The sequence below is a fragment of the Mus musculus genome, chromosome X, assembly GCF_000001635.26.
Source record: "Mus musculus strain C57BL/6J chromosome X, GRCm38.p6 C57BL/6J".
NCBI lineage: Eukaryota > Metazoa > Chordata > Mammalia > Rodentia > Muridae > Mus > Mus musculus.
In genome coordinates, this window is record NC_000086.7 from 136,550,596 (window position 1) to 136,680,934 (window position 130,339).

The 130,339-nt window shown below is 40.2% G+C and overlaps 1 protein-coding gene, 4 non-coding genes and 1 pseudogene across 12 annotated transcripts; 4 read left to right on the forward strand and 2 right to left on the reverse strand.

Moving 5' to 3' along the window:
• The first annotated feature begins 3,129 nt into the window (after positions 1–3,129).
• On the forward strand, positions 3,130–3,201 carry n-TAtgc3. The gene has a single exon. It is a non-coding gene; the product is annotated as a tRNA-Ala (tRNA).
• A 14,068-nt stretch (positions 3,202–17,269) lies between these two features.
• On the reverse strand, positions 17,270–17,341 carry n-TAcgc2. Its single transcript has one exon. It is a non-coding gene; the product is annotated as a tRNA-Ala (tRNA).
• Positions 17,342–18,650: 1,309 nt separating this feature from the next.
• Positions 18,651–18,722, forward strand: n-TAtgc8. Its single transcript has one exon. It is a non-coding gene; the product is annotated as a tRNA-Ala (tRNA).
• Gm15004 (predicted gene 15004) lies at positions 33,166–33,898 on the reverse strand (annotated as a pseudogene).
• On the forward strand, positions 39,770–39,841 carry n-TAtgc1. The gene has a single exon. It is a non-coding gene; the product is annotated as a tRNA-Ala (tRNA).
• Positions 39,842–40,241: 400 nt separating this feature from the next.
• Tceal3 (transcription elongation factor A (SII)-like 3) lies at positions 40,242–117,783 on the forward strand. Of its 8 annotated transcripts, XM_030251460.1 has the most exons (6): positions 40,252–40,336; positions 42,311–42,564; positions 43,607–43,655; positions 95,151–95,272; positions 116,529–116,595; positions 116,916–117,782. In XM_030251460.1, exon 6 carries the CDS (start codon positions 116,942–116,944, stop codon positions 117,542–117,544), a length of 603 nt encoding a protein of 200 aa, XP_030107320.1. In that variant the 5' UTR covers positions 40,252–40,336; positions 42,311–42,564; positions 43,607–43,655; positions 95,151–95,272; positions 116,529–116,595; positions 116,916–116,941; the 3' UTR covers positions 117,545–117,782. The 8 variants fall into 8 exon arrangements, with proteins under 8 accessions (XP_006528649.1, NP_001346208.1, XP_030107319.1 ...); XM_006528586.4 differs by lacking the exon at positions 95,151–95,272 and having other exon boundaries at positions 40,242–40,336; positions 42,264–42,368; NM_001359279.1 differs by lacking the exon at positions 95,151–95,272 and having other exon boundaries at positions 40,247–40,336; positions 42,311–42,368; positions 116,916–117,783.
• Positions 117,784–130,339: the final 12,556 nt, after the last annotated feature.

Genomic DNA, 130,339 nt, shown 5'->3' on the forward strand with positions numbered 1-130,339 from the left:
GGGAGCCAGACATCATTTGTGTTTGCCTGGGTTTCACATGAGAAAGCCTTCATTTCCTTATTCAGAATCCTATTTATGTTTATTTACTTTGCAGCCCCTGTTTGCCTTTCTGCTCAGGTGGGAAGGTGTCCTGGGTCTCAGAAGGTCAGGTACCACACAGCTCTGATAGGAGAAATTATCCCAACGGAAGGGCATCCTGAGATACCAGAGCCCAGGAACCATACAGCTTTGAGGTGGGACAGTGTCCTCAACAGGACAATCCTCAGGTTATCCTAATTTTAAGTGAAAATTCTGACCAAAAGCCTCCAAACCCTGAGCACTCTGAAACTTTCACAAAAAGTTTATCTGAAGTCTCTCAACGGGACCAGCTGCGGGTTATGCGAATTTTAGGGAAAATGTCTGTCCAAAAGCCACCAATTGTTTTAACCCTCCAATTACTGATACTAGAGAGACTTCAGTGTTGTATACAGTTTGTCTCTGTGTCCCCCCAATCCACCCTCCACCCCACCCACCCACCCACCCCCCACCCCACCCCCACCACAAGTTTCCATCTTCCTTCCAGCCAGTGGCAAGATATGCAGACAGCTCCTTTCTGTGCTGTGTCTGCAGCAACCAGGGGCTCATAGCCCCTCTCCTAGCTTTAGAATGGCACTCCCCATAAAACCCCCTTAATGAGGACATTGTAAAGAGGCATCCTCCCCACATTTGTGTCTCCAAAACCCAACCCTTCTGCTGATAAGCAGCAGAACTGCAGGTGCCTGTCCTTGAGATCTTAGAGAAATAACAAGCTCAGAGGAGACCATGGATTAAAAGGTAAACCGAGGTCAGGTTACTCAGACAGTTACGACTAGCCATAAAATTAGTCCATGTAAAGACACCCATTAACCCCACTCCTGCTTCAGTACTATCCCACCAAATGATTACAGCCCTCTACTCCCCTTTGACACTATTTCTAACTATACTGTATATAAACGCAATGTTTTCTGGACTCAGGGTCTCTTGCCAGCATTCACACAGTGAGTGCTAGGTGAGTGATCTGAGTTTAAATAATAAAAAACTCTTTTTTCGAGTTGCAGCAGACTTCACAATTCTTGAGCTCTTCTGTGTTCCATGTGGACTAAGGGCACAACACAATCTTAGAGTACTCGGGAATTTTCAAAGTTTATCTGCAGCCCCTCCACAGAACCAAGTGCAGGTTATCCTAATTGTAAGTGAAACATCAAAACAAAAGTCTCCAACGTTAGAGCACTCTGAAACTTGCACAAAGGTCATCTACAACCCCGCAACCCCATCCCCAGGTTATGCTAATTTCAGGTGAGAAGTCAGAACCAAGCCTCCAATCCCTGAACACTGTGAAACATTTGCAGTTTATCTACATCCCCCAGCAGGACCCTCTGGAGGTTATGATAATTTTAGGTGAAATGTCTGGCCAAAAGCCTCCAATCTTACTCTGAAACTTTCACAAAGTTTATCTCAGCCTCTCAACTTGACTATCTCCAGATTCTAGAAACATTAGGTGAAAAGTCAGAGCAGAAACCACCAATCCCTGAGCACTCTGAAACATTTACAAAGTTTACCACCAATCCCTGAGCACTCTGAAACATTTACAAAGTTTACCTGAAGCCCCTTGGCTCGATAATCCCCAGGTCCTGCTAATTTTAAGTGAAAATTCTGATCAAAAGCCACCAATCCCTGTGCACTCTGAAACTTGAACAAAGTTTACCTGCAGCCCCTCATCAGGATCATTCTCTGCGCATGCTCATTTTAGCTGAAAGTCTGAACAGAAGCCACCAATCCCTGAGCACTGGGAAACTTTTACAAAGTTTATCTACAGCCTCTCAATATGGCAATCCCCCGATTATGCTAAGTTTACAAGTAAAGTCTGAACAAACCTATATTGCCTCTCGATAGGACCCGCCTCGGTTTTGCTAATTTTAGATGAAACATTTGAACAAAGGTTCAAATCCTTTGATCCCTAAGCCTGAAAACCCATCAATCCATAAATAGGAAAATCTTCAAGCTGGACTTGAAATCTCACCAATCCTTACTTACCCTGGAAAGCTATCTGGAACGCTCTCCTGGCAAAGAAACCCTTTGTATTGAATATGTCTGCTCAGTTTTGGTCTGGCAGCCCCATCCTGGGAGCAGTGTCCACCGTTGACTGTCTTGGTCCTTCCATCAGCATCTTGGACCCTCCCAGTGGATTTCGATTATATGTGCTGCTTTATGTGACTTAAGAAATCAAGAAGTGGTAATGAGAAGAGAGGATAGGATGAGAGGAGCTTGGCTAAGGCTCTTGAGCTCCTCAGCTCAGCTGAGGTATCTTCCTTGCTGAGGAATCTCCTACCCAGACACCTTCCCATATAAGCAGAAAGGCCAACAGGGGCTTAATTTCCTTTCTGAGGTATCCTTCGTTTTTGTCATTGTTTGCTATCCAACAAGTTAGCTTTTATGCCTTCAAAATAACTCTGCACCCTGGATTTCAGTGATTCACAATGCCGAATATCTGATCCAAATACACAGCCTGTGAATCCAGTAGAGAAGAAAAAAAGGCTTCTCGAGAGATCCTATAAGCTAGGGGGACGAAAGCACACAAGCGTTTCCTCCAGGGACAAGATCAAGGCACTTGTCTTGTATGCTTCTCAGCTTGACACTGTTTAAATTTCAAGGTTCAGCCTTCCTCAGTACTTTTCTAAATCCATAGTTTTGCTGAAGAAATAAGTTAAAACTGTATCTGAGCAGCCGTTGGGGTCTCGGTCTCAGCTCGCGGTAGCTACTGCCAAAGGGAGGCACAAGCCTGAAGGCAGCCGCGTCTTCCCAACCCCTGTATCACCATGGCCTGATCTTAACTAACCCTGCAGAAACACATTATAATTAATTTGACATGATACTCTCAGCTTACTAGAGGTCTGCTATGTTTTGCAGAGTACAAAACTTCTTATTAATATTTTTTTCATTGAAAATAGATTCTCCTCTCATAAACGAAATAACATAAAGATCCCATAAAAATCCTAAAGTGGAAATCATAAATCATCTACAAAGATGTTATGCAAATCCTTTCAGGCTGTATGAATGCAGCTTCATACATTGTGGATTCATATGGGCTGAGATCAAGTACTGTGCAGGAGTGGGGATGTAGCTCAGTGGTAGAGCACATGCTTTGCATGTATGGGGTCCTGGGTTCGATTCCCGGCATCTCCAATGTATTCTATATTTTCTAGTTTTGTTTCTTCACAAGATGTCTTAGACGTTAGCTTTCTGTTATGAGGGTATATATGCATAGGTAAATATTGGATACAGTGCTCATCTATGGCCATGGCAACAATGTTCATCTATAATTGTGACAACATTGCCATGGGATCTCCATAGTCTGGTGAGTACAGCGTGGTCATTCCTCCAGGAAGATGTCTTGTTCACAGTTTAAGGGAAGCTCTGCTTTCAGGCTGGTGGTAGTTTCCTAGTGGGTATGCTTTCTCAGGTGATAGATAACAAGCATGAATGTGTCTGCTTTGAGAGAAAGGAAGGGAGGGCTGGCCAGAGCATTCTTAGTTACTGAGAAGAAAGGGGAAGAGCTTTGTGGTTGTCATGGAAACCTGGGGGTTTTTGTGGACACTCTTTTTCAATGGCTACCTAATGGATGTAGTGCAAGCTGCATTCTCTGTAGCCAAGCTTATGGGTTCCCGGAGGTGAGCACGTGAATCTCCCTGAGGGTGGGAAGACAGATGCAGGGATCCGGGACCCACGTAGACTCACTCCAACTTCGGGATTTGTGGCCAGTGTGTTGCATGCAGCAGGAGAGAGATTCCTGACCATTCTGCCTCCTCAAAGGGTTCTGCACTAGGGTACACTGGAGCCATTGCCAGGGCATTCTGGGAAGTGGAGGGAGGAGGGGGAGATGGGACAGAATATAGTGTGCACTTCCTGGTCCCAACTTTCCACTTTGTAAATCAGGGATGAGAAGTAGAACATTGCTAGTAAAGCCTAAATAGTTGTCCATAATTGCCCCTTATAGATGTTTAAGATAATTGTTTACATACGCAGTTGGTTAGAAGACCTTCTTTCCTTTTTCTTTTCTTTCCTTTTAATTTTTTTTTTACAACTTTCCGTTTTCTTTTGTTTTGAGACTGCATTTCATGATCCTCCTACCTCAGCTTCCTGCTGACGAGATTACAACTGTGGGACGCTGTGTGCTTTGGATTAATCGGAAATTTTAAGTTGCCATCTTTTGTGGTACCCACTCTGCCGCGTGACCCTGATTCTCCACAGAAGCCCCTGCCATGCTGCTCTCTGCACAGCTACTGTCTTAATGTCGCTAGCAAATCTCTTATGAAATGAATAGTTTTATTCAGTGTCCCAGTGCACAATGGCACTGAAGTCTTTTGCATTTTTCTATTTCTGTTTTCTGTATGACTTTTGGAAGCTTTTCTGCACATTTCATAGAATTGGCTTTGGTTTTGAACATTTCAAACCATTCCCCTAGCCATGGACTTAAATCATCTCATTTTTTTTTAACCTGTGGAAATTTTTAGATTTCTAAGAATTTCACCTTCTCCATTTCTCCAATTTTGGTTTTTACTTGGTGTCTTGTGTGTGAAATCTTCACATAGAACCTAGTGACAGGGATTTTCTTCTATGTATTCTGTTCGATATTATATAGACTTATTTTTTTATAAAAATGTTTTTGTATATGATACATATGTAAATCCTAATTTATATTTGTTTTTGTAATATTTATTAATTTGTTTTATATCACTACTCTAGATTCATGTACACCACCATGCCAGAAGAGAGCACCAGATCCCCATATAGATGGTTGTGAGCCACCATGTGGTTGCTAGGAATTGAACTCTGGACCTCTGTAAGAACAGGCAGTGCTCTTAACCACTGAATGAATTCCCAATGCCCAAATTTGGATTCCTGGATATGGCTATGCACTTAGCTCAGCACTGTTCTCTGAAAGACCATCCTTTCTGAACTTAATTGACTTTACATATGTATCAAATATCAGTTGTATAAGGAGACAGGCATGGAATATATGCCAATAATCCCAGTGCCTGGGGGAGAGGGCATGTAGCAAAAGTATGTTCAGTTCTCAGCACAGCCTATAGATAAGCTTGATGGGATAAAGTACTGAAACTATTTAAATGTTCAATTACAAGCCAACTGAATTTTATGATGTACTATGATAGAGCCATTTTAAAATGGTATAAGAACATAATCGAGGCAGTTGTAAAGTATTTGCACTACCTTTTTATAAGAAAGGCAGTATACACATTATTTTGAACAGTTTGAGCATTAATGGGTAGGAAATAAAAGCCTCTATACTTAAAACTTGTGTGATAGGATGTGCACTGAGCTGTCAAACTGTCATCAAAGGTTCTCTGTAGGTAGTTGGATGATGAAAAGTTTCTCTTTTTTTCATTTTTGCTTATGTACATTTTCTGTTCTCTCAGCACTAAATGTGTGCTGTGTCTAGAAAAGCAGTAAAATAAAGTTTAAGGTTTTAAAAGCGGTGCCCTTCCTGTGTTACTGCTGTCATACTGCAGGTACAGCAGTTCTGATGCTACTACGACAGCTGGCATAGAACTAGGTGGCCAAAGTCAGTGCAACGAAGCATGTCACTATGAGAGCCTCCAGTCTGGTCAAACAGACTAGGGAAGGGTTGTATCAGAGAAGCCAGAGACCAGTGTGGGATTTCATATTAACAACCCCTTGCATCTTGCACAGATGATGCTGAGAACTGCATCAAAGGTTACATTCCTTTATCTGTGTATGTATGAATGTATGTATGTAGGAATGTATGTATATAAAAGTCAGGAAAGAGTCCCTAAAGGAAGTAGGGATTGGATTAAATATAGAAGCAAACTCAGAATTTCTGAGTCCTGGAGGAAAGTTACATTCCTGCAGCAGGAGAAAATGCTGTTAGGTCAGTTTTGCTGGTTTGTCAATCACCAAAGTAATTTTGTAAATGAATGATGTCATGGGCCCAGTATAGGACACATCTTGTTTTTGTCACCTGCTGAATATTTGCTAATCTAAGTTACTTCACTCTTCCAAACCTTAACTTTCTTGTCCACAAAATAAGAATCATAGTAACACCTACTCCATTTTCACAGTGCTGTGAAAATTAGCTAAAATATTAGAAATCCTACATAGTCCAGCACCTGATTAGCTCATGATAAATTGCTAATGCTAATAGAACAAACTATATCACTGGTTTAAAGACATAGTTTAATAATTATTATAAAAACAGCATGTGTGTGGAATTCAAAATGCTCTGAGGCAGACAGTTTATTTAGAGGTCTTTGTTATGAGGTGTAAAAAATGCTTATAGTTTATAGAACTCAGAAAGGTGTTTATTCTTGTAAATGAGAAAAGGAATGAAGGTACAGAATATTAAATATTGGCCACGGACTTGAGATGATAAGATGTTAAGCCCCTGACTTTGACATACACATTTTGTAATGTTCGTTAAATACTTCTTTAATATTAGGTATCATTTTCTCAATCTGAAAAATGTGGTAATGATGCAAAGTATTTCAAAAATTGTTAGCATAAAAATAAAATGAAAAACTTAGATTAATTGCTTAGAGTTTGACATTGGGTTAGTGCTCAGGTCATTCCTAAAAAACTGTCTGAATATCTACAATGTGTTAGATTTTGTGTTTAGATGATGCAAATTCATTTATAAGGAGACAACGTCCTTGTTCTTAAGTAACTTAATTTTTCACCCAATGAAAAGCAGAACTATCACTCTTTAAATGGTACCCTTTCTTGGCTGCCACCGCAGAACCAAAGATTCAGGATCTCCATATCACAGGGCAACAACAAAATATCTGAGAGGAGTCCCAGTGAGGTTCCAGTGTTGACAGAGTAGCAAAAGCCAGAGGCCTCGAAACAGACCAAAGACACATTGAAATGAACATTTGTGAGTAAAGATGACAAAAGTGTATACTGAGTGACACACTGTGACACACCACAGCTTCCAGAGCAGGATGTTGTGTTGTTGTTAACCTATTTATTTGTTTTTAATGTTATTTTTTCTTTTTGTTTGTTTTTTTATTTTGTTTCCTTTGGCGGGGGGGGGGGGAGAGGCAAGGGCACAGGGTGGAAATGGAGGGACAGGAAGATGGGGTGCATGATGTGAATTCATAATCAATAAAAAGGTTAAAAAAGTATCCTTTCTTATCTAAATTATCACTTTTATATATTCATTAAAATAGTGAAATTATTATCTTAAATTAAAATGCATCATTGAAATGAAAGGCCATCAGGTGAAAACATTTGAGTTGCACCTGAGTCCCATCTGAAAGATAGAGAATGGCTCCTCTCCCTATGGAATAGATTACTTCCAAAAGCATTATTATTCATCATTGTTAGTATCTCCCACACCCTTTTTCTATGCTGTCATCTTTTCACATGTCCCAGTGTTTGTGTTAAGCTTGTGTTAGGGCACTATCAACCAACTTAGGATCTTTAGACCATGACCTTAGAGTCTCATAAAAGTTTTTATGTGTAATGTTAGTATATATTCACTGCAATTTACAAAGAAGATATGATTTCTTGAAATTATAATTATTCTATACCAAATGTAGTCTATTAACAAGTTCCTTTTGTGCTAAGCAATTATGTATTCAAATTTCAAATGCCCTCTACTTTTCATAAATCCTCTACAGTTTCAGCTTTATTTGCTTAAGAATGTTATAATGTATGGGGAAAATGGCTTAGAGTTTTGAACAGACCTGAAGTTTTATGTTTCCATTTAGATCCCTTTTCAGGCAATGTTCTTCTCTGATTTTGTTCTGTTTCTTAGGTTTTTTTTTTCTATACATTTATCTGTGAAGTTTGGAATTAGACACCCAGTTAAAGTAAATAGTATAATTCTTATTCTTGCTGCATTGAATATGTAGAATAGTTTTGAAACAAGAGACATCTTACCAATAATGAATTGTCAGAACCACAAATATAATATACTCTGAATTTATGTAGGTTGTACTTTAGCAATGTTTTGAGCTGTTCTAATATATACAGGCAATATATGTACCCAGTTTGCTCACAAATAGTTGACAATTTTCATTCAAGTATTCCTGGTATTATTTTTAAACTACAAGTACTATTTGTGGCCTTCTCTGTGATGCGAATAGTCAATTTTCTATGAACTGTCAGAAACCAAATGTCAATGATGCTCATGAATGATCTGCATGGATTACTCGATGATGGAGACTTTACTTGATTGATCTTCATTGCAGTTTGCCCCTACTTCCTTAAGAGCATGTAGAGGCTACTGAGTCTACTGAAGGAAATGAGAGACATGTCCCAGAGACAAGTCCACAGGCCATCTCACCAGACTGCCCCTAAAAGAACATGATTGGGTAGCTTTCAGCATCCTGTGTATAACAGTCATTGGTGAATTTGTTACAGGATGTGCTTTGACTTCTTGGCCCCTCAACCAACACCTTATTGGGTACCAGAGAGCTAGAGTAGACAGAGGGAGAGACATTGTGTATGTGGGAACAGGGATTCCTAGAAAGAAGCTGGGTCTGCAAAGATTGATTGACTGATTGGAAATTCAGTGGTGTGGATACAATGCAATGTTGCAGTCCTAACTACAGTTTATGTGTGCCTTCTTTAGCTCAGAAGAACCCCTTCCCTGGCCCCTCTGTGTTGGAATAACCTAGGACCTTGTCACTTTCATATAAAGTTGGACCTGTCCTACTGGCAGAAATTTTTCTTTTAATTGCACATAATATTACCTAAACAAAACCACAGTTTTCTACCTAACAAAAGAGGACAAATGTCATCAGATAGCAGCTAATGCCAACAGCATAGTTTGGTCCTGCTTAACACTTGCATCAATGTATACAATAAGTGATTGATTTATAGCTTATTTGCTCTGTGACTATAATTACTTCCTCATATAATTGCTTCCATATTGTACCATGGAATTTGTAATAACCTACATCTGTCTCACTCATAGTTTCTCCCTCATATTTGACTCCAGAATAAACTTTTCCTTTGAGCTGAGAGCTGTGTATTGCATCAGCACTTGTATGTGTGTGATTGCTCACATCCTTGTGTGTGTGTGTGTGTATGTGTCTAAGGTTTTCAGGAACATTCCCTATGTGGGACATAAAGGGTTAAATGATGACCTAATGGCAATCAGAGTTAGCTGTAAGCTTATATGAGGACCACATGTTGCATAGTGTGCTCTTCCCTCTGTATTACTTAGCCAATGCCATTACCTTGATTCCTAACTGACTCCAGTGGTGTTTGGAAGAGATAATAATATCGTCATGAAAGTTATTTAAAACACGTATTGCTTTGATGATAGATTTTTAGTGTTATATTACTGCGTTTTAAATGGTGATCTTGTATTACTGCATCTTAAATGGTGATCTGGCCTTTGGTAAACTGCTTGTTTATTCTACATAATGATTTAGAGCATGATGATTCAGAGTACCCACTTTTCCATACAATTGTCTCCTCATATTGTCATTCTATATTTTGATGTTAAATTTGTCCCAGTACTGTCCAATGGAATTCATCCAATTTTCACCAGATACCTCTGGAGAATTTCATGAGTTTGAATGTTGCACTCCGAGGCTGTGTATAGGATACAGACAGGGAGGGTACCAGGAAAAGAAAAGGTCTCATTTCCACTGTATGCTTCATTCCCTGACATTTCTGTGTGTTTCTGCAGGGTTGTGTGATGAGCTAGGAAGAGAAAGTCATCGTGTATACCTTCCACTGAAATAGTCTGCTGCGACAAGACACCATCATTCCCTCCTCTGGGTTTTAGATGCTTTTTCCTCCTGATTTCCTCTACATCATGTGTTTATTTCCCTGTGTACTACCATCCAGTGTGACAGAGAATGGTTTGATCTCTGCATCCCAGAAGCAGGAGCTCATTGGGAAGAATGCAGCATCCTATAGAGTCTCCCAGGCAGATAGAGTGAAAGGAAATGTGAATGCAGGTTACTTTCCTTCCACCATCCTTATCTACTCAATAGGTTAACTATATCTTTAATGCTCATCTGAAGACTTTTGAGGTTCAGTGGGATTCCATGTATAAAAATCACCCTGCCATCTAAAACAGATGGAGGGGCCAATGCACTTGGAATTAATTTTATTATATCATGATTCCCAAAACTCATAGGTGTTAGATTAGTGGTCCTCACATGTGGTGCATGTGTGCTGCATTCCCAGGTCTTTCTGGTGTCATTGTCACTATTGTTCTTTCACCACAATCCAACCATGGAGAGGTGAGTTTGTGCTACACAGGCTTATGCCCCAGGAGGGTAGCACTTCCAACAACTTCCTTAGGGAACTTTTGAAAATGCTAAAGTAACACACACACACACACACACACACACACACACACACTAACACACACACTAGTTAATTTGAAATTGACCTGGCTACTTCAAAGTCTAGACACTCCTAAACCTTCCCCTGCTGCCCTGGCCCAATCAGGGAAGTAGCCAGTTGACACCCAAAATTATACATGGCTGGTTGGCTTTATCTCCTGAACCTCCTATGTCCATACATCCATCTTTCTCTTTTCCCCCTAAGTCATGGTAATTCCTTTCTTCACCCTCCTACTTCCTAGCCCTGGCAACACTATGGCCGATGACCAATCTCCATCAATTGGTTGCTGGCATCTAGATCGATCAATTAAACCCAACTGGAGACAAGGACATGTAATTTTTTGACACACATATTCCTGATTGAGCCAAATAATTAGATTAAATCTCTAATACCCAGCATAATAGTAAAGCCTCCAATTTATATAATCTGTAGGTTTAGAGGATTACATGAGCCTTCAACAAAGTTACTCTACATCTATAGATGGCCACACCACATCACATTACATCACACCACACAGCACCACACCATAGCACACCACACCACACCAAATCATATCATAACACATTACACCGTAACACTCCACAGCACAGCACAATCACACCCCTGCATATCACAACACAATACAACACAACACACCAACTCACATTGAAACACAACACCGAACACCACACCACACCATACCACATTATACCAATCACATCACAACACAACACAGTACACAAAAGCACTTATACTTCTTGCCCACGCACCACACACATTGATACAAAGAGGAAATAATATTTGCAGATTGTTTATGCTTTTCCTTCTTTCTTTATTTGGTACTATCATCCAAATGTTTCTCTTTTCCCTCTATGCACTTGACTCCTTTTTGTGAACTTCCTTTAGTCCTGTTTACCAGTATGTGCCATGTTAGCAAACAGGTTTTCCCAGTGATTTTGTCTTTTTATCCCATTATAATCCTACAGAACAATTTATCTACACATAGACACAAGTTTGATAGCTGTTTTATCTCAACAACTACAGTGCCACATTCTGTAGACTATGTGACATCTTGAAATAAATTGGTTGTCGTGTGTGTTTTGTGTGTGTGTGTGTTTCTTCTACAAAAAACAGAGTGCTGCTTTCAATATGATTTCAATATGTTTTTCTTTGATTCCATTTTCTGGAGTTTGACTCTGTTATCCATATCTTTTCAAAGATTTCTTTAGGTTCGTACTGTATCTGATTTACTCAAAAAATTTAGACTTATCTCTTTTATTCTGTTGTGTGTTCTTCCACAAGTAGATGCAGCTTCTGCTTTCATGTTACATTCTTTTAGAGAAATTTTTTTATACATTTTATATGAGTACACTGCGGCTGTCTTCAGACACACCAGAAGAGGGCAACAGATCCCATTACAGATATTTTTGAGCAACCATGTGGTTGCTGGAAATTGAATTCAGGACCTTTGGAAGAACAGTCATTGCTCTTAACCACTGAGCCATCTCTCCAGCTCATGTCACATATTTTATTGACCTCTCTGTTTTCATCCTCCTCAAACCTTCTATTCTTTTGTTTATGAGCCATTTTCTGGATTCATGCCCTGCACACACACACACACACACACACACACACACACACACACACACAGCCACATACACACACATATGCACACATACATAGGCACAAACACAGCCACGCTCAAAATGCACATATAGTACTTGATTCAATAAATGAGAGAAAACATGGGAGAGTTTACCTTACTGTGTTTGTTTCATTGAGCTTCTTGAAAGGGTAGGCCTTATGCTACATTTATTTGTGTATAAGATGATTATTCTTTGAATATCTCTCAGATTTTTCCTTATATAGAGTTTCTGCTGCTGTGATAAAAACACAGCGGTCAAAAGCATGTGGGAAAGAAAGGTTTTGTTTGGCTTAGTCTTCCATATCACTGTTCTTCATCCAAGGAAGTCTGGGCAGGAAATCACACACAGCAGGAACTTGGAGACAGGAGCTGATGCAGAAGCCATAGAGGGGAGCAGCTTACTGGCTGAATCACATGGCTTGCTCAGTCTGTTTTTCTTTTCTTCTTTTTTTGTTTATTACGTATTTTCCTCAATTACATTTCCAATGCTATCCCAAAAGTCCCCCCACACACACCCCCACTCCCCTACCTACCCATCCCCACTTTTTGGCCCTGGCATTCCCCTGTAATGGGGCATATAAAGTTTGCCTGTCCAATGGGCCTCTCTTTCCAGTGATGGCCGACTAGGCCATCTTTTGATACATATGCAGCTAGAGTCAAGAGCTCCGGGGTACTAGTTAGTTCATAATGTTTTCTATAGAAGCCAGGACCACCTTCCATCAGTCACTCATTAAGCAAATGCTCTAGAGGCCTGCCTACACAATGTTCTTAGGGGAGGCATGTTTTCAGTTGAGGCTCTGTCCTCTGTGATGACTCTACCTTGTATTCAGGTGACACAAAACCAGCCAACACACTTGTGTATGCTTTATCTCTTCCTTTAGTGTGTATCCTTCTGTGGTTTGGTTTTCTTTTAAATCTTCTTCTAGCTGGCCCAGAACTTAGTATGGAGACCAGGCTGACCTGGAATATTTTGTGATCTTCTAGCCTCTACCTCCTGGTGGTTGAGGTCACTATAGCCACACACCATACTTGGGGTATATTCTTTTTGGGGTGTTTTATTCTAACACACTCATTTCCACTTTTATATTTATATTGTTTCTTATTATATATAGTGGATAACTTGGTTTTCTTTTAATCTTAAGAGTACCCTATCATTTTGTAAAGAAGAGCTTATTAAGTAGACAAGTGTAAACTATGTTTGATGTCAGGAAGGTGGAAAGAGAGGGGTAAGAGGAACAGAGAATGCTGGAGTTAGGGTCCAAGCAAGCAGGAAGGTGCAACAAATGAGTCAGTAAGTGGCTGTGCTGGAGGTAGATGAGGGCAGACTGATGCCCTTCATGATAGGAAGGAGAACTCCAGAGTGACAGAAAAGGCACATTTTCTGTATCTATTCTTCTGTTGAGGGACATCTGGGTTCTTTTCAGCTTCTGGCTATTATAAATAAGGCTCCTATGAACATAGCGGAGCATTTGTTCTTATTACCAGTTGGAAAATCTTCTAGATATATGCCCACGAGACATATTGCTGGATCTTCTGGTAGAATTATGTCCAATTTTCTGAGGAACTGCCAGACTGACTTCCAGAGTGGTTGTATAAGCTTGCAATCCCACTACAATGGAGGAGTGTTCCTCTTTCTCTACATCCTCACCAGCATCTGCTGTCACCTGAATTTTTGATCTTAGCCATTCTGACTGGTGTGAGGTGGAATCTCAGGGTGGTTTGATTTGCATTTCCTTGATGATTAAGGATGTTGAACATTTTTTCAGTTGCTTCTCAGCCATTCATTATTCCTCAGTTGAGTATTCTTTGTTTAGCTCTGAACCCCATTTTTAATGGGGTTATTTGAATTTCTGGAGTCCAGATTCATGAGCTCTTTGTATATATTGGATATTACCCCTTTCTCTACACAAAGGATAAATGGATTGTGAAAAAAATTAGGGAAACAACACCCTTCAAAATAGTCACAAATAGTATAAAATCCCTTGGTGTGTCTCTAACTAAGGAAGTGAAAGATCTGTATGACAAGAACTTCGAGTCTCTGAAGAAAGAAATTGAAGAAGATCTCAGAAGATGGAAAGATCTCCCATGCTCATGGATTGGCAGGATCAACATTGTAAAAATGGCTATCTTGCCAAAAGCAATCTACAGATTCAATGCAATTCCCATCAAAATTCCAACTCAATTATTCATTGAGATAGAAAGAGCAATCTGCAAATTCATCTGGAATAACAAAAAACCTAGGATAGCAAAAACTCTTCTCAAGGATAAAAGAACCTCTGGTGGAATCACCATGCCTGACCTCAAGCTGTACTACAGAGCAATTGTGGAAAAAAAAACAAAAACAAAAACAAAAAACTACATGGTACTGGTATAGCGACCGATAAGTAGACCAACGGAATTGAATTGAAGACCCAGAAATAAACCACACACCTATGGTCACTTGATCTTTGAAAAGGGAGCTAAAATCATCCAGTGGAAGAAAGACAGCATTTTCAACAAATGGTGCTGGCACAACTGGTTGTTATCATGTAGAAGAATGCGAATCGATCCATACTTATCTCCTTGTACTAAGGTCAAATCTAAGTGGATCAAGGAACTTCACATAAAACCAGAGACACTGAAACTTATAGAGGAGAAAGTGGGGAAAAGCCTTGAAGATATGGGCACAGGGGAAAAATTCCTGAACAGAACAGCAATGGCTTGTGCTGTAAGATCGAGAATTGACAAATGGGACCTAATGAAACTCCAAAGTTTCTGCAAGGCAAAAGACACTGTCTATAAGACAAAAAGACCACCAACAGACTGGGAAAGGATCTTTACCTATCCTAAATCAGATAGGGGACTAATATCCAACATATATAAAGAACTCAAGAAGGTGGACCTCAGAAAATCAAATAACCCCCTTAAAAAATGGGGCTCAGAACTGAACAAAGAATTCTCACCTGAGGAATACCGAATGGCAGAGAAGCACTTGAAAAAATGTTCAACATCCTTAATCATCAGGGAAATGCAAATCAAAACAACCCTGAGATTCCACCTCACACCAGTGAGAATGGCTAAGATCAAAAATTCAGGTGACAGCAGATGCTGGCGAGGATGTGGAGAAAGAGGAACACTCCTCCACTGTTGGTGGGATTGCAGGCTTGTACAACCACTCTGGAAATCCGTCTGGCGGTTCCTCAGAAAATTGGACATAGTACTACCGGAGGATCCAGCAATACCTCTCCTGGGCATATATCCAGAAGAAGCCCCAACTGGTAAGAAGGACACATGCTCCACTATGTTCATAGCAGCCTTATTTATAATAGCCAGAAACTGGAAAGAACCCAGATGCCCCTCAACAGAGGAATGGATACAGAAAATGTGGTACATCTACACAATGGAGTACTACTCAGCTATTAAAAAGAATGAATTTATGAAATTCCTAGCCAAATGGATGGACCTGGAGAGCATCATCCTGAGTGAGGTAACACAATCACAAAGGAACTCACACAATATGTACTCACTGATAAGTGGATACTAGCCCAAAACCTAGGATACCCACGATATAAGATACAATTTCCTAAACACATGAAACTCAAGAAAAATGAAGACTGAAGTGTGGACACTATGCCCCTCCTTAGAAGTGGGAACAAAACACCCATTGAAGGAGTTACAGAAACAAAGTTTGGAGCTGAGATGAAAGGATGGACCATGTAGAGACTGCCATATCCAGGGATCCACCCCATAATCAGCATCCAAACGCTGACACCATTGCATATAATAGCAAGATTTTATCGAAAGGACCCAGATGTAGCTGTCTCTTGTGAGACTATGCCGGGGCCTAGCAAACACAGAAGTGGATGCTCACAGTCAGCTAATGGATGGATCACAGGGCTCCCAATGGAGGAGCTAGAGAAAGTATCCAAGGAGCTAAAGGGATCTTCAACCCTATAGGTGGAACAACATTATGAACTAACCAGTACCCCTGAGCTCTTGACTCTAGCTGCATATGTATCAAAAGATGGCCTAGTCGGCCATCACTGGAAAGAGAGGCCCATTGGACACGCAGACTTTGTGTGCCCCGGTACAGGGGAACGCCAGGGCCAAAGGGGGGGAGTGGGTGGCTAGGGGAGTGGGGGTGGGTGGGTAAGGGGGACTTTTGGTATAGCATTGGAAATGTAAATGAGCTAAATACCTAATAAAAAATGGAAAAAAAAAAAAGAATGAATTTATGAAATTCCTAGGCAAATAGATAGACCTGGAGGGCATCATCCTGAGTGAGGTAACCCAATCACAATAGAACTCACATGATATGTACTCACTGAGAAGTGGATATTAGCCCAGAAACTTAGAATACCCAAGCTATAAGTTACAATTTGCAAAACACATGAAACTTAAGAAGAATGAAGACCAAAGTGTGGACACTTTGCCCCTTCTTAGAATTGGGAACAAAACACTCATGGAAGGAGTTACAGAGACAACATTTGGAGCTGAGACGAAAGGATGGACCATCTAGAGACTGCCATAAACTGGGATCCATCCCATAATCAGCCTCCAAACGCTGACACCATTGCATACACTAGCAAGATTTTGCTGAAAGGGCCCTGATAGAGCTGTCTCTTGTGAGGCTATGCCAGGGCCTAGCAAACACAGAAGTGGATGCTCACAGTCAGCTATTGGATGAATCACAGGGCCCCCAATGGAGGAGCTAGAGAAAGTACCCAAGGAGCTGGGGGAATCTGCAACCCTATAGGTGGAACAACAATATGAACCAACCAGTACCCCCCGGAGCTCGTGTCTCTAGCTGCATAAGAATCAGAAGATGGCCTAGTCGGCCACCAGTGGAAAGAGAGGCCCATTGGTCTTGCAAACTTTATATGCTTCAGTACAGGGGACCGCCAGGGCCAAGAAGTGGGAGTGGGTGGGTAGGGGAGTGCGGGAGATAGCATGTGGGAGTTTGGCATAGCATTGGAAAAGTAAATGAAGAGAATACCTAATAAAAAAAGAGCCAAAATTGGTGAATAGAGAAGGTGAAATCATTAAAAGAATAAAAACTACCATAGCTTTAAAAAAAAAAAAAAAAAAAAAAAAACTTGCTTGAGGCATGACCAGCCTGGACTCACCAGACTGTGGAGGTCTCTATGGAAATATCGTCAAGGCTATAGAGGAACATTGTTGTCATGGTCATAGATGAGCCCTTTTATTATCCTCACGATCCTATGGAGGTATCCATGGAAACGTGTTCTAGGTTATGACACTCTAGGTCCCAAGAGACCCAGAAGAGAAGAAAAGCTCTGGAGATGCTGGGAGTCGAACCCGGGACCACACACATGCGAAGCATGTGCTCTACCTCTGAGCTACATCCCCAGCCCTAACAGCTGTCTGATTTCAGCCTATATCAACATACAATGACTGAAGCAACATCTATAGAGCCCGAAAGGACCTGGAGCACAACTTTCTGTATGATTTAGGGCCTCTAGTTTAGGATTTTTATTGGATCTTATGTTATTTACTCTATGAGAAAACAATCTATCTTCGTTGGAAAGAAAATGATATCAATAAGAAGAAATTTGGTGCTCTGAAAAACATGGCAGACCTACTATGAATTGAGGGTACTATGTCAAATTAATTACAATGTGTTACTGCAGGGTTAGGAAGGTCAGGCCAAGGTGGCGTTAGAGGTTGGGTAGATGGAATTGCAAGGTTGGTTCAGTGAGGCTGGGGCTGCCTTTAGCCCTGTGTGCCTCCCTTCAGGGCTGCCTACCAGGAGCTCTCTGAGTCCCAGACCCCACGGCTGCTCGATTGCAGGATAAAATTATTTCTTCAGCAAAAATTTACATTTATAAAGGTACCAATGCAGGGACCCCAGTCTCCAAACGCCCAATAAGAGGATGTTTGCAACTATGACGCCTGTCACAGCCATCTCCTCTCTGAGATGCCCTTCCTTTTGTGGCCCTGTGCTATCCAACCAGATAGCTTTAATGCCATCAGCATAACTCCGCACCCTGGATGTCAGTGACTCAACTGCCAAATGAACAGACAGTGAACACAGTAGTGAAAGAAAAGGCTTCACAGGAGTTCTTATGAGCTAGGGGGAGGACAAAAGACTGGTTCCTTCAGGGACTGGATCAAGGCACTTCTGTATGCTTGTCCCCATGACACTGACTGATTTCAAGGGTTATTCTTCGTCGGTACCTTTATAAATGTACATTTTTGCTGAAGAAATAGTTTTATCCTTCATTCCAGCTGTCGTGGGTGCTGGGACTCAGAGAGCTCCTGGTAGGCAGCTCTGAAGGGAGGCACACAGGCCTAAAGGCAGCCCCAGCCTCACTGTACCAACCTTGCAATACCATCTTCCCAAACTCTGCCCCACCTTGGTATGACCTTCCTAAGCCTGCAGAAACACATTATAATAAGTTTGACATAATACCCTCAATTTAGAGTAAGGCTGTGATGTTTTCCAGAGCACAAAATTTCTTGTTATTGATATCACTTAATCTCCATTGAAAACGGGTTTTTTTCTCATCGAGCAAATAATCTAAACATCGCATCAAAATAGTAAACTAGAAGTGATAAATCATGTGCAAAGATGTGATGCGAATCCTTTCAGGCACTATAGATGTTGCTTCAATCATTGTATCTTGATATAGGCTGAAATCAGACTACTACTAGAGCTGGGGATGTAGCTCAGCGGTAGAGCACATGCTTTGCATGTATGGGGTCCCGGGTTCGATTCCCGGCATCTCCAGAGTTTTTCTTCTCTTCTGGGTCTCTTGGGACCTAGAGTGCCATAACCTAGAGCACGTTTCCATGGATACCTCCATAGGATCCTGAGGATAATAAGAGGGCTCATCTATGACCATGACAACAATGTTCCTCTATAGCCTTGACGATATTTCCATGGAGACCTCCACAGTCTGGTGAGTCCAGCCTGGTCATGCCTCAAGCAAGTTTTTTTTTTTTAAGCTATGGTAGTTTTTATTCTTCCAAATTTCTTCTTATTAATATCATTTTCTTTCCAACGAAGATAGATTGTTTTCTCATAGAGTAAATAACATAAGATCCAATAAAAATCCTAAACTAGAGGCCCTAAATCATACAGAAAGTTGTGCTCCAGGTCCTTTCGGGCTCTATAGATGTTGCTTCAGTCATTGTATGTTGATATAGGCTGAAATCAGACAGCTGCTAGGGCTGGGGATGTAGCTCAGAGGTAGAGCACGTGCTTCGCATGTGTGTGGTCCCGGGGTTCGATTCCCGGCATCTCCAGGGCTTTTTTTTTTTCTTCTGGTTCTCTTGGGACATAGAGTGTCATAACCTAGAACACATTTCCATGGATACCTCCATAGGATCGTGAGGATAATAAAAGGGCTCATCTATGACCATGACAACAATGTTCCTCTATAACCTTGACGATATTTCCTCCATAGTCTGGTTAGTTCAGCCTGGTCATGCCTCAAGCAAGTTGTTTTGTTTTGTTTTGTTTAAAGCTATGGTAGCTTTTGTTCTTTTAATGATTTCACCTTCTCTAATTCACCAGTTTTTGTTTTTATTTGGTGTCTTGTCTGTGAAATCTTCACCTTCAGTGACAGAGATTTCCCTTTGTACATTCTGTTAGAAAGTCTCTAAGCATACACAATGATCGGTATATGATACATAGATTTTAACTTATGTTTGTTTTTAAATATTTATTAGTTTATTTTAGTTGATTGCTCTCCCTTCATGTGCACCACTATGCCAGAAGAGTGAACCAGATCCCCTTATAGAAGGGGTGAACCACTAAGTGGTTGCTGGGAATTGAACTCAGGACCTCTGAGAAGAGCATGCAGTACTCTTAACCACTGAGCCATCCTCCAACCCACAATATATATTTGTAGGTATACATATATGCTTACCTGAGTACTGTTCTCTAACACATAATCCTTATTGCACAAGTTTGATTTGAGCGTGGGATGCACAGAGAAATATTGGGTACAAGTTGGCAGTTGTCTGTACATGTGTGAGTGTCAGTAGGACTGCTGAGTTCTGTCTTTCCTGACTTGTCAACCTTGATTCCAATACCATTCTGGCTCAGAAAACTTAGGTCTTTATGGAAGTCTCTCTTCACACAATGTTCTTCTCTGACTTTGTTCTCTTTCTTGCTTTATTTTCTCTATCTATTTATCTGTGAAGTTTGTAATTAGACACCCAAGTAAAATAAACATTATAGCACTTATTCATGTTACATTGAATATGTAGAACAGTTTTGAAAGAATAGATATCACAGCAAAAATGAACACTCAGACCCATGAACAGGTACATTCTGCATTTATGTATGTAGTAACTCAGCGATGTTCTGAAACTTTCTAATGTATAGGCAATATAGGTATAAGCACCCAGATTGCTCACAAATAGTTGACAATTTTCATTCAAGTATTCCTGGTATTATTTTTAAACTACAAGTACTATTTGTGGCCTTCTCTGTGATGCGAATAGTCAATTTTCTATGAACTGTCAGAAACCAAATGTCAATGATGCTCATGAATGATCTGCATGGATTACTCGATGATGGAGACTTTACTTGATTGATGTTCATTGCAGTTTGCCCCTACTTCCTTAAGAGCGTGTAGAGGCCACTGAGTCTACTGAAGGAAATGAGAGACATGTCCCAGAGACAAGTCCACAGGCCATTTCACCAGACTGCCCCTAAAAGAACATGATTGAGTAGCTTTCAGCATCCTGTGTATAACACTCATTGGTGAATTTGTTACAGGATGTGCTTTGACTTCTTGGCCCCTCAACCAACACCTTATTGGATACCAGGGAGCTAGAGTAGAGAGAGGGAGAGCCATTGTGTATGTTGGAATAGGGATTCCTAGAAAGAAAGTGGGTTTGCAAGGACTGATTGACTGACTGGAGGCCATCAAATTAGAAGAACTTCCCCCAGGGCCCTGAGGTCTGTGCATGGTCATGACGACGAGAACACACGCATGGTCTCTCACCTTGTATGCTTCATTATTAATCTTTACTCCATTAAAATATTCCTTGTTACTGAGGATCAGTGAGGAGAAATCTCTTCACCCATACCAGACAGCGAGAAAATGAGAGAGCAGAAGCCACAGGGGATCAAAAGCATTAGATCAGAAGTCCCCACAGCTCGGGTGTGGTCCTCAGCTTTCACCTTGTTGGGACTGTCTCCTGTTAGCTATGGCACATGCTAAGCTACCTGTCTCCTGAGCTCCTGGGAAATATTTTGTTACCACAGCTTGTGTGGTTGGAGGAGTTCTGGGATTACAGACATGTACTGTCTCATACAACTGTACATGAATTCTGGAGATCTGACCTTAGGTCTTCATGCTTTTCTGGCAAGCACTTTACCCAGGTGCCGCAGACCCTCTGGGTCCCTATGTCTGAGTGGAATGGGTCTCTAGTCGCAGGTGGGCAAAGTGTTGGATGAGATGACAGACAGATGCACACAGGAGAGGTTGTGTGTATTTGTCAGGTCGGGCATCAGACTTTTTATAGTACAGAGAATACAAGGGTTGGAAGTCACAGCAGGCAAGGTACATTGAAGTTACCAGGTACAAAAGAAAGGAATGACTTCGAAAGGACTTACAGGAACCAGGTAAATGTTTACAGTAAAGATAAAGCAGTCCTGCCTAGGATCAGCTTAGTGACAGGCAAGGATTTCATACTCTAGTGTTATACCTTTGAACCTTGTGAAGGCTAGCATCAGGGGGTTCTGCTCTTTGCAGACCTCAAGAATAATATAATATCACAACCCCCCTAATTTCCTAGGCCTTGCTAAATTCCTATTTGAGTGTAACTTTTAAGTATCTGGAGATCTCCATTTGTCAGGAGAATATACCAACTTGCTTTTAATATGCAATGTAGCCTGTACTGAAGATTTCTATCTCAGTGAGATTCCCTGGATATTTTTGCAGACCATTTGAGCCACTGGCTCTGTCTATTGTAATGTTTAATTAGTTACTAAATAGGCTAACTTCCTTACTGCCTTCTCACAGGATTCTAAGCTCCAGCAGCTTCTGAGATCTTGGAACACTGGGGAGACTAACTATAACAGAATTTAATCTTAAAAGGCATTATAATAAAATATTAAAAGAGAGCTCATAGATCCATACACCAGACTATCTCGGAATAGAGTATGAGTATGAGAATGCCAAAACTCCAAGAGGTGAGTTTCCTTGAAACTATCTGCCTCTTGAGTGGCTTTTAGGCTTCACAGCCTGTCAAGCTGACTTGACCAGAGGGCGTGACACCCAGGGACCCATTTACTCTCCCCACTTCCATTTCTTTCTCACTGCTGTATCCTGCAGTCTCGGATTCAAATCTTGTCACTAAGAGATAGAGGATTTTTAATGTCTGATCCAGCCACCCTTCTTCTAAGTTTCTCCCCCCAAAGCACAATGCACAGATATCAAAAGGCATAAACAAGTATAAGATCTTTCCTTGTAAAATAAATCATAACAGAACAAGACTAAAAATAATATAGATTTTCATCAGTGTGGAAGTCGCTGCACAATCCAAGTTAGATCTACATCCTCTACTAGAATGCAGGTATAATAAAGCATCAGGTCTCCCGTTAACTATTACTATAAATGAGCTTTGGTGTATTACTAAGTGAAGAGATTAAGATATTAAAAAATGTCTAGACCTGATGCTATGTAGTATACATTGGATGTGTGTAGCATTGGAAAGCTACATGAAGCCATTCAAATATAAGATTAAATTAATATGAAATTCATATTTGATTTTCCTTTAATACTCATCCTTTTTCAAGTGTTCAAGTATTCAATTTCCAAACTTTAAAGAAACTTACATATAAAGAAAAAAAAGTAAGATTTTTGCTCAACCTCTCAGGGTACTAGAATAACAAATGTATTTTGAGAATTGGAACTGTTGGCTCTTCACTCTACTTAAGGAGCAGGAAAGGCTTCCCCTAACCTGAACTCAAATTGTTAACTTTGTAAACTTTGGAAACCATCAAGACAGGAAAGCCGCTAGGTCCGGTCTTAAGGAGCTCCAGCAGCCAGGACCCACCCCCAGACCTTCCTAACTGTCATAACAGAGATTCCAGCCTCTGTAAAGGTCACAAACTTTATGTTCAGCCTCTCTACAGGACCCGCTCCAGATTATGCTAAATTTAGATGAAAAGTCTGAACAAAGGCCACCAATCCCTACACACTCTGAAACTTACAAAGTTTACCTACAGGCTTTCAACAGGACCCACTCCAGATTATGCTAATTTTAGGTGAAAAGTCTGAGCAAAAGCTATCAATTGCTGAGCAGAAGAACTCACCAATCCATGAACAGGAACACCCTTTAATTGCTAAGCTCCTTCAAGCTCATGAATTAAACTCCACATTCTACACCCTGTAAATCTCCTCCCTGGAAAACTCCTACCACTTGTCTTTTATGAGATTTGCGCCTGGTGTGACTCTCAAGAAGTTAGCAAACAATGAAAAAAAAACGGAGGAAGTGAAACAAAAGAGCTGGGCTAAGCAGAAAGGCCAGAAAGAGCTGGGATCAGGCTGTAATGGAAATAATAAAAAATAAATACATAAATATATGCATAAGTAAATATGGTCAGGATTATAAACAAACAAATAAAGAAATGGGCCTTGGAGAGCTGATCTGTGCCACAGAGCTCCATACCCTAATATTGCCGGGAGAGAGCTGGTCTCCGAAGAGTACTGGCACACCTGTGAGCACAGGTGAGACCACCACTTCTGCTCAGATTTCTGGCCCAAGAAGAACCAGCCTGGAGTCATCAGGACACTGGAACCAAGAGAAAGCTGGAGACAGGATCCTTCAGGTTTCCATGTGCACCCTGAAGCTGACCCTGTGCCAAAGTTCTCCATACCCAAATTCATCTTGGAAAGAACTGGCCTCCTAGTAGTGCTGACACACGGGCTTACAGGAGGGATGAGCCACAGTAGGAGACAGCAAGACCAGCTAACACCAAAGATATCCAGATGGCGAGAGGCAGGAACAAGAACATAAGCAACAGAAACCAAGGCTACTTGGCATCATCAGGACCCATTTCTCCTACCACAGCAAGCCCTGGATACCCCAAAACACCAGAAAAGCAAGGCTCTGATCTAAAGTCACATCTCACGATGATGATAGAGTACTTTAAGAAGAACAAAATAACTCTCTTAAAGAAATATAGGAGAACACAGGTAAACAGGTAGAAGCCCTTAAAGCAGAAATACAAAAATCCCTTAAAGAATTACAGGAAAGCACAATCAAAAAGGTGAAGGAATTGAACAAAACCATCCAGGATCTATAAATGGAAATAGAAAAAGTAAAGAAACCACAAAGTGAGACAACCCTGGAGATAGAAAACCTAGGAAAGAGATTGAGAGTAATAAACACAAGCATCACCAACAGAATACAAGAGATAGAAGAGAGAATTTCAGGTGCAAAAGATACTATAGAAAACACTGACACAACAGTAAAAAAATGCAAAGTGCAAAAAGTTCTTAACCCAAAACACCCAGGAAATCCAGGACACAACAAGAAGACCAAACCTAAGGATAATAGGTATAGAAGAGAGCAAAGATTCCTTAAAGGGCCAGTAAATATCTTCAACAAAATTATAGAAGAAAACTTCCCCAACCTAAAAAAGAGATGCCCATAAACATACAAGAAGCCTACAGAAGTCCAAATAGACTAGACCAGAAATGAAATTCCTCCCTACACATAATAATCAGAACAACAAATGCAATAAATAAAGATAGAATATTAAAAGCAGTAAAGGAAAAAGGCCAAGTAGCATATAAAGGCAGACCTATCAGAATTACACCAGACTTCTCCCCAGAGACTATGAAAGCCAGAAGATCCTGGACAGATGTCATACAGACCCTAAGAGAACACTAATGCCAGCCCAGGTTACTATACCTGGTGTGCCCAGTTCTCTGGAACACCAGAAGAGCACCAGAAAGTGCAAGTCTATTCTAATGACAAAGAGAGCCTTTGTTCACAAGTCAGACCCGGATCACAAGCCTTCCCCACTGCACAGGTTAGGAATGTGTAGCCCACATCCAGGGACTTAGAGTATTTATAAATACACAGTCATAAGCAAAGATCCTTAGACTTTGGGGTTACTGTGACTGGGGAGGTGACAAGGGGAAGCCATCCTTCAAATCTAATAATGTTTGTTCAGACAGCAGGGTGGAACTGTGCATCTGGAAGGGGGACCCTTCTGACCTGGGAAGTAACATTATGGTGTTATCATGAGCTACTGTATTTTTACAAACTAGTCACAGCTGTCTAGGAATACTTAATTGCCCTTCCCTCATGGTCCAAGTGCGGGTCACTTATCATTTCAAGGATGTTTAGTCCTTGTTTCCTTCAAGGACAGGAGCCATCTGCACCAGAGAAATGTTGGCTATATATCAAGGAGAGTGTCAGCCTTGGTGACACAGAGGCTAGTGTATGCTGCCTTTTGTCTGTTCCCAAAGCTGGCATCTGCCAGCTCCCTTGGGGTCTGTTAGAGGGAAGGGAGTGCCACCATGAAAATGGAATTGCAATATCCCAGTGCCAGGCTGGGCCCTCTCTGTTTCTCTCTGTTTGCCCTCTCCAAATAGCTGGAGGCATCTATGCTGGGAAAGGGGAGAAAGAGGAGCTCTAACTGCACAAACAGTGGGAAAGTGCAGTCAGGCTTCATGAGTCTCTTCATAACCAGCAAAACTCTCAGTTACCATAGATGTAGAAACCAAGATATTCCATGACAAAACCAAACTTACACAATATCTTTCTACAAATCCAGTCCTACAAAGGAAATAATAGATGGAAAACTCCAACACAAAGAGGGAAACTACACCCTCGAAAAAGCAAGAAAGTAATCTTTCAACAAACCAAAAAGAAGATAGCCACATAAACGTAATTCCACCTCTAACAACAAAAGTAACAGAAAACAATAATCACTATTCCTTAATATCTCTTAACATCAATGGTCTCAATTTCCCAGTAAAGACATAGACTAACAGAGTGGATATATAAATAGGACCCATCATTTTGCTGTATACAGGAAATGCCCTTCAGTGTCAAAAACATATACTACCTCAGAGTAAAGGGCTGGAAAACAATTTTCCAAGCTAATGGTAACAAGAAACAAGCTGGAGTAGCCATTCTAACATCGAATAAAATCAACTTCAACCAAAAGTTATCAAATAAGATAACGAAGGACACTTCATACTCATCAAAGGAAAAATCTACTAAGATGAACTCTCAATTCTAAACATCTATGCTCCAAATGCAAGGGCATCTACATTCATAAAAGAAACTTTACTAAAGCTCAAAGCACACATTGTACCACACACAATAATAGTAGGAGACTTCAACACCCCATTCTCATCAATGGACAGATCCTGGAAACAGAAACTAAACAGAGACACAGTGAAACTATTCTCAGCACCTCATGGTACTGTCTCCAAAATTGACCATATAATCAGTCACAAAACAGGCCTCAACAGATACAAGAAGATTTAAATAGTCCCATGCATCCTATCAGGTCCATATAGACTAAGGCTGGTTTTCAAGAACAACAGAACAACAGAAAGCTTAGATACGCTCAGAAGCTGAACAATGCCCTGCTCAATGATAACTTGGTCAAGGAAGAAATAAGAGAGAAATTAAAGACTTTTTTTAATTTAATGAAAATGAAGCCATGACATACCCAAACTTATGGGATGCAATGAAAGCAGCGCTAAGAGGAAACTCATAGCTCGGAGTGTCTACAAAAGAACCTGGAGAAAGCATACACTAACAGCTTAATGGCACACCTGAAAGCTCTAGAACAAAAAGAAGTAAATACATCCAAGAGGAGTAGACAGCAGGAAATAATCAAACTCGGGTCTGAAATCAACCAAACAGAAACAAAAGAACTATACAAAGAATCAACAAAACCAGGAGTTGGTTCTTTGAGAAAATCTCCTTTCTTTCTTTCTTTCCTTCTTTCTTTCTTTCTTTCTTTCTTTCTTTCTTTCTTTCTTTCTTTCTCTCTCTCTCTCTCTCTCTCTCTCTCTCTCTCTCTCTCCCTTCCTTCCTTCCTTCCTTCCTTCCTTCCTTTCTTTCTTTCTTTCTTTGTTTTTTCTCTCTCGCTTCCTTTCTTTATTTCCTTCCTTCCTTTCTTTCTTTCTTTCTTTCTCTCTCTCTTTCTTTCTTTCTTTCTTTCTTTCTTTCTTTCTTTCTTTCTTTTGTTCTTCTTTTTTAAAGCAAATATAGTCTAACCGGAGTCAAACTGAGAAAGGAAACTTCAGTTGAGAAAATGTCTCCATCAGATTGTCTGATAGGCAAAACATCATTGAGTATTTTCCTGACTGATGATTTTCTATTACAAGTGCCATCTCTGAACAGCTGGAATAAGAAATCAGTCTGCACAAGATAGTCATTCTATTCCTTCATGACCACTTCTTCAGTGCCTGACTCCAAGTTCATGTTTGATTTCCTGTCCTGACTACCATTCATAATGTACTATAAGATATAAAATGAAATAAACTCCTCTCCAGAGAGGGGGGATGTGTCTTCTTACTTGAATGCCTGGGACCAGGATGCAAAAGAAGTAATTAATTAATTAATTAATTAATTAATGTGGTTGGGAATATAAATAAATAAGTATGCCTTCTCACTCAAAGCCCTGGCAAATGGAATTTATGTCTGACTTCCTCACATTAACAATCTCTAAACAAGGAGCCCTTATTTGTGCTTGAGTGGGTATCTTCTCTCAGTCTGCATGCTTCAATCTGTAGATGGCTATCCATTCACTAATTACATAATTATTGCCTTCAAAACATCTCATCCAATACTCATATGTACAGATACCTAGAGAAGGCAGAAGGAGGTAACCAGACACCTTATAGCTAGAGTGAAAGGTGGTTGTAAGCCATGTGAACTTTGGTCCTCTAGAAAAGGAAGATGAATTTGTCAGCATCGAGCCTTCTACTTATCCCCTTATCAATCATTTTGAGGTAGATTGGATGAGAATGTCCCCCATATGCTCAGTTATTTGAACACCTTTTTTCATGTCTATGACTTTGTTTTAGGAGGTTATGAAAAGGTACAACCTTGCTGGAGGAAGTTTGTCACTTAAAGCTGCTTAGAGAGCCTTGTTCCACTTCCAGCTTATTGTCTGCTTCGTGGATTTTGTTGAAGATGTGAAATCTCAACTTACTCTTCCCGTTTCCATGCGTGTCACTTGCTGCCTTGACTCCCCAGGCAATCTACTCTGCAGGCCAAACTAAACTCCTTCTTCTCTAAGTTGCACTAGATCAGGGTAATTGGAAAGTAACTAATAATGACATCAATATCACTGAGTATACTCTTACAATGAACAACATGATCTTCTGGCTTATTACAGGAATTTAAGAGACTGGAACTATAGACTAGAAAAATGGAAAATAGTATAAACAGAATTGCTTGGACCATGACAGAGGACAGCTTGAAGATTCTAGTGCTCAGATTAATGCTGAGTATAGAGCCCCAACTCAAGAAGTTTCAGACAAAAACATGTACTTTAACAGGAAGCTGGCCAGGGGCCTTTCCTGTGAAATTTTGAAAAAGAATGTGGCTATCTCCTGGAATTTTCCTACGAACTTTTCTATGAGTTTTAGCTTGATTATTATTTATTTAACTGATATTGTCCACATAAAACCAAATACATCCCATGTTTATCTTTCTGCATCTGGGTTATCCCACTCAGGAAGATTTTTTCATTCCATCCAGTTGTGCAGTTTTCATGATTAATTAATTGATGTTTAACATCTGGGTAATTCTCTATCCTATAAATGAATCACAGTTATTTTATCCATTCTTCTATTGAGGAACATCTAACTTGTTTACAACTTATGATTATGAATGAATAGAGTGGCAGTGACCATGGTTGAGCAGGTGTCCTAGTGGTAAGATGAATTGTCCTTTCTGTATATGTCCAAGAGTGGTAAACATGGAACAAAAGGCAGATAGATTTCCATCTGGCATAATGTCACTCCAAACCAAAATATATGAACTCAGACAGACTGAAGAAGCAAGGAAATGGCCTACATCTAATTCTTGTGCCTACACTTGGGATCTTCTCTTCTGTTGTCTTGTCCATTTTCTATGTGATAGTTGTGTTTTATCTTATTCTAAGTTACTTTTGGTATGTTTTGATGTGATCTCTTAGAAGCATGGGCCTTTGTAATGAGAGACAGGAAGGCAGTGGATCCAAATGAGAGGGACTATGGAGTAGATCTGGGAGGAGTACAGGGAGTGGAATCCTAAATTAGGATATTTTAGGAGAGAAAAAGTGAATTTATTTCGAATAAAAGGAGAAAATTTAAGGAAATCCAACATAGTGAAATATAATGCAAAAGAATCGTGACTCACAGAGATATACTAACACATATTTTCTTAGCACTATGTTGTTTGAGTATCAGCAATTATCCACCACTGCCTAAGCACTTGGTTCCCATGGCAATGAATGACCTGCTACACCTTAACCCTTCCCCACACTTGAACTTTGGTCCCCTCTCTCCTTTTGCTTCTGTCTATACTTTTTTAGTCGCTCTCACTCTCCCTTACTACATAAATGTCTCTGCTAGTACTTGTTGTCTTTCTTCCAAGTCACTGAATATTATTTGGATTTCATTCTTTGTAGCATTTCTAAAATGGGTGAAGTTGAGCAGTGTCCTTAGGCTGCCCGCTCTCTTCCTACCTATTCAATATAGTACTATAAGTCCTAGCCAGAGCAATTCCACAACAAAAGGAGATCAACAGAATACAAATTGGAAAGCAAGAAGTTAAAATATCACTATTTGCAGATGATATGATAGTATATATAAGTGACCCCAAAACTCAACCAGAGAACCCCTAAACCTGATAAACAACTTCAGTGAAGTAGCTGAATACAAAAATTACTCAAACAAATCATTGGTCTTTCTCTACACAAAGGATAAAAAGGCTGAGAAAGAAATAAGGGAAACAACACCCTTCACAATAGTCACAAATAATATAAAATATCTTGGTGTGACTCTAAGCAAGTGAAAGATCTGTATGATAAGAACTTTAAGTCGGTTCCAGGACTCCGCCCGAAGAGTAGTCTGCAAAGGTGAGAGTGTGCACACAGAAACTGACAGCTTCTGGGACAGGAAGGAGCCACAGAGCTTCTGAGGCAGCGCCCTTTTCAGGCTCCAGACATCTGACCACCTTCCCGGCCAGAGGACAGGTGTCCACCTGGCCCAGGAGGCTTTTGCCTCAGGATCAGCAGGAGCCACCTTGGTTCCGGGACTCCGCCGAAAAGTAGTCTGCACAGGTGAGAGTGTGCACACAGAAGCTAACAGCTTCTGGGACAGGCCAAAGCAACACAGCTTCTGGGAAAGGTCCTGTTTTGGGCTTTCATCTTTGGCCAGAAGGGAGGTCCGAACGCCAGATATCTGTGCACCTTCCCTGTAAGAGGAGAGCTTGCCTGCAGAGAGTGCTCTGACCACTGAAACTCAGAGGAGAGATCTAGTCTCCCAGGTCTGAAGAGAGAGGATAACAGAATCACCAGAGGAACAATCTCTAAACAGAGACAACTATAACAACTAACTCCAGAGATTACCAGATGGCGAAAGGTAAATGTAAGAATCTTACTAACAGAAACCAAGGCCACTCACCATCATCAGAACCCAGCACTCCCACTTCGCCCAGTCCAGGGTACCCCAAAACACCCGAAAAGCTAGACCCAGATTTAAAAGCATATCTCATGATGATGGTAGAGGACATCAAGAAGGACTTTAATAACTCACTTAAAGAAATACAGGAGAACACTGCTAAACAGGTAGAAGACATTAAAGAGGAAGCACAAAAGTCCCTTAAAGAACTGCAGGAAAACACAACCAAACAGGTGATGGAATTGAATAAAACCATTCAAGACCTAAAAAGGGAAGTAGACACAATAAAGAAAACCCAAAGTGAGGCAATGCTGGAGATAGAAACCCTAGGAAAGAAATCTGGAACCATAGATGCGAGCATCATCAACAGAATACAAGAGATGGAAGAGAGAATCTCAGGTGCAGAAGATTCCATAGAGAATATCAGCACAACAATCAAAGAAAATGGAAAATACAAAAAGATCCTAACTCAAAACATCTAGGAAATCCAGGACGCAATGAGAAGACCAAACCTACGGATAACAGGAGTTGATGAGAATGAAGATTTTTCAACTCAAAGGAACGGCAAATATCTTTAACAAAATTATAGAAGAAAACTTCCCAAACCTAAAGAAAGAGATGCCCATGGACATACAAGAAGCCTACAGAACTCCAAATAGACTGGACCAGAAAAGAAATTCCTCCCGACACATAATAATCAGAACAACAAATGCACTAAATAAAGATAGAATACTAAAAGTAGTAAGGGAAAATGTCAAGAGGGTGGACTCCAGAAAATCAAATAACCCCCTTAAAAGATGGGGCTCAGAGCTGAACAAAGAATTCTCACCTGAGGAATACCGGAAGGCTGAGAAACACCTGAAAAAATGTTCAACATCCTTAATCATCAGAGAAATGCAAATCAAAACAACCCTGAGATTCCATCTCACACCAGTCAGAATGGCTAAGATCAAAAATTCAGGTGACAGCAGATGCTGGCAAGGATGTGGAGAAAGAGGAACACTCCTCCATTTTTGGTTGGATTGCAAGCTTGTACAACCACTCTGGAAATCAGTCTGGCAGTTCCTCAGAAAATTGGACGTAGTACTACCAGAGGATCCCGCAATAACTCTCCTGGGCATATATCCAGAAGATGTCCCAACCGGTAAGAAGGACACATGCTCCACCATGTTCATAGCAGCCTTATTTATAATAGCCAGAAGCTGGAAAGAACCCAGATGCCCCTCAACAGAGGAATGGATACAAAAATTGTGGTACATTTACACAATGGAGTACTACTCAGCTATTAAAAGGAATGAATTTATGAAATTCCTAGGCAAATGGTTGGACCTGGAGGGCATCATCCTGAGTGAGGTAACCCAATCACAAAGGAACTCACACAATATGTACTCACTGATAAGTGGATATTAACCCAGAAACTTAGTATAGCGAGATATAAGGTACAATATGTAAAACATATGAAACTGAAGAAGAACGAAGACCAAAGTGTGGACACTTTGCTCATTCTTAGAATTGGAAACAATCACTCATGGAAAGAGTTACAGAGACAAAGTTTGGAGCTGAGACAAAAGGATGGACCATCTAGAGACTACCATATCCAGGGATCCATCCCATAATTAGCCTCCAAACGATGACACCATTGCATACACTAGCAAGCCTTTGTTGCAAGGACCGTGATATAACTGTCCCTTATGAGACTAGGCCGGGGCCTAGCAAACACAGAAGTGGATGCTCACAGTCAACTATTGGATGGATCACAGGGCCCCCAATGGAGGAGCTAGAGAAAGTATCCAAGGAGCTAAAGAGATCTGCAACCCTATCGGTGGTACAACATTATGAACTAACCAGTACCCCAGAGCTCTTGACTCTAGCTGCATATGTATCAAAAGATGGCCTAATCGGCCATCACTGGAAAGAGAGGCCCATTGGTCAGGCAAACTTTATATGCCCCAGTACAGGGGAACGCCAGGGCCAAAAAATGGGAATGGGTGGGTAGGGGAGTGGGGGGGGACTTTTGGGATAACATTGGAAATGTAATTGAAGAAAATACATAATAAAAAAAATCTCTGACCCAAAACTGTTCCTGTCTAAAAGAGCAGTGAGAAGAAAATGGAGAAGAGATTGAAGAAAATGTGTCCAGTGACCAGCACAACTTGGGATCCATTTCATTGGTGTTGGGAGGAGAACCAAGGCCTGACTGTATTACTGATGCTATGGTGTGCTTACACACAGGAGCCTGACAAGTTTGTCCTCTGAGAGGCTCTATGAGGCAGAGTCAGATACTTATACCCAACCATTGGATTCAACCTATGGTTAAAATCACAGAAGGACTGTAAAAGCTTAAAGAGAGAGCGACCCTATAGGAAGACCAGCAGACTCAACTAACCCAGATCATCAGGGAGCTCGTAGAGACTGAGACACCAACCAGGAGCATACAGGGCCAATGTGAGGCCCCTGACTCATATACAGCAAATGCCTGCCTGGTCTGGCCTCAGTGGCACAAAGTGTGTTTAATCCTTGATAGATTTGAGGCCTCAGGGAAGTGGGAGAAATGAGGGGGCACCCTCTAATAGGCAAGAAGGAGGAGGAATAGGACAAGGAACTGTGGGAGGGGGATCGAGGGTGAGCCATGACTGGAATGTTAAAAAATGAAAATAATTTAAAAAAGGAAAAACGACGGAGCATAGACAGCAACACTGGAGAATAAAGAATTGTTGATGCTGGTTGGGATGTAAGCCATCTGGTCATGGTCCAATGCAGGGATCCCCAGTCTCCATAAACAATAAGATGTTTGCAGCTTTGACGCCTGTCACAGTCATCACCTAGGCTAGTGTAGGGCTTGTTAATCTCCTTTCTGTGATGTCTTTCCTTTTGTGGCACTGTGCTGCCCCACCAGATAGCTTTAATGACATCAGCATCACTCTGCACCCTGGATGTCATAACTCAAACGGCTAATAGCAGGGGATCCAAATGAATAGACTATGAACACAGTAGTTAAAGAAAAGTTCACAGGAGTTCTTATGAGCTAGGTGGAGGTTAAAAGACTGTTTCCTTCAGGGGCCAGATCAAGGCACTTCTGTATGCTTGTCCCCATGACACTGACTGATTTCAAGGGTTATTCTTCCTCGGTACCTTTATAAATGTACTCTTTTTTTTGTTAAAGAAATAATTTTATCCTGCATTCGAACAGCCGTGAGGTCTTGGTCTCAGAGCGCCTGGTAGCCTTCCCCCAAGGGAGGCACACAGGGCTAAAGGCAGTCCCAGCCTCACTGTACCAATCTTGCAATTCCATCTTCCCAACCTCTAACCCCACCTTGGCCTGACCTTCCTAACCCTGAAGAAACACATTAAAATTAATTTGACATAATACCCTCAATTTGTAGTAAGACTGTCATCTTTTGCAGAGCACAAAATTTCTTGTTACTAGTATCATTTTCTTTCCATTGAAAATAGATTCCTTTCACATAGAATAAATAATGTAAGCATCCTATGAAAATACTATACTAGAAGCCATAAATTATACACAAAGATGTGATGCAGACTCTTTGAGGGCCTATGAATGCAGCGTCACTCCTTAAGTATTGATATAGGCTAGAATCAGTCTGCTTGTTATACTTGAGACTTAGCTCAGTGGTAGAGCTGGTGTTCTGAAAGCATGTGGTCCCAGGTTCAATTCCTGGGGTCTTTAAGGTTTTTCTTTTCCCCAGATGGATCTCTTTCTACACTAGAAAGCATTTCCATGAAGACCACCAAAGGCTCCTGATGATGATAAGAGACATTGTCTATGACATGACAACAAAGTTGCTCTATAACCTTCACCATATTTCCATGGAGACCTCAATAGTCTGGGGTGTCCAGTCTGGCTGCCCCTAAAGGAATGTTTTGTTCACAGCTTGAGCAAATCGCTGCTTTCAGGCCAGTGGGAGTTTCCTAGCGGGCATGCTTTCTCAGGTTATAGGTAACCTGACTTCTTCTTAGAGAGAAAGGAAGGGAGGGCTGGGCAGAGCATGCCTACTTACTAAGAAGGTGGGGGGGGCAGTGTGGTTGTCATGGAAACCTGGGGTCTTTGTGGACACTCTATACTTTTTCTTCTTCTTCTTCTTCTTTTTTTGATTAGATATTTTCTTCATTTACAATTCAAATGCTATCCCAAAAGTCCCCTATAGCCTCCCCCTGCCCTGCTCCCCAACCCACCCACTCTTGCTTCCTGACCCTGGCATTCACTTGTACTGGGGCATATGATCTTCACAAGACCAAGGGCCTCTCCTCCCATTGATGGCTGACTAGGCCATTCTCTACTATATGTAGAGACACAGTTCTGGGGGAGTACTGTTTAGTTCATATTGTTGATCCTCCTATAGGGTTGCCGACTCCTTTAGATTCTTGGGTATTTTCTTTAGCTCCTTCTTTAGGGACCCTGTGTTCCATCCAATAGATGACTGTGAGCATCAGCTTCTGTATTTGCCAGGCACTGGCATAGCCCCACAAGAGATAGCTATATCATGGTCCTGTCAGCAAAATCTTGCTGGCATATGCAAATAGTGTCTGGGTTTGGTGGCTGATTATGGGATGGATCCTGGGTGGGACAGTCACTGGATGGTCCTTCCTTCTGTCTCAGCTGCGACCTTTGTCTCTGTAACTCCTTCCATGGGTATTTTGTTCCCCATTCTAGGAAGGAATGAAGTATCCACACTTTGGTGTTTCTTCTTCTTGAGTTTCATGTGTTTTGCAAATTGTATCTTGGGTAGTCTAAGTTTCTGAGTTAATATTCACTTATCAGTTTTCTTTTGTGATTGGGTTACCTCACTCAGGATGATATCCTCCAGATCCATCCATTTGCCTAAGAATTTCATAAATTCGTTGTTTTTCATTGCTGAGTAGTTCTCCATTGTGTAACTGTACCACATTATCTGTGATCTCTTTCTCAGCATGCTTGTTACTCATAGGTATGAAAACAGACAAATTTTGTAAGTCAATTCTGTATCATAATACATTGCTGAAAAACAGAAAAAAAATAGTCTTAAAATGGATCGTTACCTTCCCCTTTTAACAACCTTGTCCCATATGACCCTGTGTATTCCAAAACATTTTGCATTTGTTTACAGACTTTTACTAAGTTTTGATGCTTCCTCTTAAAGTGTGGAAACTTGTCAAACAAATAGTGTAATAAAAGCTTATACAATGTCACACATTAAAAAAGACTAGCTATTCATTATCTGTCACTAGCTCTACAGGTTCCTGGAGACTTAAGAACCATAACTAAGTTGTCACTGAAATTTTTATAAATAAACCCAGTCAATATTTTATCTCTGTCCTTGCACCTACAATTAATTGTTACTTCTGTTTTACAACCTTTTTTAATTGTTTTACTCCTCTGGGAATGTGTTCATAGCTGTAAGTAACTGCTTTGTATCTCTGAATCAATTAACTTGTGACAAGTGGAGACTGACAGAGTTCTCATTGCAGTTTTAATATCAGAAAGGATTTTAATATCAATTCTGTTGTAAAGGCACAAAACCTGCACCAGGAAGTCTGCATATATATTATATCTTTCAGGTTTGTCTTGTTATGGGACCTCTGAGTGCTTGAATAGGTGGGTCTCTGATTCTTGTGCCCACACTTGGGGTCTTCTCTTCTCTTGTCTTGTCCATTTTCTATGTGGTAGTTTTGTTTTATCTTATTCTAAGTTACTTTTGGTGTGTTTTGATGGATCTCTTAGAAGCCTGTGCTTTTGTAATGAGAGACAGGAAGGCAGTGGATCCAAATGAGAGGGACTATGGAGTAGATCTGGGAGGAGTACAGGGAGTGGAATCCTAAATTAGGATATTTTAGGAGAGAAAAAGTGAATTTATTTCGAATAAAAGGAGAAAATTTAAGGAAATCCAACATAGTGAAATATAATGCAAAAGAATCGTGACTCACAGAGATATACTAACACATATTTTCTTAGCACTATGTCATTTGAGTATCAGCAATTATCCACCACTGCCTAAGCACTTGGTTCCCATTGGCAATGAATGACCTGCTACACCTTAACCCTTCCCCCACACTTGACCTTTGGCCCCCTCTCTCCTTTTGCTTCCTCTCTCCTTCCATCTCCTTTTGCTTCTGTCTTCATTTTTTAGGTTGATTTCCCTCTCCCTTTTACCTCTACTTCTCTGTCAGTACTTTTATTCCAAGTCATAAATATCATATTTTTGTTGCATTCTCTGTAGCATATATATAATGGCTGAAATAGAGAAATGTCCTTAATCTTAGAAATAGTCTTATAAATTGAAGAAGATCTCGGGAGATGGGAAGATCTCCCATGCTCATGGATTGGCAGGATTAATATAGTAAAAATGGGTATCCTGTGAAAGCAACCTACAGATTCAATGCAATTACCATCAAAATTCCAACTCAATTTTTTCACTGGGTTATAAAGGGCAATTTGCAAATTCATCTGGAATAACAAAAAACCTAGGATAGAAAAAACTATTCTCAACAATAAAAGAACCTCTGGGGGAATCACGATGCCTGACCTCAAGCTGTATTACAGAGCAATTTTGATAAAAAAAAAATTGCATGGCACTGCTACAGCGACAGAAAGGTAGATCAATGGAATAGAATTGAAGATCCAGAAATGAACCTACACACCTATGGTTACTTGATCTTTGACAAGGGAGCTAAAACCATCCAGTGGAAAAAAAGACAGCATTTTCAACAAATGGTGCTGGCACAACTGGCAGTTATCATGTTGAAGAATTAGAATTGATCCATTCTTATCTCCTTGTACAATGCCCAAGTCTAAGTGGATCGAAGACCTCCACGTAAAACCAGAGACACTGAAATTTATAGAGGAGAAAGTAGGGAAAGCCTCGAAGATATGTGTACAGGGGGAAAATTCCTGAACAGAACAGCAATGGCCTGTGCCCTTAAGATCAAGAATCGACAAGTGGGACCTCATAAAATTGCAAAGCTTCTGTAGGGCAAAAGATACTGTCAATAGGACAAAAAGGCCACCAACAGATTGGGAAAGAATTTTTATCAATCCTAAATCTGATAAGGGACTAATATCCAGTATATACAAATAGCTCAAGAAGCTGAACTCCAGAAATTCAAATAACCCCATTAAAAAATGGAGTGCAGAGCTAAACAAAAAATTCTCAACTGGGGAATACCGAAGGGCTGAGAAGCACTTGGAAAAATGTTCACCATTCTTAATCATCAGGGAAATGCAAATCAAAACAACCCTGAGATTCCACCTCACACCAGTCAGAATGGCTAGGATCAAAAATTCAGGTGACAGCAGATGCTCATGAGGATGTAGAGAAAGAGGAACACTCCTCCATTGCTGGTGGGATTGCAAGCTTGTACAACCACTCTGGAAATCAGTCTGGCGGTTCCTCAGAAAACTGGACATAATACTACAGGAAGATTCAGCAATACTTCTCCTGGGCATATACCCAGAAGAAGTTCCAACTGGTAATAAGGACACATGCTCCACTATGTTCATAGCAGCCTTATTTATAATAGCCAAAAGCTGGAAAGAACCCAGATGTCCCTCATCAGAGAAATGGATACAGAAAATGTGGTACATTTACACAATTGAGTACTAGTCAGCTATTAAAAACAATGAATTTATGAAATTCTTGGGTTAATGGATGTATCTGGAGGATATCATCCTGAGTGAGGTAACCCAATCACAAAAGTAGTCACTTGATATGCACTCACTGATAAGTGGATATTAGCCCAGAAACATAGAACACCCAAGATACAATTCGCAAAACACAAGAAAATCAAGAAGGAAGACCAACGTGTGGATACTTCATTCCTCCCTAGAATAGGGAACAAAATACCCATGAAAGGAGTTACAGAGACAAAGTTTGGAGCTAAGAAGAAAGAATGGACCATTCAGAGACTGCCCCACCCGGGGGTCCATCCCATAATCAGCCACCAAACCCAGACACTATTGCATATACCAGCAAGATTTTGCTGAAAGGACCCTGATATAGCTGTCTCTTGTGAGCCTATGCCAGGGCCTGGCAAATACAGAAGTGGATGATCACAGTCACCTATAGAATGGATCACAGGGCCCCCAATGGAGGAGCTAGAGAAAATAAACAAGGAGCTAAAGGGATCTGCAACCCTATAGGTGGAACAACAATATGTACTAACCAGTAAACCCCCCTCCCCCGCCCCGAGCTTGTGTCTCTAGCTGCATATGTAGCAGAAGTTGGCCTAATCTGCCATCATTTGGAAGAGAGGCCCCTTGGTCTTGGAAACTTTATATGCCCTAGTACTGGGGAACGCCAGGGCCAAGAAGTGGGAGTCAGTGGGTAGGGGAGCAGGGTGGGGGGGAGGTTATAGGGGACTTTTGGGATAGCATTTGAAATGTAAATGAAGAAAATATCTAATCAAAAATTTTAAAATAGTCTTATACATTCTGTTATCTTCTCTGGTTATACTTATTATTTCCACTTAACACATATAAAATATTCATTTAATGATTTTGTATGCTGAGACTCATATTGGATGGCATATGAAAAAAGGGGACATATTGTGATAAATCATTTTCACAAGCTTACAACCCAGCTGTTGAGACAGGTAAACATCCAGAAACTGACAGTTCTGTAGGGGTTTGTGAACAAATAGTTATTTTAATTTACTCAGTGGATTATATGAAGTGATAAGTACTATGTGGAAAAGATGTGGAAAAAGACCAGCCTCCCCAAAATTTTGAAAACAGTTTTTGAAGCTCTGAAAGCTAAGGCATGTTTTAAAAGAGAATAGAGGTGTGTTCATGACATTGAAGAAAACTTTGATGCTTTGAGATATAATAGCATAATGCTAATTCAGTAACATTATCATTAATTTGACATACTGCCAATTGAACTAATAATCCAACATAAAATCGAGTTAAAATTGAGAAGCCTAAATAATTCAGTGTTATTTATTGTAGGTCTGTCATGTTTTAAAGAACATAAGATTTATTGCTATTAATATTGTTATTTTATTTTTATTGAAATAGACTTTTTGTCACAGGAGAAATAATATAAAAATCCCCTAAAACACTAAAGTGGAAGCTGTAAATTATAGACAGACCTGAGGCAAATCCTTACAAGACCTGTTGCTTCAGTCGCTGTGACTTCATATATGCTCTAATCAGTCTCCTGGCAGGCTTGGGGATGTAGCTCAATGGTAGAGCACATGCTTTGCATGTATGAGGCACCGGGTTCGATTCCCGGCATCTCCAGGGAATTTTTTTTCAACTTTGGAGGTTTCCTTTTTAGGTTGTTTCCACACAAGGTGTCCTAGACCTTAACTTTCTGTTATGAGGGTGTAAATGCAAAGATAATTATTGTGTGAAACCTCTCATCAATCGCCATGATGACAATGCTCATCTGTAACCGTTTCATTTCCATGGAGACCTCCATGGTCTGGTGAGTACAGCGTCATCCTGCCTCCAGGAATATGTTTTGTTCACAGCTGAAGCAAAAGCTCTGCTTTTGTGCTGGTGGCAGTTTCCCTAAGAGGGTGTGCTTTGTCGAAAGATAGATACAAGGGTGAAAGAGTTCTGCTTTGAGAGAAAGGAAGGGAGGGCGGGGCGGAGCCATTCTAGTTACAGAGAGCAGGAGCATTGTGGTTGCCATAGAAACCTGGGGTCTTTGTGGACACCCATTTCAATGGCGACCCAGGCGATGCTGTGAAAGGAGCATTCTCTGAAGCCAAGCTTATGGGTTCTCAGAAGGTGAGCACTCGACAGATGCAGGAATCTCAGACCCAAGTAGGCTCCCTCCCACATCGGGATTTGTGGCCAGTGTGTTGCTAGCAGCAGGAGAGGGACTTGAGACCATTCTTCCTCCTCAGAGGGAGCTGCTCTTTACTGGGGTGCACAGAAGCCATTGCAAGGGAGGGAACTTGAAGATGGGGAGATAGGGCAGAATATAGTGTGCACTCTCTGACCCCAGTATTCCCTCTGTGAAACAGGTATGAGAGGTGAGACATAAGGTGAAAAGCCTAAACAGTAGTCAATAATTGTCCAGTATAAATGTCTAAGATGATTATTTACATATGCAGTTGGTTAGAGGACTTTATTCTTTCTTTCTTTTTTCTTTCTTTTTTTTTTTAATTCGCGGATTTGTATTGCTTTGAGACAGCATCTCACTGTGTCCCAGCCTGGCTTAGAACTCTGAATGATCCTCCTACCTCAGCTTCCTAGTGATGCCCTTACAATTATGGGATACCTCTGTGCTTTGGATTCATTTGAAATTTTAAGTTGCATTCTTTTGTGGTACCCACACAACCACGCGACCCCTATGTCACCTCAGAACCCCCACCATGGTTCTGTCTGCACACTTACCTTGTTAATGTAGCTAATAAATCTCTTATAAAATGGAATGCAGGCCCAGAGAATAATTAAAATTTATTTGTGCCCTCTCTAGCCCAGAAATGTCCATTCCCTGGCCCGTCTGTGTTGGAATCACCTAGCATCTTGCCACTGATAGAAAAAGTTTTACCTGGCATGCAAACACATTAAAAAAAAAAACTTCACATTATATTATCTTAACAAAATCAAAGTTTTCTACCAAACAAAAGACTAAAAGTGCCATCAGATAGCAGCTAATGCCAACATCATAGGTCCGGCCTACTTAATACTTGCATCAATGTATTTAAGAAGTGTTTGATTTATAGCTTATTTGCTCTGTAACTATAAACATTTCATGAAACAGCTACCATATTGTACCATGGGATTTGTAGTAACCTACATCTGTCTCACTCATATGTTCTCACTCATATTTGACTTCAGAGTAAACTTATTCCTTTTGAGGTGAGAGCTGTGTATTGCATCAGCATTTGTAAGTGTGTCATTGTGTACATACTGTGTGTGTGTGTGTGTGTGTGTGTGTGTGTGTGCAGATATCTCTGAGGTTTCCAGGAATATTCTCTATGTGGGACATTAAGGATTAAACAATGAGTTGATGGCGTTCACAGTCAGATGCAAGCTTATATGAGGACCACATGTGGCATAGTGCTCTCTTCCCTCTGCATTACTTAGCCATTGTCATTACCTTGATTCCTAGATGACTCTTGTGGTCTTTGGAAGAGACTGTAATATAATTATGAAAGTTAGTTAAATCACTTATTACTATGATGATAACTTTTTGTGTTATACTTCTATTATTGCCTCTTAAATGATAGTCTAGTGCTTAGTACATTGCTTGTTTAGTTTCCATAATGATTTATATCAATATGACTCAGAATACAAATTTTACCACACAGTTATCCCATATTGTCATTCTATGGTTTAATGCTGACTTTATCCCAGTATTGACCAATGGAATTCATTCCATCTTCATCAGATGCCTCTGGAGAATTTCCTGAGTCTGAAAGTTGCACTCTGAGCCTGTGTTTAGGACACAGACAGAGAGGGTACTCGGACAATTTATGGTCAATGGACCAGGTCACATTTATGCTGTGTGTTTGCATTCCCTGGCATTGCTGTGTGTGTTCGGGGTTGTGTGATGAGCTAGGAAGAGGAAAGGCATCGTGTATACCTTCCCCTGAAGTAGTCTGCTCCGACAAGACACCATCATTCCCTCCTCTGGGTTTTAGGTGCTTTCTCCTCGTGGTTTCATCTTTTTCATGTGCTTATTTCCTTATGTGTTACCTTTCAGTTTGACAGAGAAGGGTTTGATCGCTGCATCCCATTGTCCTCATGTAGGTTTCCAGCAGAAGTTGGTGGACCAGACTACAGGTGTGCCTCAAGATCTGGATTAAAGGTATTTGGATATGGATTAAGTGCATGTGTCATGCCACCTCTACAGAAAGGCCAGAAATCTTGTTGTTCAGTCAACAACACAGAAACTCACAACAGTCCCAGTATCTTCTGGTCCTTGACCTTCATTGGAGTCACAGAAAAGTAGGTTCAAACACCAGCAAATGAATGCTCAAGAAACAAGATAATGGAGCTTGAAGGTGAGAGTAAAGACAAGCAGGCAAAACCCAAACGCTTATTTCTTCCATGTCCTTTCATGTGGTCTGCCTGTTGGTGTGGTCAAGGTTTCAGGTAGGCTTTTTACCTCAATGATCCAAACAAGAAAACCTCCCTTAGGAGTGCCCAGATACTTGGGTTTTTGTTCATTTCAGATGTAGGCAAGCTGATTACCAAGATTAGCCATCATATTCCTCAGTGAAAGTTTTGCCATATGACTGGTATATAGTATGAGTAAGAAATGTGCTTCCACTAAAGGTTAGCCCCTAATATTATTGTATGTTTCAAAAAAATCTCTTAATTTCTGTAAACATCATAATTTTTATTTTTGGTTTCCTTTTACTTATAGTTGGCTAATACGTTTTTGTTCATTTTTAAGTGTTCAATGTAATGTTTAAATGGATATGTGTTTTCAAACCCACTAGTTCCAGATTTTACTTTAACAGACAACCTGAAAAGTTTTTCTTTGCTTGGTAAATTTATCCATTTTCATTTTTTATAAAATCAACATACCCGGTAATATAAATCATCTCTGTTCTATTACATATACATACATACATACATAAATGGCACATATAATTGCAATCGACCTTTTACTGGTTTATATGGTAATTAATTGACTGACTTTGTGGCCCTGGGAATTTAACATTGCACATTCCAATCATATTCTTCTCTTCTCCAGCCATTGATCATTCATTTTATTTGTACCATCATCTTCTGTGGTGTGTAAAATAATAACAAAGCTTTTAAATTTTTATTTAAGTAGAATGCTGTTTTATTTATGTGTGCGTGCATTTTTCTCCATGAGGTTATATGCACTGTGAGTAGACAGTGCCCTTGGAGGATAGAGGATGATGTCTGACAGCACTGAACCAAAATTAGGCTCAATTGTGAATTACTTTGTGGGTGTCAGAAATCAAACCTGGTTCCTGTGAAAGAATAGCTTTCACTCTTAACTGCTGAGACATCTCTCCAGTCCCTTAAGATTGTTCGGTAATGGCTACTTTTTAATTTACTTATTGCCAGGGTGCCTGGAGCTAAGGAATGGCATAAGACTTCTGAAATACCTGGCAAGGTAAGTGTTTTAGCCCTGAGCTTCATCCCCAGGAAATAACTTCTTAGCCAAACTCATATCCCAAATATCGGGGTAGGTATTAGTCATGAAGTCAAAAAAATTGAGATGGTCTCAAGTAAATTTATGTGAAAAGCAATAAAGATATATTTTTAAAACTACGTCAAGGGGCTGGAGAGGTGACTCAGCTATGGAAAGCAGTTTCTGCTCTTCCAGAGGACCACAATTTGCTTACCAGTACACACATTTGGTGGCTCACAGCTGTATGTAGCTCCAGTTCCAGGGGCATTTAAGAGGTTCTCTTCTGAACTCTGAAGGCCCCAGGGACACACTTCATGCACAGGCATACACACAGAGAAATCATACATACACATGTTTAAAAAGCCAAACAATAAAAAGAAATCCCTAAACTAAAAGAAATTGTCACATCAGACTAAATGTTAAGATATGCATACTTTGGTTATCATATCGAATTTAACAGGCAAGTACTTAAACTGTAATCTCACTTATTCAGAAGACTGCATGTAATTAACAGAGCACCATTGTGTTTCATATTTATCACATGCATATACCCTCCCATTGCTTCCTCTTCTTAGATATGTGTGCCCCTGTATAAGTGCTTACCCTTTTGTGAACCTGATAAGGGCCAGAGATACAGTGATAAATAACTTAAGTGGTTGTGGGGAGAAAACGTGCAGAGTGTACTGTGCAATGAGTGAGCTTTCGGGATGTCTCACACATAAACCTACACTAAATGTGGGTATTGCCACTCCTTCCCCAAGAAGAGATAAGACTGTGGCGTGTACACTTACAGCCCATCAACCAGCTGTGAAGCTGTGGGAAGTATGATGCCTGCATATATGTCTGATGGAAAGTTTTATATTGTTTCTGAGATGCATTACTAGATCACAGTTTGGAGACAAAAAAGTACCACTTTCCGTTTCCCTTTGCTCTTAGTTTTGGCACTTACTTCAAGAGGCCTAAATTCCAAAAACTAGATCAGTTCTCATGTGTGGGACCATGGGGGTTCATTTTCCCCTGTGTTGGTATCATCTTTTGCTGAGGCAAAACAACTACATTTCAGTGGTTAGGAGACTGGGATTTAGAGTCATGTAAAGTGTGTTGAAAACTTTTGACATATAGTTACTACATTCATGATCTCTACAAAATGCTTATTCCCCAGATAAATTAAATGTATATATCATTTCTTACACTAAATCTACCTGCAAGGACAATAAAAAGGGACAAATACATACAATTATACAGTTTTCAAAGTTAATGGCTGAGTTATTTATTAGAAATGAATTTTGAGTTTCCCTGTTCTTCACAAGTTCTAAATTAATATAGGCCATTTAAACATCAGAATCAAGGCACATAGAAAATGGTCATTGTTAGATATTATAAAAATTCAAACACAGAAAACATGTTTATTGATGGCTATGTATAATATAGTATATACGCCATTGGAGGTCCCTTGGGATTTGTTCTGAAAACGTTAGCCTCCTTCCTTAAAGTTTAAGCTCTTCAGAACATGGGTTTTCATTTGAAGACATTTCCTTATAGTTTTATTATCTTTGGCTATATATAAGTGAAACACAATAGTATTTTGTGGAATACATTTATCTATACATGGCTGATCACCTCTAGAAAAAGGAAGAAGCATGAAGAGGAGAAAATATGAATATGCAAATCCCAGTACCAGCTCTGGCCACATCTGCATCCTTATTATGGGGTGGGTAATTTCTTCAGACTTAATCAGCTGCCTTTTGACATCTTTCTGATTTTACCACTTTATTTCCTGTTCAGAGCACTGGCAGAATAGACTGTCCAAGTCATTTCTTCATTCCCATTTATTATTATTCTTATATACTTGGTAAATATCATGTATCCTTTCCATGTAATGCAGTCTTTTGGTTGATATTTGTACACAGGAAAAAGTAAGCCTTTTTCCTCAGGATGGGTTCAGATCCAGTTAGCTTAAAGCGGTGAATGTTCCAGTGTATCTGGACATGAAACATCCTCCATTTTTCCAGGTTTCCACTTCACTGCATTCATCTAAGCCTGGCCCATCCATCTAGAATCTGGACTGCCCTGGTAGATATCACTTGACAGCTGAGTCCTGACCTCCCTCAAATCCTGTTGGTTGGTTTGCAGATGGAGTGCATTTAGAGTATGACTTGATTTTGCATCCCAAGTCCTGGGCATGTGTTCATTTTCTTTTCTCCCAACAATTTAGGTGCACATGGCAGGCCCTGAAAGGCTTTCTTAATTCACGGAGTGCTGTGCTTCTTTGGTTTCAGTACTGGGTTAACCATGTGGGTAAAGAGAGAAACCTGCTGTGAATTCGATGGACTTTATTTTAAAGAACTAAGAAAACCATACTGGGAAACATTTTATTATGTTATGGCCTTCATTGAAGTCCAGAAAATAGCAATACACTCTGTCAAAGAGGGGGGCGACTCATGTTAGAAAGACTTCTGTGCCCCCACCCTGAGTGATTGCAATTTCCCTGGATCTGCCCACTCCAGGCTGTCCTATGAGCATATTATTATTTCTTTTGAGTTTTCAAACATAGGATTTTTTAAATTTAATTTATGTACATTCCAGCCATTGCACTCCCTCTCCCTGTCCCTCCTCGCACAGTTCTTCACTCTATTCCTCCTCCCCCTTGCCACATGAGCATATTATTAAACCGGTTCTGGAATCACGTCATCTTACCACGTCCCATTGGTTTAAATGTTCCAGATCTGTTGCAGAGGAACTTTCCTATGATTATGATAGGGATATTTATTTATTTGTTGTTATTCATTTCACTTCTCAAATCAGCAGTGTATAGTTGACAAAGTGGGGGTCCCGGAACATTTGATAAGCAGAGGGAAATCAATAATTGAAGCAACTCCGTAGAGAAAATGGTTGGGGTTGGGATCATGGTGGGTGGGGTTGTCCCTAAAGGTCAGTTCCAGGAACTAGCATTTGACCCGAATTCTGAATTACAAAAAAGAAGCAAGGCATGTACACGCTGTGTTGTTGGTGTGCTGGTACCACATAGACTGCCATCAGTCTAAGAGCAGAGGACGAGCCCAGGGGCTAGAGCCTGGAGCCAGTGTATAGACTGTTTTGAGATGTGCTAGGAAAGACAGCTTTCATCCCACATGTGACACTTAGATTATATTATCAGTGTGTAATGTTGGCAGATGGGGATGGACATCATTTGATTCCTGTTGATGAAAGATGTCTTGCCACTGTGTAGAAAACAGATGGAGGAGAGCAGGATTAAGGAAGTGGGTGGAGACAGCCATTGAAGGATGTTTTGAAAGGTTAAGGGAGGGAAGAAAGTGGACAGAAGCCATGCTGTAGCAGTGTGTGGTGAGGAACTAGCCCATGTACAGTGTTGTCTGGGATAGAGCAGGTAGTACCTGTTGCTGTCTTGTATTTGACTTGTGGAGAAGAACATTCTAACAACTCTGGTTTTGTCTAGATACATGAATATATAGTGGTTCTGTTTAAGGACATCAGTTGCTCCCGGTGTTTTTTTTTTTTTTCTTTTACACATTCTTAGGATACTTTGCATACCCAAACTAGTTATGGTGAAAACTAGCCATTTAAAATAGTATATGTTAGCTGATGAAGAATTTTCAGATGTAAGCTCTTCTATCCAAATACAAATTGTAGCAAAATTTCCAGAAGAATGATATTCTCTACATTTACCTAATTGTGGGAAGCCACATGTGCCGTTGCAGAGTGGCACTGACTACTGCTGGCCACCATGCATAAGTTTGGACAAAAAAACCAATGTGTACATATGCAGTAAAGTTTTTTAAAGACACTGCATGGCCCAGGCATGATAATGAGGCTTTGGGAATATAACCAATCAGATGTGAGACATGCAAATGAGGTATGATAATGAGGCTCTGTGAGGTACAGAGAGAGAGAGTAGCCAATCAGATGAGGAACATGCAAATGAGGCGTAGTGCATAACCAATCCGGGTGTGAGACACGCCTCTCCTAGGCCTATATAATCCTAGGCCTATATAAGCAGCACCAGTTCTGGGCTCGGGGTCTCTTCGCCTCTGCAATCAAGCTCTCCCAATAAACGTGTGCAGAAGGTCCTGTTGCAGCGTTGTTACTGCTGGCCAGTCCGGCACGCGCAAGACCTAATAAAATGTGAACCCCACATTTATTATATTCTCAGAAATGTTTCTTCTTCTACAGGACATTGGCCATACTGCCAGTTTCACTGATGAAACAAATGAGAGTTTTAGTAAAAGTGAAAATGCTGCAATTGTCTAGATACTGCAGCTAAGGTGTGCCCCAATTCTTTCTCCAGAAGTCCTTCTTAAAATATGCATAGTTCAACATCATTCTGACACATATACAGGGATGACTGATATTTAAACAGGAATAATCACCAAAGCCCACACCCCCACAAGATCTGCAGGCAAGCTTTCTGACACTCCTCTTTCACAAACCAGGATACTGGGCTCTGAGAAGAGCCTCCTTCTGTCTTATCCTCCCAAATATGACCTGCCTGGCATTGGAAATTATTTCCAAGGCGTGCTGACTCAGGGAATCAAACTGTTGGGGCCAGGAGGTTCCCCAATCTCTCCCAATCTCCCAGTACATAATCTCAGGTCTCAGATAGGTCTGGAGTCTCTTTATTTTCTCCTGTACCCCCAGAGACTTTCAGCCCTATGGTAGTGGACCCACCCTCACAGTTTAGTGCAGAGAAAACCCTGTTCTTCCTTCCCCATCATTTGCATCTCTACACACTATACTGAATTTTCAAATTTACTTTTGATTTCAACCATCATTACTCAGCTTAAATGTGTGACTGTCAAGTTTTGTTTTTTTTTTTTTATTCTGTGATTCTTCTGCAGGGTCAGAACCACTGATTCTGCACAGCCAGCCACAGATAGTAGAAGAGCAGCATCCAGTCCCTTGTTACTTATCTTTGGAGAAACTGGGGACACACATGCACACACACACACACACACACACACACACACACTTGATAGAGTTTGTACATGTATATATTTTCTATACACAGTGGCAGTATTGATTGTGGCCAGTTTCATGGGGCAAATGAATTAGATGCACAAATGGATTTGCCTCTGTGTGCTGTGTGTGTGCCTGCATGTGTGTGTTCCTGCTTAGACTCATACTAGCTTCTATAGCTTCATCAAGTCTATACTTTATATTCACCTTAGACAGGGGTTGGGTTCTATTAGATATGCCTAAGACATGAACTTTTATATTCCATGAGAGGTACAAAGATTCCCCAAACTCCAGAACTAAGGTCCTATCAAGTCCAGTTTACAGCCTAGGGTCTCTTCCTTTATCAGGCCTGACTCGCACTGATGCAGTTCTCAATACAGCCACTAGGTGGGAGCAAAACTAAATTCTTGCAATTTCGTGAAAAGGGCTATTTTACACAGTAGCAAATATCCCCAAGTTAATGTATTTCTGGTGTGTTTGGAAGCTTCAAGGGTGTACTAAAGAAGTTCCGATTGTGGATCACCACAGATCTAGTACTCAACAACTCACTTCATCACTTCTCAGTGTAAAGTGAGCAATTCAAACTGTGTAAACAGTGCTCCTTCATAGAGAATATGGTGTCTGATTATTCAGGGCATTTTGTAAAGAATATAGTATTCATACTGGGACTGAATTCTCTGGCACTCAGATTCATTTCAAAAACATTCCAACCCCTCTCCAAAAGGCTAGCCAGATCCCTCCCTGACAAACACCTTCATTATCTCTCAATCATCAGAATTGCACTATGCACCTTGGGGACTTTCAAGAGCACCCTGGTTTATGGTCTGTTTTACAATTATTTTTCATGCTTTTTACAGGCAAAACTAGAATCATTCTATTCAAAAGAGTTTATGCTTTCTTTTTGTGTGCATGCACCTGTGAGTGCCTGTGCATGTGCCTGTGTGTGTATGAATGAATGTGTGTGTGTATGTGTGTGTATGAATGAGTGTGTGTGTCTGCATGTCTGTCTGTCTGTTCGTGTGTAATGCATGTACAGGTTTACACTCATGTGAAGGCTATAAGAGGACATTAGGTGACTTACTCTATCACGTTCTGATTTATGCACTGGAGGAAACATCTGTCACTAGACTTGGAACTAGGCTGGATGTCAGCAAGTCTCACCCAGCAATCCATCTCCACAGCAGAGGGTTGCAGTTGCCTGGGTCACTGTGGCCAGCATTTTTATCTTTAAATATCCTGGGCAAACGCATGCTCCTAGAGTACAGGAATGATGTAGGAAACTAGTCAGGAGTACAGCCTATAATTATCATGAGCAAAATTATGTGCATTAATGGCTAGCATTCTTATGATCTCTGATATTAGCATTATGACATCTCATTCTGTTGTATGTGTGAATATGCAAATGTAACTTATATGTTACATTTAATATGAGTATTTTCTCTGCTTTCGATGAACTATTATGCTGAGTTGAGGAACACCTTCTGATTTAAAAACAAGGTATAAAATATGTTCCAATTTTTCCCTTCTCGCTCATGGATGGATGCAGGATATACATGTGTATGTATGCATACCCGCTATGGTGACATGTGCATATTCATGGGTGCTTCTGTTGTTTCCATACTGAGAACCCCATTTGTCCTGGTTCTGAGGCCATCAAGTAGAAGAACTCGCCCAGGGTCCTGAGGTCTGTGCACGGTCATGACAACTAGAACTCAGGCCTGGTCTCTCACCTTGTCTACTTCATTATTACTCTTTACTCCATTAAAATATTTCTTGTTACTGAGGATCAGTGAGGAGAAATCTCTTCACCCATACCAGACAGCGAGAAAATGAGAGAGCAGAAGTCACAGGGGATCAAAAGCATTAGATCAGAAGTCCCCACAGCTCGGGTGTGGTCCTCAGCTTTCTCCTTGTTGGGACTGTCTCCTGTTAGCTATGGCACATGCTAAGCTACCAGTCTCCTGAGCTCCTGGGAAATATTTTGTTACCACAGCTTGTGTGGTTGGAGGAGTTCTGGGATTACAGACATGTACTGTCTCATACAACTGTACATGAATTCTGGAGATCTGACCTTAGGTCCTCATACTGTTCTGGCAAGCACTTCACCCAGGTGCCGCAGACCCTCTGGGTCCCTATGTCTGAGTGGAACGGGTCTCTAGTCACAGGTGTGCAATTGGATGAGATGACAGACAGATGCACACAGGAGAGGTTGTGAAGGATCTGAATGTATTTGTCAGGTCGAGCATCAAACTTTTTATAGTACAGAGAATACAAGGGGTTGGAAATCACAGCAGGCAAGGTACATTGAAGTTACCAGGTACAAAAGAAAGGAATGACTTCGAAAGGACTTACAGGAACCAGGTAAATGTTTACAGTAAAGATAAAGCAGTCCTGCCTAGGATCAGCTTAGTGACAGGCAAGGATTTCACACTCTAGTGTTATACCTTTGAACCTTGTGAAGGCACCAGGGGGTTCTGCTCTTGTCAGACCTCAAGAATAATGCAATATCACAAACCCCTAATTTCCTAGGCCTTGCTAAATTCCTATTTGAGTGTAACTTTTAAGTATCTGGAGAATCTTCATTTGTCAGGAGAATATACCAACTTGCTTTTAATATGCAATGTAGCCTGTACTGAAGATTTCTATCTCAGTGAGATTCCCTGGCTCTTTCTGCAGAACAGTTGAGCCACTGGCTCTGTCTATTGTAATGCTTAATTAGTTACTGAATAGGTTAACTTCCTTACTGCCTTCTCACAGGATTCTAAGCTTGGCTGCTTCTGGGATCTTGGAACACTGGGGAGACTAACTATAACAGAATTTAATCTTAAAAGGCATTATAAAGGAGTGTTCCTCTTTCTCCACATCCTCGCCAGCATCTGCTGTCACCTGAATTTTTGATCTTAGCCATTCTGACTGGTGTGAGATGGAATCTCAGGGTTGTTTTGATTTGCATTTCTCTAATGATTAAGGATGCTGAGCAATTTTTCAGGTGCTTCTCAGCCATTCAGTATTCCTCAGGTGAGAATTCTTTGTTTAGCTCTGAGCCGCATTTTTTAATGGGGTTATTTGATTTTCTGGAGTCCACCCTCTTGAGTTCTTTATATATATTGGATATTAGTCCCCTATCTGATTTAAGATAGGTAAAGATCCTTTCCCAATCTGTTGGTGGCCTTTTTGTCTTATTGACGGTGTCTTTTGCCTTACAGAAGCTTTGCAGTTTCATGAGGTCCCATTTGTCAATTCTCGATCTTACAGCACAAGCCATTGCTGTTCTATTCAGGAATTTTTCCCCTGTGCCCATATCTTCGAGGCTTTTCCCCACTTTCTCCTCTATAAGTTTCAGTGTCTCTGGTTTTATGTGAAGTTCCTTGATCCAATTAGATTTGACCTTAGTACAAGGAGATAGGAATGGATCGATTCGCATTCTTCTACATGATAACCGCCAGTTGTGCCAGCACCATTTGTTGAAAATGCTGTCTTTCTTCCACTTGATGGTTTTAGCTCCCTTGTCGAAGATCAAGTGACCATAGGTGTGTGGGTTCATTTCTGGGTCTTCAATTCTATTCCATTGGTCTACTTGTCTGTCATTATACCAGTACCATGCAGTTTTATCATAATTGCTCTGTAGTAAAGCTTTAGGTCAGGCATGGTGATTCCACCAGAGGTTCTTTTATCCTTGAGAAGAGTTTTTGCTATCCTAGGTTTTTTGTTATTCCAGATGAATTTGCAGATTGCTTTTTCTAGCTGAGACAAAAGGATGGACCATCTAGAGACTGCCATATCCAGAGATCCATCCCATAATTAGCCTCCAAACGATGACACCATTGCATACACTAGCAAGATTTTGCTGAAAGGACCCAGATATAGCTGTCTCTTGTGAGACTAGGCCGGGGCCTAGCAAACACAGAAGTGGATGCTCACAGTCAGCTATTGGATTGATCACAGGGCTCCCAATGGAGGAGCTAGAGAAAGTACCCAAGGAGCTAAAGGGATCTGCAACCCTATAGGTGGAACAACAATATGAACTAATCAGTACCCCGGAGCTCTTGACTCTAGCTGCATATGTATCAAAAGATGACCTAATCGGCCATCACTGGAAAGAGAGGCCCATTGGACACGCAAACTTTGTATGCCCCTTATAGGGGAATGCCAGGGCCAAAAAATGGGAATGGGTGGGTAGGGAAGTGGGGGGGAGGGTATGGGGGACTTTTAGGATAGCATTCTAAATGTAATTGAGGAAAATACCTAATAATAAAAAATATTTAAAAAATTAAAAATAAAAGCAAAACAATGAAGGCATTTAAAAAGGCATTATAATAAAATATTAATAGAGAGCTCATAGATCCATATACCAGACTAACAAGGGAGTAGAGTATGAGTATGAGAATGCCAAAACTCCAGGAGGTGAGCTTCCTTGAAACTCTCTTCCTCTCAAGAGGTCCTGAACCTTCCTAATAGGTGTCTTTTAGGAGATTTGCTGTCCGTTATGACTCTCCCACCTGAATTAAAACAAAAGCAAGGAAAAGAGGAGTAGGGCTGAGGCTTCTGAGGTCCACAGCTCAGCTGGGCGATAAATGGCCTCCAGCTTCCCCGCCCCTCACTGCCGCCCCGCCCCTGAAGCTGCAAAGCCTCTCGGAGTTCTTGCCTCTTAGCACCAGTCACTACAGTCCATCTCCTAGGCCATCATGAAAAGGGATTGACTCTTCTTTATAAAAGATTATTGTAGAGTCGTCTAAGTTTCAGTGACACTTAGATAATAGTAAATCTAATGTAGACAGTTTCAAACCAGGCCAGGGCCATATTCTTCAACTAGCAGCCATCAATTGTGGTCTTAGTACAGTTTTCTCAAGAGGTCAGTGCAGAGTTCAAGACAGTTGGTGATGAGTAGTCTGCCTAGCATTTGACCTACACTAATTTTGCTCAAAATAAAGGTTTGGCTGTTGGGCTCTGTATTTACTCCCATCAGCTGCAAGAAGAATCTTCTCTGACCATTATTCTCTGAATAAAGTGCTTACCTATGTATTTAGCAGAACATCATTAGGATTCATTTTATCCTCCTCCTTTTCTTTCCTAAGACCAGTAGTATTTGGTTTTACCCTGGGTCCCCGGGCTATCTAGTCTCTGACATTGGTCAAAGCAGTGTCAGGTGTAGGTCCCATCTGTTGGAGTGGGCCTTAAGTGATTTCAGATGTTGGTTGTTGCCCCCACAGGACTATGCCACAGATGCCCTAGCATATTTTGCAGGCAGGACCACAATGTAGATCCATACATTTGTGGCTGGACTGATGTTTGCATTTCTCTATTGCTGGCTTGCAGAGTATTTGGCTGTACGTAAGACGCTAGAATGTAGGGGTGAAGGTTCTATGTAGGCACCAGATTGACCTCTCCATGTTCACTGAGGGGTGTGTGTGTGTGTGTCTGTGACTGTGTGTGTTTCTGTAAGCAATGAGGTCTTGCAGTCAGCTTTTACAGACCAAGTTATTGTCTTGGCAGTATTCTGGGTTTGGGGGAGGGATATCCATGGGACCACTCTGGCCAACATTTCAATTCGATTCAAACATTCCCAGTATGGAAGATTTGTTTGGTCACACTAGATGGACAGGTGATAATCCTCTCTCTCTCTCTCTCTCTCTCTCTCTCTCTCTCTCTGTGTGTGTGTGTGTGTGTGTGTGTGCTTTCTTAAGCAATGAGATCTTGCAGTCAGCTTGTACAGACCAAGTTATTGTCTTGGCAGTATTCTGGGTTTGGGGGGAGGGATATCCATGGGACCACTCTGGCCAACATTTCAATTCGATTCAAACATTCCAAGTATGGAAGATTTGTTTGGTCACACTAGATGGACAGGTGATAATCCTCTCATTCTCTCTCTCTCTCTCTCTCTCTCTCTCTCTCTCTCTCTCTCTCTGGAGATTACACTTGCATTGACTTCATATATTTTAGAATATTTCTACTGCAATAATCTCCTTAACACCTCTCAGCTCCCCATCGATTCTGTCTGTCCCGAATTCTCTTCCTCAATGCCATTACCCCTCTTCCTCCTATTCTTGCACCCTCCTATTCTTGCACCCTCCCCATTCATCCACTACATCCACTCTATTCTCCTCTCCCAGAGAGAATCACATTTACTCTATCCATTCTTCTATTGAGGAACATCTAATTAGTTTACAACTTATGATTATGAATGAATAGAGTGGCAGTGACCATGGTTGAGCAGATGTCCTGCTGGTATGATGAATTGTCCTTTATGTATATGCCCAAGGGTGGTAAACATGGAACCAAAGGCAGATAGATTTCCATCTGGCATAATGTCACTCCAAATCAACATATATGAACTCACAGAGACTGAAGCAGCAAGGAAAGGGCCTGTACCAGGAAGTCTGCATATATATATATATATATATATATATATATATATATATATATATATATTATAGCTTTCAGGTTTGTCTTGTTATGGGACCTCAGAGTGTGTGAATAGGTGGGTCTCTGATTCTTGTGCCTACTCTTGGGCTCTTCTCTTCTGTTGTCTTGTCCATTTTCTATGTGGTAGTTTTGTTTTATCTTATTCTAAGTTACTTTTGGTATATTTTGATGTGATCTCTTAGAAGCCTGTGCTTTTGTAATGAGAGACAGGAAGGCAGTGGATCCAAATGAGAGGGACTATGGAGTAGATCTGGGAGGAGTACAGGGAGTGGAAGCCTAAATTAGGATATTTCAGGGGAGGAAAAGTGAATTTATTTTGAATAAAAGGGGAAATTTTAAGGAAATCCAACATAGTGAAATATAATGCAAAAGAATCGTGACTCACAGAGATATACTAACACATATTTTCCTCACACTATGTCATTTGAGTATCAGCAATTATCCACCACTGCCTAAGCGCTTGGTTCGCATTGGCAATGAATGGCCTGCTACTCCTTAACCCTTTCCCACACTTGACCTTTGGTCGTCTCTCTCCTTCCCTCTCCTTTTGCTTCTGTCTTCACTTTTTTAGTTGCTCTCACTCTCCCCTTATACTTCTACTTCTCTGCCAGTACTTGCTGTCTTTACTCCAAGTTATAAAATCTTATTTTGTTGCATTCTTTTTAGCATATCTATAATGGGTGAAGTAGAGCGATTTCCTTAATCTTAGAAACATTCTTATATACTCTGCTATCTTCTCTGGTTATATTTATTATTTTCACTTATCTGAACACATGTAAACTATTTATTTAATGATTTTGTATGCTGAGACTCATATTTGATGGCATATGAAAATAGGGGACACATTGTGATAAATCATTCTCACAAGCTTACAACCCAGCTGTTGAGACAGGTAAACATCCAGAAACTGACAGTTCTGTAGGGTTTTGTGAACAAATAGTTATTTTAATTTACTCAGTGGATTATATGAAGTGATAAGTACTATGTGGAAAAGATGTGGAAAAAGACCAGCCTCCCCAAAATTTTGAAAACAGTTTTTGAAGCCCTGAAAGCTAAGGCATGTTTTAAAAGAGAATAGAGGTGTGTTCATGACGTTGCAGGAAATTTTTATGCTCTGAGATATGATAGCATAATGCTAATTCAGTAACGTTATTATTAATTTGACACCATTCTGTTAATTGAACTAATAATCCAAAATAAAATTGAGTTACAATTGACGAGCCCGAATAATTCAAAGTGTTATTTATTTTAGGTCTGTCGTGTTTTGAAGGCAATAAGATTATTTGCTATTAATATTATCTTCTTTTTATTGAAAATACATTTTTTTGTCATAGAAGAATGACATAAAAATCCCCTAAAACACTAAACTGGGAGCCATCAATTGTACACAAAGACCTGATGTCGATCTACACAAACTTGTGAATGTTGCTTCAGTCTCTGAGTTCATATAGGAAATGATCAAACTCTTGCCAGGCTTGGGGAGGTAGCTCAATGGTAGAGCACATGCTTTGTGTGTATGAGGCACCTGGTTCTATTCCCGCCTGCTTTTTTTTTGTTGTCATTTTCGTTTTCAGGTTCTGTTTCTACACAAGGTGTCTCAGACTTTAACCTTCTGTTATGAGGTTACATATGCCTAGGTATTTATTGGATGAAAGCGCTCATATACAACCATGGCAACAATGTTCCTCTATAACCATGACGATATTTCCATGGAGACCTCCATAGTCTGGTGAGTCCAGCCCGGCCATGCCTCATGGAATGTTTTGTTCACAGCCTGAGTGAATCTTTGCTTTCAGGCGGGTGATAGTTTCCCTTATAGGTATGCATTCTCAGGTTGGGGGCCTAGATAAAAAGGGTGAATGAGCTCTGCTTTAAGAGAATGGAACACAGGGTGGGGTGGAGCCATTCCTAATTACTAAACAGAGAGAAGGCGCATTGTGGTTGTCATGGAAACCTGAGGTCTTTGTGGACACTCTTTTCAGTGGCCAACTAATGGATGTAGTGCAAGCTGCATTCTCTGTAGCCAAGCTTATGGGTTCCCAGAGGTGAGCAGTTGAATCTCCCTGAGGGTGGGAAGACAGATGCAGGGATCCCATACCCAGGAAGGCTCACTCCCACTTTGGGATTTGTGGCCAGTGTATCCCCTCCAGAAAGAGACACCGGGCATTGTGCCTCAGAAGCTGTTGTTTGTACTAAGGTGCACTGGAGCTATTGTCTGTATTCTCGCAGGTGCAGGTTAGGAGAAGGAGAAAGGACAGAGCATAGAATGAGAATGCTCTAAAGTGGTAAAACTTAAGCAGTTAAAGTTCTCTCTCTCTCTCTCTCTCTCTCTCTCTCTCTCTCTCTCTCCTGTAATTCGCGATTTTGTATTGCTTTGAGACAGCATCTCACTGTGTCCCAGCCTGGCTTAGAACTCTGAATGATCCTCCTACCTCAGCTTCCTAGTGATGCCCTTACAATTATGGGATACCTCTGTGCTTTGGATTCATTTGAAATTTTAAGTTGCATTCTTTTGTGGTACCCACACAACCACGTGACCCCTATGTCACCTCAGAACCCCCACCATGGTTCTGTCTGCACACTTACCTTGCTAATGTAGCTCATAAATCTCTTATAAAATGGAATGCAGGCCCAGAGAATAATTAAAATTTATTTGTGCCCTCTCTAGCCCAGAAGTGTCCATTCCCTGGCCCGTCTGTGTTGGAATCACCTAGCATCTTGCCACTGATAGAAAAAGTTTTACCTGGCATGCAAACACATTAAAAAAAAACTTCACATTATATTATCTTAACAAAATCAAAGTTTTCTACCAAACAAAAGACTAAAAGTGCCATCAGATAGCAGCTAATGCCAACATCATAGGTCCGGCCTACTTAATACTTGCATCAATGTATTTAAGAAGTGTTTGATTTATAGCTTATTTGCTCTGTAACTATAAACATTTCATGAAACAGCTACCATATTGTACCATGGGATTTGTAGTAACCTACATCTGTCTCACTCATATGTTCTCACTCATATTTGACTTCAGAGTAAACTTATTCCTTTTGAGGTGAGAGCTGTGTATTGCATCAGCATTTGTAAGTGTGTCATTGTGTACATACTGTGTGTGTGTGTGTGTGTGTGTGTGCAGATATCTCTGAGGTTTCCAGGAATATTCTCTATGTGGGACATTAAGGATTAAACAATGAGTTGATGGCGTTCACAGTCAGATGCAAGCTTATATGAGGACCACATGTGGCATAGTGCTCTCTTCCCTCTGCATTACTTAGCCATTGTCATTACCTTGATTCCTAGATGACTCTTGTGGTCTTTGGAAGAGACTAGTAATATAATTATGAAAGTTAGTTAAATCACTTATTACTATGATGATAACTTTTTGTGTTATACTTCTATTATTGCCTCTTAAATGATAGTGTAGTGCTTAGTACATTGCTTGTTTAGTTTCCATAATGATTTATATCAATATGACTCAGAATACCAATTTTACCACACAGTTATCCCTTCATATTGTCATTCTATGGTTTGATGCTGACTTTGTCCCAGTATTGACCAATGAAATTCATTCAGTCTTCATCAGATGCCTCTGGAGAATTCCCTGAGTCTGAGAGTTGCACTCTGAGACTGTGTATAGGACACAGACAGGGAGGGTACCCAGACAGTTTGTGGTTAATTGGCAAGGTCACATTTATGCGGTGTGTTTCATTCCATGGCATTGCTGTGTGTGTTCAGGGTTGTGTGATGAGCTAGGAAGAGAAAGGCATCGTGTATATCTTCCACTGATATAGTATGCTCCAACAGGACACCATCATTCCCTCCTCTGGGATTTAGATGCGTTCTCATCCTGGTTTCCTCTATTTCATGTGTTTATTTCCCTGTGTACTACCATCCTGTGTGACAGAGAACGGTTTGATCTCTGCATCCCAGAAGCAGGAGCTCATTGAGAAGAATGCAGCATCCTGTAGAGTCTCCCAGCCAGATAGAGTGAAAAGAAATGTGGATGCAGGTTAGTTCCCTTCCACCATCCTTATCTACTCAATAGGTTAGCCATATCCCTAATGCTCATCTGCAGGCTTTTGAGGTTCAGTGTGCAAATCACCCTGCCTTCTCAAACAGATGGAGGGGCCAAGGCACTTTGGAGTAATTTTATTACATCAGAATTCCCAGAACTCACAGGTGTTAGATTAGTGGTTCTCACCTGTGGTACATATGTGCTGCATTGCCAGCCCTTTCTGGTGTCATTTTTTACATCATTCCATCACAACCCCCCCTTTGTAATAACAGAGTCTCCAATACATTTACTCTATATCTATAGAGGACCATATCATACCACTTACATTTCTTGCTTCATCCATCACACAGAACTGATATATACATTAAGAGGAAAAGAAAAATTGCCCTTTAAACATACTTTCCTATCATTGCTGCTGCTGTGCACTGACCTGCAGGAATATAAAGCTGGTTGCCCCCTGTCTTAGTTAAGATTTTACTGCTGTGAACAGACACTATGACCCAGGCAACTCTTAAAAGGACAACATTTAATTGGGCTGGCCCACAGATTCAGAATTTCAGCCCATTATAATCAAGGTGGGAGCAGTGCAGCGTCCTGGCAGACATCGTACAGGAGTAACCGAGAGTTCTACATCTTCATCTAAAGGCTGCTAGCACAATGCTGACTTCCAGCCAGCTAGGATGAGGGTCACAGTGACACACCTACTCCAACAAGGCCACACCTACCCCAACTGGGCAACACCTCCTAATAGTGCCACTACCTGGACCAACCATATACAAACCATCACACCCCCTCCCCTGTTCAAGTGTCCTAGGGATCAGGGAACAACAGGCTTAGATCTGCAGACCAGGCATGGGCAGGGTCTATGTGCTCAGTGCAAATCTGTAACTTGGAACCTGCCCTGAATCCCAGATTATACTCCTCCTCCCCTCCCTGCTCTCCAGCCATCATTTATTTTCAAGCCTTCACCTTTAAACCAAGATGATGTTTTGGGATCTGTGAGTTTTCCAGTTCTGGTCATAATTCTGGACCCCATCTAATAAGTAACATCTTTCTGGGGCAAGAATGGCCCAATTGATTTTTCTATGTCCTATTTTCTGGAGTCCAGGACTAGGATTTTAAAGTGGTGCAGAGAAGGATCAAAAAGGACTATTAGGATTCTGCCATGAGGTGGAGCAGGCAGGCAGGAGTACCAGGGTTGGGGGCAACCCTACTTTCTCTTAATGAACTTGACTTTAAATAAAGGTGAATAAGCCCCCTATTCTATTATATACTATGCCCTGTCTGCAGCTGCATCATCTCAAGAAATTCTCATTATGTCATGCCTGAAGTCTTGGGTGCTTAAAAAAAAAAATCTCCATCTGAATCCTGTCTCGCTTGAAATCGGCAAACACAAATGATGCTATCTGAATTCCTTGCTTTAACAAGCTATAAACAAGGAACTTCTATTTGTGTTCCAGTGGGTATCCATTCTCTGCCTACACCTAAGCCTTTGGTATGCTTCTGTCACAGTAGCCTTGAAGCCTCATTAATGGAAGGCTGCTCCCTCCTTGCCAAAAGAATGAAATCTGCCTCTGGGAGTAGACAAGCCAACCTCTTGCTCTCCATTGGAGTCAATCCAGATGGGTCAGCCAAGAGGCCAAAGGACCCCTCCTTAGGAAGGAGGATGCTTCCCATTAAGCCATAGTAAAAAAGCAAAGGGAGCAATAATTATTTTTATAAGGTCATTTGCTTTCCCTGCCCATTATCCCTGCTCCTTGATCAGTCTTTCACAAAAATGCAAACATGCAGCCTCTGAAAGCTGCCCACGCTCCTCTCTTTTCTGATTGTGGTTTCACTAACTCTCTTTGCTTCCCTAACACTGTGGGCTTCACTCTTTGTCTACCATGTGGCCGCCTGTGAGCCATGTGGCTGACATCCATGCTGGCTTAATTCAAATTCAGGCTTTTCCTCTATTCGTACTCTATCATTTTCCTCCAGGAAGCTGTAAAGATTTACAGCCCTGGGGCTTTTCTTTTTTTCTTTCTCTTTTTCCCCTTCTTAAATTTATTTTATTTTATACATGCACATGTTTTGTCTGCATATGTGTCTGTGTACTACATGCATGACTAGGACCCAATGAGGTCAGAAATGGCTTTATATCCCCTAGTTGATGCTGGGAACCGCATGCTGGTCTTCTGTCTTCTGCAAGAACAAATGGAGTTTTTTCTTTTAAACTCTAATAAAATTGTCATCTGTAAATAGGGATACAAGACTTTCTTTCCTATCTGTATCCCTTTTCTTACCTTCCCCTGTCTTACTGATTTACCTATGACTTCAAGTAGTATATTAAATAAGAGTAGTGAAAGTGGACAACCCTGTCTTTTATCTGATCTCAGTGGGAATGCTTTGAGGTTTTTCTCTACTTAACATGATTGTGGCTGTCTTAGGATTTCTATTACTGTGCTAAAATGCCATGATCAAAACAAGTTGGGGAGGAAAAAGTTTATTTTAGCTTACAGTTCCACACCACAGTCTGTCACTGAGGGAAGTCAGTGTAGAAACTCAAACAGGGCAGGAAGCTGGAGGCAGAAGCTGATGCAGAGTTCATAGAGGGATGCTGATTACTGGCTTGATCCCCATGGTTTGCTCAGCCTGCTTTCTTATAGACCACCAGACCAGGGATGGCACCATTCACAATAGGTTGCGCCCTCCCCCATTAGTCACTCATTAAGAAAATCCCTAAAAGCTTAGCTACAGGCAAATCTGGTGAGGGCATTTGCTCATGTGATGTTCTCTCTTTCCAAATCACTTTAGCTTGTGTCAAGTTGACAGAAAATTCGCTGGCACCGTGGCTATTGGTTTGCCATATACAACCCTTATTATGCTGAGATTAAGTCCCTGATCTCTCCAGACTTTCATCATTAAGGGATGTTGGATTTTGTCAAAAAACATTTCTGCATCAAAATGATGGTGTGATTTTGATCCTTGATTTCATTTTGTGATGAATCACATTGATTTACATTTATTACATCATCTCTGCATTCCTGGAACAAAACCACAAAAGCAAAGTGCCCTGGTAAATGATCTATTTGATGTGTGTTTATAAAATGTGGTTTACAAATCTTTTATTAAGAATTTGCATGTATGTAGATTGGGAGGATTGGCCTAATAATTCTCCCTTTCTTTTTTTTTTTTTTTTTTTTTTTTGGTCTGAATCTTCATCTGGTTTTGGTATTAGGGTAATGTTAGCCTTGGGAAAACAGTTTGAACGTATTCCTTCTTATTTTACAGATTTGAGTACTATTACCGTAAGTTCTTATTTGAAGATCTGGCTCAATTCTGTGCTGACTCCATTAGACTCTAGCTAGCCATTTCCAAGCCATTTTCTAGACATGTTCACCTTTCATCTATCTATTGCTTTTTGTTTACTGATTCACTTTATATGTACTGAACCCACTTGAGTTGTTTCCAATTCTGGGCTATGGTTAATAATGCTGCTGTAAACATCGGTCTATAACTATTCAAGTTCTCGCTTTCTAGTCAGTTCTTAAGAGTTTTTGCCCAAGCCAGGCAGTGGTGGTGCACGCCTTTAATCCCAGCACTTGGGAGGCAGAGACAGGCGGATTTCTGAGTTCGAGGCCAGCCTGGTCTGTGGAGTGAGTTCCAGGACAGCCAGGGCTACACAGAGAAACCCTGTCACACACAAAAAAAGAGTTTTTAAATGAGTGGAACACACACAATTTGCGTGTGGCCTCTCTCTCTCTCTCTCTCTCTCTCTCTCTGTGTGTGTGTGTGTGTGTGTGTGTGTGTGTGTGTGTGAGAGAGAGAGAGAGAAAGAGAGAGACAGAGAGAACCTGCACTTGCGTGAGTTTATTGTGCTGTGTGCATGTACCTGCCACAAAGGTCAGAGGGGTGCCAGATCCCTAGGAACTGGAGTTACAGACATTGTGAACTACCATGTGAGTGCTGGGAACTGAACCCAAGTTCTCTGTAAGAGCAGCCAGTGATGTTAACCTCTGAGCCACCTCCCTAACACATTAAACATGTTAAATGTTTAAGAAAAGAATTGCTCTGTTGTTCTGTATAACAGTAACACCATTTTATATCCTTACTATCAATGGACAAAAATTCAACTTTCTCCACATCAGTGCCAAAACTTGCAATTAGATGTTTATATTCTATTCATAATTGTCATTCTAATGAGTGGGAAATCTTGTAATCGCTGTACTTTTGATTTACATTACTACCAGATTAGTGATGTTGTGCATCTTATGTGTGTATTGGAATCAGTCCAGGAGCTTGCATATGCTCAGCACATGTTCTAGCATGGAGTAACAGTCACGGCCAGCATTGTTTGAACCTTCAGGGTTTGTTTTTCAAAGACTACCTTAGGTCACGTCAGTCACACGGTTTATGGAAAGTTTTCCTTCATTTCCAATTCAAATGCTTCTGATTTTGCTTACCCAAATGAAGTTCCTGTAACTGCCAGTACAACCCTGAATGCAGATATCTTCTTTCTAATCTCAAAGAAGAACATTTCAGGCCTTCCCCTGCTGTGCATTTTAGCTGTGGATTTTTCACACTAGGTTCCTGAAAGTTTGTTTATCCTCATACTAGGAAGTAAAGTCCCAAACAACCTCTTCAAACAGAATTCTCAAGTGGTTTCTGTAACTTATGTCAGTCCTCACTTCCTAAGGCTTATAAACAATCTCATAATTACCAGCCTGTCAACAATGAGCTTATATTATATTTACTGGACTCCCATAAGATAGTTACCATGCCAGTTATCCACGCTAGGTTCTCCAGTGTCAACCTTAATTTGCTAACTGGCGCTCATACCTCATTAAATAAGCAATATTCTGAAATATGACAATTTGCCAAACACAATTTGCCAATCACACAGTAATAAAAATAAGGACAAATGGTTAACAAAACATTTACAAGTTATCATATATGCATGAAAAATGAAAATACTCAATTCAAATTCGTAAATTCAACAGAAGCTTGGAAAGCAATGGGAAAAGATATTCTTTTCAAATTTTCACTTTACAGGGACTAGGGAGATGGCTCACGGAGTAACAGTGCTTGCCATACAAGCTCGAGAACTTGACTATGAATTCTTAGCAACCACAAAAAAAAAAAAGGTCAGGCATGGCTACACATTCCTATCATCCCAGCAAAGATCCTGTCATGGGGCAAACACATGTAAATCCCTGGATCTGACTGAGCAGCCAGATTAGCTGAGGAGACAAGCTTCTGGGTCAGAGATTGGACCTTACCTTAAAGGCATAATGCAGAGAGCAACGGAATACAACAGCCAATGTCCTTCATTGGTATCCACACACAGGCATGTGTTACCTCCATACTCTTGGGTTATACATGTATCACATATGCTCTATGAACTTCCCTCCCCAAATTTCCTAAATTGTTTGGAGTTTGAGATAGTATAACTAAGACATGACTGCCATATACAGATAGTGTAGCTGTTCTGCTAAGGATGCCTGGAGTAGAGGCTTGAGGCTGGTATTGGACAGGATTTGGGAAAACATCTTAGGATGTTTGGTATCAAGTTGGATGTTTGGATCTTAGTCATGTGGTATCAACATGTCCTCACTACAACAACAACCAAGACCTGGAAAAACCCACATAAATAGTTTCCAGTCAATTGAACACTCAAACACATACACAGAGAGAGACAGAAACTCTGATACCTACATTTATGTCAACTTGACACAAAGTAGTCATTTTGGAAGAGGAAACATCAATTGAGAAAATGTTCCCATCTGATTGGCCTTAAATAGTAAGCGATGTGGGAAGTCACTATGAGCAGTGCTGCCTCTGCGCTAAGTGCTATAAGAAAGCAAAACTGAAGAAGTCAGAAGGAGCAAGTCAGTAAGCTGCATTCTTCTCTTGATTCTGCTTTAGCTCCTGCCTCCAGGAGCCTGGCCTGCTTGAGTTCTTGCCCTGACTTCCTTCACTGGTGGACTCTTGCCTGAATATTTAAGATGAAATAAATTATTTCCTCTTCACTTCCCTTTAGTTATGGTAATTTATCACAGTAATAAGACATTAGGATGAACAAATTTTTAAAATAGCTGCCACTTTTTAGTATTATCAGTCAAGGTTTCTATAAAACAAAGACTGTTAATTCAAAATAGGCAGACCATATTGAACCAATTTAAATAATAAAAAATATACCATTATTCACTTTGAACTTGTTTACAGATTAAAAATGAATGCATGGTACATGTAGTCATTTGGATAAGAGCTGCATTCCAAAACACACAACTTTGTACACATCTAGACAGACCCTACCAGTATGAACCTCTGCTCATCTACACTTTGGAAGAATGCCTCTTGCTTCTCCCAGACTATGACGCCATGGGAATATTCTGTGCAGCTGTTAGCAGACCACAACCACTTCCTGCTGCTAAGATGTTATCACTGCCTCCTAGGTCCTGATGACGTCTGTGCTTTTGCCTCACTCCTTTGGGGCAGAGCTGTAGGCTAGAAACCTGTTTTGCTGCACAACAGCCTTAGCCCATGAGGAACCAAACAACTGACCTCCTGTTTTTCCCACGTAGCAGAGCAGAGGGAACCCTTGCATCTGCCTACTCACTCCTTTAATGCCTTAGCTTATCTTAAAATGTCTGGATGTAAGACTCTGGTTCTTTTTTGACATAGCCTACCTCCCCACCATTCTGCTGTCATCTACTTCCACAGGATTCTCAGTCTTCTTTCCTTTTCTGTTGTCATCCATTTCCATAGGACTCTCAGTATTCCTTCCTTGGAATTCTGGCACATTCTGGCCCTTGGAAAATCATGCAAACATCAGCCAAAGATGAGAGCAAAGCAACAACTGCTTGTAGAGGAGAGGGGTTTAAAATGGCTGTGGTTAATTTGGCAATGCTCATTTCCTAAAGCAAAATTAGAGAGAGGCCTCTGTAATCAAAAGAGTGCAGCTGATGAGATTTTTCTTGGTTTTTATGGCAATGAGGGTAACAAAGTCAAGCCCTAGAATTTTAGAATAAACATGCATAGAGCTACTTGTCAGGTCTTCACTTATAACAGTAAATGTTACATCTGGTTCACAAACACTGATGAATCTAATCCCTGTACAGAAAACATGGTGAGATGTAACACATAATTTCTCCCCAGGACATACTGTATCACCACTGCTTAAAGCATCCCTAATATATACTACAAAAACAACAAATGAAGACATTTGATATGTCTGGGATAGGCTCCAACACCTTCGTTTTAACAAACCTGTACGAGAGACTTTTAACCAGGAGAGGTTCACAGGATTAACTGGCTGCTATTATGTAATTGGCAGTTTTCAGCACACATTGTGTTTCTGAATTCCATCTACACCATATTCACACTGTTCCCACATTATTCCTGGTATTATGTGTGGCACTGTATGTCTGTACAATGAAGAGTACTGCTGCGTTACATGCGGTGCCAAAGCCTTACTCCTACAGAACTTCTTGTAGCCATGTGTTCAATATCTTGGATATTTAGCTGAGGATCCATTGGAGATGGCTTCAGGTAGGAACAATCTGTGAAATGAAAAGAAGACTGTCTGCAATGTGGATTTATCCTGTGCCAGTCCAGTCATTTCTGTCGTAGAAGTCACATTGCCCCATGAGGGGGTTTGGTCCACAGACCTTTGGGTCAAGCTTGGGAAGAATGGGATAACAGCTTTCCTCTTATTAGAGAGCTTCTCCACTACATTTAAAAATCCAGCACCTTGCTTTTGTTCTCTGTAAATAGAATCCTGATGTGAAATCGACAGTGTAGACTTCCCTATTCCTTTCGCCCTTTCACTGAAATCTGACTTAACTTCAAGATTAGCATGTGGTACAGATACACTCTTAGGGGATATGTAACCTGGCACAGCCTCTTTGGAAGTCCATATAGAAGGTCAAAACAAAAGAAAAACTATTAAAAATAGGGGAGATGGCTCAATGGGTTATATGATCCCCACGGGAGCGTGAAGAGCTAAGTATAAACACCCAGGCTCCCCATAAAGCCAGATGTGGTTGTACAGGTCTGTAGTTCCAGCACCCCAGTGGCAAGATGGGAGGGAGAGACAGGAGACTCCCTGTGGGGCACTGGGCTATGCACAGGCAGTCTGGTCTCCAGTAGAGCTGAGGTCGGAACCCCGGGACCAGGTGGTGATAATTCACCTACCTGGGACAGAAGGAGTTCTCTCATGTCTCCTGTCAAAGTTACCACCCCCCTCAGCCCCCACAAGAGAAGCATGGCTAGTAGTCATGTAGGCGATGTCCCAAGCTCCTGATCTTCAGGGTAGACTCCTCCCCAGTTACCTAGAAACAGTAAAGTGACAGCATAACATAAGAGGGACTGCTTGGCCCCACCTTACTCTCTCCCTCTTCTCACCTCTCTTGCTCTTATTCCCTCTTACTCTCTCTTTCTTACTTTCTTTCTCTTTCCCCATTCTCTCCTCTTAGTCATGGCTGGTCTCTCTCTCTCTCTTTCCACCTTCTCTGCTTTCTCCCTGCCTTTCTATAATAAAGCTCTAAAACTATAGACTGTCTCTGTTCAAGGCCCGCTGGGAAGACTCTTGCCTGTGTGAGAACCTATCTGCCCTAAGCCCTCTATCCCATAACCCTGGGGCATAGGGTGTTGCCCCCATGACCACTTGATTTGGGGGTTGCCCCTTGTCCACCCTGTGTCGAGTGGGGTCAGTGGCTTAGATGCCCACCCGGAGCCAAGTGGAAAGCTTCTGGCAGCCCTCCCACGTCTGCTTTCCCAGAGAATAGGAGGAACTCTGGCTGGACTTGGGCTAACCTCTCTCCACCTTCCCCTAAGCCCCTTTTAGTTCCCACAACTCCCTGGAAGTTTGTGGACCAGCCAACCCAGTATATTCTGCACTCAACAATGTAGAAATTCTTTTGTAAACAGAGTGGAAGGCAAGGAGCAGGACTAGAGGTTATGCTCAAGGCTTCCCAAGTACTACATGGCAGGAGTGCCTGCATATACACTTATCATATACACATGCCTGACACACACACTATAAATAATAAGCAAGTTAAAGCACAAGCAAAATAAAACTGCAATATGGCCCACCTCTGTGTTCCTGAACACAGACACAAAGGACTCTGTGTAGCATGACACATAGAGCCAGGCATGGAGATATACACTACTCATAATGTGTACAAATTACAACCAGTGTACAAGTCCATAACTGATGAGCAGATAAGGAAGATATGGCACACATACACGGTAGAACTTTATGGAGACATAAGGAGAAAAGAAACTGGCGTTTTCAGGAAGATTGATGGAATTGGAAGTCATTATATTGATTTCCCAAAACCAAATTCTGTATTCTTTTTCTCTCATGTGGCAAAGTCAAATCAAAGAAGAGAGAGAACAAAAACAGACACAGAGAGAGGCAGAGTGTCTCACACCCATGGGAACCATAAGAAGGGCAAGGGATTATTAATGGGATGCATGCCACAAGAAAGCTGCCACTGGGGCAACACACCATTGCCCTTTTGGTGATTAGGGCCTGCTACGGCACTTCAGGGTGGCCAGGGCTGATAGGGCTCTCATGACCCTTCTACCAACTGAGTGTAGAGCCAGAGTTGACAAGGGCAATTCAACAGAGTCTCCACCTGGAATCCAGGTCACACTTTCAGGATATACTAAGGTAGGACAAAGGCCACAGAGACATGTGACCTCACTTCCTTTGGATGGAGCTGAAAGACACTGAAATGGTCAGGCATTCTTTTGCCGTTTCAGACAAAGTTCCATATTCCCATCACCACATTGCCTGCACAGGTCAGAAGAGGGCATCAGATTTTCTTCAACTGAGACTTACCTGTGGTAATAAGCCATCTGACATGGGTACTGGGAACTGAACCCTGGTTCTCTTCCATGGCAGCTAGGGTTCTTAGTTGCTGAGCCATCTCTCCAGACTCAGACATGCTATTCTTTATGAGAAATTAAATCTTTCACTTGGTGAGTTTTAATTTGAAATTATATCTATTTAATATTCCAATACCTGTTGGACATAATTTTATTTTTTACATTTGACATCAGAGGCCATGTGTAGCTAACCACATTTCCTAAATCATTTTTGATAGAACAAAAAATGTTTTGTAATGTACGCTGAATACCATTTTTATTTTCCCCAGGATTCTGCTGGTGATCATCATACTATGCATGCTGCGTCCTAATGGATTGTGAGATCAATTTTATATGCAGTTTAAAAAAATGCCCTATAACAGGGTTCCATCATTGGGGGTATCTAACAAAAGCCCTCACTGCTAATGTGAAAATTTTTGACTGATCTACCCGTCTTGCTCCCTAAAAGTGAAGTGTGGTTTTCCTTTTGTCTAGACTGTCCTATACACATGTGTGCACATGTGTATTTGACTATGCATCAGCTGATTTTAAAATTTAGTTTTATGTTACCAAATTGCTATCACAAACTAAAACGGATCTTCTAGTTAATACTCTTCACACAGATGTACATTTTCAGAAAGGTATTCCCTAAAGTAAAGTTCATTCTTTAGGGACACTGTTCCTCAGGTCTTGACAAGGCATTTGGTTCTATTTGCCCCCCCCCCTTCTTTGTAGGCTATAATCACTTGACGTGAAAAGGACAATTTTATCCTTCAAAGATTAAAGAACTATTTGACTATAGTTTCTGTGAGCTTTTAAGAGCATCCAATAGCCTTTGTTACATAAAATTTTTTCAGTATGCTCTTAGAATTTGGAGACTAGCTAAAATCTCCCTCCCCCCATAAAGGTAATAGTATCCAACAGCATATGGTTCTATATGTACCACCACAAACAGTAAAGTTATACTACAGCCTTTTCATGATAGGCCTTCTCCTCTGTCTGTATTTTTTGTTTAGTTATAGTTTTGTTTCATTTTGTTTTGCTTTGCTTTGATTTGAGACAGGGTCCCTAACATAGCTATGGCTGTCCTAGAACTCACTATATATACCGGACTGTTCTGGAACTCTCAGAGATCTGCCTGCCTCCAGAGTGCTGGGATAGGCATGTGCTATCATTCCTGGCTTATCTTCTGTTTCTTAAAGTCTCTCTCCCTCTCCTTCTCTCTCTTTCTTTCCTAACCACAACCATAGTTATAACCTAGATTCTGATCCTCCCAAATTTGGTGTTTTCCTTTTTCTGTCATTGCATATATTTATAAATATCTCTCGGCATATTTTCTTTAATGTGTGAGTCAGATGGTGTTTAATTTCTATGATCTTGGATACTTTTATTTATAGTTATATCAAGTAATCCATTTGGTTTCACTTTAGCTTCTTCATCTTCTTGATTGTGTGTGTGTTTGTGTGTGTGTGAGAGAGAGGGGGGGGGAGTCCCAGTTCATATTTTTAAAATGAATGATCTATACCCTTTGAAGAGAGGGTACATCCTGCTGTTTTAATGTAGAATGTACTGTACATGCCCATTAGATGCACTTTGTCAGTGGCATTCAGCTCATGTGGAACCCTATTACTCTTAGGTCTCTGAATTACCTAACAAGCATTGATGAAGACTCCAAGGATAACTACGGGTTATTCAGTTCCTCTGTCATTTCTCATAGCTTTTACTCCATAGCTTCCGATGCTCAGCTTCTTTCATGCATCTGTTTTTTAAGAAGTTTTATATCTTCTTGTTTAGGGTACTCAAATTTCTGTCTCCTGGGTGTCAGATTTTACAAATATGAATATATGTACATTATTCAGTTTCACTTGCATTTCAGAGAAAGAAAATTACATTTCACATTCTTTAGCTGCTGCGACATGAAGTTCAAATTTTACTGGATTAAATTTAATCTGACAACTTTATACCTGGAATATTCTGTGGAGTACAGCCAAAGTGCTTGAGCTCCCAGGTGAGCTTCAGTAGCTGCCAGCCCCAGGGAACCAGAACCTCCAGGTGACTTCAACCACTGGTGACACAGAACGTTGGGGATGAAAAACACCCTGGTGAGCCTTTTGTCACACAATGGCATCTTAGAATTCTTTTCAACACATATAATTTTGCGGTGGACTCAAGAGAGTTACCCTTAGACAAGAGTGTTGCAGAGTTCCTTCTTTGGGTCTGGCTTCTATCCATGGAGATCTATTGGTCCAGGAGATCTATTGGTCCAGGAGATCTATTGGTCCAGGAGAAGCCACATAATCATCCCATCTCACTGTTCTCTAGTACACAGGAAGCTTGTTTCTCTCGGGTTAAATGGGTAAAGCAGGAGGGGGAGGTGTAAAATAAGGGAACAAGAAAACTTAACAACCATAAACAAGTGAAGTAAGTGGTGACTTCAGCTGAATGGAAAAGTAATCCCTATTTTCCCTTCCCCTGGACAAATGACAACACTCAAACCACCACATGGTCTTATAGGAAAAAAAGAAAAACATGCCAAAAATTTTTCTCCTTCTCTTTTCTCACCTACCCTCAGATGATATCAGTTACTGTACGCTGAAGACGAGCATGGCATTAACCAAGTGAAAATGGCCAGTATTACTCATGATGTCACATGGGCATCACATACTCCTAGAAGTGATGTAATGAAAAAGATCCTTCGGGCCTGTGGTATTCTTCCAATACACCCTGAAGAAGAGTCTAATTTCAAGAAAGACAGATGATGAAATCTGTGTTCCTCGTGTATATTAAGGCCAGTAAGGCCTTGTAATAATTCCTTAAGTAGATAAACAGAGTGACTACATGCCCAGAGATTCCACTTCTAAGTCCATACCCAAAAAAAGCAAGGCCTATATCTACATATATGTTTATACACAAAAGTGTACAACAATGTTACTCATAACATCTCCAAGGTTGAAATCACCTAAAGACCACCAAGAAATTAATAGGTAAATAAAATGTAAAATTTCCAAGCAGTAGAATATTATTCAGCCTTTAAAAAAAGAAATAAATCCTCCTACATTCTAGAATACATATGAACCTTGAAAACATCACAAAATGGAAGGAAGCCTGACACAAAGCAAATATACTGAGTCCGTTTCAGAAGAGAAAAGGAGAATCCAGAGAAAGCACGTCTGTGGTTGGACAGAACAGTCCCCCCTTGTAATCCCTGCTTTCAGGAGATAGACTAAAGCGAGAGATTTGGGGTTAACCCGGATACAGAGTGAATACAATGTCCTGATACAGAGTGAATTCAGTGTCATCCTGGGCTACATCTACATAACCGGAACCTGCCATATATATATATATATATATATATATATATATATATATATATATATATATATATATATATATATTCCATACATGTATATATTCTGCATATATGTATATGGAATACACACACACATATTCATTCCAGTTTCAACTCAAGTATGAGGGTTTTCATTCCAGTTTCAACTCAAGTATGAGGGTTTTCAAGGTGACAGAAGTATCTGAAAGTTATTCCAGTGGTGCACAATGCTATATATATTTACCGAAAAATATCCTTAAAAAGTGTGTTGGGGGATGTTTTGTTATTAAAATAAGGTCTCATTCTGTAGCCCACACTGGCCTCAACCTTGTGGTGATCTTCCTACCTCATCTTCCCAAGTATCAGAATTAGCGGTGTGAATCATAACATCTGACTTATACGTGTCTTTAAATATTAAATAGTCTTTAAATTAGTTTGCATAAAAAGAAACAGATTTGAAATCCTCCTCCCTAAGGACTGGCCTTCATGGTACCAGAAAGCCCCATGTAGACTTTCAAAGGAGGGAAGCAACCTACAGTCCTACCCAGCTGTGATGCCCGTGAACCACATCAGTGACCAGCATGGCACAATAACCCCAAGGGTACCATAGTGGTGCTCATAAGTTGGCTCTCTAAATGGACGTAAGATCAGCTCATTAAGAGAAAGACCATGACTGGTACTGTGATCCTAGCCAACTACCCAGGGCTAGTAAAGTCATGAATCTTGGAGGAGAACCTGTAGCCACCACTTTACTAAACCATCATAATCCCCAAATATATTCTAAACATTTGTCCTTATACCCACAGATAAGTAGTCCTCACACCTCATCAAGGAAGCTTTCTTTGCAACAGACAGAGAACACTACAGAAAATCACAGACAATCAAAATGCAGAGTTGTGGCGTTCAGTCCAACTGGCTATATCTACAAAACAACTCTCACACCTAAAGTTGAGGGACCATTTAATAAGAGGGAGCAGGAAGATTGTAAGAGTCATAGGAGCAGGGAATTTGTTGTGAGATTTGTGTCTCCTTTAAGGTACACCCATAATATTCCTATCAACATGACTGCCTAAACATGAGCTGAGCAAGGACAACAGTAACAGACACGCTAAAGTAGATGGGGAAAATTTATCAGGCCCCAACCCTACGCACAGAACTACTGACAACTAAAACATGCTGAGAATGGGAGAAATAGTTTTCCCCAGAGAAAAGCATTCCAATTGGTTATCCAGCACCAAATGATCAGCCCTGAAATCATAGACATACAAGGAACATTGAGCAAGTTGTGTTTATGTATTTACTAATATATATGTATGTACATATATGTATGTAACAACAATTAATGACAAAAGGAGGTCGTGAATTTGAAAAAGAGTAAGGAGGGATATGTGGGGGAGGGGTTGAAGGGATAAAAGGGAAGTGGAGAAAGATATATTATACTCTCCAAAAATAAAATAATTTTAAGTTGTTAAAACCTTGTCTCCTGTGCGAGAGGAACAACCACTCTTTTGCATGTAAAGACAGCCCGATGCACATGTGATATGTAAACACTAATATTTATAGAAGCTGGCTATACCCTGGTACATCTGATTCTGTCCTGTGTTCTTCCAACCATTGACCTCCTCTTCTTGACATACTTCCCTAGGTTACTGAATATATTTTGTAAGTATATACATAATACCCGTTTTATAGTTTTTAGAGGACATTTTGGGAAAAAATGTAGAAAAGTGATTTAGAATGTATTTGTTTATATATGTGCATGGGTACTGAAACTGCAGTTTAATTTTAGAAATGTAAAGAAATTAAATTTTATCATAAAACTAAAGATAAAATAAACTTGGTATTCATTCTAAAGAAGTAACAAGTTTATATGAAATTGTAAACAAAAGCTGCATTGTATAGGTATTTAAAATATATTTATATGCAACTAGGATCATTATAAAAGCAAAAAGAGGTTACAAAACCCACAAGTGGCCTGGATTAACTTTTGATTTTTGCTCTCTTCCCTTCAGACCCATACATGAAAATGAAAATCAATAATTTTGTTCCTCTGGCATGGTCTTCAACTCAGCACGTTGTTAGGAAGTACCCTCCGTCTGGTGGCTTTAGTAGTCTTATACAGGGGAAAGAATTATCTCCCTTTACCCATTCAGACTTCCAGAAAGCTCTATGATCAGAATTCACCTCGGCCCCTCCCTCCCACTTCGCTCAGCAGGCTTCCTGCTGCAGTCTAAGTTTTGATCACCAGGTGGCAAAAGTGCGCCACCCATAGCAGCTAGGTACAAAGAAGGTTCCATAATCAGAAAAAAAAAATACCTTTTAAAATAAGCTTATCCACAATAAGAAAAAAAATACCTTTTAAAATGAGCTTATAAACACGATTCTAATTATTTTGAAGGTAGAAACTGTATATGTAAAAGCATATCATAAAATCACATACATGAAAATCAGGAGATAATTCTATCATGCTTATCACAGTAGCAGGCACCGGACTCCAGGGAGGTTTTTAGTAGAGGAAGAGGATGCTGGCTACCGCTGTGTCTATAGTGTCCTAGAGAAAGGGTGGCAGACAAGGATTGGACAAAGGCCTAGGAAGAATGTCCAAGGGTGGGATAGTGGAAGGTAAACCCAGTGGTATCTGGGATGGGGCGTCAACCTACAGTGAATGTCTGGTAGATCTGGAGACACCAGGAAAGAGAAAATGGCGCTAGCTGCTTTAATAATACGTACGAAGTTGTCAGACAACTGCAATTATAGGAAATGGTTCATTTCAGCACACTTGTTAGTTTTTGTAAAAATGTTTTCCTTCGCATTGAAATGAGAAAAAGAAGTCATAAATGGTGGCACACATCTGTAAGCCCAGCACTTAGGAGACCGAGACAGAAAGATTGACAATTAGAGATGGGCCTGAGAAAGCACTGTAAGTTACAGACCCGCCTGAGCTGGACTCTCAAATCAAAATAAAGAACAACAATAAAATGAAATTAGATACAGGCATCAAGTGTGAAGCAGAAGAAAGTTTTCACGTTTCATGGTGACCAGGAAGCTGAGTAAAACGACATGGGCTTGGAGCTTGCCTCCAAATTCCAGAGTTCTCTGGACGTGCTGAACTAATGAAAGGAATCCTTTGCAACTATTACAGAAACATCTGGAATGGAGGTTTCTCTCCCTCCCTCCCACATGTACTGAGATAAAAGTGCACCTGGGAATGCTGAGGGTCCCCTTCAGGGGTAAAGAGCAGGATCTCAGGAGATGAGCCTGAGCCTGTTTATCTGTGATAAAGGCCAGGCCAGGCTGAGGAAACGCCCTGTGTGCAGGTCACACCGTGGGGCATTGGTGGCTTTTAACTGTTGGGACACAGCAACAGGGTCTGGCTGAGCTTTAGATCTAAGGCAGGCACCATGAAAATCATTCCTGCTTTCCTTGCCTAATGGGTACACAGACAGCCACAGTAGGGAAGCCATATCTCTCTGGCACCCTTTGTGTTCCCAACGTTAGAGTCAGGAAGGGCTTCATGTTCTTGGGTCTTTCATAGTGTGCTAAGAGATGTTTCACGTCATGCTTCCAAGCAAACCCAAATCAGGTGCCCACCTGGGAAGACAGACCATGTATGCCTTGATGTGGGAAGCTCACTGGTGCTAGGTGTGCTTAGTGGCTGCCCTTGAATGGTTCGGCATGTTAATATCTATGTAGGAAAATGCTAGGCCTGTCCCACTATCAAACGTCCTTGAATCTATCCAGAGGATCTATCCAATGGATAATTTCACCTTTGTCCTGCCTGCACCGGGATAAAAATGCATACAATAATCTGTAGGGATTTTTTTCATTTGTCAGCAATTCAATATTAGTTGAACGCAAGACCTACACTGTTCTACTAGAGGTGATCCGTCATTGCCCTAGTAAGCACAAAGGACGAGGGATAAATATGTGGCCTTGCAGTCTGAAAGGTGCTCCCCACCCCGACCCTTTGAAACTTCACAAGTGGCCTGTATTCTCTGTAGCATTCTTCTCTTCTCACACACTCCCTACCCCACACGTTCAGCTCAGGTCTCTTGGCCGAAGCAGACGTTCTCTCTTCAAGGTCACAAATTTTCTTTTAATCATGAGGCACAGTTCCTTGTTGATATAAATGTTAGAATATTACTTTAATGGTGTCCTATCATATGCTCAGTTGTACAGATTGTCTCTCTCCCTTAACAAGAAGTCTTTGACAGTTCCTCTGGAGCTGGAGCACAATGTCCTGGGTGTGAATGCAAGCCTTCCTCCTCCCTAACTCTGCAGCCTTGAGCACCGTCCTTATCCTCACTGCCCGCGGTGTTTCAACTATGGTGCACAGTGAGGGTTAGCAACACTGTCCATCTTCAAAGCCTGCTCTGAACACTGCACGACTCAACACTTTAAAAGAGTACGGTGCATAAGACATTTTTGTCAATTTTAAAGTTTGGCTTTATGTTCCATTGTTACTAATTTTTTTTTTTTACTACCATGACAAAGCACATCCTACTGGCTCCCAATCAGTTACACTTGAGATGTTAGTGCTGAACAGTGTGGATGCCTAGGACGGGCCCCATCAAATCACCACACACTTCAGTGCATAAGCCAACTGGAGTTTCTTTTCTTGCTAAGCCTCCATAGGAGATTCCTTCTTTGCCTCTCTTCCAGCTTTTCTGATACAACACTGCTTTCCTGGATTTGGTGGTGGTATCACTGCAAGTTCAGTCTTCTGGGATCTCCCCTTTATATGGCAGAGTTCCCTGTTCTTGTTAGGAAAACTACAGTTTTTAGATTCTAAATCCAGGATAAGCTTTTCTCAAGATTCTAAATTGCACCGTCATGGATTCATTTTCCAGAAAAGCTGTGCTCACGAGGCACTGGGGACTAAGGCTTGCTTGAATCTCTTTTGGTGATGCAATTCAGACCACTCTGGTTACAAACAACAGTGTAGTTAAAACGACAATGAGATCATACAGTTTGTACCTAAATGGAAAAAAAAAAAAACAACAACAATTCATCCTAAAGAATTCTTATGGTGTACTATGAAAAGATGACAGCATTAGCAGGGCTTAATTTGAGTGTTATTTTGGGGAGATGTTTTATATGACCTCACAGATCTTCTAATAACACATATCACTCATGTAAATACATTAGTAAAGTTGTTGAGCACAAATGTTTGCTGTACTACCTACAGAAAAGCTACTTACTTCAAAATGACAACATAGGAAAGGAGAAAAGATTTCTGGTAGTGCTGTATAAAATACTGCAGACCTATTTTTCAAAGTTCCCAAATATGACTTTTTTCTTTTAAAGTATTTTACCAAAGTGCCCAGTTAACTGAGAAAACCAGTTACACTTATTTTACTGAGCCTTGATTAAGAAAAACACTGGTCTTGTCACCAAGAAACAGTTAAGTAGCACCTATTGGTTAGAGGTATTTACCTGTGACCTGCATGACCTCTGTTCATTTCTGACCCTCATCACTCACTGGCTGTGCCATCTCCATTTAGTTTTCATATGTTTTTAAAAAATATATTTCTGGTTTTTAATGTATCCTTTTCCTTTTTAAAGTGTATTTGTTTTACATATTTTATGTATACAAGAGCTTTGTTTTCATGTATGCCTGCACACCAGAAGGCTTCAGATCACATTATAAATGGTTGTGAGATGCCATGTGGGTACTAGGAATTGTACTCAGGAGCTCTAGAAGAGCAGCCAGTGCTTTTAGGCATTGAATCATCTCTCTAGTCCCTGGTTATGATATTTTTAGTCATTAAAATATTAAATTCTGAGTTACTAGCAATAGAAAGTCTTAAATTAGTAAGTATAATCTTGGCATTGACAATAGTGTAGGAACACTGAGGAAATCAGGAATAAATATTAACCAAATTAGTTACTGTTTTTTATACTGTCTTAGTCACTGTTCTATTGCTGTGGAGACACCATAACCAAATCAATTCTTCTGAAAGAAAGCATGTAATTGGGGGCTTGCTTACAGTTTAGAATTCATAGGTTCTTAGTGTCATGGTGGGAAGCATGGCAGCATGGAGCAGGAGCTGAAAGCTACATCTGGATCCCCAGGCAGCAGGAAAAGAGAAAGCCTTGGCCTGGCAAGGACTTTTCAAACTTCAAAGCCCACACTCAATGACACAGTCCTCCAAGGCCACACCTCCAATCCTTCTAATCCTTCCAAATAGTTCCACTCCCTAGGGACTATTCAAATATATATTACCCTCTGGGGACTACTGTTCTTCAGAATACTACATATACCTAGTCAGATTGTTATGTGTATTTAAAATGATGAGCATGGAGTGACCTTCATAATTTGGAAATTAGAAAAAGGTAACATGGAAAGATGGCTCAGCAGGTAAGAGAACTTGCTGGTCTTGTGAGGACCCAAGTTCAGTTCCCAGAACCTATGTGGAGCCTCTCAGAAGACAGTCATGCTAGATTCCTATCTACATATATAACAGAGTATCATTAATAGTGTCAGGGATTGGTGCTTGCCCATGGGATGGGTCTCCAGTTGGTCCAGTTATTGGTTGGCCATCCCCTTGGTCTCTGTTCTATCCCCTGTATCTGCATTTTTTGTAGACAGGATAAATTTTGGGTTGAAAGCTTTGTGGGTGGGTTGGTAGAGAGAGAAAATTTTAATTTTCATTCATAAATAATAGAATTTTAAATATGTTTAAAGAACTGAGTATATGGCTCAGAGTTGTAGTGCTTGGCTAACAAGCAAGTTGAACTAGGTTCAATTCCTACTTTAAAAAGGGGTAGGGGGAGAAAAAACTAAGGTGGATTACCACAAGTTTAAATCCAGCCAAGGATATATAGTAAGATTTTTATCTCAATTTTTTTTTGTTTTTTTAAATGATGTTTTCCTTTTGTGTATTCTCCATTGTATTAACAACAATAAATTTGTTGTAGGTGTAAGAAAAGGATAAATATTTTCAGCCCTTCTTATACAAAATAATAGTACTAATGCAATGTCTGAAAGAAAAATCTAAGCCAAGGTAATTTGGTAAGAGTGGTTTAGAACTATGTATGCCTCTACTCACATGACATCCCCAAGCGAGCATCCTCAGGGACATTCCAGATGCCTAGAGGCAGGGCAGAACATTCTTCAGAATGTTTACATTCAACAGTTTCCACTAAAGGAACTCTCTCCTTCTCCAACTGAAGACTGAAATGGAAAATTCCCCCAGCATGTTTCTTGGCCTATCTCAGATGAAGCCCCCTGAATTTCTATCCCATTCCCATTTACCCATCTAGTTTTTCATCCCTTAAAATCTTATCACACCAAGTTAGCTTCCAGGTGACTCTATAGGGGAGAACAGGGTGAGAAATTACACTAAATTACTCCATGTTCAACTCTACAGATTCCTCGGAGTGATCAAAGTTGAGCCACCGTCTCATTCAGCACCAGGCCCCAGGAGTAGTAAGTGCACGGCAATGAGAAACCCCTCCTGTTACACCACAGGCCTTCTATCTGCCCTTCTCTTTCTTCCTCCCAGAACCCCCTATAGTCAGTCCCTAGAAAGAACTCCTGTACACTGTTGTCTTTTATAAGGATGCTAGAGATAATAGCAGCATAATAATATAACAATGTAAAGAGTAAAGTGTTCGTCAAAGATGGAAAATTGGGCCTGGGGCAATGGGAAAACAGATAGCCCATGTTCATTACTTTTAGTGAGTTAGTGCCTAGGAAACTCTTAAGACTCAAAATATTAGCTGCTGACTCCGTTACTATTCCCCACATCACAAGTAGAGACAATGGATGTCTGCTTTTGTAAGTCAGGAAGAAGATACATGTGACAAAGGAGCACACAGGGCAGATTGAACTGCTTGGATGCACATGTGGTTTTATTCTCCTTCTATTTCTTCCTCTTTTCAATGAAGTAGTCAAGGATCTACAGACAAAACCATGCAACTGAACAATATAATATTTCACTTAAAGAGGAACTATTTGAAAGGTCTTATGAGTAAAAAGTCTACCAAGAGAGCAGAGTAGGAGATACCTGTCTCCATTATCAAACAACTACAACAAAAATACAGAGGCAGCCATTCATAAACCCAGCAACTCAGAGAGTGCTCAAAGGACTACAGAAAAAATATCTACTGCCACATAATAGAGAAAAATACAGATAATATCCTCTAGTGAGATTAGCAAATCTGAGGTCCCTAGAAGTAGCTAGGAGAAAAAAAAAACAATAGTCATCATCATCACCACATGACAGGACTACCATGATACAATCTCCAGAGGCAAACCCCATAGAGGAATCTGGCATCTTTTGTTTTTAGCCAACAACCATTCTTGAATGGTAAATTCATTAAGGATTAAGCTGCCTTGGTGAAGGAGCTGACAGATCTCCAAGCCCTAACATTGCCAGGTCAAGGGTTACACTACTTCATGGATGTTTACACTCTGAGCTCAAGGTCTATCCTAGCTCTCAAGGGCCACTCACACCTCTGACACAAGGATCATTCAAAAATTGATGTATTCCATACTCTGTGCCTCATCCTGGAGCCCTCTTCACACATGACAATGCTTAGGCAGTAGCTCAGTCACAACCACCACCCAGATGTCAAAACCACTCTAACTGCTCACATTCGTGCTCCTATTCTACAATGCCCGAATCCTTCACAAGTACCTGTGCCCTCCTTCTGTACTGCCACCCATGTATCAATGCACCCTAGGTACCAGACTGTCCTCATCAGGATTTCGATTCCTGTACAAACATCATGACCAAGAAACAAGATGGGGAGGAAAGGGTTTATTCAGCTTACACTTCCATGTCACTGTTCATCACCAAAGGAAGTCAGGCCTATGTGACTTTGGACCCCAGAGATGAAAGCCCTTTTATGAATGCCGTACTTCAGGTGTGTTTCATGGATGTTCAAAGGACAACCTTCATCAGATACCAGTGCCACTGACACTACAAATGACTGAAAGAGGGATGAATCCATTAGCAGCAGAACACACAGTCTTCCCCACTATACAGACAACATTTTCTATGAAAATTGTATCTTTTTAAAAAAATTTTTATTAGGTATTTTCCTCATTTACATTTTCTTTTTTTTCCATTTTTTATTAGGTTTTAGCTCATTTACATTTCCAATGCTATACCAAAAGTCCCCCATACCCACCCACCCCCACTCCCCTACCCACCCACTCCCCCTTTTTGGCCCTGGCATTCCCCTGTACTGGGGCATATGAAGTTTGCGTGTCCAATGGGCCTCTCTTTCCAGTGATGGCCGACTAGGCCATCTTTTGATACATATGCAGCTAGAGTCAAGAGCTCCGGGGTACTGGTTAGTTCATAATGTTGTTCCACCTATAGGGTTGCAGATCCCTTTAGCTCCTTGGGTACTTTCTCTAGCTCCTCCATTGGGAGCCCTGTGATCCATCCAATAGCTGATTGTGAGCATCCACTTCTGTGTTTGCTAGGCCCCGGCATAGTCTCACAAGAGATAGCTACATCTGGGTCCTTTCGATAAAGTCTTGCTAGTGTATGCAATGGTGTCAGCGTTTGGAAGCTGATTATGGGGTGGATCCCTGGTTATGGCAGTCTCTACATGGTCCATCCTTTCATCTCAGCTCCAAACTTTGTCTCTGTAACTCCTTCCATGGGTGTTTTGTTCCCACTTCTAGGACCAGGACCTCATTTACATTTTCAATGCTATCCCAAAAGTCCCCCATACCCTCCACCCCCACTCCCCTACCCACCCACTCCCACTTTTTGGCCCTGGTGTTCCCCTGTACTGGGGCATATAAAATTTGCATGTCCAATGGGCCTCTCTTTCCAGTGATGGCTGACTAGGCCATCTTTTGATACATATGCAACTAGAGACAAGAGCTCCAGGGTACTGGTTAGTTCATAATGTTGTTCCATCTATAGGGTTGCAGATCCCTTTAGCTCCTTGGGTACTTTCTCTAGCTCCTCCATTGGAGGCCCTGTGATCCATCCAATAGCTGACTATGAGCATCCACTTCTGTGTTTGCTAGGCCCCAGCATAGTCTCACAAGAGAAAGCTATATCAGGGACCTTTCAGCAAAATCTTGCTAGTGTATGCAATGGTGTCAGCGCTTTGAGGCTGATTATGGGATGGATCCCTGGATATGGCAGTCTCTAGATGGACCATCCTTTTGTCTCAGTTCCAAATTTTGTCTCTGTAACTCCTTCCATGGGTGTTTTGTTCCCAATTCTAAGAAGGGGCAAAGTGTCCACACTTTGGTCTTCATTCTTCTTGAGTTTCATGTGTTTCACAAATTGTATCTTATATCTTGGGTATTCTAAGTTTCTGGGCTAATATTCACTTATCAGTGAGTACATATCATTTGAGTTCTTTTGTGATTGGGTTACCTCACTCAAGATGATGCCCTTCAGGTCCAACGATTTGCCTAGGGATTTCATAAATTCATTCTTTTTTTTTATTACGTATTTTCCTCAATTACATTTCCAATGCTATCCCAAAAGTTCCCCATACCCTCCTCCCCACTCCCCTACCGACCCATTCCCACTTTTTGGCCCTGGCGTTCCCCTGTACTGGGGCATATAAAGTTTGCATGTCCAATAGGCCTCTCTTTCCAGTGATGGCCTACTAGGCCATCTTTTGATACATATGCAGCTAGAGTCAAGAGCTCCGGGGTACTGGTTAGTTCATAATGTTGTTGCACCTACAGGGTTGCAGATCTCTTTAGCTCCTTGGATACTTTCTCTAGCTCCTCCATTGGGGACCCTATGATCCATCCAATAGCTGACTGTGAGCATCCACTTCTGTGTTTGCTAGGCCCCGGCCTAGTCTCACAAGAGACAGCTATATCAGGGTCCTTTCAGCAAACGCTTGCTAGTGTATGTAATGGTGTCATCGTTTGGAGGCTAATTATGGAATGGATCCCTGGATATGGCAGTCTCTAGATGGACCATCCTTTTGTCTCAGCTCCAAACTTTGTCTCTGTAACTCCTTCCATGGGTGATTGTTTCCAATTCTAAGAAGGGGCAAAGTGTCCACACTTTGGTCTTCGTTCTTCTTCAGTTTCATGTGTTTTACAAATTGTCTCTTATATCTTGGGTATACTAAGTTTCTGGGCTAATATCCACTTCTCAGTGAGTACATATCATTTGAGTTCTTTTGTGATTGGGTTACCTCACTCAGGATGATGCCCTCCAAGTACAACCATTTGCCTAGGAATTTCATAAATTCATTCTTTTTAATAGCTGAGTAGTACTCCATTGTGTACCACATTTTCTGTATCCATTCCTCTGTTGAGGGGCATCTGGGTTTTTTCCAGCTTCTGGCTATTATAAATAAGGCTGCTATGAACATAGTGGCGCATGTGTCTTTCTTGCCAGTTGGAACATCTTCTGGATATATGCCCAGGAGAGATATTGCAGGATCCTCCGGTAGTACTATGTCCAATTTTCTGAGGAACCACCAGACTGATTTCCAGAGTGGTTGTACAAGCTTGCAATCCCACCAACAATGGAGGAGTGTTCCTCTTTCTCCACATCCTCGCCAGCATCTGCTGTCACCTGAATTTTTGATCTTAGCCATTCTGACTGGTGTGAGGTGGAATCTCAGGGTTGTTTTGATTTGCATTTCCCTGATGATTAAGGATGCTGAGCATTTTTTCAGGTGCTTCTCAGCCATTCGGCAAATTGTATCTTAGGCCATAAGAAAAATCCTAAAAAAAATACAGAAAGACAGAAATCCTATCTAATTTCTCTCTCCTTCCCCCTTTTTTGTCCCCTATCTTTCTTTTTTGAAATAGTATTTCACTGTGTATCCAAGCATATTTTATTTTGTGAACAAATACAACAATGTAAAACTAAAAACCAGCAACAGGGCCAATTATAGAAAATTCACCTACATATGGAAATTAAGCATGTTTATAAACACCAAAGATACAAAGACAAAAAATAAATGCAAAAAACACATAGACACAAAAAATGGGAAGATAAATTTATTCAATGTAGAGGAAGTCATTCAATAAATGGAAGTTGATGCTCCTCTCAAACGAGAAGAAATATCTCAAATATTGACTTAAAAAAAGTCACACTATATCTCAAGGAACTCGGTTAAAAGAATTGCTTATAACTCCAGCAGAAGCAGGCGTTTCACATCAATCGGGGCTACACAGAGTTTCAGGCCAGTCTGAGGGATAAGATGCCCTCCCCCCCCCAAAAAAAATAAAGGGGCCTTTGATATATATAGTATTCATAAACATAGAGCAATAAAATATATATACTTGTAATAACACATGATAACTTGAACAAAATAATAACCTATGAGCCAAATTATCATAATTATAGCCCTGCCCAGCAGTCGAATGTCAATAAATGCATGCAGAAAGAATGATAGAATTATAAAAACAGTGCTTGACGACTAGCATCATAAGCAGTAATTCAAAAAAGCCTCATAAATGGATGCTCAGTCTGCACCAAATCTCACAGCATTCACTGAGTCACCATGGTAACCATGATGGCCAAGGAAAGCTGAGAAAAATCAAACACCACAGCTCTCCATTTGCTTCCTAATACGTACTAGGAATTGAACATAACTGACATAATACACAGTAATTAACCTCAAATATTTAATTGTGGCAAATACTTTCACGGCTAAATCAATACACACAAATATATACATATACATATACATATATTCTTTTTCTCAAAATCTAAGAACCCAGGAATTCATCAAGATAGAATTGTTTGGGAATAAAAATAAAAATTCCTCACTGCAACTGTAAAAATCAAGAGCTATTAAACTATTTTACTTTTCTGACTCATTTTTCTAAAAATTACCTATAAAATTGTCTCAGAAATTCTCTCCCTGGTTTGAATATATTGTCTATTACTTCTAAAAAACAATAATAGAAACTTGAGCAAATAGATGATATAATGATTGATTATACGTGTCAACTGTGCTACAGTGCCAAGATATTTGGTCAGACAATATTTTGGATGTTCCTGTGCGGGTGCTTTGGATGAGATTTGCATTTGAATCAATAAACTAAGTAAAGCAGATTGCCCTCAATAGTGTGAGTAGGCCTTATCTGTTACTCAGAGCCCTAGATAAAGCAGAAAGATGATACCCTATAGTTAAGAGCTTATTATGTAACTCATTTTGGATTTCATTTATGATATTGGCTCTAGCGAGTTGCCAACAGACTAGATATTTATTCAAATTAAAACTGTTCAGTATGAAAATTGCTGGCCTGTACTGTCAAAATTTTAATTCACCAAGCATCCAAAATCATATGAGCTAATTCTTTGGTATCGCTACATAGATAAGTATAAAGGTAGGAATGTAGATAGATAATAAATGATAGATAGATAGATAGATAGATAGATAGATAGATAGATAGATAGATAGACCTGCTCTTGGTTCTGTTTCTCTACAGAACCTTGATTAGTATAAATATTCAAAATCATTTCTATCATACGGTAGCCTATGCTTTTAAACAAAAAATCTAAGTAATTAACAAGCATTTATCTTCTTACAATTCAGTGAAAAATGCAACACAGAGTAATTGATATTAAAATCCTATAATTCATAAGACTACAAGAATAAGAAATATATAGGAAGACAATATGCACATATCAAATGGATAATCATAACACTGCAGCCAGAAAGAACTTAAAAAAGAGAGATATCTTTCTTTTACATTGCTATCTTTTGAAAAGCATCAGCATGTGTTTAGATTTATTTCCTAGTTTTAGGGAAATGACAGTAGCTTCAGTTCAGATGTTATAAGTAAAACAAATAACACACATTTATAAAAGTTGTATCTTGAAATGCTATTTGTTCAATAGCTAGCAGCTAAAGTGATCCAACCCATGCACTGTTAGTGTCACAGACTGTGATTGTGTCCAGCAACTATTTTTATAGTATTTTCACCTGTCTTCTTTCTAGTTTAACCTTAATTGAATTGTTCTTTTCTCATGGAGAGATTTATGTTCAGATTATTGATTCTTGGTTGGCTGCATAGAGATTGTATCCAGTTTGATGGAGATGGAAAGTTTAATAGTGATTTAGTCGTATGTTCTGTGCTGGAATTTGTGCTAGTAGTTTAAGTACTAGTTCTGCAAGCCTATGAACTTAATTCTGCTTGTGGTCCCAATCCATTTTGTCTTAATAAAGATTTAATCCTATTTGTTAAACAAAGATTTGGATGTTTTCTGTACAGAAGTATTTTATTTATTTTATTTATTTTTGTTTGTTTTTTATGTTTTTGTTTTTTTTTTTTTTTTTTTTTTTTTGGTGACAGTTTCTCTGTGAATCTCTGGCTGTCCTGGAACTAGCTCTGTAAATCAAGCTTGCCTCAAACTCAGAGAGATCCACCTGTTTTTGCTTCCTGAGTGCTGAGATTAAAGGCATGCATTGCCACTGCCCAGACAGAATTTAAATTTTATTTTTAGCCTTTAGAAAACAAATTTTTTTTCCAGCAGGTATTCAGCTATTTAGAGGCAAAACAAAATTATTCTCAGGTATTCATCATTAGACAACCAGATTTCTTTTGCTGCCTCTACAACCAAGTAATATGGTTAGGCTGTTGTGAACATTCCACACCCAAGAGTTTTGAAGAATGGTAGATAATGGGGAATCTTCAGTGTTTAATCTAAGAGTACATAATGCTACTCATGAACTCCAGAAAATTTTATTTTGTGCTCCTATCACAATCCCCTCTTTCAGGTTTTATTAACTAGCTTGGACAGTTTCCAAAACTCAAGCAAACATTTTTATCAGTTTATATTAAATTATAATATAAAGGACATAGGCAAAGAGACATATAGCAAAGAAATGCAAAGCAAGCTATAGAAGAATCCCTTTTATATCTGCTGTAGATCCAGTGTATCTGCTCTCTGGGAATCCCCATACATTGAGCGATACTGAATCTCTAAATTCATCTTTTTCAGGTTTTTACAGAGGCTTACTTACATAGACATAACTGAAGGGTAGACAATCATGTAGAAATGTGAATGGACCATGAGTGTACAATCTGTGCCAACTGGGTGGTGAACCAGCTCATCTAGATTTTTCTCGACCATTCTATACAATAATTCTTCCTCTCTAACTATAGGGCAGAACTCGTACTAAATTGATATGGTAAGATATAGTAGAACAGGGGATTTCTTTATGATAGTCCATGCCAAAAATATTAGAGATCGTATAACTCACCCTGTAGAAGAGAAATTCTAGGATCTGTAGCATGCATTGGGAAGGTAATTATGATTCAGCAACTACACACAAAAACATACACATATGTTTGTTATGTGTCATACTAAAACAAGAAGAATTGATATTATTATTGATGCAATCAGAAAATGAATAGTAATGTTGTAAATGTATTTTAAAAATAATTTCCTTCCTTAATTGAACTATTCATTGCTTTGTGATAAAGCAGTCCATGTTAAGGTGGGTTTCAAGACCTACTACAAACCATGAAGCTGATGGAAAGGAAAATTTCACCTGCTATACCTTTTCAATAATGATATCAAAGTAGGTTTTCTACTTTCACACTATTTTCTGAATCCCATGCAAGTCATTCTACCACATGTTCAGCTCTATGATGCCACTGGAGGTAGGTATCCTTCAGAGATAGTAGGGACAGGGTATAATAGGCCCCTGCTGCCTTTCAGATCTAGAGTAGATACTTTAGAAGGCATCACTACACACTCCTTCTTTAAGCCAGCTTGCATGAAGGCCAGTCACTCGAGGAACAGCTGTCCAGAAAGAAACTGAATCTGGACTTCTCACCAGAATCTTTTTCTTCTCTTGCTTTCATCGATCCTCTAGCAGCAAATCTGAAAAAGAAGTAGGAAGCAAACAGTATAGCGATAAACATAGATATGCAAATATCTTGGCAGTGGGATTTAAGAGTCCTTTAGATATACACCTACCTAGATGTTCATCAATAGAAAAATCGATAAAATAGATGTAGGACATATATGCAATAAAGGAAGATGAAATCAATATTTGTAAGAAAATGAAACTGAAGATCATTATGTTAAGTAAAAGAATCTAAGCCAGGCAGTGGTGGCAAACACCTTTAATCCCAGCATTTGGGAGGCAGAGGCAGGCGGATTCTGAGTTCGAGGCCAGCCTGGTCTACAGAGTGAGTTCCAGGACAGCCAGGGCTACACAGAGAAGCCCTGTCTTGAAAAAAACCAGAAAAAAAGAAAGAAAGGAAGGAAGGAAGAGAGGGAGGGAGGGAGGGGAGAGAGAGAGAGTCCAGACTCCTAAAGATAAATGCCACCACTGGGAGGTAATTATAAATAATAATAATGATATTAATAATAATAATTTAAAATGAGTTTTACTCTCATTCAGACTCCAGGTTTTGTGTGTGTGAGGGGAAGACAGAGGGGCAAAGAGTTTTTTTGACAGAGATGAAAATAAAAATAGGAACCAAGAGAGGGAAAAGGAGATCTTAGGTGGAAAATGGGGATTTTTTAAAAAGTATAAAAATTGATGAGACATGAAATCAGAGAAGGTAGGTGATTGGAGAGAGGAAAAGGACCAGCAGGGCAGAGAAAAGAGAGCCAGGAGGAAATTGAGGAGAGGCACATCAATAATAATGCATGAAAATATAAAATTGAAACTCATTATTTTGTACATTAATTTTTAGAACTAATAAAATAAAGTAGCCTGAAAAATCATACAGGGATTTGTGATCACACAGTAACCACAAGCGAGTTCTTTGGCTTGTACATGTGTTACTATTAAAGGTGACAGACTTCCTATGACTGAGTATCACGACCCTCATTTCACAGATGGGGAAACTGGACTCAGGGAGCCACATGAAAATTGGATCCAGGATAATACAATCTCCTGGGATAAGATGCTCTCATTCTTCTCTTTCAGAGGCATTCAGAGAACTAAACCCACCAGCAAAGCCAAAAAGAGGAACAAACTAACTTGGATTTGGGATTTTGAAGCCTGTCTCCTCCACAAGTGGGCACTCACGCCTGCATCTTTGTACAGGCATGTGGCGGGGGGGGGGGGGGGGCGGGGGGGAGGATGCTGTCCTTCTCACCAGATAATGCTAGTCTCCATTTTCTAAAAAATCACTTCAATTACCTTGGTCGTCTCAATGACGTCAGGTTACCATGGCAACTGTGATAAGCAGGCTCTTCATTTGTACTGAAAGTACATGAGGCACTCTTTGCTTCTCCACTTACCTTTCTCTTCAAACAGAAAGCTTTCAAGGCTACTGCCTTAAAAGCCTAATTCAAAGGTCTAGGACAGGATGCAGACAATTCGCTTAATGCTTTTCAGCCTGTAGAAACAAAGTATATCTCTAGAGTCAGAATTTTTTCCATAAAACTGACCTTCGGTTTTTCTATAAAACTAACACAGTATTATCAGTATGTACAGACTTAAATACGTCTCCTGGAAGGTTTGGAGAGGAGCCAGCCCTCTGAGGAAAGCACATATACGCACATACTCCATCTTTGTGAAAAAACTAGACTTTCTCTCTACTACCTTGACAAAATATCCAAGAAATATTTAAAATATTGTCATTTAAGGAATCTCAAAATTATCTCAAAGATGCAAGGCTTATTTAGTAAGCACAAAGTTAACAATTCAGTTCAGCCATATGGGTTTATGCTGGAGAACTCCTTTATTACAGATATTTTTCTCTGGAAATCTCCAGGATCATCTGTGACTAAAGAATTTGCCAGCAGATTCCATCCTCTATCATAGGAATCACATATCAGTTTTGGACATGGAAACATGAGTATCACAGTCCAGACTCTCCTTTCAAAACTTAGTCCTATTCTATCCTTAACCAACACACGTTTTTCTGTGCCCTCCGGTTTGGTGTGTTCTAAAAGGCTCACAGCTCATTTTCCCTGTCAGTGTCTCTCTGAACACATAGCTATATTATGGTCTTCTTCTCAAACTCTATACTCCCTAAGAGGTACCTTAAACACCTCTTTCTCCAAACAGGAACAATAAGTTAACTAACACTTGCAACAAAATTCAAGGATGGTACTTTATCTTTTAGGTATAAAAATAAAGGGGCCGACAAGACAGCTCAGTCAGTAGTGACACTGTCACCAAGACTGATGGCATGAGTTCAAGCCCCACAACACATCTGGTAGTAGAAAACTAACTCCAGAAAAGAAAAATTTTCATTTGACTCCCATACGTGCATTATAACAGGCATGTACCTATTCTCTCTCTCTCTCTCTCTCTCTCTCTCTCTCTCTCTCTCTCTCTCTCTCTCTCTCTCTCTTTCTCTCTTGCGCGCACGCGCGCTCACACAGACACACACAAACATACACAAACACACACACAAATAAACAATTAAACCATAAACAAACAAACAAATGAAGGTTCTAGAACTTTAGAAATAAAAATATATGAGAAGGTTTTCAACATAAGAAAATATCACACTCAAAGAATGTAAACGGCTGGTAAAGGGAGAGAATAATCAGTCAACAATATTGCATGGGAAGAGTAGGCAATCCATCCCATATACAACCACCAAACTCAGACACTATTACATATGCCAGAAAACTTTTGTTGACAGGACCCTGATATAGCTGTCTCTTGTGAGGCTATGTCAATGCCTGGCAAATACAGAAGTGGATGCTCACAGTCATCTATTGGATGGAACACAGGGCCCCCAATGGAGGATCTGGAGATAGTACCCAAGAAACAGAAGGGGTCTGCAACCCTATAGGAGGAACAACAATATGAACTAACCAGTACTCCCAGAGCTCATGTCCCTAGCTGCATATGTAGCAGAAGATGGCCTAGTTGCCATCACTGGGAAGAGAGGACCCTTGCAAACTTTATATGCCCCAGTACAAGGGAATGCCAGGGCCAGAAAGCTGGAGTGGGTGGGTAGGGGAGCAGGGTGGGAGGAGGGTATAGGGAACTTTCAGAGAGGAAACTATGAGAGGGTATAGCATTGGGAATGTACATGAAGAAAAAAATCTAAAAAGGTTTAGGCAAAGATCTGTCATGTGGAAGGCGTCCTGTGCACATTTTCCCCTTCTTTAATCTTTGAAGGATAAAATTGTCCTATTCACGTCAAGTGATTACAACCTACAAAGAAGGGGGGGGGGCAAATAGAACCAAATGCCTTGTCAAGACCTGAGGAACAGTGTCCCAAAAGAATGAACTTTACTTTAGGGAATACCTTTCTGAAAATGTACATCTGTGTGAAGAGTATTAACTAGAAGATCCATTTTAGTTTGTGATTGCAATTTGGTAACATAAAACTAAATTTTAAAATCAGCTGATGCATAGTCAAATACACGTGTGCACACATGTGTATAGGACAGTCTAGACTAAAGGAAAGCCACACTTCACTTTTAGGGAGCAATACGGGAAGATCAGTCAAAAATTTTCACATTAACAGTGAGGGCTTTTGTTAGACACCCCCAATGATGGAACGCTGTTATAGGGCATTTTTTAACTGCATATAAAATTGACCTCACAATCCATTAGGACGCAGCATGCATAGTATGATGATCACCAGCAGAATCCTGGGGAAAATAAAAATGGTATTCAGCGTACATTACAAAACATTTTTTTGTTCTTTCAAAAATGATTTAGGAAATGTGGTTAGCTACACATGGCCTCTGATGTCAAATGTAAAAAATAAAATTATGTCAACAGGTATTGGAATATTAAATAGATATAATTTCAAATTAAAACTCACCAAGTGAAAGATTTAATTTCTCATAAAGAATAGCATGTCTGAGTCTGGAGAGATGGCTCAGCAACTAAGAACCCTAGCTGCCATGGAAGAGAACCAGGGTTCAGTTCCCAGTACCCATGTCAGATGGCTTATTACTTGACAGGTAAGTCTCAGTTGAAGAAAATCTGATGCCCTCTTCTGACCTGTGCAGGCAATGTGGTGATGGGAATATGGAACTTTGTCTGAAACGGCAAAAGAATGCCTGACCATTTCAGTGTCTTTCAGCTCCATCCAAAGGAAGTGAGGTCACATGTCTCTGTGGCCTTTGTCCTACCTTAGTATATCCTGAAAGTGTGACCTGGATTCCAGGTGGAGACTCTGTTGAATTGCCCTTGTCAACTCTGGCTCTACACTCAGTTGGTAGAAGGGTCATGAGAGCCCTATCAGCCCTGGCCACCCTGAAGTGCTGTAGCAGGCCCTAATCACCAAAAGGGCAATGGTGTGTTGCCCCAGTGGCAGCTTTCTTGTGGCATGCATCCCATTAATAATCCCTTGCCCTTCTTATGGTTCCCATGGGTGTGAGACACTCTGCCTCTCTCTGTGTGTCTTTTTTTTTTCTCTCTCTCTCTTCTTTGATTTGACTTTGCCACATGAGAGAAAAGAATACAGAATTTGATTTTGGTTGGCTATTTTAGAGCAGGAAATATAATGATTTCCAGTCCATCAATCTTCCTGAAAACGCCAGTTTCTTTTCTCCTTATGTCTCCATAAAGTTCTACCGTGTATGTGTGCCATATCTTCCTTATCTGCTCATCAGTTATGGACTTGTACACTGGTTGTAATTTGTACACATTATGAGTAGTGTATATCTCCATGCCTGGCTCTATGTGTCATGCTACACAGAGTCCTTTGTGTCTGTGTTCAGGAACACAGAGGTGGGCCATATTGCAGTTTTGTTTGGCTTGTAGTTTAACTTGCTTATTATTTATAGTGTGTGTGTCAGGCATGTGTATATGATAAGTGTATATGCAGGCACTCCTGCCATGTAGTACTTGGGAAGCCTTGAGCATAACCTCTAGTCCTGCTCCTTGCCTTCCACTCTGTTTACAAAAGAATTTCTACATTGTTGAGTGCAGAATATACTGGGTTGGCTGGTCCACAAACTTCCAGGGAGTTGTGGGAACTAAAAGGGACCTAGGGGAAGGGGGGGAGAGGTTAGCCCAAGTTCAGCCAGAGTTCCTCCTATTCTCTGGGAAAGCAGACGTGGGAGGGCTGCCAGAAGCTTTCCACTTGGCTCCGGGTGGGCATCTAAGCCACTGACCCCACTCGACACAGGGTGGACAAGGGGCAACCCCCAAACCAAGTGGTCAGGGGGCAACACCCTATGCCCCAGGGTTATGGGATAGAGGGCTTAGGGCACATAGGTTCTCACACAGACAAGAGTCTTCCCAGTGGGCCTTGAACAGAGACAGTCTATTGTTTTAGAGCTTCATTATGGAAAGAGAGGGAGAAAGCAGAGAAGGTAGAAAGAGAGAGAGAGAGAGAGAGACCGGCCATGACTAAGAGGAGAGAAGAGGGAAAGAGAAAGAAAGTAAGAAAGAGAGAGTAAAAGGGAGTAAGAGCAAGAGAAGTAAGAAGAGGGAGAGAGCAAGGTGGGGCCAAGCAGTCCCTCTTATGTTATGCTGTCACTTTACTGTTTCTAGGTAACTGGGGAGGAGTCTACCCTGAAGGTCAGGAGCTTGGGACATTGCCTACATGACTACTAGCCATGCTTCTCTTGTGGGGGCTGAGGGGGGTGGTAACTTTGACAGGAGACATGAGAGAACTCCTTCTGTCCCAGGTAGGTGAATTATCACCACCTGGTCCCGGGGTTCCGACCTCAGCTCTACTGGAGACCAGACTGCCTGTGCATAGCCCAATGCCCCACAGGGAGTCTCCTGTCTCTCCCTCCCATCTTGCCACTGGGGTGCTGGAACTACAGACCTGTACAACCACATCTGGCTTTATGGGGAGGCTGGGTGTTTATACTTAGCTCTTCACGCTCCCGTGGGGATCATATAACCCATTGAGCCATCTCCCCTATTTTTAATAGTTTTTCTTTTGTTTTGACCTTCTATATGGACTTCCAAAGAGGCTGTGCCAGGTTACATATCCCCTAAGAGTGTATCTGTACCACATGCTAATCTTGAAGTTAAGTCAGATTTCAGTGAAAGGGCGAAAGGAATAGGGAAGTCTACACTGTAGATTTCACATCAGGATTCTATTTACAGAGAACAAAAGCAAGGTGCTGGATTTTTAAATGTAGTGGAGAAGCTCTCTAATAAGAGGAAAGCTGTTATCCCATTCTTCCCAAGCTTAACCCAAAGGTCTGTGGACCAAACCCCCTCATTGGGCAATGTGACTTCTACGACAGAAATGACTGGACTGGCACAGGATAAATCCATATTGCAGACAGTCTTCTTTTCATTTCACAGATTGTTCCTACCTGAAGCCATCTCCAATGGATCCTCAGCTAAATATCCAAGATATTGAACACATGGCTACAAGAAGTTCTGTAGGAGTAAGGCTTTGGCACCGCATGTAACGCAGCAGTACTCTTCATTGTACAGACATACAGTGCCACACATAATACCAGAAATAATGTGGGAACAGTGTGAATATGGTGTAGATGGAATTCAGAAACACAATGTGTGCTGAAAACTGCCAGTTACATAATAGCAGCCAGTTAATCCTGTGAACCTCTCCTGGTTAAAAGTCTCTCGTACAGGTTTGTTAAAACGAAGGTGTTGGAGCCTATCCCAGACATATCAAATGTCTTCATTTGTTGTTTTTGTAGTATATATTAGGGATGCTTTAAGCAGTGGTGATACAGTATGTCCTGGGGAGAAATTATGTGTTACATCTCACCATGTTTTCTGTACAGGGATTAGATTCATCAGTGTTTATGAACCAGATGTAACATTTACTGTTATAAGTGAAGACCTGACAAGTAGCTGTATGCGTGTTTATTCTAAAATTCTAGGGCCTGACTTTGTTACCCTCATTGCCATAAAAACCAAGAAAAATCTCATCAGCTGCACTCTTTTGATTACAGAGGCCTCTCTCTAATTTTGCTTTAGGAAATGAGCATTGCCAAATTAACCACAGCCATTTTAAACCCTTCTCCTCTACAAGCAGCTGTTGCTTTGCTCTCATCTTTGGCTGATGTTTGCATGATTTTCCAAGGGCCAGAATGTGCCAGAATTCCAAGGAAGGAATACTGAGAGTCCTATGGAAATGGATGACAGCAGAAAAGGAAAGAAGACTGAGAATCCTGTGGAAGTAGATGACAGCAGAATGGTGGGGAGGTAGGCTATTTCAAAAAAGAACGAGTCATTTTAAGATAAGCTAAGGCATTAAAGGAGTGAGTAGGCAGATGCAAGGGTTCCCTCTGCTCTTCTATGTGGGAAAAACAGGAGGTCAGTTGTTTGGTTCCTCATGGGCTAAGGCTGTTGTGCAGCAAAACAGGTTTCTAGCCTACAGCTCTGCCCCAAAGGAGTGAGGCAAAAGCACAGACGTCATCAGGACCTAGGAGGCAGTGATAACATCTTAGCAGCAGGAAGTGATTGTGGTCTGCTAACAGCTGCACAGAATATTCCCATGGCCTCATAGTCTGGGAGAACCAAGAGGCATTCTCTCAACGTGTAGATGAGCAGAGATTCATGCTGGTAGGGCCTGTCTAGATGTGTACAAAGAGTTGTGTGTGTTTTGGAACGCTACTGTTACCCAAATGACTACTTGTGCCATATATTAGTTTTTTAAATGTTAGTTTTTTAAAAATCAAAGCATGTAATGTTTTATATCATTATAATGACACAAAGGATAAAATGATATAAAGTATTGTGCTCTGGCCTGCCACTTAAGCATTCTGTGTTTGGCATACAGAGCAATATGTATTTGAAATTGTGACTAGCCATAGTGCCAAAAATAAACAGGTCAGGTATGATTAAGAATCTACCTCTAACCTCTTTGTTTACTCTTGTGTCTTCAATTGTCTCTAAATCAAAGCTTCTCCAGTTTTTGTTTACATTTGTTGTGAGGACATGTAGAAACCAATGCTCTTGCTGTCCTTTCAGAACGATGCTCAGCACCTGGCAGTATGGTGACTTAAGGCCTTCATTCTCGCCTTGCCACAGCAGTGGAGACCAATCTGTCTTTCAGCTTGATATTTCTTACAATGTCTAAAACTATAAAAATTCAGGAGATTTGCAATTGTAAAATGAAGTTTTGCAAATGATATTTTCCTACCCTCTCTAAAATTTATAAATTTAAAGCATACTGTTTTATGTGTGTATGATCATCTATACAGTTGAACTTAAGAAGTTGGCTTCATTTTTACTAGTATGTAATTGGCAAATTGTGTTTTCCAAAAATGCCATATTTGAGAATGGTGCTTGCTTAACCCATTATTATAGCTTTACTTAGCCAATAGAGTTTGCCATTTGGGAACCTAACATCGGAAATCGATTATAGTACTCCAGCATGTGGATAATAAAGGAAGATAATTGCTGATAATCCAAGTACTCTGAGATATTTTGTAATCCCCAAGCATGGAGGACTGGTCAAAATTTTACAACCCACAGTCTAATTCTGGTGGCTTTATTTTCTGGTATTAGGATGAAAAATTAGAAAGAACTTTTCCAAAACCCAGTTTGAAACACTCCCAGGTAATGCCATATTGCTGGAGAAAGCCTGAAAGGTTTTCCTCTAAGATCAGAAATAAGAGTTGTAGACATGCTTCAGCCATTAAAAGCCAGGCTTACAACCAAAACATCAAGATCAGAAATAAGGCATTTGCATTCAGAGTTGTACGTACTGGCAAGAATAAAAAGTAAAAGCATCCACAGTGTAGAGGAATTAAAGCTATTATTTCCACAACATGTGATATGATCTAGTCTAATCTTCAGAAAATCCACAGATTCCACAAATGGTTAAAACAACTACTTAGCCTGAAGAAGGCTTCAGTTCAACTCCCAGCAACCATGCTGTGGCTGTATTCCCTCTTTTGGTGTGCAGAAAAGCAGGATATATATATATATATATGTATGTATATGTATATGTATATGTATATGTATATATATAATGAATAAATGAATCTTTAGTTAAAAAATCCAAGCAAGAGAGATGGCTCAGTAGTTAAGAGAGAATCCTGCTTTTGTAGAGGACCAGAAGGTCTCCAATAGTCACACTGGGAGGTTCACAACAACCTGTAACTCCAACTCCAGGTAAATCTGCAACCTCTGGTCTCCTTGGTGACTATATTCATTCACAGAAACTTACTGTTGTATGACATTATTTTGGGTGTGGGGGTGAATAAATGTCTACTTATCCAAGATAGGGGACCAGTTACAAGCAAACATATAAATACTACCAAAGTCCACCTTGGTAAACCAGGTAGTTTTATTGGAATTAAATTACTTATTGGAATTACATTTTATACATAGTTGAGAGGTTAATCGCAGGAGCAGAATGACTCAAAGACAGCTGCATCATTAAAATCCCACCCCAGCATAATCTAGAAACCTTCAAACAGCTCAACAGGTTTGAGATTGTATTTTCCAAATAACTTAGCTGGTCTGAGCTTTTTGCTCAAGAATTTCACCAGTCTCTTCTGGGAGGGGTTGGGAGTGTGCTGGGCATTCAGCCAGTCTGAGCCCCTTCTAAGCAGCTCAGCTTATCTGAGCATGTCGCTAAGCAGTCCTTATTGCTTAGCTATGTTTGGGAAGGGAGAGGCTTACTGTAGCTGCTCAGTTTCAGGGACTTTCTGATACCTTTCTGTTGTTTACTCACTGAGCTAGATAAAGGTGCTTTCCTGCAAGATGGAAGGTTTTCCTCTCAGAAGAAGCTGCTTTATAAAACACACAAAACCACTTAGGTTTTTTTTATTAGATATTTTCTCTACTTACATTTCAAATGCTATCTGAAAAGTTCCCTCTACCCCCCTCCCTGCTCCCCTACCCACTCACTCCCACTTCTTGGCCCTGGTGTTCCCCTGTACTGGGGCATATAAAGTTTGCAAGTCCTAGCTAGTGGCCTCTCTTCCCAATGATATCCTACTAGGCCATCTTCTACTACATATGCAGCTAGAGACATGAGCTCTGGGGGTACTGGTTAGTTCATATTGTTGTTCCACCTATAGGGTTGCAAACCCCTTCAGCTCCTTGGGTACTTTTTCCGGCTCCTCATTGGGGGCCCTGTGTTCCATCTACTAGATGACTGTGAGCATCCACTTCTATATTTGCCAGGCACTGGCATAGCCTCACAAGAGACAGCTATATCAGGATCCTTTCAGCAATACCTTGCTGACATATGCAATAGTGTCTGGGTTTGGTGGCTGATTATGGGATGGATCCCAGGGTGGGGTAGTCTCTGAATGGTCCATCCTTTCATCTTAGCTCCAAATTTGCCTCTGTAACTCCTTCCATGGGTACAACCACTCTGGAAATCAGTCTAACACTTCTTCAGTAAATTGGACATAGTACTACCAGAAGATCCAGAAAAACCCCCTTGGGCATATACCTAGAAGATGTCCCAACTGGTAATAAGGACACATGCTCCACTATGTTCTCAGTAGCCTTATTTATAATAGCCAGAAGCTGGAAAAAACCTAGATGCCCCTCAACAGAGGAATGGATACAGAAAATGTGCTACATTAACACAATGGAGTACTACTCAGCTATTAAAAAAGAATGAATTTATGAAATTCCTAGGCAAATGGATGGACCTGGAGGGCATCATCCTGAGTGAGGTAACCCAATCACAAAGGAACTCACACAATATGTACTCACTGATAAGTGGATATTAGCCCAGAAACTTAGGATACCCAAGATATAAGATACAATTTGCTAAACGCATGAAACTTAAGAAGAACGAAAACCAAAGTGTGGACACTTTGCCCCTTCCTAGAATTGGGAACAAAACACCCATGGAAGGAGTTACAGAGACAAAGTTTGGAGCTGTGACAAAAGGATGGTCCATCTAGAGACTGCCATATCCAGGGATCCATCCCATAATCAGCCTCCAAACGCTGACACCATTGCATACACTAGCAAGATTTTGCTGAAAGGACCCTGATATAGCTGTCTCTTCTGAGACTATGCCGGGGCCTAGCAAACACAGAAGTGGATGCTCACAGTCAACTATTGGATGGATCACAGGGCCCCCAATGGAGGAGCTAGAGAAAGTACCCAAGGAGCTAAAGGGATCTGCAACCCTATAGGTGGAACAACATTATGAACTAACCAGTATCCAGGAGCTCTTGACTCTAGCTGCATATGTATCAAAAGATGGCCTAGTCACCCATCACTGGAAAGAGAGGCCCATTGGACATGCAAACTTTATATGCCCCAGTACAGGGGAACTCCAGGGCCAAAAAGTGGGAGTGGGTGGGTACGGGAGTGGGGAGGGAGGGTATGAGGGACTTTTGGGATAGCATTGAAAATATAAATGAGGAAAATACCTAATAAGCAATATTTTAAAAATTAATTAAAAAAGAAGCCACTTGATATGCACTCACCACTTAATTTTTAAAATAATAAAAATGTATCTTTTTAAAAATATTTTTATTATACAGTAGTGATTTAATAGCAAGGGTTCTTTTTTTTAATTATTTTTTTAATTAGGTATTTTCCTCATTTACATTTCCAATGCTATCCCAAAAGTCCCCAATGCACTCCCCCCCCCACTCCCCTACTCACCCACTCCCACTTTTTGGCCCTGGCGTTCCCCTGTACTGGGGCATATAAAGTTTGTATGTCCAATGGGCCTCTCTTTCCAGTGATGGCCGATTAGGCCATCTTTCGATACATATGCAACTAGAGTCAAGAGCTCTGGGGTACTGGTTAGTTCATAATGTTGTTCCACCTATAGGGTTGCAGATCCCTTTAGCTCCTTGGGTACTTTCTCTAGCTCCTCCATTGGGGGCCCTGTGATCCATCCAATAGTTGACTGTGAGCATCCACTTCTGTGTTTGCTAGGCCCCGGCATTGTCTCAGAAGAGACAGCTATATCTGGGTCCTTTCAGCAAAATCTTGCTAGTGTATGCAATGGTGTCAGCATTTGGAAGCTGATTATGGGGTGGATCCCTGGATATGGCAGTCTTTAGATGGTCCATCCTTTCATCACAGCTCCAAACTTTATCTCTGTAACACTTTCCATGGGTGTTTTGTTCCCAGTACTAAGAGGGGGCACAGTGTCCACACTTTGGTCTTCGTTCTTCTTGAGTTTCATGCGTTTAACAAATTGTATCTTATATCTTGGGTATCCTAAGTTTCTGGGCTAATATCCACTTATCAGTGAGTACATATTGTGTGAGTTCCTTTGTGATTGGGTTACCTCACTCAGGATGATGCCCTCCAGGTCCATCCATTTGCCTAGGAATTTCATAAATTCATTCCTTTTAATAACTGAGTAGTACTCCATTGTGTAAATGTACCACATTTTCTGTATCCATTCCTCTGTAGAGGGGCATCTGGGTTCTTTCCAGCTTCTGGCTATTATAAATAAGGCTACTGAGAACATAGTGGAGCATGTGTCCTTCTTACCGGTTGGAAAATCTTCTGGATATATTCCCAGGAGAGGTATTGCTGGATCCTCTGGTAGTATTATGTCCAATTTTCTGAGGAACCGCCAAACTGATTTCCAGAGTGGTTGTACAAGCTTGCAATCCCACCAACAATGGAGGAGTGTTCCTCTTTCTCCACATCCTCGCCAGCATCTGCTGTCATCTGAATTTTTGATCTTAGCCATTCTGACTGGTGTGAGGTGGAATCTCAGGGTTGTTTTGAGTTGCATTTCCCTGATGATTAAGGATGTTGAACACTTTTTCAGGTGCTTCTCTGCCATTTGATATTCCTCAGGTGAGAATTCTTTGTTCAGCTCTGAGCCCCATTTTTTAATGGGGTTATTTGATTTTCTGGAGTCCACATTTTTGAGTTCTTTATATATATTGGATATTAGTCCCCTATCTGATTTAGGATAGGTAAACATCCTTTCCCAATCTGTTGGTGGTCTTTTTGTCTTGTTGACGGTGTCTTTTGCCTTGCAGAAGCTTTGCAACTTTATGAAGTCCCATTTATCGATTCTCAGTCTTACAGCACAAGCCATTGCTGTTCTGTTCAGGAATTTTTCCCCTGTACCCATATCTTCGAGGCTTTTCCCCACTTTCTCCTCTATAAGTTTCAGTGTCTCTGGTTTTATGTGGAGTTCCTTAATCCACTTAGATTTGACCTCAGTACAAGGAGATAGGAATGGATCAATTTGCATTCTTCTACATGATAACCGCCAGTTGTCCCAGCACCATTTGTTGAAAATGCTGTCTTTTTTCCACTGGATGGTTTTTGCTCCCTTGTCAAAGATCAAGTGACCATAGGTGTGTGTGTTCATCTCAGGGTCTTCAATTCTGTTCCATTGGTCTACTTGTCTGTCGTTATACCAGTACCATGCAGTTTTTATCACAATTGCTCTGTAGTACAGCATTAGGTCAGGCATGGTGATTCCACCAGAGGTTCTTTTATCCTTGAGAAGAATTTTTGCTATCCTAGGTTTTTTGTTGTTCCAGATGAATTTGCAGATTGCCCTCTCTAATTCCTTGAAGAATTGAGTTGGAATTTTGATGGGGATTGCATTGAATCTGTAGATTGCTTTTGGCAAGATAGCCATTTATACAATGTTGATCCTGCCAATCCATGAGCATGGGAGATCTTTCCATCTTCTGAGATCTTCTTTAATTTCTTTATTCAGAGACTTGAAGTTCTTGTCATACAGATCTTTCACTTCCTTAGTTAGAGTCATGCCAAGGTATTTTATATTGTTTGTGACTATTGAGAAGGGTGTTGTTTCCCTAATTTCTTTCTCAGCCTGTTTGTCCTTTGTGTACAGAAAGGCCATTGACTTGCTTGAGTTAATTTTATATCCAGCTACTTCATTGAAGCTGTTTATCAGGCTTAGGAGTTCTCTGGTGGAATTTTTAGGGTCACTTATATATACTATCATATCATCTGCAAAAAGTGATATTTTGACTTCTTCTTTTCCAATTTGTATCCCCTTGATCTCCTTTTGTTGTCGAATTGCTCTGGCTAGGACTTCAAGTACAATGTTGAATAGGTAGGGAGAAAGTGGACAGCCTTGTCTAGTCCCTGATTTTAGTGGGATTTCTTCCAGCTTCTCACCTTTTACTTTGATGCTGGCTACTGGTTTGCTGTAGATTGCTTTTATTATGTTTAGGTATGGACCTTGAATTCCTGATCTTTCCAAGACTTTTATCATGAATGGGTGTTGGATTTTGTCAAATGCTTTCTCAGCATCTAACAAGATGATCATGTGGTTTTTGTCTTTGAGTTTGTTTATATACTGGATTACGTTGATGGATTTCCGTATATTGAACCATCCTTGCATCCCTGGGATGAAACCTACTTGGTCAGGATGGATGATTGTTTTGATGTGTTCTTGGATTCGGTTAGTGAGAACTTTATTGAGGATTTTTGCATCGATATTCATAAAGGAAATTGGTCTGAAGTTCTCTATCTTTGTTGGGTCTTTTTGTGGTTTAGGTATCAAAGTAATTGTGGCTTCATAGAATGAGTTGGGTAGAGTACCGTCTGTTTCTATTTTGTGTAATAGTTTGTGAAGAACTGGGATTAGATCTTCTTTGAAGGTCTGATAGAACTCTGCACTAAACCCATTTGGTCCTGGGCTTTTTTTGGTTGGGAGACTATTAATGACTGCTTCTATTTCTTTAGGGGATATGGGACTGTTTAGATCATTAACCTGATCCTGATTTAACTTTGGTACCTGGTATCTGTCTAGAAACTTGTCCATTTCATCCAGGTTCTCCAGTTTTGTTGAGTATAGCCTTTTGTAGAAGGATCTGATGGTGTTTTGGATTTCTTCAGGATCTGTTGTTATGTCTCCTTTTTCATTTCTGATTTTGTTTTTTAGAACACTTTCCCTGTGCCCTCTAGTGAGTCTGAATAAGGGTTTGTCTATCTTGTTGATTTTCTCAAAGAACCAGCTCCTCGATTGGTTGATTCTTTGAATATTTCTTCTTGTTTCCACTTGGTTGATTTCACCCATGAGTTTGATTATTTCCTGCCATCTACTCCTCTTGGGTGAATTTGCTTCCTTTTGTTCTAGAGCTTTTAGGTGTGTTGTCAAGCTGCTAATGTGTGCTCTCTCTAGTTTCTTTTTGGAGGCACTCAGAGCTATGAGTTTTCCTCTTAGAAATGCTTTCATTGTGTCCCATAAGTTTGGGTATGTTGTGGCTTCATTTTCATTAAACTCCAAAAAGTCCTTAATTTCTTTCTTTATTCCTTCCTTGACCAAGGTATCATTGAGAAGAGTGTTGTTTAGTTTCCACGTGGGTGTTGGCTTTCTATTATTTATTTTGTTATTGAAGATCAGCCTTAGTCCATGGTGATCTGATAGGATGCATGGCACAATTTCTATATTTTTGTATATGTTGAGGCTTGTTTTGTGACCAATTATGTGGTCAATTTTGGAGAAGGTAGCATGAGGTGCTGAGAAGAAGGTATATCCTTTTGTTTTAGGATAAAATGTTCTGTAGATATCTGTCAGATCCATTTGTTTCATACCTCTGTTAGTTTCACTGTTAGTGTCCCTGTTTAGTTTCTGTTTCCATGATCTGTCCATTGGTGAAAGTGGTGTGTTGAAGTCTCCCACTATTATTGTGTGAGGTGCAATGTGTGCTTTGAGCTTTACTAAAGTTTCTTTAATGAATGTGGCTGCCCTTGTATTTGGAGCATAGATATTCAGAATTGATAGTTCCTCTTGGAGGATTTTACCTTTGATGAGTATGACGTGCCCTTCCTTGCCTTTTTTGATAACTTTGGGTTGGAAGTTGATTTTATTAGATATTAGGATGGCTACTCCAGCTTGTTTCTTCCTACCATTTTCTTGGAAAATTGTTTTCCAGCCTTTCACTCTGAGATAGTGTCTATCTTTTTCTCTGAGATGAGTTTCCTGTAAGCAGCAAAATGTTGGGTCCTGTTTGTGTAGCCAGTCTGTTAGTCTATGTCTTTTTATTGGGGAGTTGAGTCCATTGATATTAAGAGATATTAAGGAAAAATAATTGTTGCTTCCTTTTATTTTTGTTGTTAGAGTTGGCATTCTGTTCTTGTGGCTGTCTTCTTTTAGGTTTGTTGAGGGATTACCTTCTTGAAAAGCAAGGGTTCTTTTAAGATTCATTTTTAGTATTTTTAATTATGTGTAGGTGTGTGGATTTGCAAGTAGGTGCATGTATGTGAGTGCAGATGCTGGCAGTGGCCAAAAGCTTCATTTCCCCTGGAGTTGGAGCTGCAAATGGTTGTAAGCCATCTGATATGGGTGCTGGGAACCAAACTCGGGACCTCTAGAAAAGCAGATTATTTTCCTCTAAAAATTTTTTTTCTGATTACCTTGCCTTATTCTTCTGGTTTCCTAAGTTAAAATGTTATATTATTGATTTTAGGTATTCTTTTCTCAGAAATGTATTTAAACTACAAATTACCCTATAAGCACTGGTTCTGCAACAGCATATTATATTGATATGCTCTATTTCCATTCAGTTCAAAGTATTTTTAAACCTTTCATGAGCCTTCTTATACAACTCATGTGCTACTTAAAAGCATGCTTGATTTCCAGGTATTTGGCTTTTCCACTCATCTTTCCTGTTATTGCTATTAAGTTTAATTCTATAGAAAGCATGCTTTTGTAATTCCTAGTATTTTAAAGTAACCAAAGCATGTTATGGCCTAACATGATCTGTTGATAAAAATTGTTTGTGAGATTGGAAACAGCAGTTTTCCTTCTGGATAGCACTGTTGGATGGAGTGTGATATAAATTAAGTTAAAGGTCAATTATAGAAAGTTGGTTGATTGATAGAGCTATTCAAATCAACTATATCCTCATTCAATTTCTTCCTACTTTATTAACTACCAATTGGATGAAGGATGCTGAAACTAGAAGCCCTAATGATGTATTTGTCTTTTTCCTTTCCAATTCTATTACATTTTTGGTGAACATATTTTGACATATGTGTGTGTGTGTGTGTGTGTGCACATACATTTTTTGTGGGGGTGTGATTGTTGGTTTTATTTGTCATCTTGACACATTCTAGACTCACCTGGGAAGGGAGACTAAATGAATGCCTAGATTAGGTTGGCATATGCAAAAGCCTGTTGGGATTATCTTGATTATATTCATTGGAGTGGGAAGAATCACTCACTGTGGGACTAGTCCCTAGGAAAGTGCTTCTGAGCTAGAAGAGTGGAAAGAGCAGAGCAATGGCAATACATTACTTCATTGTTCTTTGCTCTTGAACAAAGGGCATGATGTGACCACTTGCTTTAAATTCCTAAAGCCTTGACTGACTGGAGTATAACCTGGAATTGTGAGCCAAATATATCCTTCCTCACATAAATTCCTTTTGTCAGGGTATTTTATTACAGCAAAAGGAAAGGAACGGAGTTGTAGGGGTGTGTGTGTGTGTGTGTGTGTGTGTGTGTGTGTGTCTGTGTGTGTCTGTGTGTGTCTGTGTGTGTGTGTGTCTGTGTGTCTCTGTGTGTGTACATGGGCACCAGAAATCATCCTTATGTGTCATTCTACAAAAGCCATCTAACTTTTAAAATGTTTATTACTGCATTTGTGTTTATGTGCGGGCATGTGCATTTGTGACACAGCATGTGTGTAAAGATCAGGTAACATCCTCTGATGTCATTTCTTGCCTTCACTTAAAACAGGTCCCAAAGATAGAACGCAAGTCAACAGGCTTAGGTAGCAAGAGCCTTTACCTGCTAAGCCATCTTGCCAACTGAACCTTGTTTTTCGAGACAGACTCTGTTACTGTCCTGGAGCTGAACAAGTAGGCTAACCTAGCTGGCCATCCAGTCGCAGGAATCTTGTTGTGTCTGCAATCCTAGCACTGGGATTACAAGTGTATGTCACTGCCACAGCATTTTAAATGGGATCTGGGGATGTACACTGGGGTCCTAATTCTTATCCAGCAATCACCTCACTGATTAAGTTACCTCTTAGCCTGTTTGATTCTTAATATATTTGAATCCTGTTAAGTATACTTATATCTGTTTTCTTTTTATTGCTACAAATTTCTTTGCCATCTTTGGAATTGAGGTTTTTCATTTGTCTTTTTTTTTTAATTTTTGTGTTTCTATTGGCATATATGGTATATACTTGTTTTGAAAACTGAAAAAAAGAAACTTTTTAGTATGGTAGATTAAGCCTATGCTAGGTTAGTAAGCAATATATTTTAACCCTTGTACATTTTTGACAAATATAAATGTATGTCAGATCATATTTCTGCTTAAATTATGAATTTATTTGCTTTAACAGAAAATTTATTATCCATTTCAATTATTTAAATTCCACTTGGCCATTCAGTACATTTGCAATATCATTGCTTTGGATGGTTGCATGTTAGATCAATTAAGAAGAAAAAATATTTAATTTACTCCACTTCTAATGCTTGTCCGTCTTTGTGTAGATTTTATTGTTGAGTCATATCATTTTATTTTTTAAATTGCTTGAACCTATTTTCACTGTGCCTGCATGCCTGCATGCACATGTCTTAGTGCATGAACCCCATAGCGTGAACGTAGAGGCCAGAGGGCAGGCTTCGTGAAATCATTTCTCTGCTTCAACCTCTATGCGGGTCCCATAGATTAAACTCAAGAGTCCAGGACATGTGGCAAGTGCCTTTACCTGCTGAGCCACATCACAGACCCTTATTTGTCTTTTTGCCTGAAGGACTCCTTTAACATTTCTTGAAGGGCCAGTTATTGCTACTGAATTCCTCCATTTTTTGTTTTTCTGAGAAAGCATTTATTTCTTTACTAATGAAGAGGGTTTTTTTCCAGTTATACCATTTTTACCCTGATGGTTATTTTCCTTTGTTTTAAATATTTTACTCTAGTTCTTGTCTTGTATGCTTTCTGGAGAATACTCCGTTGCTGTTCAGCAAGTCAGCATCCCTTCCCCACCCTTGCTCTCTTTCCTGATGTTTCTTAGTCTCTTGTTTTATGCAACTAGAATGTTCATTGCCTAAGGATAGATTTGAGGTATTTTGATTTTCTCATCTTCTCTGGTAAGTGACCTGATATCTCTTAGTTTAGAAAAATTTAAGCATTATCACTTCAAATACTTCTACTCTATACTCCCTTCTTGGAATGTGTTCATTGTAATTGTTCCAACGATCTTGGATGTTCTGTTCTGGGGTTGTTTTATTTTTCTCATTTTTTATTTGCATTTTCATTTGAGATATTTCTATTGACATAGTCTAAGATTGCTATTTTTTCCATCGTGTGTTTTCTTTGTATGTGCTACCATATCATTAAGGACATTCTCATGCAACTATATGTTTTATAGTAAGCATATTATCCTGTGCCCCCAACCCATTTTCTTCTTCAACCTATTTAGTCTCTTTAACCCTCTTTATTCTCTTAGGGGAGCAGTTTCACTTTTACTTTTATCAAGCAATACTATAAACTCAAGCAACTCTAAATAATAGAAAACATATGCAATTTGTCATTCTGAGACTACTTTGATTGACTTCATATTATTATCTCCTAGAAATGACTTAACTGTTGTTCTTTAAAGCTAGATTAAAGTTTATTGTATATATTCACCACATATTCTTTATCTAGTCCTCTGTTTTAAACATTCAGGTTCATTCTATAACTTAAGTATTGTGAACTGTTAAACTCATTGACTTTTGTCTTAGCTACACCCAGTCTGTTGTACCTCAATTACATTATTTAATTTTGTTTCATCTTTGACATTTTTTAACTTCTCTCTCTCTCCCCTCTCCCCTTCCCATCTCTCTCTGTGCATGTACACATGTGCATGCGTGCACTTACATGCATGTTCTATGTATGTGTGTGTGTGCACTCATGCACTAGCTCATATGAGTGTGTGTATGCATGTATGATATGTTTGCAGATGCCGATGGTGGCAGGTGTTAGGAGAGTGTTCCTAACTGGTAAGTCATCTCTAGCCCCCTCAGCTATTTTTCATTTCTAGCATCTCCATTCTGAACTTCAATGGACTTTCCATCACTATGGATCTATTATCTATTCATTTATGCTACATACGTTTTTTGGAGGCCACAGAAATGAATTTCATAACCGACACTGTCCTTTTGTCTTCAAAATGAAGCTGAAAATAGTTGCCCTCATCCCTGCCTACCACCACTGCACATCCAGTTTGAAGGATAGAGATTCAGATCTGACAAAGGGATAACAAAGCACTGTTGAGTCAGGCTGAGTTCCGATCCCAAACACACCACTTACCATCAGCACTTTAAAAAATATTTGAAACATTTTTATTCTTCAAATGCACTTACTCATTGTTTATAGTGGTGAAGGTTTTTTTGTTTTGTTTTTGTTTTTGTTTTTGTTTTTTTACTCTTCTACCACACTAGTTTCTGTTAGTTATATTGGAACCAGAAACATTGTCTTGGTAGACATCCTCTCAAATGAAGTTAAATTGTATCAGAAGACAGCAGAATGAATGGCTCAAGAAAAGGGGGCAAATTCCAAATAAATAAATTAAATAAATATATTTATTTATATTTATTGAGGCATTACTATGGCCTAAATTCAGTGTTTGTTGTTCTTGTTGTTTTAAGACTAGGCTTTGAAATGTAGCAGAGGCTGGTCTTGGATATATAATCCTTCCTCCTGCTTCATAAAATACTACATAAGTAGTTTTTAAGGTCTTAAAAAAGGAGGAATAAGCACCCAAGGAGCTGAAGGGGTCTGCAGCCCTATAGAAGAAACAACAATATGAACTAATCAGTACCCCCCAGAGCTCGTGTCTCTAGCTGCACATGTAGCAGAAGATGGCCTAGTCGGCCATCACAGGGAAGAGAGGCCCCTTGGTCTAGCAAACTTTATATATGCCCCAGTACAGGGGAATACCAGGGCAAATAAGTGGGAGTGGGTGGGTAGGGGAGCAGGGCGGGGGGAGGGAATAGGGGACTTTCGGGGTAGCATTTGAAATTTAAATGAAGAAAATATCTAATAAAAAATGGGGAAAAAGGAGGAATAAGGTTTTCACTACTAAGGTGGTAGGAGGGGAAGCATTTATATTTTAGGGGAGAAAAGTATTTTCTAAAGTCAAATTGTGGGGATAGGTACACAGTTTTGTAGATACACTAAACACCATTGAGTTACATATTTGAAAAGGAATTCAAACCAGGCACCATACCCCATACCTACTATCTTCACATTTCTGAGAAGGCTGGAAAATAACAAGTGTGAAGCCAGACTTGGCTACATAGTAAAACCTTGCCTCCAAAATAAAAAGAATAAATTTATATCGACAAAGCTGCTTATTTAAAAAGAAATGAACTATAATTTTGTATATTGTGATGTCCATATCAGTTAAAAATCACTATTGGTTTTAAAATTTATACATAAACTTTTAGAATTCCTAAATTGCATAATAGTATTTTTCCTGCACGACAGTTGGGTTTCTTCCTTTCAGAATCTTCCCTCCATCCTTTGTTCCTCTGCCTTCCACTTTCCTGTTGTCAGTGACTAAGTTCTGTGACAGAATTTTGGAATGATCCGAGTATTCCTAGTTGTGGTGGTTAGTTTTGTCAAGTTGACAATCTAAAATAATCCTCTGAGAAGAGGCTCTATGAGAAATTGTCTAGCTCAGGTTGTCTATGCGCATGTCTACGGAGGACTGGCTTGATTATGTTTATGGATGTGGGAAGCCTCGCTTAAAAGTAGGCAGCACTGTTCCCTGGGTTTGCATCCCAGATTGCACAAGAGTAAAAAAAAAAATAAGCTGAGTAATAAGGCTTCATACATTCATTTTCTCTCTGCTCTTGACTATGGATGAGACTAATTGCTTCTAGTTCGGTTGTCATGACTTCTCTGCAATAATGGAGTGTAACCTGGAATTGTAAGCCAATAAATCCTTTCTGCTCCAGGTTGCTTCTTGTCAGTATGTTTTTAATCAATGCAACAGAAATGAAACTATGACTCTTGTCTTACTGTCATTTTCAAAAGCAAAGCTTTTGGTCCTGGGCATTTTTTTCAATGTTTGCAATACATGCTTTGCAAGTATATTTTAATAAATTTTTTCTATAAGGGTTTCTATAAGGGTTTCTGTTGTGCTTCATATTAACATCAAGAATACTATGCACTTTGATTTATTATTCATACTGATTAAGCACTATATTTTATTATCTTAACATGAATTATATTAATTGGTTTTGAGATGCTGTGTTACTCTTTCCACTGGCGTATATTGTTTATGATACAGTGTTCTTGTCATATTTGGTCAGTTTGTTTTTCATAAAGGATTTTTTCACATATGTTGATTGGTCTGTGTTTTTCCTTTTCCGTGATGATCTTATCAAGTTTTAATATTAAGATTATGGGACTGTAAAGATAGTTCTTGAGTTAAGAGTACTGGCTTCACTTCTAGAGAGCCTGGGTGCAATTCTTAGCACCAAAATGGCAGCTCATAACCATCTGTAATTCCAGTCCCTGGGGATCCTGTGCCCTCTTCTTGTATCCTTGGGCCATACATATGTGCAAACAGAACACCCATACACATAAAATTTTTAAATGAAAAACAGAAAACCCCAAAGCTTATACTGTATTACTAAAATGACTTTTGAGTATTCCATGTTTTATAATTCTCTAGATGGCTTTGAATTAGATGGATATTATTTTTCCCATTGAGGTACTTGTGGGAGTTGCTGATGAAGTTTTCTGGCTTGGTAATGTTCCTAGTGGAAAATACCTTGGAAGATTTTTTTATATGGACATTATTTCTTTCATATTTAAAGAGTAATTAAACTTAAAGCATGGTGATGATACATGGGTTTAATCCTAAATATTCTGGAGGCTGAGATAGGAGAACTGTCCAGTCTGGGCAATTTTGCCCAATCCTCTCTGGAAATAAGAGGTATAAAAGTCTAGGATTGTTATCTCTATAGTAGTGTCTGTCTAGCATGTGAGAGGTTCTGAGTTCAATCCTTATTACCAGGGAAAAGAAGTTATAAGACTTTATAATTACTTGTGTTTCAATTCTTATAAGATTCATTTTAGTAAGAACTTATTCATCTTTATTTTGAAATTACTGACAAGATGTTTTCTAATAGACTTTTTATCTGTAGGAATTAAAGCCGTACTCTCATTTTTTTGTTCCTCACATTATTTGTGTATGCTCACTATTTCACATGCCAGAATGTGTATTGATTTGCACATCAGTATGTGCATTGATTGATTTCATTACTATTTCCTACATAACCAACTTGTAATTTTGTTGATGTATTTTTTATTCTGTCTTTTCTGATTAATTAATTTCTGCTATTAGATTTATGTCTCTTATAACTTTAATTAACTTATGTTCTCCATGTTCTGAATTTATCTGCCTGGGTCATTGATTTGGAATACTTTATCTCTTCTAATATGTACACTTCATGTTGTAAATATACTTATAAGTGTGGTTCAGCTATGGCTCTCAAGGATTTTTACCCCCAATATAGTTGATACATAAATATCTTAATTATCTTTCAGTTCAAACATTTTCTAATCTAAATGAAAATGGTTCCCATAGACTCATGTTTCAATTTTTGTCCCCAGTTAGTAGAATTTTAGGGGATAGATTAGGAGGTATAGCCTTGTTAGGGGATGTGTGTCACTGGGGGCATGCTTTGAGATTTCCCATGACTCCAGCAGGCCATTCTAAGTGTGTTCTTTCTGTCTCCTGCTTATGGATCAAGGTGTGAGCTCTCAGTTGTTCCTGTTGCTATGCCTTTGTTCTGTCATGTGGACTCTAACTCTCTGAAACTGTAAGCACAATGAAAGGCTTTTTATATATAAGTTGCTTTGGCCATGATTTTTAATCACAGCAACAGAAAAGTACTAAGAATCTAATTTTTATTAGATTGCAAGTTTATTACTTAAATTTGAAATGCTTCTATAGGTATTTTACTATTAAATTTGTGTTTGCTTGCACAACGGGAAATATTCTACATTATAGTCAGTTTGAAACCTCAAATTGTACTTTATGATCAAGAATTTAGCCACTCTTCAAAACTGTTCTGCATTCATTTGAAAAGATTGTACAGTGCTTCTACTCTTTTGTATATCTCCCTAAGCAAAATTGACAGATTGTTTACTTTATTCTACTTTTCTATGTTCTTTTTACCTTTTTTCAGTTAACACTGAAAGTAAAAATGCATGCATCCTTGTAGGACTGGCAATTTTTAAAAGTTTGAGATAGTATTAATAAATACATAAAATTAAAATATAACACCTCTTATCTCTGCTTTAAAGTAATATGTTAATATGACTATAAAAGCTTTTGTTTTGGTCAGTATTTGTTATTGTTTTACCTCCCATTTACTTTCAATATTCCTTTTTTTTTTTTTTTGAGACATGGTCTCTCCATAGCCCTGACTGTCCTGGAACTCACTAAGTAGATTAGCATACCCTCCAACTCACAGAGATCTGTCTGCTTCTGCCTAGAGTGCTGATATTAAAGGTGTGCACAATAATACCTGGATTTTCTCTTATTTTTAATTTAAATTTGTTTTATGTGCATGGTGTTTTACCTTCATGGATGTCTGTGCATCACATGTGTTCATTACCAACAAAAGCCAGAGAGTTGGATCTTCTGGGACTGGAGTAATAGATGATTGGAAGCTACCATGAGGGTTCTGGGAATTCAATTGGAGACTTCTAGAAGAGCAGCCACTCTAACTGCTGAGCCACCTCTCTAGCCCCTGATCTTCACTTATCTTTACTTTCATTTTGGTTTTATAAGAGAGAAAATATTCACACTGTAGCTTGAATGTAGGCCTCATCTAGCTAAGCACACAGTCTATCACTCAACACCTAAAGCTTGTATTTTATAAGCTGCATATAGGTGGAGTGTTTTCACTCTAAAATCATTGTCATTTAATGACTTCATATAGATACTTTGCTATAATGTGATCACTAATCTTAATAAGATTAAATTAACCATTGTATCAAGTTCCTTTCTGGGTTATATAATCTCTGCTAGTCTTCCTATCGTTAGTATGTTTGTTTTCACCATCTACTAACATGAAATCTTCATCCAGCAATTAGCATATATAATCTTAACCTACTGAAATCTGGTATCAATTTATACTTTAACATATTCCTGAGATATTGCAAGTGTTTTCCATGCTTTTAGTAGCCCCCTCAAAAAGACAATAGTGTCACTACTTTATAGAATTGTCTTAGTTTCTTTTCCTGTTGCTTTGATGAAATAAACCGACAAAAGCAACTTAAGGGAGAAGGGTCTTCTTTTGGCTCATAATTTCAGGCTGCAGTCTATCACAGCAGGGAAGTCATAGTGTCACAGCTCCAGAAAATTAAGGGAGTTGGTCATACTTTATCCTTAAATGGGGAGAAGAGTGAATGAATGTGTGCATGCTGACAAGCTCTCTGTACTTAGCCTAAGACCCAGCCCAAAAACTAAGCCATACACACACAGTGGGCAGGTCTTTTCATCTCAGTTAACCCAATCAAACAAAACCTTCACAGGGATGACCAGATTCGCGTCTCTCAGATGATCCTGGAGTCTGTCAAGGCAAAACTATTGTTTTAAAGCCTGTAGAATATTTACCCTTTTAAGTTTTGTTCACACTTTCATCCCTACTTTTCCATCTAAGATATTTTTAATCTGAAAAATGTTTTCTATTATTTCATACCTGCTGCCTGTATACCTTTCAGTTTTGTTTTATTTTTATGCCACCTTTGTTTTGAAGTCTATTTTTTTTGCTGGCTTCCAATTTCTAAGTTTTAATTTTCATTCAAGACATGAATAATATTCCATTGTCTTCATACTTCCATTTTTACTGTTGAGAAGCCAAATCAAAACAATCAAACTACTTTCTTTGAAATCATAATCTTTAGTTCTGGCTACTTTAATTTTTTTCTCTTTGCCTTTGGTTCTCTGAAAGTCCATTATGTTTGTAACAAGGCTCCAGACTTTAGTAGGCCCTGAGACCTTAGCACAACTGACTTCATGATGGAAGTATCATTCAGGCCTCAAAACGCAAAACTTAGTACATAGACAGCACCATCTGCCAAAGCTATAACAAAGGCTTAATCCATCAAAGTCTATTGTCAGGGAAAAGTCTCTACATGTAGTGATCTTGATTTTTGGCTTCTGTAGTTCTACTTATCACTAACCATTCTTGTTTACTGAGGTGAATCAACCCAGGATGTGTGTGTGTGTGTGTGTGTGTGTGTGTGTGTGTGTGTGTGTGTGTGCTTAAAGGCTAACCTTGAGAAAGGTTTGGGGCTACACTGCAATCCAAACAATCAGTGTAGTCTTTATTAACTAGCCATGGCTTAAATCCATGTCTATGCAGTCTTTTCTGGTGAATTTCCCACAACACATTGACTTCCACCTATACATAGAGGATCAGATTCAACACCTACAACAGGTGTCTGAAACTGGGTAGTTTCAAGCACTATAATACAATGGGTTTTTTTTTCCTGTATTTTACTAAGCTCCTATATTTTACTAAGCACCTTGCCAGGATCTGTGGTCATTGGGTTTGTTTGTCTAAGATGCAACACTAAAACTATCATGAATTTTACTTTATTTCCTCATAATTTCATGAATAAAAGAGGAATTCTTTTTTTAAAAAAATTGGTGTTGAAAATGGAACTCAAAATCTTGCACATACTAGGTACATCCCCATTCCCAAATGATCTTAGATTTTTTTCCCCTTTAGTTATTATGTTATGAACTCTCTGCTTTTCTTGCAAATAAGCATGTTGTGGCTTTTATTTAATGTAAGAGAATTGCATGCATTACAAACGTTATACTTTGGGACCACTGTTAAGTAAATCAATGATTGCTTAACTGAGATTGCAAATGACTGACTAATATATAGAGAACTTATACAGTAAGTATATGCTGGAAATAGATGGACTGGAACATAAAGTTTCATCAAGCAACTATTATGTCACTGAAATTATAAAAAAAAATCTTAGAATATATTTCAAGGGGTATAGGAGAACACTCTCCTATTATGACTGAAAGGAAAGCAAAACTGGGTCTGTTGTTTATTCAAACTTTATATGCCTCAGTACAGTGGAACGCCAGGGCCAAGAAGTGGGAGTTGGTGGGTAGGGGAGTGGGGGAGAGGTTATGGGGGACTTTTGGGATAGCACTGGAAATGTAAATGAAGAAAATACCTAATAAAAAATTTAGCCTGGAAATGCACATTTGGGAATCATCAGTATTTTGAGGCAAATGAATGAGATCACACAGAAATTGAGAGCCTGAGAACCAAAAGAAGCCTTGAACAGAACCCTAGAGAACATTCAATAGCAGCAGCTCAGCTTCCCAGCAGGCACCTCCACCAGCTACAAGGCTGGGTGGATGCTTTAGAGTTTGATGGTAGCTGTACCGCCCTTGAACTCACTATAGCCAAAGCTTACCTTGAACTCTTATTTCAACTTTCTGAGCGCTGGGATTACAGGTGTGTGCTACTGTGCCCAGACTTAGCTTGAAAGCAGGTTATTGTGGCTCAAGAGCTGAACACCATTGACAAAGCCAAACTCCATTTTTGATCGTCTGTCCCACCTGTAGCCTGCAGATATGAGAGAGATGTATGTGTGTCAAAGATGCACCAGGTAAAACATCCTGTAGCCTCCCAGTCTTCTTCTCGGGCATCTCATGACTTTGTGACACACATCTCCTACAGTGCTCATCTTAGTCCCCCAGGGAGGTGGAGAGTGAGATGGGTCAGGCAAGTGGGGGGGGGGGGGCGAGCTCGGGTGACGCGGTGTTCACGTGACCGGCCAGGCGCAGACGTGGGCACCAGCCCCCACGTCCGCTTGCCCGCCCTACGGTCTGGTCTTGGCACCCGCGCAGAACCAGCTCCCTGAGCTGCCCTAAGCAGCAGGACGAGCTGTGAGTGGGCTTCTGCAAGCCGGAGAAGGCAAAGGCCTGTCCTGGGTATCCTTAGGTTAGTACTGAAATGATGGCTCTGCCCGCAGAGCAGGGCAGGGTGGTGGGGAGGTGGCAGCTAGAACCAGCAGCAGCGGGAGGGGAGCGGGGAGAGATCCAGGAGATTGGTAAGGAGGGGGCACAGCAGACCGGGCAAGAAGAGGGGGAAGGAGGACCCCCGCAGAGGGCTCTCTTTCCTTATCCCATTCCTAATCCTGTTTTAGAGCAGGCGGGGGGGGGGGTTGAGGGGGGCCCGCAGTGCGACGGTGAGACGTAGACAGATGCGTTCTGAAGTAAACGCACACTCCAAGCTCTGAAGACAAACTGACCCGGACCAAACGGGAGTGGGGGTGGGGCAGGCTGCCTCCAGAGTCCGAGTGATGAGCGCAGAGTAAAACGGAGTTTGGAAAGCATCCGGATTTGGTGCCCAAGGCCTGAAAAGAAATGGCGGCTGGGGTATGCGGGGGTGGCAGGGTAACGGGGTAACGGAGGAAAAGACTGAGTGATGAATGTGGTCTGCCAGACAGGTACACAGTCTCTGTGCATCCACTGACCACACAGACACTGCCCCTGTGTCCTGTCTGTAGGTCTCTGCTGTTCCCAGCGCATTGTGACATCTGCAAAAGAGGGTCGACCTGCCCAGGATCCCTGCAGGTCAGTGAATAAGGACAAAATGGGGCAGCATTTGGGATCCCACTGCCTGCCCCCTCCCAAGCTCTCCCACGTAACACACGCAGAGCTTGCCACCCTGAAGGAGCACCAAGAAGGTGGTAATACCTGGCATGGCATGTCAGTCTCCGGGTGGAGGAGGGGTGCGAGCCTACAACATACTTGGAGGACTGGGACAACCACCAGGGAGGGACCCCTCGAAAGCACCAAATGCAAAGGCAGATGTTAATGAGCCTGTATTCTGTCAGGTGTCTCAGTCTCTCACATCTCTTCTTTGCCTCCTGTTTCCCCACTTCTACCCCCAGGACAGGAAAAGGAGGGAAATCTTGACATGGAAGAAGTTCGCGGTGAAAACGAAGGCAAGCTGGAAAAGGAGGGAAAGCCAGAAGATGAAGTAGAGCCTGAAGATGAAGAAAAGTCAGACGAGGACGAGAAGCCAGACAAGAAAGCAAAGCCAGCACCACGCCAGGGCAAGCCAGAGGAGGAGGCAAAGCCAGATGAGCAAGGGCAAGATGAGGGGAAGCCCGAGAAGCAGGGAAAGTCTGACGGGGAGGGCAAGCGCCAAGGGGAGAGCAAGCCCGATTCCCAGGCAAAGTCAGCCAGCGAGGCGCGGGCTGCAGAAAAGCGCCCTGCTGAAGATTATGTGCCCCGGAAAGCAAAACGAAAAACAGATAGGGGGACAGATGATTCTCCCAAGAACTCCCAGGAGGACTTACAGGACAGGCATGTAAGCAGTGAGGAGATGATGAGAGAGTGCGCAGATATGACTAGGGCTCAGGAAGAGCTGAGGAAGAGGCAGAAAATGGGTGGTTTTCACTGGGTGCCAAGAGATGCACAGGATGCTTTAGTCCCCAGGGGCCCTCGGGGAGTCAGGGGGGTGAGGGGCGGCGGAGGCAGGAGCCAGAGGGGCCTACATGACATCCCATACCTTTAATGCCTTTGGCCTTCAATTCTGACCTCTCTGAGGAGAAAGAACACTGCTGGCCCCGCTTTCCCTGGTAGATACTTGCCAGGCCTGTGCTTTAACCTTCAGCCAAGACTCTGCTTCAGGTGTCACTGTCCTTACCAGCAGCCTTCTGACCCAACTCCAGTGCTCTCTGTCTTTTAGTACAGGATTTTCACCCATGTGCATGTACATTGTAAAATAACAATAAAAAGTTTGCAGAACTACATCTCTATGGTATTGGCCTGTTTCTATAAAATGTAAATATGTGTGCAGAATGCATCTCAGCACAAAGAAAACTATGGAAGCATACATCAAAGCTCTAACAATGCTTAGCACTACAAGGACAATGTACAGATGCAATCATCAGGTGGTTGGAGATTTCCTGCCATTTCCCTACTGGTTATAACCAGATCAGTTCAAACTGTGGCCTCTTCTCCTGGGTCCTCTAATGCCTTCTTGCTCCTTTATATATTAATGTATTTAGATTATGATTGTCATAATAATAATTTTAAAAACAGAAAATCATATGACAACCTGGTGAACTATTAAAGAAGTTTAGGATGGCAAGGAAGACATTTAAAACTCCTTTTTGTTTGAATGTAAAATCAGCAAAATTCACATTACTTCTGGAACCCAGTGCTAAAGGTATAAACTTGGCATTTATAATGCATCTTGTGCTGTAAAAGGTCAATCTTGTCATATATAAAATGGGGATAATATTTGGCTCCCAGGACTGCACAATAGATTATATGTCATGCTAAGTATGGGCATGTGGAGGGGCCAGACCCTGAACCTTGTCAACTGAGGAGATGGCTGAGAATAGTTGCCACCTGTTTCCCGGGAACAACTGCAGGCAGCTGAGATGAAGGCTCTGTCTGGCTCCTGTTTGGCCTCTAGAGGATTATGCATAAAACCTTCTGCTGTATCTTTTTAGGCATCGTGGATTTCAGAGTGTGATGTTCAAGAGGTAAAGCCTAGGCAAGTGTTCCAAACACAAGGCAAACAAACAAAACCCTCTGCAGCCAAAAGCCTTTCTGGGCCCAAACATTTCTGAAAAAGGATACTTAACCTTTAGTAACATCTTTCCCTTTGTAGAATAGCATATAATGCCTTGTATCTTTTTGGTTAAATGCTACCAAAAATTATGATAAATATTAAAGGGTTTTTGTGCTCAGCTCACAAATAGATGAGCCAGCCTTGTACTGTAATTTTTAAAAGATTATATTACTTTTTCAAGTAAGGACTTGTGTCTCCAAGCTTAGAAAAGTTTTAGAGTTTAGATTTCAGGAGAAAGCCTTCTGCTAAGCAACTTTTCCCAAACTTAAGGAGAAAGCATTATTTGTCAGTTAAAGCTACTCTGGAGAGACAGAGTGAGTGGCACCAGGCTCAGCCCCTCTGTACTAAGGCAACAGCTCAGAGAAGACATGCCACTACCGGGCTCTCTCATCAACAATATTGATTTCCTTTGCAAACCTGGCCAGAAGACTATTGTCATAGCTGAGTTTAAATTATGCCAGACACTGAGGATAATGATGACCCCTTAATATAGTACCATTTCCAAAGGTAAGACTGGTCCCAGTTAAGATGAGACCTCCTTAAAGAAGCTGTGTCTTCTGACTAGATCTGCAGTGATGTAGAGAAGTTGGAATGTTGCAGGTCCAGAGACTAATTACCTTATCTTGGGGTAGCTTTAGCCACCTCTAGGCCTCAGCAGCCATTCCTTGTCAGAAATAACATCCTGTGACTGATAAATAAAAAAGTATTTTGAAATATATTAACTTCTAACAACCCAGAAATTAAGACTGTCATCAGACAGCATCTTGGGCAGCTAGAAATGCCTCCCAATCATGCTATAACCGCCTCCCTGATGCAGTTTATTTTAAATGTGCCTTGATTTGTGACTTTCTTTGTTCTGATAGTCTACAAAACTTCACAACACTGCTTTCACACGGGAACGTGGAATTTCTGGTAACTGAAATCTAAATTCCCAAGTCAAGATCCTTCATAATGGCTCCAGAATAAACTAGAACATATTCCCTTTAAGATGAGAGTTGTTGTTTTGCATTGACACAGTGCAACTCTCCCACCATAGAGAAGCAATATTTTAATCTTAAATGGAAATAATAAGTTACACATCTAAAAATGCAAGTATTACCATTTTCCTTAAAGCCTACCTACTAAAAGTATTCAGTTAAGAACGAAGATGTAGCTCTACAGAACCCACACACTACAAAAGAAGTATACAATTCACAAGCATGTAGCACATTCACCAAATTTTCCCCCAACATCTTATTTTAGAATATCATCAGCACCCCCCAAAAGAAACTATACATTCACACACACTATGCAGCCCTATTCTCCACCCCTTATAGCCCTCACCCCCAGTTAATGGCAACCACTAGTCTACCCTTTGTCTCTATGGACTTGAATATTATCAATGGAATCATGAAGCATGTGGGGTTTTTGTAACTAGCTTCTTTTATGCGTTATATTTTAAAGGTTTGTTTGTGCTATTAGCAAGTATTGTCTTTCATTTCTTTTTTACCGTATAATATTACATTAGTACATCCATTAGAATGTATACATTTGATAAATCCATTAACAATTTTAGGTATATCTTTATTCTTTCCACAGTTTACTGTGAATGGAACTATTCTGAATATTCTTGAGAAAGACAGCATGGAGGTGGGGACTCTAAGGAAACTGTGAGCCCACATGGCAGGTATATCAGTCTGTCCTAAATCTGAAAGTGGGGAGATTTACAGCAAAAGCCTGCAGGGTAGCTCCCTGATCCCTAAGCCGGAGAGAAAGAAAGGTGTGGGTAACTGAAAGTGGAAACCTTTTGGTTTGACCCCACTTTCCACAATGATGCTGTGACCCTTAGGACTCACATACAATGTCTGGGTAGGGTGCTTGTCAGCTTCTGTGGGGGGGGGCAGACAGGTGCTGCACTGCTTTCTGCCCCACAAGCCCCCACTGCACTTCCTTCTTTCACTACATCCTTTGTTCTATCGCTACATTTTTACCCTCCTGTTTTCTTTTCCATTTTAGCACAAAAATCTTATTTTACTATGTGAAACACTTTCTCATCTAACAGCATCTCCGTTCTTACTTTAACAGTCTTTACCAAAAAAAGTGTGCTTAATATCTATAATTTTGCATATTTATTTGGCATACCTTATGGTTTGTTTCTGTCTTATAGCTGTAAAGCTTGGAAAAAATTCCTTAATTAACTATATATCTAACTATAATTACTAACTAACTATATATAAATATAATAATTAACTATATTTTAGCAAAAAAACTATATCTGAAACAGACAAAATGTTTAACAGTCCTAGAGACATGTCTATTTTCTCTCACCAGTTAATTTAAATTAACCTTTTGTTTAACATCTAAATTGTTTTATAACAGGAACTTAGAGATCAACCTTGCTACAAAAAAACATCAACTTCTTATTCCAGTCTGAAAGTCTGGCACCTCTGCTTTCGTCTTGTGCTTGTCTCCTCTCTTTGGTGTCACCTGCTTACTTCTCTGCTTGGGCATGGTGGTTATTTGGGAAGTGTCTGTCTGACTTCTTTCACCTTTCAAAGCTGAAAACAGTAAGTTAAATGGTACTCAACTTGTCATCACTTTGTGTTTCGAGAACAACGAAGTAACCTTCTCCAAAATCCAGAAACTCAAAACAAAAATCATGGGGACTGCACCTTCTTCACTAAGATTACTTAGTCATGGAAATCTTTTGTGTCTCCCGCCATTTCTTGTCTCTAGTTTCAAAGGTCTTGTTAGTAGCCTGAAGACACACTTGGGGTCACAATAATCAAATTTCCTCTCTTTGCTGCTCACCATTATTCGTCTCTGTTAGTTGGCGTTATGAATCTGGTGGCCAAGCGTTTTATATTATGAACAAAAAAGAAATTGGACTGATTTAGTGATTTCAATTTATGTAAGAACTCAGGTATAAGCAGTTTTGTATCACATAAACTATATATATATATACATATATATATATATGTATATATATATATATATATATGTGTGTGTGTGTGTATGTATATATATATACACACACATAAATACATATATGTATTTGTGTATGTATAATATATACATATATGTGATATACATATATGTATATATCATACATATGTGGACAATATATAAAAATATATATAAAAATATATTATAGCCATATATAAAAATAAATGTAAAACAACAAAGATTTTTGTACCTTTTATGTAGATTTAACATTTTACATTTTTAAAAGCCAGGTATTGATCCTTTTTTTATTCTTCCACAGTACTAAGTAATCTGCAGTATATTAACAGAAATAAGGTAGAAAACCTACATCTTTTACATGTAAATAAAGACAGAATGTCAGACGGAAAACAAAACCCTTCCTTATTTTTAAAAAGGTAAGCTGCGTGCCGGGGCAGAGTTCTAGGGTGGAATCAAGTCTTAAAAACTAAGAATCCTGAGCGGGGTGTGGTGGCGCATGCCTTTAATCCCAGCACTCACGAGGCAGAGGCAGGCAGATTTCTGAGTTTGAGGTCAGCCTGGTCTACAAAGTGAGTTCCAGGACAGCCAGGGCTATACAGAGAAACCCTGTCTCGAAACACCAAAAAAAAAAAAAAAAAAAAAAAAAAAAAAAAAAGGTAAGCTGCAGGGGGTGAGACCCTCTTACAGGTGAAAAATTGCAAATTAATAAAAGTTCAGAACCTCTGGCTTGTAAGACTGCCGCAGACCTTCTGGGTCCCTGTGTCTGCGTGGAACAGGGTCTCTCGACGCGGGTGGGCAAAGCGTGGATGAATGACAGACAGACACACACACAGGAGAGTTTGTGTGGAATCTGAATGTAATTTTTCAAATCGAACATCAGACTTTTTATGCAGAAGACAACAAGGTAGTTGGGTGACATACCCACAAGGTACAAATGAGGTAACCGGATGCTTAATGACTCTTACACAGAACAGAGGAAATGAAAACGCAAAGACTGGCAGGAACTGGGCAATAAAATATCTGAGACAGAGTCAGCCCTATCTAAGGTCAGCTATAGTCTTAGAAGCCAGGTGTGAGAACTTTTCACTCCTAGGGCAAGGGCTTTCACACCCAAGTCATGGTTCTAACTAGGGAGTTCCGTTCTAGCTAACCATCTCATGAATAATGCAATACTCTAAAACCACAGCCGGATCTACTTCCTAAACCATTGTAAATTCCTGTATATACGTGTAACTCAGCTATAATTCTAAATATCTATTCTGGTTTCTCCTACGGTCAGAAACTTCTTTCTTCCTTAGTGATGGTAAATTCCTGTGAAGGGCAGTGACCTAACTTTTACTCAAAGAGATAGTGTAATACCAGGGGCAGTACTGAATTCCAAGCCCAAGGTCTTGCTAAGGACGAACTAGGACTGTTGGAACACTGGCGGACGGCTTTAGCTATGTCAGAATTCAATCTTAAAAGGCACTTATGATAGGAAAATATTGAAAGAGAGCACGTGGATCCATACACTAGACTAACGCGGGAATGGAACGCGGAAATGAAAAATTACTGTATGGGTAGGGAACGCTAGACTCTAGGAGGAGAGCTTCCTTGAAACTCTTTTGCCTCATGAGTGACTTTTAAGCCTCTCGGCTTGTCCAGTTGACTCGACCAGAGAGCGTAGCATAAGACATTACAGTCATCTGTATTCTTTAGCAAATCCTTGTGTGCCCTGATAGGACTCCCAAAACCCCACAATCACAGTTTTCAGACCAGTCCAGGGAGTGCAAATAGTGTCAGGGTCTCTCTTCCCCATAGATTCTTTCTCATTGAAAAGAAGAAAAACAAAAACAAAACAAAAACAAAAAAGCATGTGTGTTGGGGAGTGTGATGGATTGAACAAGAATGGCCCCAATAGGTACATATATTTGAATGTCTTGTCCCCAGTTGATGGAACTTTTTGGAAAGGATTAGGATGTGTGGCCTTGTTGGAGTGAGTGTGCCACTGGCTCTCCCTCCCTCCCTCTCTTTTCTTCCTCCCCACTGGCCTTCTCCTTCTTCCCCTCCTCCCTCTCTATCTGCCTCCCTGCCTCCCTGCCTCTCTGCTTACTTCTCAGCTACTTCTCCAGCACCATGAATACCTGAACATTGCCATATTCCCTGGCATGGTGATATTGAACTAGCCCTCCTAAACTGTAAGGAGAACTCCAATTAGATAATTTGTTTTATAAAAGTTGCCGTGGTCATGGTGTCTCCTCACAGCAATAGAACAGTAACTAAAACAAGCAGAAAATGTGCAAATGTTTAAATAGCTGTTTTATTCCTAAAAGATCCACAAATGGCCAATAGATATCACAGACACTTAATCAACTTTAGCTAAAACAACAATAAAGCATTGATTCATTACTTGGCCCACAAAATGACTAAAAGGAGAATGTCTGACATTACTGCCTTCACACTGTGTCTGTTTTACTTTGTTTCCAATGCCTGATTGATTCTGCATAAACATAATATTTAAGAATGTCTTTCAACTGAATTCTATCATACTACCATTTAAGGCCGAAGGGACAAAGATGTCATTGCTTTAACCCTGCAATCGCTTTAGATTCCAGTATGAGCAGACACTGGAGGACAGAGCAGCCATGTCTGAAGGCATGCACACATGTAAGGGAGACTATAGCCCCAAATAATCTTTGTGTATGACATGACTGATTCCCTCAAGCTATTCAGGACTAATAACTTTGTCTTACATTGCAGAAGCGGAATAGAGACAATGATCAACTGACCAAACCTTGACTAAGATTACTGAAGTAGACATATCTCTTTTTCCAGCTCCTCTAATTTAAACACAAATCTTGTGCCAGTACTTTGAGGATGAACTTGGAATTACTGGACTTTTGTTATTGAATCTAAATCTACTTTCTGATTTTCACTACTTGTCTGTTTAATCATTATAAAAGCATACATACAAGGCTAGCCTGTTGGGATTATGGGGCTTGCTTCCCTAAAGTTCCAGTTACATAGTGTTTTAGTTGTTTTACCTGTTGCAGTAATTTATTTCCCTGAGAAAAGTAACTTAAAAAGAAAGGGAATTTTGAGGCTCACACTTTGAGGGTGCACTCTATGACAACTAAGTCTTATTGTCAGGAGGTTAAGGAAGCTGTCACAGTGTATCATTAATCAGGAATCAGAGAACAGTGTGTGCCTGTGCCCAGCTCATTTTTACCTTTTTATACAGTCCAGGATCCTAACCCAGGAATGATATCACCCACTGTGAACAGTTACTCCACTTCAATTAATCTAATCTAAGCCAAAAGACCCTTCTTATGGTAATTCTAAATCTTATCAAGTTGGTATTTCTTTATTAACAATTTAGCCAACCCCTTGTCAACTTGACACTCAAACACTTCACTTTAAATTATAAAATTACACTTCTTATGCTGATGTTACAATGCAAAATATATTCAACTTCAAAACATAGTCTTTCACAATTGTAAAGTCCAAAATTCACATTTTATACTCAAGAAAATCTCTTAACTGTGAGCTCTTATGACATAAAAAATAAAAGAATTCATTTACATAATATATAGTGATGCAGAATAAATCATTTTCTTTCCAAAATAGATGATTGGAGCATAATAAAAAATTTTCAAAGCAATCAAGACCAAAATCCATTGGCAAAATAACAAATCCTGCAAGCTCTAGTCTATCATTTCAAGATGAAATTGGCTTGGTTCCAAAAAGTTTAAGTAGCCCTACTCATCCAGCATAGCCTCTCTCTTGAGCCTGTTCCACTCCACACCTGCAACTTTCCTTAATGGATAGCTCACAGTTATGGCATCACCAATATCCTGGATTTTTTTTCATTGCAAGTTCAGTTTCACCCTCACAGTGTCACACAACGATTTCTCAAAGTTCCTCATTGTCGGGACTCAGATTCTGCCCTCCATTGCCTGGTCTCATTTGCTCTTTGAAATCATGGAGCAGGATCTCATGATATTCTCTCTCTTTCTATCTCTCTCTCTTATCTTTCACGACTTCGAAACCAGCACCATACATATGATGCTACCAAGTTCTGCAACCAGTTTGATGTGTTCCCTATCTGCCTGACCACAACTTTATTATCATCCATGTGCTGACCCTAGGGAAACACTTCCCTAGACAGTTGCCTCTGAAGACCAGAAAACTCCTTCAGTTTAGGCTTTCCTCCTTCAAATGAACTTAGATCTCCACAAGATGTAGCTTTTGCTCTCAGGGTACTTTTTGATGAGATTTTACATGGAACACAAGTTTCATCTTCTCCTTTGGGAAAGAAGGATCTATCCACATCCTTCTTCCCCAGACAGCTTAGCAATTTTACAACCATTTCTCCACTACCGTCCGTCTAAATCATTGGCTATAGCCAGTGAATCAGTATTTAATTACATCTTTGGCCATTTCTCTTTCTAAGAAAAATGTATGGCCATGTTTATTGTCCAAAATTCTGCCCATTATGAAGATATTTCTTGACCAGTATCTTTCAGGGGGTTCCCAGAAAGGGTTATAATATTATATCTGCTCAGTTCTGGGTGGTGCTTGCATATTATGCAGAAGCATCTATAAACCCGGCCTAAGTTTTCTCTTGATCAGTCAACTAATCCTAAAGCAGAGTCCCTTAAAGCCCTGAGTGCATTCTAAGGGACAGAAGGCATTACTGCAAGAAAAAGAACCCTAAGCATTTGGACATTTTTATGCCATTTATTCATGCCTTCAGTATGTACTTGGGTCTGTTCACATATATGCCACTTCCACTTAATGCTAGATTACTACTGTACGTGGCCAACTTTGTGGCTTGGTGGGTAAGATAATATCCAGCTTCTTATGGTCCTCTCAGGTCACATGGAAAGTTGGTTACTCATTACACTAAGGTCCACTACCAGGCCAAGAGCTACTTCTCAAAGGGAGAATAGTTGACTGTAGATAGCTGCAGGGCCTTGCTTCAAAATCACAAGGGTCTCCTCTGTTGTTCACCTATGGGTCCTGCAAAGGCTCCAAATGCCCCCCATATCTACCAATGACACCTCAAGTAACAGTAAGTTTACTGGATCATATGGTCCAAGTGGCAGAGCACTCTGTCTAGCAGCCTTGAGCCGTTGAAGTGCCTGCTCTTGTTTCAGGCCCCTCCAATGTCTTAACAGCTTTCCTAGTAACCACAGAGTAACACATCCAAGTGAGGAATGTGTTGCTCCAAGACCCGAATAGGCCCATGTGTTAGGTAATGCTGATTGTTAGCTAACCAAAATCTAGAATAATTTACAACCCAAGTCACTAAGCATGCCTGTGAGGGATTATTTAGATTAGATACCGTCTGGGTGTGTCTAATAGTGATTGCCTGGATTAGGGAAATGGAGGTTAGAGGAAACACCTTGAATATGAGTGGCACCATATCATAGCCCAGGATCATATACTATGTAAATACAATGGAGAAAGTGAGCTGAGCACTAGACTTTGTCATTCCCTGCATGCTGACTGTGAACTCTAAGACAAACCACCTCAAGCTCCTGCTTCTGCGATTGTTTTCATCATGAGGAACTGAACCCTCAAACTGTGAGCCAAAATAATTTCTCCTTGAAATTGCTTTTATTGGGTTGCTTCATCACAGCAACAGGAAAAGTAGCTAAGAATTGTTCTTCTCTTTTTATGGTAGAAGGAACCAGGCATAGCTTATCTTTCAACTTAGAAATAATTTCTCTGCATGTCCCATTCCTATACTTACATGGATAGATCTCTCTCAATAGACACAGGATGCGAAGATACTTGTGTTCCAAGTAAATATTCATTAAAAGGTGTGCTGAGAGCCAAATCCTTTCTGTCAGAAGCTACATCTTGTGATGATCCAAATTTATTTGGAGGGAAAAGGTCTTTCTGAACTCATAGAAATTTTATTGAGGTAGAAAGTTCCTTAAAATTTGGGTGGATTTATTTCCTGTTCTCTGATATTTATATGCTTGACAACAAGTCCAGAATTGTTATTAACTCCTGCTTCCTTAATCTGATCATTATCAATTCCATCAGCATAATAGACTCCTTCGTTTTCTACCATAAAAAGCTCAGCACTTTGTCATTACTAGCATAGATAATTATTCTGGGTATGGGTTTGCCTGTTTTTGCATATAATGATTTTGCCCAAACTATTGTAACACATAGACACGTGAAAAGAAGTTCAAAACTATTAGCAATTAGGAGAATTCAAATCAGAAATCCAAACATATCACACCAAAGAACATGACTAAAATGAAAGAGATAGAAAATAAACTTTGACAAGGATGGAGAGAAACTATACCTCTCACATCTTGCTGGTAGGAATGTAAAATGCTGTAGTCACTCAGAAAATGCATTGACACTTTGTCATAATGTTAAGCATAGAGTTATCATTTGTCCAAACAATTCTGCTCCTAGGTATATGCACAAAAGAATTGAAAATATACAAGCATATAAAAGTACACAAAAATGTTCATAGCAACATCATTCCTAATAGCTAAAAAAATAGATGCCCATCAACTTGTGAATAAACAAGCTATATATTTATTTGACAAGAAGGAAGAAGTGTTGAGCCATGCTCCTATAGAGTAAACATTAAAAACATCATGTTTAGTGAAAGTAGACAATCACAAAATATTAGATAGTGTTCAGTAATAAATAGTGGTATCATCAAACCTATAAGAGGCAGAAAATGTTAGTGATTGCTTGGAGCTAGGAGAAGAGTAGAAATGGAAGATGATTGGTAATGGAAATGGAATTTTCTTTAGGGATGCTGAAAATGGCAAAAAAAAAAAAAAAGGATGATGTTTGCCCATCTGTATTGTAGGAATGAAGGACAATTCCCCTCTATTCTTTCAAGTTTTTTTTTAAGTAATCTGACAAAGAGATAAATAGGAGAAGAGGCAAACAAAGTTAGTAATGGACAAAGTGGTTTTTAAAGCATATAGCATAGGAGGAAATTGTAACAATGTGACTGATTCCACACTAGGTCAAAATTACTTAGAAATGTATATGCTATTTTCAAAAATGTATTTAGAAATGTCTATGTATGAAGAAAGAAATAGGGGCTATCAGGTGATCAGTGTATGATTCTCAGGATAGTTTGATGGGTTTAGGGAAGGCACTGGTGGCCTAGGATAAAGTCTGATTGGCCTACTTGTTAGATGATTATTTGTAAATGACCTTTGGCACCAAAGTAAAAGACAAAGAACTATGATGAAATTCAATCTAGGCATATTAGCAGAATCTAAATTCTTTTACTATGATGTGAATTTATTTGACAGAACTCAAAAAAAGGTTTTGTCTTTGTTTTTGTTTTTATTCCTATTTGGAAGTCTAGACTTTATGCAAATAAGGAGGTATCAGAATGATGCTGCTTCTAGCATCTATTTGCTGCTTTCTACCATCCTGCAAAATAGTATATGGGGATGTCTAATATCTTTTTATTCATTCATTCATTCATTTATTGGTTCTTTGAGACAGCTTTTCACTATGTAGCTCTGGCTGGCCTGAAACTCACAAAAATTCACCTTACTCTGCCTCTTAAGTGCTAGGATCAATGATATGCACCACCATGTCCAGTGAGAGTGCTTATTTTTGGGTGGCAATCCCTGGACTCTTTTACTATGAATATACCAGCACTATATAGTTATAAAATTTTCATGGATGGATTATATGACATACAAGTTATATCTCAAGAATGATGCTAAACAGAAATAATTATATATGATAAAAATAGTATAGTATATGGTTCATAATGTACATAGAAATTAAATGAACAATGATTGAAAAAAGAGTATTGCACAGTTGTAGAATTTGTTGCATGAAATCATGTATAGAACAAAGTATGTAGTATATTTGGAACAGCACTCCTGTGCTACATTTTAGTCTACCCAGCATGTCAATGTCTTTAATTTGGTTATTGCTGAATTTAATTCTTTTTAATAAACAGATAATGGTAGGTAAAGTGCTTTAATGATTGTAACTCACTGGGCTCACAGCTGGGTAAGATTGTTGATGACCTACCCCTTACAGCAGTCAGAACAGCAGTTTCCATCACAGAGAGGATGGTTCCTAACAGTACCAATGTTATTTCTCTATGTACTGTGACTTAAATGTGCAATGTCTTCAGCAATAAGTCTTACCATCAAGTTCTGATGACAACCAAGAGCAAGGACAATAACAGGAGGTTGTCCTTGGCTACTTTGTAGGTTCTTCTTTCTTCCAAACTTCTCTATCTTTTTTTTTCCACATTTGCAACCTCTGGCCCTAGACAGGAGAAGGGGAAAAAAAGAATACAGGGGAAAGGGCATAGCATTATAGTTAGACTACTTTCTGCTGATTAGGGGTCTATAGTTCCTTAGGGCAAGTTTGATCTTCATAGTCAGTATCTAATTTCTTCTTATTGTTTTTCTTCCTTTGTTCATGATCATTTAAACTTGAGCAACAGCAACCAAGCACTAACCAACCAACAAAAACCTACACATCTCTGGGCCCTAGAATTTATGCACCTTCTGAAAAGTCCCCAGAATTCCAAATTTCACACACTCACAGAAACTATCTGCAGGTGACAAAATCTACTAGAGCACAAGGCAAATCATAATCAGATGCAGTGGATAGTCTGAAGCAGCCCCATATTCATCTGTAGACCAGGCTGGCCTCAAACTCAGAATTCCACCTGCCTCTGCCTCCCGAGTGCTGGGACTAAAGGTGTGAGCCACCACTGCCTGGAAGAATTTTTAATCTATAGGGTCTGCCCTTACTTACAGGCAACACTGTTGA

Coding starts and splice junctions, on each gene's coding strand:
- Tceal3 (XM_006528586.4), top strand. CDS start 116,942: ATGGAAGAAGTTCGCGGTGAAAACGAAGGCAAGCTGGAAAAGGAGGGA.